This window comes from Phymastichus coffea, unplaced genomic scaffold, assembly GCF_024137745.1.
Source record: "Phymastichus coffea isolate CEN01 unplaced genomic scaffold, Cenicafe_Pcof_1.1 PCOF00240, whole genome shotgun sequence".
NCBI lineage: Eukaryota > Metazoa > Arthropoda > Insecta > Hymenoptera > Eulophidae > Phymastichus > Phymastichus coffea.
In genome coordinates, this window is record NW_026707051.1 from 1 (window position 1) to 133568 (window position 133568).

Consider the following 133568-nt stretch of genomic DNA (forward strand, 5'->3'; position numbering starts at 1 on the left):
AGCAGCATTTACCTGACGTGTTGCCTGCAGCGAGAGCAGCAGTCCGTGCATACAGTATTTCTCAAGTGCATCATTCTTTATCTTTTCTTTTCTTTTTTTTTTTAATAAACGATAGATTTCTCCATGACTCGTCGCCGTCGTCGTTGCTGTCGTTGTTCGTGCGAGAGAAGTTTCTAACCAAGAAATTTTGACAAGAGGTCGTCCATCGCGGACTAGTTTGATCGACAAATGACAGTTGCGACCGAGACGACGCTTTAATTGTCGTTCAAGCCGATCGCATTGGCATTCACTTGGATCGTGGAGGCCCGCATTTGCTTAGCATCACAGCGAGCGCGGGGCAAGCATTGCTGCTCTGAATGCAAAATTTCGCATTTTCGTTGTCGTTACAAAATAGACGTACCAGGAGCCGTTACGCAAAGGAACAACTTTCCAACTCAAAAACCACGCGGAGCTCTTTGCGCAGTTCACCTCGAAAAACGTAAATAATAAAGCAACTCGATCTTCTCACAATTATCAGCGGCAACGAAAAAAAATCAACATACATTGAGAGAAGGCTTCCGAAGGACGTGTCGCTCTCTCGCCATCACAACCTCGTCAAGTGTACGTTAACCTCCTGGGGTTTTTTCTTTTTTTATATAAATTATATAAAGTCATCATTGCAAAACTCGCGTGCGCGCGCTAATAACCGGAAAATTTGTACAATCATCGTACAAGTCAGTCAAATTTCCGCGTTCGCGGCGCGCGCCATCCGTCGCAGGAAAGTCCTCGGTTTAATTGATCCAGGCGGACGCTCCGCGAGGATGTCGATCCGCGCGCACTCGCACTCTCACTTTCACGACGACGCCGGGCGCAATTATATGAAAAGGAGAGCCCGGAAAAGCCAGCGAAAGAGCCGATTGATCGCCACGCGAGAGCCTGCAATTACTTCGAGCGCCTAGGAGCGTCGCTTCGATAATCTCTCCAAGCTGCGCGCGGCACGCGGCACACGATGCTACGTCGATGGCTGCGAGCGGCTTTTACGCGCGCTCGCTTCTTTCTCATTTTAATATGCCTCCACTCCGCGGCAATGTTGTCTGGGAGAGGCTGTACGCGAGCGTTTACCGTGCCAGCAGCACTTTCTTCCCCCCGCTTGCCGCACCCGGCAAAGCGTCATAACGGCAAAGCGTCGTTTCGGTCGTTGCTCGTATTTAACGACGCGCTGCGACACTTCACTGTGAGTTCGCGCGATAACGTGGATGATCATTTTGCCGAGTCCTCGCGAGTTGCTCACACCGGACTTTTGATGCACGTTGGCGCTTAGTTAAACAATTCGCACCGTTTTGCGAATCGTCAGAAACACGTGGACATCACTTCGAGAAGCACTCAATTCTATCGTGTGAGAAATTCTACAGGACTGTCGGTGAAAATTTGCATTTAACAAAAACAAAACAAAAACGAACGTTTGCCAAAACGAGGAGAGAAAATTGGGCAAATTGGCGTGCAGCCAAGGAAGAAAGTTCAGGCCGGCGGAATATCATAATCGCGATGTGTCGCGCCACAAAAGGATCAGACGTGACGAGCTTGGCGAGCCGAAAATGCGTGACAGCCGCGAGAGGAAACGGCGAGGCAGAGGCATTTGAAAACCGGCCTTACGTAAACTTTCGCCGGTGACCTTCGAGCACGGAAGATCCTGCGCAGGTCGGTAACATCCCCATGGCTTCGCGCATCGCTCGGTCGCGCTCGATAGTTTAAGAAACGTTGTATATTGAGGATCGAGCCGATGTAGGCTTTTCTTTTACGAGCGCGGCCGCTACGAAGCTAAAACTGCTGCCTAGCGTAGCGACTAAAAGTTGAATCGTTATAGTAATCGCAAACTAGGCGCAGACGTGCGTGTCTGACGAGCGTGATCGTGCTCGAGCGACGTCCGATTCAAATACGTCGCTCGTCCGCAGAAATTCTGCAGAGAGTCGACGGTCGTCATTACGCTTGCAATTCCTTTGCCGGCGAAATGATCGATCGCACTACGACAGATCCCGGCGTCCGGACGATTTTTCCCAATTGAGAAACGAAAAAATCATGCAACACGTATAAAGTCGCCAAGGTTAAGTCGACAGAGCTCGATTTTTTTAGTGTTGATTTTCTTGGTTTGCCTATTGTTTCCAGAGCGACGCTGGCGCTGTCGCTGTTTCTGAAAGCCGACACGGCAATTGTACCACCACCTTGGGCTGATCCCACGAGTAATCCTTGCGCTGCTCAACCACGCGGATGGCAATTGCTTTATTGGCCGGCCGATGGCAAGTGCTACAAAATTTTTCAGGTGAGTGTGACTCGACAAACATTGACGCAGTTTAACGGTATCACGGGGTATTACGGGCACTGTCACGTCGATAGTTAAAGCTTTGAACGGGGGAAAGCCAGATTAAAAAAATTGTAAACGAGAGAGAAAGAGTCCACAACGAATGTCTTTGCCGTTGTAAACGAGTTGATAACAACAAAGGGCATTCGGTCGGACACGGATCGTTAATATGCAATGATTGACTCGAAATTGGTCAGATCGGAGCACCGTGCCCTGAAACAATGGAGCTAAGTCCATCGGCAGTGGGCACGGAGACGAAAGCCGAGTGTCGCTGCCCACCAGGCACAGCGCAATCGCCTCGAGACGCGCTCTGTCACCCGATATTTACCAGAGCGTCGTGCCCGAAGGGCCAGTACTTCGCGCCAGTGCCGGAATCGGCCGGCAAGCCCAGGTACGCACGTGCAACGAACTGTCGCGGCTACGCCACGCCTCGACTGCACCCAGCACGTCATCCACGCCTTAAAATTTCTCCTTGTGCAGCAGCCCGAACAAGCGCTGGGGCGTGTGCCGCGAGCCCGAGCAGTGTCTCGCGAGCGACCAAGTGTTTTGGCCGAAGGACGCTCAATGTTACGCCAAGTACAGTCGAGGACCTTGCCAGAAGGGCGAACTTTTGATTTTGGACAAAGACGGATTGGCTACGTGCAGCTGCTCGAAAGACGGCGAGCTCGGCAAGTTTTATTCGCCGTTCGCCGGTGGCTGTTACGAGCATTACACGAGAGGGCCGTGCCAGCAGCCTGGCGAATTGTTTTTACCCGGAGCTAGGTGCGGCTGCTCTCCCGATCTACCTCAGTTCCACGTGCCTACGAAGATGTGCTACGCGCTGGGTAAGTGAACAACGCGGCCAACTCGAGAATACACTCACCGAACGACTCGCCAAATGTTTGTCGTTACTTAGGTGGAGTGGGCCCGTGCACCGTGGGTCAGCACTATGTGCTACCATCCGCGGCAAATGCCAGCCAAGCTATTTGTGCCTGCAAACCGAGCTACGTGCCTCACGCCAGCGGCCACTGTTACCGTATCCATACCCAAGGACCCTGCCCTTCTGGAGAGATGCTCGTCAACTCGACCACCTGTGTGCCGGTGCCTTGCAAACGCGGTCGCTTGTACTTCCCCCGCGAAAGAACATGTTACAGGATTGGCTCTCGCGGTCCTTGCCCGAATGGCCAAGTAGTCCTTTACGACTACAGCGCCAGACCATCCCTCGACGGTATCAGTTACAATGGTGTCTGCGGCTGTAAGAGCTCGATTAAATGCTCCTCTGAGGTGACCGATAATAAATGCGAAGACACTCCGGGCATGGTCCTCGTTAACAAAGCGTGTTACAAGTTGTACACTCGAGGACCATGTGCCAATGGCGAGTGGTTGGTCGCACAAAGGCAACCTAAGGATGAAATAGTCTGGAGGCAAAGACACATTCTACCCAAGGCGAGGTGCGAGTGTAGACCTGGTTACACGAGAACCAGCGAAGTAGAGAGCAACAGTCTGCTCGTACCGCACAAGTGCCAACCTCCCACGGTGGGACTCGCCAAGTTCCTCAACGAGAATGTTAAACTGATTAATCTCCGATGAGGACTGTCTGTATGGGAAGTCAATACTGTGATGATGAACACTTTGTACATATATTATACACGGTTCTCAATCCGCGAAGGCATCGCTGTGCCAAATAACCAAAATACTCGTTGGTGCCTCGCGTGCGCGTTGACGGATTCTTAAGGTTCAGTGTCTTTTACTATTTTTTTTAATTTATTGTAAATACCGTTTGTATCTTTTCTTTCTTAACGAAGACTGCTACCTATTCCTTCTTTCGATAAGTGAAATCTTGAACTTGTAAAAAGTATATTTGAATAAATCTACGATTTAAATTTAATGATTCTATATGGGCACTGTTATTTGTTTATCTCGTGGATAAGCACTTACTCTTTCGTATGAGTCATGTCACGAATCTGTTGCTCCATCGTGTGTATCTGCTTGTCTTTGAAGTCCAGTTCGCGCTCCAGAGCCGCTATTTTTTCTGTCTTGTCATCGAGATCCATCTAAAAATAATCCGTTTGTACAATTTAAAACAAATGTAAAGAAACGGAATTAATTATAAATATTCTTTACTCGAGAATGACTGTGTCGAGACATTCTACAAGTGCAAGCTTGTCACTGCGAGTACTTACAAGTAACTGATCCTTCTCGTGATCCAACTGGGCCATTGTCGATCGATGACAATTGATCTCTTGCCTCAGCTCCATGATCTGATTATCTAGTTGCAATTGTTGCTGCTCCAGATTTTTATTTCGATCCAAGGCACTCGATAACTCATTTTCGCACCGCTCCAGTTGACCCTGCACGTCTCCTAACGCCTGGTCGGTTTGGTCTTGCAGCGTTCTGTAAATTTAGGGACTACGTAAATTGTTTGTTAAGTAGTTAATGTAATTATTGATTCTATGACATTTTGAGTGGAAAATGCTTTTTAATGAGTTATTAAACACTTAATTATCCACCTTTTTTCAGTACTATGCATAGTAATAAAAATAAGTTAAAGTTTTAATCAATTAATTTATCAAAATACCTTAGTTGGAAATACTGAGTTCTTTGCTCACTGAGCTCCTGTTTAGTTCTTTTCAATTCTTCCTTAAAATCTTCAATTTGCTCATCAAGACCACTGATTGCAGCGCGCCGACTTCCCTGCGCAATAAAAAGTTCCCTTCGTTCCTGTTCGACTTTGGACAGACGACACTCCATTTCGACCAAATTCTCGCGGAGTCGACGTTGCTCGGACACGTGCGTTTCCGTAGCCAACTACAGGGTTTTTTTTTAAGGGAAAATGCCATTCCCAAAAGATGATATGTAGAGGTTTACCAATGCCAGAGAAAGAAAAAAAGTAGGGCAAAAAAGATTTTAGTTTAAATTTAAATTTTAAAAGTATTTTTAAAAGATGAAAGTAAATTTTAAAGTATTTTGGTTATGTGAAATGGTCCTAAATAAATTTAAAAAGACTGAATATGAAGAGTATGTAATTAAATAAGACCAGAGATCAACTCCTAATCTTAGGTAAGACTGAATGAAAAATTTGTAAGTACGAAAAATGGTAGTTAGAGAAAACCACATGCAACCATATAAGAAGAATTTATGTACTCTATACAATTTAGGATTTACAAAGGAGCGCAAAGGAATTCACTTTTAAATAATATCTTTCAAAATCACCTTCAGTCTTTCTCGAAGCGCATCTCTTTCACTGATAAGCCTTTCCACATCGGCTTTTGCTTCATCTCTATCACGTTCAAGTTTTTCAATCTACAATATAATAATATAATATAACAATATAACAAATATTACAATTGCTACGAGTAAGGCTAATTTTCAAAAGTAATGATTTTCACTTAGTGAATACATACTTTATTACTCATACTTGAGCTTCGTCTTTCATTGGAAGGTGACGCTCCACAGCGACAATGATTACATGGAGAACTAGATCGCTGCTGGTTTTGATACATGAGTAATTTATTTTCTAGGTTAAACTTCTCTTGGCAGACTTCCTTCTTCTCACGTAATAATTTTGATATGGCGTGTTCTTTTTCACTCAGTTGGGCCCGCAATTCACAAATTTCCGACCACAAACTGTCCTAAGGAACAAATACTAACATTAAATAGATGACCCGATCAAAAATAATTATATATAATTAGTTAACATACATGTTCTTTTCCAGTATCTTGCCGGTATTGATCTGATAAATTAGCACACTCGATTTTTCCACGATCAAGTTCCGACTCTAATCTCTTAATAGTATTTTGTAGCTGAAAAATGAAAATATATTATATGATTATCTATACAGGTTCACGCACGTTAAATTGTTAATTAATGTAATACCGAATCGATTATTATATTCTTCTCTCGGATTAAGCTATCGGCGGTATTGCTTCGTGACGAATCACCAGCAATATCTTTTGCACAGGCACATCTCTTAGGGCTCTGCTTTGAATGGCTTCCTACTTCATGACGATTACTAGATTGATCCTGATTTCTTGAGGCTTAAAAATAAACAAAATAAATCAAAAAACCCTTTTTATTATGCTGCAGATTGCGAAGTAATGAATGACACGATTAATCTTGTGAAGTAATATACCGGGAACCGGTTTCTCGACAAGTTTCTTTCTTGCGTTAACAACTGCTTTCCGCTCCTTTTCTTTGAGCTTACAATTATTCGGTTTTGCATTCTTTTGGTTTACAGCTTTTGGAGGAAATAGTTTTTCCGAATTCTTTTCAGTTCGTTCTTTAATTTTTTCTAATTCGCGAACTTTAGTCTTGTATAACTCGTTTTCTTTACGAAACTTTTCTACTTCCCGTTTCAAACTCGATTCTACAATATTCGTGAAAATAATAATTTAAATATACGCTAACATTAGTGAAACATACCTATCATTGTTAAATTATTTATTTTATCAGTCATCTGTTTCTTTTCTTCGAGGGTACTTTCCAAGGTTCTCTGCACACTTGTCTTTTCTAATCGACAAGCTTCTAAATCAGCTCGCAGCTCTTGTGCTTCTCGACGTTGTACTGTCAGCTCGCTTTCAAGTACATGAACTTGAATCATTACATCCTCCAATTTTTCCTACACGCAAGAACCATCATTTTCTATTTCAAAATCAAATCATCATAATTAATTCTTTACCTGTAGCCTACAAACTCTCCTATTATTTTCCTTGACTGTGGAGTTACAATCAGCTTCAACTCTCAAAGCAAGTCTATCTACGTCCTTCAATTCTCTTTCCAATTCTTCGTTTCGTTCAGCTAATTTCATAGCTTGGGCCATCGCGTCGTGCAGTTTATTCAGAGCTTCTTTCAATTGTTGCTCCAATTTCATCTTGGCTTCTTCTAAATTAGCAAGTTCGTCTTCGTGAGAGTACCGATGGAAACCGTTCATTTTTTCCGACCTGATGCAACAGTGATCTTTATTTATAGATGTACACGGTCTGCCACCTTCTAGCATTGTACGTAAGCGGGATATTTCTTTTTCTTTTGTATTCAACTATAATTATATTCATTGTATTATAATCAATGGAAATTAAAATTTAAAGTAATGTTAAAATTTTTAATGAAAATTTTTAATAAATGTTATAAAACATTCAAGGATTATAAAATTCATAACTGTACTTCAACAGTCTTGCAATCTTTGCATGCCTGTATAAAAATATCAAGGTATTATACCTGTGATTTCAGTGTCTGAACATTTTCGTGACTGATGAATAATTCTTCTTTCAATTTTATGACCTCATTATTCAAACAACTTATTCTATGATCAGCCTTTGACACAAAATCAACAATATATGGTTCAACCTTTCTTGAACTGAACGATACAGATGAAGTACTAGCCCTAGGAAGAGGCTCAGTCTCTAATGTTGGTCTTCTTAGAGGATAACAGGTACGTTTTTTAGTTGCTGAAAGTAACCATGGTAAATTTATAAAAAATGAATTTAAAAATATTCAATTTGTAAAAATGAAGTTGTGAATTTACCTAAGTTTACATTATTTACAATTGGCTTACAACATTTCCCTTGCAGTTCCAAAATTTTTTTTGATTTATTTGAAGATTCAACTTCTAGCTGCTTAATTCTTTGTAAATTTTTTGAAAATGATAGCTGTAAGTCACTATATTCATTCTCCAATTTTCTTATTTTCTTCTTATATTCATTACTTTGCTTCTGACTTGCTTCTTTAGCTTCTATCAATTCCAAATGAAGTTGATTACATTCTTGGACTAACTTTGCATTATCACATTTATACGGATCTACTGCTAATTGTAATTGACTACATGCCTAATTGTGTTAAAAAATAAAATGTGTGTTAAAGCATGAAATTATCTATTTTACATGTAAACAAAACAAAACAAAACGAAAAGAAAGAAACTCACAATAATGGAAATCAAAATATGAATCAAAGCAAATTAGTACTTTTTAAATATCTCAACTCACAAGCAAAGTACCAATACCATTACTATGTATTAGTATTCTGAAGTATTTGAAAATAATAATATCAAGTAATAAAATTATATAAACCTCAATGTTATCCTTAGCAAGAGACTGGAAGTGTTTCAAGCTTTCTTTAGTTTGCGCAAGATCAACCAGTAGAAGCTCAATCAAAGGCAGAGAATCAATCGACAGTGCTTGTTTGTATCCTAAGGCATCTAAATTTTTCCTTACAGTACGGTATCGCCCCGCAACACTATAATTGTCTGCACTCATATTTAAAATAATATATTTCTTTAAATAGAAAATGCTGTACAGTAACTATTATATGTCAATACAATATATTTCACAAAACATCATCTACTAATGTCACATCAATTTATTAAGCCACATAACCTCTATAAAAACACTAAAGTATAATATATTAAATTTAATCGTTCATATGTAAATTATTCCTTTAAAAACTTGAAAACTTATCATCTTTTTTAAATACATTTGTTGCTGGTAAGTAACGTATATTATTTCTCTGCTACTTGTAATGTTGCACATCAATAAAACCCTTTCATTCTCAGTACATTCATTCTTCATTATTCATAAGTAAAACATGTCGGACCATACAAATATACAATTTTTAATTGAAGATAGCGAATGGTAAAGTTGTAATAAAATATATACACTTTGTGACGCCATCCACGCCAACGCTCGATATTTTATTATATTGTGTCAAACGTCAAGTTGCCATTTTTTAAGTTCAATTTAAATGTATTGCCACTACAAAGGCATAAAAATTGGAAAACCCAAGCCATTAGTCTGTGGCGGTCTCATGATTCGACCATCCACATCTAGATGGTATCGACCAGCCACGAGCGGCAAGAAATACGCTTACTGAATATATAAGTCCGCATAGCGATACGAGCAGCACTTCGAACGTATATGAGGCAGATGTTACCGGCCGTCGAGCCTTACTGAGGAATCCAGCCGGTAGTATCGAGACGAAACGCTTCCTACCTTACCAATCTCTCTCGAGTGTGAGCCTGGCTACACCTCACACTACGGACTAACCTTTTACACGAGACTCCTCGTTCACACCTATCCATACGCATTAAATCCTTATAGCTACGTATAAATGCGGACGGATACGGATGCGAATCGCAACTCTCTAGTAATAAACATCACTAAAAATATCTAGTTCGATTATTTAGTACCAACACTACCGGTAGTGAGCAAAAGTAACTGTTGTACCACATTTAATGAACGCTTATCTAACCTTTACATTATTGCAGTCTATAAGATGACAAATGATAGAGAATTGATAGACTTTCAACTACAATTAGTGGAATTAGGCCTCTTAATTTTATGGAAGTACTTGAATATATGAGAGGAAGAAGAAAATATATATAAATGATATGTATTAATCATCCCAAAAGCTTTTTTTACATTAGCATACTCATCAATAAGCAATATTCATGAGAATTTGAAAAGTAAATTGTAGACCTGACATTTGAACATTAAATATGGTACGTTCGGCGCTACAATTTTAAACAACAGTTACTTTTGCTCACTACCGGTAGTGTTGGTAGTAAATAATCGAACTAGATATTTTTAGTGATGTTACTAGAGTTGCGACTTGCGATTCGCGTCCGTATCCGTCCGCATTCATACGTAGCTATGGGACCGGGGGGCCTATTCTGAAAAAAAATTTTAGCACATGTCATAAGCATTTATCACATCTAAAGTGATTAATTCTGTGGTAAACTGAAGTGACAAACTGATTTACCACAAAATTTTTTTTCAGAATAGGCCCCCGGGGTCTAAATAGCTACAAGTCCACGGCTAAAGAAACTCAGCAGGAAGTTAACGAAAATCGACCGAAAAAAATTATAGTAAAACTGCGCGTGGTTAATAAAAATAGCAAAAGTTATTTATAACTCCGCACAATTTCATTTTCATTGATAAAAAAATTATCAAAGTTGATCACTCATAGATCATCGATAACTGTATCTGCGTGGAATTTTAATAAAGTTTTTAGAGAAATAAACCCGTTCAATCGTTAGCAAAAATCTCGCGCAGTTTTTCTATCCAATCAAAATATTATTATAACCACCCATTAAAGAATAAATATTATTTCTCACTACAGTCATATACATATGCACCTGACAGATCAGTCGGTAACATAGATCCGTACACTTTTATTATTGTAAAGCACACTCTCATGTATTTAACTAATAAGAAATAATATTTATTCTTTAACGGGTGGTTATAATAATATTTTGATTGGATAGAAAACTGCGTGTGATTTTTGCTAACGATTGAACAGATTTATTTCTCTAAAAACTGTATTAAAACTCCAAGCAGATGCAGTTATCGATGATCTGTTAGTGATCAACTTTGATAATTTTTTTATCAATGAAAATAAAATTGCGCGGAGTTATAAATAATTTTTGTTATCTTTCTTAACCACGCGCAGTTTTTCTATAATTTTTCTCGGTCAATTTTCGTTAATTTCCCGCTGAGTTCCTTTAGCTATAAGATTTTGATATTCAGCACGTGTTCGATTCAAATTCAAACAAGTACAACAAATTAAATGTTGAATGTATTTGTATAGCTATTTAATCCGTAGATAATATATTTGTACTCTTAGATCGTAAATGTAAATGGTCATTTGGGAAAACTTCAATAAGTCTCAACAATAAAAATGGATTGCTTTGCACGCTATGTTCGTGAGCTGTGCAACGGATGTTTTACGATCTTTTAAAGCTTTTCGAAGCACGTACAACACTCCTTTTTTATAATGAGACGTTCAACCCAAGCAGCCCCCCCCCCCCCCCTCCTTGCTCTTGCTTTTTTTTAATTGAAGCGGACCAGAATGCACCCTTTAAGGGCAGCAAAGGAAAGGAGAGACGTGTGACGATAGGATGATGCAGCAATCGAGCCGAGAGGAAACTCAGGAGCAGATAGAGACGAGTATTCATGAAAATAAGTCGCATCTTGATATTTGTACCTTGTAGCCTGTCATTTTTTTTTCATTTACATTTAAAAAAATAAATTATATCCCTAAAGGAATTGCGGATATCTGTAAAATAAAATCATCAGGTCAATGCTTTTGATAACCATAACTAATTATTTTGGCTACTTAATCATAACAGTGCTACTTAAGTATTGAGTGACAGTCAAAGACTTTAATAACAATGAATAAACATTGTTGTCGACTACTGCACCAATATTAACAATTTAAATAATCAAAATACTTTCGGGCGAACTACTATATAACTGTGAATCCGTGTAGGTATAGTGTTTTCAATTAATTATATGTGATATATCTCCAACTTCCATAAATAAAATTCCCTAAACAAAGTTAAAAGTTTATAAATATAGTGTATTATAAATTTGATGGCCATTAATTTTGATTACTTATAATAGAGATAAGTAGAGTCAATTTATATTTATGATCTCTTGGCAGCATGATTAATAAAAAAGAAAAAAATTAAAGCAATATACAAGTCGCAAAGCAGTAATTCATGTAACTAATAATATCCCGTAAATATGTAATATCTAACTAAACACTAACTTCACTCATAATATAATAAAAAAAAATATAATAAAAAAAATAAATAAAATAATCAGTTATAAACATATTTTCAAAAATTGTATTTTTCAAAATTATTTTTACGCTCAATCGAAGATTGCATCATGCGAAAAATGTAAAGTAGGGAGTATTGAAGGATAACCTCATAATTTATAAATTACGATTTTTTCTGCATAGATAATTTTACAGTATCTATTCTTCTAATATAATAAATGGATTTTATGTAACTAATTCCATATAACACTAAAATATCCTATCGACCTAACATTTAAATTGTTTAACCATTTTTAGAAGTACGAATAATTGAAAAATATAATCAGATCAAACACAAAAATTACGTGAAAATATCAAAATACTCCATCAACTTACCATCTATAGTTTCTAACATATTTATATCAAATGGCATTGTGTTATGTGAATGAAATGATTTATTTTTAAGAACTGGATTATATCAGTTGACTAGTAACTCTAATTTTGACTTGGAATATGGTATCTTATTTAAATATGCATGTTGATTGATTTATCCTGAATTATTGTATATTAATTTTCTTCAAATATATTTCTAAAAAATAATGGAAATATAATAATATAAGCTTAAAACAGAATGATTAAGCGAAAATTCTAACTTCCATTTTGAAAAATTAATGTTCCATCTGATCTGTTACTCCAATAAATATCTTAATATTTTAAGATTATATGAAGTTTCATAGATTGTATGTAATAAACCTAATAATATTACAGCAAATATATCAGACTTGTTGAAATAGAAAAAAATTTCAAAGTTTGTATGATCCCTCTGTTCACATGTTCTTGAATTCACCAGAGCCATTGGCATTGAGCATAAGTATATTTGGATTCTCTTTTTCAAAGGCAGTCGCATCTCTACCTCCAGGTCGTTCTTCTTGACCCCATTCACCAAGTGTACCATGCATCACATCAGGTAGTTTACTTCTTTCCTTTTCTGCTTTCTGTGACATTTACTAGAATTTTGTTATTGAATACATAGGGACTTTTAAGCTCGTTTCTGATTTTTGTCAACTATTTTCAATATCAATAATTAATACAACTGAGATTACACACAAATAAATGAGTTTTATTCTTTCCATTTAACTTACAATGTTTGACAAAGTTTTACTTGTAACTAAAAATAGAATCTTACTACTCATGAAGACTGAACAAGCAATTTTGGTTCTATAGAATGATACAAAAACCAATAAGATAAACTATACCAAAACGTGACCACAATTGTATGACAATTTTATCAAAGTTGGTGGTCGCAATTCCTGTTTGTGAAATTTATCTTTAAATGCACTTATCCAACAAAAGTTAAGACTCAATATGGCTAAATTTATGACAGAAAAATTATCAAATATTCACAACACTGCATGATGAAATGATTCCAAAAGAAATTTATTGCAATAATTCTCGACTTGTCTTTGCAAAAATTTAGAGATAAAAATACTAAAACGAGTTTAAAGTATCTGTAAATGTATTTATAATTTTATCTACCAACCTTTTGATCTTGTTTAGCAAACTTATCGAACATATTTGCATATAATTTCTTCTCCTTGGCTAATTCTTTTTTAATTATATCATTACAAATAGCAACTTGTTTCACTGCAGCTGGATTTTTTGGTTCTAATTTTAACACTTCCTGAAAATCTTTAATTGCAATTTCAGGTGAAGCCAATTCCAGATAAGCCATTCCTCTTCTAAAATGAGCTTTTATATTCTTTGGCTCCAATTCAAGAGCTTTGTTGCATGCTTCTTTAGCTTCAAAACCATCTTTTAGTTTGAGGTAACACATTGCGAGATTTAAATTTGTATTTAGTAACAAAGTATCTCTTAATGAACGCATATCTTTAAATTCAAAATCTTCATTTATGTACTCCATAACTTTTTTGTACATTTTTATGGCTAGACTGTATTGATTATTTTTAAAATAGGTTGTGCCTTTTTCTTTATATGCTATAGCCTTTTCAATTTTCTGATTAGGATCCATAGACCATGCTTGTGGTCCCTCTTCAAAGCTTTTCAGTTCAACTTCATACTCAACATCAACACATGGTGGGACCTTATATTCTGGTTTTCCAGCCTCTTTGAAAGCATACTTGCTTTTAAGTTTAATGCTTGATATTTCTCCTTTCTTGAACTTTTCTAAAGCTATTTCAAGACCTTCTACAATGCCATCTGCCTCACCCTCACCTAATGGAAACTTAACATCTCTATCTTCAAATACTAATCCATCGTAGAAACCTTTGACATGAACTATAACAAAATATTTCATTGGCAACTTATAGAACACTAGAGTAAAAGGTATAAAAAAAAATTACAAAATGTGCATACCTTCAAGCAGTGATCCATAAGCTGGAGTTAAAAATCCTTCTCCAGCTTTAATTATATCCCTTACAATCGATTTATCTTTATCAGGACTCAAATCCTCACCTTCCCAATCGATCAATTCAACCTATTAATAAATAAATTATAACCAATCTTTATAATTTATACATAAACAATCAACAATGGTTAATAACTTACTCTAAATTTCAATGTTGAGTTTGGTGGAATTTTGGGGGGACTACCAATATCACCATAAGCATAATCTGGAGCACAGATCAAATCAGCTACTTCACCTTTTTTCATTGTTGCAACACCAATGTCCCATCCTTTAATCACTCTGCCCTTTCCAAGATCAAATTTGAAAGTTTCATTCCTGTCTTTGCTTGAATCAAAGGGAGTACCATCCAAAAGAACTCCAGTGTAGTGAACCTCAACATGGGCTCCAACTCCAGGAGTTCTTTCTCCAACACCCTCTTCAATAATTTCCTTAAGAACTCCCCCATTCTTCTGTGGTGTTATATCGACAGCCATGCTACATTGAAACAAAAGTATTGAAACAATCTTTTAATAATTTTTTATGAAAATCTATCATATCACGTAACGAAAACGATCTTGTTATATCAAGCGGATAATTGATTTATTTAATTACTGAAATTAAATAAATCAAAAAATAAACGCTACAACTCAATCAACGTACTCTAATCTTAAATAAGTTTTAAAATAAATAGTAAATAATTGATTGATCGAGAAGTCGGCTAAATTTTAGCCTAAAATTGACAGAGCATAAATGAGATGCAATGAATAATCGGAATAAAATGGAAAATCAACAATGTTAACCACGTGGTGTTGTATAACCGCGTCTAACGTCCAAAAATTGTATTGAGAAAAAAATAATACGTACATGCGATTGGTTTCGGTTGGAGTTTGTTTTTCTAGGCGTTTTCTACTTAAAGTTTAGGATAGGAATACTTACACGTACGAAGAGTTGATGAAGAACTGAGCCAAGAAAAATTGTTCAATAAAATTACAATGCTTTTAGAATCACTGTAGAAATTGCTGGAACTTCATAGCGTATAGGCGAATGTTTTACGAATATAGGTATCGTGATGACGCGGTCAGTGTACCACCCTTCCCGGCGTCATATGTCATATATAGAGACCGGACAATCTGCCGAGTGCCGATAAATTAGATTTTAGATTATCTGGACATAGAAGACCACCGCGAGAGGCACCACCGGTACATTCGTAGATGCGAGTGATGCGACCGACGTGGAAGACGCCATAGCATATTGAGGGGCCGGGATACAGCTGCTACTACTATTCAAATTATTCAATTCTTCTTTCCTCCTTTATAGTCTCCATGGTCTAAACACGCCTGAATATAACCTATTTAGTACTGCATTTAATGTGCCATTAGATTATATTAATAATAGTTTCCATAAAATATTATATCTATAAATGTCTATTGAAGTCTAATTACAAAAGTGATAATACTGTACGTTGTATGTATGTACTACATTATAAATTGAAATTATGTATTATTCATTTCTATTTGTTTGTAGCATAAAACATGTCAGATGCTCGTTTACGAACGTTAAAAATTAAAACTGGAGTTGTAAAGAGGCTGACGAAAGAAAAAGTAACATACGAAAAGGAAGTTACATTGCAGCAGGAAAGGGTCGACAAGCTTAAAGAACAGGATAAAGATAAACATGTAATAAAAAAACAAGAAGAAGTATTACAAGAGTCATTGATGATGATACCTGATTGTCAACGTCGTTTGGTGAAAGCTTTTGAAGAACTGAAAAATATTATTGATTCTGAACAAGACTTGATAGAAAGTGAAGAGTATGCTGAAGCAAAAAAGGTATTAGAGGCAGCTGAAAATCAAGTTTTAAATAAATGATGCCGTTTACGACATTTTCATCAAATCATTTTTTAAACATAAACTTTTTTGAACTATTTTATTGAAGCGAATTCTAACTATAAAAATTTGTCTAAAAGTCCTTGTGTAACATTAGTGATCTAAGATGACTCAGTTTAATACAAACAATTCGAGCTTAACTGCTATTCCACAGATAAATGATGAATTGTTTTTTGAAACTTTTACAAAAAGTCAAGAAGCACTAACTAACAATTTATCCCATAGAATGGTTAAGCGTACTGAGGAACTTAAATATAATATATCTATGATTTTTAATTTGAAGAAAAACTTTGAAAGTTTGAAAAGTGTATTATCACAGGACAACTTGAAATATGATCAATTTTATCAACAAAAACAATATTTGAACGATTTGAAACTTCAAATGGAATTCTTATTAGAAGAAATGAAAAATTATAAACAATATTTACCTGTTCAAAAAAAGCTTGCCTTAATTCCTGATCATGTGAAAAGAAAGAAGAGAAATCGAAAGTCAAAGAAACTTGAATGTAAACAAGTAAAAAGTTTTATTAAAAGTAAAGTTGGTAAAAAGAAGCCTATTTTGAAGGATGATATTGAAAATTTATGTAGAAGTAACCATATAAGGCTTTCAGAAGTAATTTCAAGAAAAACCGAAGCACAGAAATTTATAAATTTACTTCAAGATGTGACTCAATTAAGAAAAGTTAAACTTGCAAATGCAAGAGTGGAAGGAAAAGTATATTCTGATGAAACCAATGCTGTAGTTGAAAAAATAATTAATGGGATAAAGGAACAATGGATACACTTGATAAATGAGTATAATTTAGAAGAACGTAATTTAAAAGAAATTATGAAAGATGATACTTCAAATAATTCATCAAATACAGCAAAACTACATTATTGGGAAAAAATATTATTTGGTGATGACATCTGCAGGACTTCTTATGACAGCTTAGAAGAAAATTTAAAAAAATATTATGCTTTGCTAAGATGTATGTGGGATGATTGTATTGATACGAATGAAGGATCAAACTTACCTCTTGGCTGGGTAATGCCACAAGAACCATCTCACCCTACATGGGAAGAATATGTCAAAAAGACATCCAATTGAAATTTTAAGGACCTAAAAGTTAAGGATTCATCTTCTTTCATTTGTTTGTAATAAACTTACACTGGCACAATTACCTAAGGTAATGCAGAAATTCAATTTTATCTGATATCATTAGTTAAAAGCTTTACTTGATTTTTTTCTATTTTTTTCCAGATGATTTCCACAAAACTCTTACTATGATAAAACAGGCTGCAAATATGTACTGCATAAGGAACTATGTATAATATATAGTTTTTTATATAGAAGATATATAAGAATTTAGTATTTGAGAATCACTTAATGTACCTTAATTTAATAATGTTTCTAAAATTGAATGCTGAATGTTGAAACATAATATAGCTTACTTTATTACATATTAAGAATTAATTATTTCTCTAATAAAAACTAATTTACTTGATAAAATTATGACTAATAATTAGAATGAACCTTACTAATGAATTACTAATCATTGAAATATTTTATATTCTGTCATAAGTTTTAGATAATGATTAAAAACACTAATATTAAAATTTGTAAATGAACCATCATTGTATTTAAAAATGCAAAATTCGACAAATCCAAATTTCGAAACTAGTATTTTGATATTGAAACGACATTGATAAAACTATTGATAACTTTTTAAGAAAAGTAAAGATAAATTCAATTACTAAATTAAACTAAATAATTAGATTGAGGCTACATTCATGCTTAATCTACATAACTAATATAGTTCTTTTTATTGTATAAACGAGTTCTGGCCTTAAGTTAATAAATTTTGGATGAATGTTACTACTAGGTATATCAATTTGAATCTGCGTTGACTACATTCTAAAAGCATATACAGGGTATATTTTGAAGGTCAAAACTACAAACATGAAAAAACATATTAAAAGAACAATAGCATATATATTTTGTACAAAGAGAAATATTCTTATTACAACATTATAAAATCTATGTTGACACGCGTATTCGCTCACGATAGAGATAATAAGTTTGTAGAATGATACAGCTCATACGATACGCGATAACAGGGGCGTTATTATTTTTGTTTTTTCAATAGTTTTAATTCCAAGGGAACTTCATCTGTAGGTGTTGCTTCTAAATTTTTATTTCTCGTCATGTCCCTTTTACCCCTTTTTTTCACTTTCGAATCGTTAATTCTTGATTTTCTTTTTTTTTTCTGTTTGCTTCTCATCTTGTCTTCATTCTTGCGAAAAATACATCGACAAGAAATACATTTAATACAAAATAAACACATTTACGTATAATGCACTATATAATTTATTTATGCAGTGTCGGAGATATACCACTTATATCAATATGTGAGTTTGTTTTTATCCCTTACGTTTAATATAGTTTCTCGAAACAATATAGGTATGCCACGTTAACGTTACTCTATCAACTAGTTATTCTTTTATCTTTTTTAGAATTAGACTGATACACATCAACTAGTACTTTATACGCCTGAAATCTTTGTATTGCGATGTCCAAATGGTCCTTTTTGAGCATCTGATTTTATTCTTACTACTACACTTTTTATACGGTGATCGTTTTACAGACTTCACATTTTACATTAAAAATGCATTCACGGTGTATATTTTAACGTAATAAGTTGATGTCGCATATTGTAGCAAAGAGACGCTTTATTTGTTTTATTTTATTTGTGGTATTTACTCAACAGCTCGAAATTAAAGAAACTTGAAATATTAAAAGACGAAAAAACATTGTCGAAATATTCACATCGTTAGTTTATTAATATTTTTAGTGTTAATGGTTCAAGAATTAACGTGTTAACGTTGTCACTTTTTGTATGTTAATATACGCGATTTTATTTTTAATCTCTTACAATATAGAACTTTTTATGGACATTTACTTGACTTCACAACATTAATTTTCATTATTTTATCAATGCGATATTTGATCTATAGTCATTTCCTAGACTTTTTAGATAATTATATTTTATACTTTAACAGTTAAAAGCTTTTCTGTCAACATAGTTATATTTATTATTTTTCCACTTAGTCATCATATCAAATGATTTTTAAATTTATTTTAAAAAGATTGCACTTTTCGACCATGTATTTTATATTTTCAAGTCACTTTCTGTGATTTTTTTCTGGATAATGAATAGTGGCTTTAAAAGTCAATGGCTTTATTGTTAATCTCTGGTCCTTAAAGTTTCGGGAGTTGGCCTGGTTTTACCCGTGATTTAGAAAAGATTCGACAATTTTTCTGTAAAAGTTTCAGTGTCCAACAAACTTCGCGTGACTTTTTTCTGGACAAAAAGTCTGTTGTAATTAAAAGTCGTCTCAAAATCTGGTGGCAATTTCGATAAATCTTCATCATCTTTTTGGTTTCGAAAAATGTTGTACTGTTACACTTATTGAATATTTTAGACTAGCACACTAATCACGATGACAAATAATGTTATAGTTCTAGCTGTATCTAGGTCTATTATCTGTATGCTTCGATCAGCGCTCATTTCCATGACTAGGAATTCTCGTATTGTGGAGTTTGATATGAACGCTGATTGAACAAGCAAGCTTTAGCTAACGGCTAGACTATTGAACTAACAAATACGTTCTACATCTTACAGCTTACATCAATGACGGATATACACTAGCTAACGAGGACGAGAAAAAGATTTGTTTTGCAGTTGGACGCCGATCCGTCATCGATTTGAAAATAGTTACTAAAAATCACAGAATTCATAAAAGGAAAGACAATGATTTTTGATTTTTGTTCCTTTCGCTTATAGAAAAAAGATATATTGCATAACATCACGCAAAGTATAGTTTACCTTGAGAGTATAAAAAATTTTACAGCGCATTATTAATACAGCGTATAATGCTTTTTACTTTTAGGTAAAATAAGGGGACAGTCTCTTTTACTTTTTCACAACAGTGAACTAAATTAGTTGCACTTTATTATTATAAAAGTTACAAGATTTTTTATTGGCTTATTTTGCTTAAACTGGAATACAAAAACTATGAGATCTGTAAAAACGAATAAAAATACATTATCATTTTGATATGAAGTTTCATTTTTGATAGATATCGGAGGTGTTCGTAATTAAATTGCATTAAAAATAATCGGCAATTTCATAGTTGAAATATTTTTTAATATTTTTAAAGCTCTATGATCACATTTAACAAAACTATAGAAATTTTGTTGCACTCGACAGAAAAATAGATGTATATGTTTCATTACTGTCCCCTTAAAACGTAATACAAACATCGCTCGAAGTCTATCAATATGTTATTACATTGATTAATCGCCTTTTGCCATGGCTCGATATAAAGTAGTAAGAATAACCATTAACGAACAATTACCGTACAGAACTATTTTGTGCGACAACGCTGAAAGGATGTGCACGCGCTAAAGCACAATAATTTTTTCTTATACAGTGTTAGTTCAATTGTTGTTGTTGGAATGACAATTATAGTCGGAATCTACAACGAAAGTTTCAAAGTTCTTACAATTAAAAGATTTATTTAGCATACTGGTCCCATTGATGCATGTTTTTTATAAACATTTAAGTACTTTTTATGTATATTAACTCCAGCGTTGTTTACAAATCAGTCTCTCACTCAGTTATACTTACAGTTTACCAAAGCTTTTAAATGGTTTGGTTTGTCAAATCTTACAAGGTTTTTTTCTTTTGTTTTTGTTTTTTGTTTTTTTTTTTTTTTGACAATACAATATTTAAATTATGACTGTATGAATTTCTATGTTCACTGTGGGGTGTAAGATAATTTTTGATAGTTATTCGTATCGCGAGACTCACGATCGATTAAACTAATACAGTGAACATATAAAACTCAAGAGACCAAGTCAAGCTATATTTGGCGTTAAACACTAACAAGCACGCAATTTTATCATTAAACATTAAACCTCGAAAGCATACGACGAGTACAAAGAAACAGAAAAGTATAGCTCTTTTATCTCATCCATAAAGCTCGCACGCACACTTTACAAGACACATAAACAGCAACAAATTACTAGATCGTAAAATTATGCAAGTCATGAATTTTTTAACTTCGTGTTTTCGTCAAGCTAACATTGGCAGAGGTTTCTTGTTTTTTATTTGTTATCGGCTAGAAAAGAAAGAAAAAAACGCAAGACACGACGCAGGAAAAAAAATGTATGTGACAAAAACATTTTTCACCCCCTTTAAAACCTTTTTGACGCATTTTCTTATCTTTCCGGAAAAAAGTCCTTGTGGTTTTGCCCTTCTTACTAAAAATCACAATCTACTTGCGGAGTGATCACAGTTCGACAGAAGGCGTTTAGTACAATAACGTTTTTAATCTTGTTTTATTTTTCATCTTTTTTTTGTTGTTTTGTTAGTTACAACGTGTGAGGTGTAACTTTTTTTCTCGCAACGTTATCTTACTTTTTTTGCATAATAAAGACATGTATGTTTGTATATTCCTACAATAATATATGCTTCGGAAGAATTATTTACAGTACATATATAATAAGAACTTTTCGTCACATCTTTTTTTTCAAACGAAGAATTTATGTCCATGTGATGTTATTAAAAATCGGACGATTTTCAAAATTATTAAATGCCTAATTTGTATTCTTTTTTTTCGATAATTTGATCTTGATTTCATGAGATATGTGATCGGCGAAAATTAGTTTTCGTTTATGATCGTTTCTTCTCTTTCTAAATCAGTCATTATTATGTAAATGCATTGTAAATACATGTAACAAAACAGATTCTTTTTTAACGAGTAATTATAGTTATACAGCACAACGATGACTAACAAATATCCTCATTTTTATCAGTTTGTGTTAGTGTTGTAGTCGTTACAAAAGAAAAAATTATAAAATTGCTTGATTATTGGTTTAAATGAACAGTTGCATAACAAATGATGCGCAATTTTCTAAATTACTAACAGAAAAAGTAATGTGAAGCAAAGCTGATAAATATTTTAGTAAATATAAAATCGAACAAACAAATGATTAATTTTCGTAAGAAACACCAAGAAGATCCACAACATCGAAACGCAGTTGTCAGATTTATTCCTGCGTCTGTATATACATATATTTACAGTAGTCAGTTCCCATAAAAATAAATCGTGACTAAGAGAGCGCAAAACCGCATTGAGCAATAAACACTGGGAAAAGCGCACGGAAGAGACAACACTGATCCTCCCCTTCGCGTTTCCACATGTTTTTGTTCGAAAATTAGGAGAAGGAATTACCGTGATTATGTGGTGGTCTAACCGCGTGACACGCCCGCGAGTTTACGTATTTTTCTGTTGTCGTCGATTGTCGTAAATTGACAAGAAACCGTTCAATTTCCCATGCAAATTTCCATGGAGGTGACAGAATTTCACGCTCAATCGAAATTTTGCCTAATTAAGCGTTAAAACTGATCGGATTATTACGCAATCAGGCTAAATTTAATGGAAAATTTCGCCACGAGAAGTACGATATTAATTTTGTTGCGTTTTCATTCCATAAATTAATATAAAATCTCATAGTTAACTTTACGATTAATGCTTAAGTAATATCGATCGCAAAAAAAAGCAATTAACAAAATAGATACGCAATAAAAATTAAAAAATCTCCGAATATATTCTTTTGTTAACCAGCAACAATTTCATACTCGGAAAAATGTTAGAAGCATTTCAACTGTAAATGTTTCATCAAGGAACCATTGAGTTTTATAGTTAACCGTAGATGTCTTCCTTTGCTCGCAATGGGTGTAAATCACACAAATTCGCTTGCAAGGTAATCTTTTCTCCACGATAACCTTAGAAAGAGAGGAGAGAGAGAAAGAGAAAGAGAAGAGGTGTACACAACGAAGATTAAAAACAAAGAGAGAAAACATGTTCATCCCATTATCACACTCCAATTATTTGTTGACTTTGCGACGGAAGAGTATTGGTGATTTTTGCTCTTCTCTCTTGTATGCGAGAAAAAACTAGCGTTGGGGAGTTAACGCCAGATTTTTCGCCCTCTCGAGATCAAAAGTACCCTTGGTTCGCTTGCTCCGCACGCACGTCGTTTCTTTGATTTAACCGATGCGACGACTCAACATCCACTTTTCTTCTTTAAAAATTTAATTCTCAACACGCCGTGCGGAAAGCACGACTTTGCCGCACACTCGGCGAAAAACGTGCGCTCGAATTCGCGCTTCCCCCACGTTATTTCGAAAAAAAATTGTACCTAACATGTTCGGCAAAGAGATTTTCGCCTCGTGTAGCTTTCCACCTTCGCTTCACTCGAGCGTAAACCAAACACGAGTGGAGTATCTATGCTTTCCCAGACTAGTTAGATAATGTACTGTTTGCGATGCGGTACAATTAACGCACAAGTGCCATTTATCGTTCTTAAGGATTTTTTAGTATCGATTATGCTCGAGAGCGACAAATCAATCGCAGCGAATCGTTGAAAAACGACATCTTTCAAAATCGCGCGAGAATTAGGCCGCAAGCCCATCATCGCCACGGCATTCTTTCGCAGCAGAACAACGCGCTTTTTCCTCTGTACCCCGAGCGAACTTTTCAAGCTATTACCTCGCAGACGGCAGTGGGCACTCGGCTGCACTAGCTTGCCTCGCGCTAGCGTAAAAAGCGGCTTGCAGGTACAATTATAAATAAGTACGGAGCGAGCGAGGCTAAGAATCTCAAGGTGGCTTTGTGTCTCGACGAGCTGATATATACTATTCCGTCTGGAGCGCAACGCCGCTGTAATTATCGTAAAGCCTAAGGGCGATTCGGCGGGGCGCAACGTGAAGACCGTTTAAAAATTAATAATTGACTTTGTGCAAATAATTGCTGGAGTATGCCGTTCGCACTCGTGATGAAAAGTTCTTCGGTCGAACGAAATTATCGGCGACGGGAACGTGCCGTTCGGAGAGAGCGATTTAAATTAAAAACGCCGTGATCGCTCATTCACGCGTCAAAATGCACGTGAGATTGCGCCGTCGCGATGGCCCGAAGTATTCGTTAATGGAAAATTAATACGTCGATGAGAGGAAAAAGCCGAATCGAATATAATTTCGCAGAGTTAGTAATGAAAGTCGGCCTCTCTCTCTCTCTCTCTTTCTCTCTCTCTCTCTCGAGTTTCCTCTCTCATTAAGTAATTGCAGGGCAATTACATTAGTGGTGAAATAGAACTCGCAGCAAACTTTTCGGACGAGTCGACGACGAGGGACTTTTGATGGTTGATGTTAGGCCCATTTTCCATCGATCTATTTCTCCTTCCCGCTCTCTCTCTCTCTCTCTCTCTCTCTCTCTCTCTCTCTCCCTCTCTCTCTCTCGAGCCCGCACGCACGAAAACTACCTAACATTTTGTTTACATCAAGTGTAAATGAAAGCGAACCGGGGACAATTCGGGGCAGCGATAAAGCTGCGAAAAGTTTACTTGGGATGGAGACTTATGTCCTCGTTTTTCACTCCCCGGCAAAAGCGTCGCGTCATATTACAGCTGGGTCTTTGTTCGCGAGACAGCGAAGAATGATGGAAAAAGTCCGCAGCAAGCGAGTCGAGCCTTGAAGCAAACGGATCCTTAGTCCAGCTCGTCGAAGTGCTGGCTGAGCTCGGTATACCGATAGCCCTACAACTCGGAAAACTCGCGTCCATTGCTCGTCCTGGTCGTGGTGGGTCTGTTGCCGCTCGGACTCGCATAAGAGTGTATGATGTGGACACGCAGCTTGACGTCACCGGAGCCCGAACGTCCACCCGTGGGATCGCCGCCGCCGCCGCGCTGACGACGCGAGAAGCTCACCGTTGTCTTGCAGCAGCAGTAGTGGAACAGCTTGATGTAAGCACTGCGGAAGTGGCGATCCGCCACGCAGTACAGCAGGTTGTTAAAGCACGACTTCGACAGCGCGAACCAGGCTAGGTAGAACACGATCTTCGGGCTCACTGGCTTCACCTGCGAAACAGGTTTCCCGTGTGATTTCCCGCTCCAAGTTGGCCTCCACTTTGTAACGCAGTTGATTCATTGCACGGCACAGCGGCCGAGCGGACGCAAACAGTTTTAGAGAGGCAGCTTATAACTGGCGCTAATGAGAATTAGAAACTCGCAAAGGCACGCCTCAACGCCGTCGAGTAGCAGCATGAATTTCGCTCAAATTAACCGAGGTGTCAGTTCACAGTTTTCAGGTGGATGCAATTGAAACAAAGAAATCGTATACTCACCACGCTCACGCAGAAGGTGATGCCAAGGGGCAACCAGAACAGGATGAAGAAGAAGAAGCTGTACATGTTGGCCTTGGTGAGCTCGTAGTCCCAGTTGAATGCCACCGATGGCTTGTAAGAGCCGCGCATCGCGCTTCTGACGCTGAGGATGAGTCGCGCGTATACGAGGACGGCGAAGAGCATGGGCGCCACTATGATCACCGACACCGTCACTATTCCGCTCGTGTTGATCCTCATCATGAACGGCTTCTTGCGATCGATGTCGCACAGATTCGGGCCCAATTGCAAGTACGATTGCACTCCCACCAATGTCAATGCGATCAACCAGACTACGATGAATGCCGCCGTCACTTGGCTTGTCGTCAACGCATTGTATCTGCAACGATCAAGTTCCCTTTCGTTATTACTCGCAAACGGCTTTTCCTCCTAGCTTATTAAGGCGCCTCGTCCCGGGATCACTCCACGTAACGCTCGATTGTTCATTAGTTCGTCGCAGGGCCAAGTGAAAGGGAACTATCGATCGCTCCAAGTTAATTCGTTGATTCGCGCTGGCAACGTTTTAATTACACAACCGGAGAAGGGGGATGGCACGGGTCGATGGGGAACTCGCTTTATGCCGAACGTTTCCCGGGCAGCAAGTAAGAATTTGATTAACAAACCGATACATAATTTTGGAATTTCATTTGTCGACATGAGTTGTTACTTTATCGCGAGCATTGTAATTTTATTAACCGCGCGCGGAGATGGGGATTGCATTCAATTATCGGAATTCCGAAAAGCGAATTCGAAGCCGCTCGTTGATGCCAATTTCAATGGCCGCGCACATGTGTTCTATAATTGTGCATTCCTGCAATTATAGAACAAACTGCATAATTCAAGGGCAAGCAACTATATCAAGTGATTTTCCGAATTAAGCTGCTTTACGGCGCTCAGTCTCGCGCTAATTAACTTGCCTAAGAGAATTGATTACGCGAGTCGAGAGCGAGACTGTGGAAATGTCATCAGCACTTGCTAATTTGCACGCATACGTGTAGCAACCAAGTTTTAATCGAAACCAAGGTAGAGCAGACTGACAAGTGCCAGTACACAATCTAATCCTGCCAACTTCGAGCGAACTCTGGGATAACATAGCGTAGGTAACGTGCCGTAGCTGTGTTTGACCGAAAGTTCGATCGCAAGTGTGTATTACTTGACTTTAATTTATACCCTGTCACGCGTATCGCGAGTTTCACCTGATCCCCTCCCCCTTCCATTTCTCAGCCAAGATTAACGTTTGATACGAAATCGACTTGCATTTTACGGCGAACTTCGCTCGCGAATACGCCACGACAGTTATCAAAAAGTATGGGTAGGTGCGGCTGTTCGCGAGCCTTTTACGCACGCTCATCGCGCAGACAATTCATGTCGTTTGCCCTGCCTCTATCCGCTCTACTCAGTGTCATATTTCCCGGTGTATGTAGTTGAAAGAAAAAAAGAATTTTTCTCTGGTGGAACGCACAAACTATCGGCGGGAATTTCGCTTTGGAAAAAAAAAATTCCATGAATCGAATATGCGATTCGAACGTGCAAGGCAAATTATTCCACCTAGGAGCTACGACAGAGGCTTATGGATTTTTCTTTACTTCGCAGTCTGCAGCGACGCATATTAATTCGATTCGGCAGCAAATGAAAGCTCGTGCCGAATTTAAGCTCCGACGAACGACGATGCAAAATTTAAAAGTCAAAATCACGATGAGCTTACAGATTTGAATAAGACTCGAGCATGCAAGTTGCGCGCCGAATATTTCATTGGACTTGATGCTCGATGTGCTGTAGGTGTGCACAAAGGCCCTTTGATCACGCCGAGCGAAACATGTAAGGCAAATCCGCGCTAAATAATTCCGTGGTACACCGTCGCGGGCTATGCCGTTATTATTGCAAGCCTGGACGAGCAGACCTGCTTAAACGATCGTTTGCCTACCTACGCGGAGGTGCGGAAATTGCGCTCGCGAAATGCTGAATTATGCATCTGACAGATGGCCGTGGCAGACTGATGGATAGTCGTTTCCTGCATTCTTGCACGTCTGATCTAAGTTGTGTTATTTACTCTTTGGCCGCGCGCGTTGGCTAATGGAACTCAGCGGGAAATCCACAAAAGTCGGTTCGGAAAAATTATAAAAAAACCAAAAGTTGCACACTCCCAGATCAGTCGAAATTGAATCTGCGTAGCGTTTTTAATAACGTTTTGAAATTAATGTGTTGAATCGTTAGTAACAATCACATGTATTTTTCTATCCAATAAAAATATTATTATAACCACTCTATTCAGAACAAATATCATTTCTCACTATAGCGATACACGCACCTGAAAAATCAGTCGGTAATATAGGTCTCCATTTTTTTTAACAATACCCTCTTATAATAAGGGCTGTGTTCATGGGACTGGATTATTTTCTAGGATAACCATCAACATTAACTATTTATTAGAAAGGAATTTTTTTTAACCCAGATAAGTCTAGGAGTACTTGAAATTATTAGTTATTGAAGAAACAATCCATCCTTATCATTACAGGTCTTACATGGTTAAAGTGGATTGCTGGATATTTGAAAAATAACCCATGCTTTCAGAGTACAGTATTTCCTTAATTTATGTATTAGCACCTGAACATAAAATTTTCCATGAAAAATTATACAAAGCGTTTGGTAGCTGCTTAAGACATTGCACAGAATCCAATCGAATTTTGTGATCGTTTACCCGGTGAGCTAATTCTCGCCCGGACGTTCATTACACAGAAGTATTTGTAAATTGAATTTCGCGCACGCAATGAAAATTGAAATAGCATCTAGCAAAGATAGAAAGACTTTTACAAGTTTCGATGCGATGATGAAAACCTAATTTCGATTCTTTTTCCCTCGTGCGAGTATTAGGATGCCCGATTTAGCATTCATATCTATTCACGGCCTTCCGCGCGACATCAAATAATAAAATACAATTGTTTTCCACGTGCAATATAGACTTCCTTTCTTCGGGTCGATTCAACATAATGCACGAATATTACGTTCGGCGTGACAGGCGCGAAATACTCTTCTGAAATTGACAGACTCGCCGATCAAAGAAAAGAAAAAATATTTCATTAACCGCTCGAATTTCGCCAACGAACCATTCAAAAACGTAGTTAAAGCCCCCCCCCCCCCTTTCCCTGCAATTAAAGCGTCGATCAGGCGGCGGAACGACCGAATATGCGCCGTGTTGGCGTACGCGGAGCGAGGAAGTGGCGACGATGCGCGGCACAAAGGCTTTCCCGTCACAAACTCATGACGCACTCGCCGCCTGTCGGCAAAAAATATTCCCGAAATTGTGCGAAAGCCGTGCTTACACGGCTCGATTGTGTCAGACTGCCTGTGACTGAGCGCTGGCTTTTGATGAAAATTTGATTGCGCAGCCAGACGGAGTCGGCCGAGCGTACTTTTCGCCACTTTTCGGAAGTACAAAGCGAGAGGCAAAATAACGCCGTTGACTTCTTATTACTTAGGTTCATGAATAGACGGATTAAATTTACTTGGATACTCTCACTCTAGGCGGAATTCTCATTCTTCGCCTCTTTGAACGTGACCGTCAGGTCGATTCGGATTGCCTTGCAAAAATTCGCGCAAGTCACCGTAATTGTACTTGCATACGGTATTTTCGAAATAAGAAAATCCGAAAATGCAATGACTATCTGCCCCCTTTTTTAAGGAAAAAGAAAAGAATATATATCATTTCGTGCCCATTTCAATTCTAGGATAATCCGAGAGCGTCTCTCGCAACGCTTTTGGGATTTCGCGTATCAAAGAAGCGTATTGTGGGTGAAATTGGATTCGAGCCAAGTGTAATAGACATAATAAACGTCGGCGAAGGTATAGACTCACTGAACCGCTGCCGCGCGCAATCTATTTAACTTGTAAGTGCCTTTCTTTAATAGAAAGTCAGGCGAGAGAGAACATTGTCAGATTGCCAAGCCATCATCGCCTCCCGCCCTCCCGAAGTTTTGTTTTCTCCGCGATAAATAACTTTCAACAAGTGCTTTTATCGGAGAGAGGGGAGGTTAACATTACATCGGCATTGTACACGCTATGTTTGGACAATGCTGCATATAGATCACACTCGATACAATATCCCGGAATATTTGCTCCCTTGCGATAAGCTTTTGATCGTATGGAGGCTCTTTATGGAAATATATGAAAAGATCGAAATGAAATGAACATCGGAATGAAAGCGTCGACGAATGATAAACCTTGACGTATAGTTCGTTACGCCAGCCAAACGAATGTCGTTGGAATGTGCGAATAAATTCCGGGGCCCTCGGACGGGGTACGATAATTGTTCCGGAGATAAGACCTGTCCGCTAATTAGCTTACGTAGACTCGCAAATCTCGATAGTATCCTCAGACTTCCCTCGGGTTATTTGACAAGGGCTGTTGCGCTATCTGTCCTCTGTTGCGCCGCTTGCGAGGGTCCAGAGTATAAAATGCAGCGCGATACCGCACGCGTGCACAGCGCGAGCGCGCCTTGGGGAGGCGCGATTGCCAAGTTTGCCCTCGGAGCGGAATTAGCTCAGGATTTCATTTATCCACTGTTTGGAGTCAGGAGCGTCGAGTCGAATCTCAGGCGAGAAATTCAGAAAATTGAGATGTTCTGGACGGAAGGCCGGAATTACCTATCGACGGGCCAGCACAGTCTCAAAAAGTTCTCGCTGGCGACGAGGGTGAAAGTGAAGACGGTGACGAGGAAGCAGAGAGCCTCGAGGGTCCACTCGAAGTTGCAAATGCCGCGCGGAGAATCCTCGTGGCCAGCTAGTATCAGTACTGCCGATGCTGGGATCACCATGCCCGAGATCAGCAGATCCGCAAGTGCTACGTTGACCAGGAACGCGTTACCTGAAAGTTCATTTCAATTTCATCCTTTTATATATTATTATTTTTCTAATCTTAGTTATTATTGCTTTCGTTCGCGAGTGCCAAATGAGAATCTCCTTGCCCCTACGCGGTCAAACTTTCTAAAACCCGCGCGAAAAATCTCGAAAGCAAAATATACCCTTATACGTAGCGCAACTCGAGTTTTCACTTGCTGCGTACTCTTTTTTAATGCAGAACGAAGTCTCGTGTATATTATCCGTGCTGACTATTGCCAAGGACCGTGCGTCTTTGTGTGTCAAATGATCAAACACTCCTAGCAGCTTTTTGTCTGCACCTACAGTGCAAGAAGCTGAATAAATGTAAGCGACGGCTTTCTAAGGGACCTAGTTATAAGAGTGAAATCATACGTTTCGTAATTCATTTTTCAAATGACAAGTTTTTCCAGTAAGCCGTGGCCATATAATTTCACTATCAAGCTCTTCCAAAATACGATCTCAAGTCCAAAATCCCTTTACGTGTTTTCAACCAAAGTTCATAAAAAATTGTAAGATCAATAAGTTAATTCAAAAGGGTCTCATAACAATTCTGAGGTCGAAATCTTAGAAATTGCACTTATGTCAGGAAGTCACAGGATTCGTCAAGAACATTTCTGAATTTTACTGTCGGGAAGTTAACGAAAAAAAATCGAACTTCCTCTATATTAAAAGCCAGACTATGCATTAGATATCTTCCCTCGTCTCCGAATGGACTCATACACCCGAGAATACGACGTAGCCTTAAAAAAACAATATTAAAACTTGGTCGAGCATCTTGCTCGTAAACTCGGTTAATTTTGTTCTGGAAGAAGCCGCCCCAATGTCGCGCTCCAATTCCCAGCCCTCCTCCTCGATGACAACTGATACGATTCCATCATAAAAAAAATATGCAAATGCTGCCGAACTATAATGAAGAGGCCGGATGGAGCTGTGAGTTTACGAGTGCGCCAAGCGACCTTCACTTCCGAACGATATTACGTGACTCGCTGTCTTGCAGTGCGTTATGAGATCACTTCCTACCTCCATAACCATCGATTGTGCCTTCAGGAAGTCAATTTTTCTCGTGTTCCTTAGACGCAGTATTATCGTTAAATATATTAGATGTAGCATTGATATTGAGCGTAAATATACAATTATATGTAATATATTTGATCGCGACAATCGGAATCGGAAGATTTGGAATGACAGATACTGGCTGAACGATTTACTAAGATTATAATATTCAGCCAAGTTAAAGCAAATAACATGTGAAAGCCAATACTTTACAGAAGCATTGAAGGCTCTCTCGAAAACAAAGCCTTAACTCTCAAGAACGAGGTGACCATCGCTGCGCAAGAGGCACTCGGCGAGAGGGGACGAGACAGCCGAGCCAGTGATTCGCGAGACACTAATGTCCAACGTTCTCAGAATAGAAAGTAATCGGCTCGGGGTGTAAAGGAAATTCGTGCATCCTGATCAGAGACCGTCGAGAGACGAACGTTGAACGCGAGCTCGCGCGCAGGCCGAAGGCAAGGGGTCATTTGGCTCGACCCCCGTAAGCCGTTACGCGCGTCAGCTTGTCTTCCTACTTTCGGGCATCGGGACAGCGCGCGAGCAGCTCTTACGCTAAACTCGAGTTCCTGCGAGAGCGGCTCGGTCGTCCCACAGAATATATCGCTACGAGCGAAGTTTATAATTGGCTTCTATTCGACTATTTTTTCGAATTGTCGCGGGAAGCAGAACGGCCCGGCTAATGAGCGCATCGTCCGGTTTGACGTATCGACTTTCAAAAGTGAAAAGTAAAAATGGACCCGCGACGCAATGGAAAAAGTGAACAAGTGTGGATTTCATTCCGTTAGCTCTCCTCTTTCGCAGCTCTCGCGGAACTTCCGTCCGATTGATCAAGCGAACAATTGAGACTTATTAATAATGATTCACTTTATCGACACTTCTCTGGTGAAAATTCAATTTAAAAGATTAAATTGAATTTTTTACCACAACGGTGATAAGACTCGACTAGAATGTTATCAAGCGTTTTCGAAACTTGACCTCGATTTCCGAAATAGAAGTGCCAGTCTCGGAAAGAGTACGTTCAACCTTGAGAATCACACGGCGTATAGTTTTGGAACATCCTGCTTCAAAGGGCCCTGGGAAAATACAATACCGCAACGGCGAGTGAATGTTCACGGTACAAATCACATGCTACTCCCACGTTGTTGCGTGGTTTTCATACCATACAGTCCACATTGCCTACTAACTGTTGTAATTTCGTTACCAACAATGTCGCGTGTGTAAATTACATTTCTAGTAAATGTTAACATTGGATGTTCGAGTTAAAGTGTCCGACGCAGGCGAATCTTTTCTTGGCCAACTCCCCCCCCCCCCTTATAATTACGATTAATTTTACTTTCATGAATATGAAAATGAATTCCACTATGCAGAGCTTGCTCTCACCCGTTCGGTTCTCTGTAAACCTTTTAGTTAAATTTCTTCCCTGGAGTGCTGGGCGGGGATAACTTAGGAAAACGAATTTTTTTTTCCACGCCGCCCGTATGTACGTGAGCGGAATAAACCGACATTTGGCTCCTGTTGTAATTCAAAAGTGCCCCGCGAGATAGAAAGAATGAGAAGCGGAAGAGGGAATCGAGCTGCGTTAGAGTTGTCGAAGCCTTACAAATGGAAAATCTGGTATTTGTTTCGCAGCGCGCGTTCAACAGCCTGTGTCAATTCGGTTGAATGTAGGGGCTTCGCAAAACCGTCGTTCGTACAGAGCGTCGCAGTACAATGGCTCGCGCTCGCGCGCGTTCATGAAAATTCATAAGGACTCTAAAATATGACGAAAACGTCGTGCGCCCAGCCGTGGCTTCCTCCCCGCACTGAAAATATATTTCGTGCGCAGAGAAAGATAGATAGAGAGAGAGAGAGAGAGAGAGAGAAGCGCGGCGAGAGAGGAGAAGTAATCGACTCACCTTTCTTTTTGAGATGGTCCTCGACCATGATGGCCGATATCATAAAGACGTTGCCGACGCTGCCAATGACAGCGAGCGAAGCTAGCAGGAGTAGCCTAACGACTCTCGACCAGTCGGAAGACAACGTGACCGGCGATATGTTGAGACTGCCGTCGGCCATTGTCACCCCGTCTTCCAGCGAGTCGACGCTGTTGAACACCCCGGCGAGTGTTGTGATGCCGAGGCCTACCGTCGAGGTCGACGCTGTTGCCATCGCTGCTGTCGCGTTGGCGTTCATCTTTGCATGCTGAAACGACACAAGTTTCTAGAGCCATTTTGAGAGCCACTGCGATACACCTTGGCTTGCGCTCAATGGCTCGTAAAATTCTTTGATCGTTCTTTAATACCCGTCATGCACAAATAATTATTATCCGATTCGTTATTCGTTACTAAAATTAAACAACCTGAAAGAATTCTTGTTTGAAGAATTATCTCGAATTACGAGAAATTTGACAAGTACTTTAGTCGATATAGACAATATTTCATTCGACTTTTCTTAAAGAAAAACGCCGACAATTAAAAATGCCAGGTTCGCAGTGTCGATCGCTCGCGCAAATTAACCACATTTTATAGAAATGATTATTCAGTGCATTTTTCAGATCGGAACAACGAGCTCATCCTACTGTGAAATGATCAAAGGGCCGTAGTAAGGATCACCGTCCGTGACGAAAATTACTTGCATAATACTAATGCGCTACCGAATCAGAAAATAATTGTCCGGTAGAAGCTGCTTTCGCAACGCCCTGGCGGCTCATCGTTATCATTTCGCGAATCCGCTGATTTTTCACGGCTCGACGAGGAGCTTCTTCTGAACGAGCAGCCGCGTGAAGTAAAATCCACGGAGTGGAAAGCAAAGCAGCGCCGAGTGCACTGGCTCGTCAGTTCCACGAGGCTTTCGAATATTAATCCTCCGCGCCAGTGATCAACGGCTCTCCGCGAACTTTTATATTTTCATTTCAATACTAACGTTCAAAGATAGAAATTAATTCCATTGCAAAACCGCCCGGTATCGAACGGTCGCGTCTGTGGTTTTTGGAAAAGAGAGTAAAAAGCAACGTTCGATAAATTTTTTCTCGTGTCTGTGGTTTTTCCCCTCTCTTTTTTATTAACTTGTGATGGATATTGAAGAGAAACTTTTTGTTCTTATCGGTGCTATTGAATTTAATGGTTACAGCTATATTGGAAAATTGATAAGAATTCCATTCGAATGACAGCTTCGTTCTAGCGAGTAACAACTTTATAATTAACAATCTGATCGCGCCATTTAGCGATACAATAAAAGCAGGCTCCATTCACAGTAGTAATTTATTTGCACTGAACCTACATGCCTTCGATGCGAACTAATCCCAAAAGCTTTGGGCTAAGTTGGCTGGCAGGGGATGCTGATCTGTGGTCTGTTGCCCCTAAAACTTAGATCAAACAGACACCTGGTAAATTTACCGACGTACCAGACTAATTAAATCAGGACCAGTGAAAAACAACCACATCATTTTTCATTTCGGAAAGCGAGAGACCACGGCATGATAAAATGAAATACTCGCCGAACGTGCGCGCACTTTATGTACATAAAGAATATTCAGGCGAATTTACGACCTTATACTCCGGCTGTAACGAGTACATCGCCATAAATGAAATATAGGTTACGGCAAAAGCACTAACGACGAGAGAAAAACACGCGCGCGCATATACTAAATCCGGTCGCAGCCTGGACATGTTTGTCGCGTTCTCTGTCGACACGTGCTCGGTTATGCAAAACGATAAAAGTATCCTATCGACCGATAAAAGTATCCTCGCCTTTGTTCATTATCAACGATGCAAGTCAGATGTGACAATCAATAGCCAACCAGATAGCTAATCAGATGCAGCTCACGAGAGCTTCATGATCCTCCCGGTCTCTCGAATTTTGCGATGCGCGACATTCGCAAAAAGGAAAAAAGGCAGAGCAAAAAAAAGGAATATCGAGAGCGACGCATGCTCTTGAATTTTAATTCGAGGGAGAGAGATCGGCTAAGAGGATGCATGGATTGTACTGGCACTTGTTGCATGCAGTTGTCGTTGCTATCGCTCCGTCACGCTGACGCAGCCGAAACGTGGCTGCATAGGCGCGCGCGCGCGCCCTCCGAAACCTTTCGAGGAAATACGCTTTTTCATACTGGATTGGCCTTCGAGAATCGTGCGCCGTCCAGAGCCTCGGCAAGAAGGACCGCGGCGAGTTGCGTCAGCGCGTCTCGCCTTACTCGGACGGGTCGACCTATCAGAAGATTCCAAGTCCGCGCCAAGCCGATCGAGCCTGTCTGTGCCGCTCAGCCGCAAGGCACAGACAGTCGAAGGCAGAGCAGCCGCGCGTCAATACATTGTTGAGCGCGAAGTTGCGCCGAGCCGAATATCCACGCAGGAGTAGCGTTACGAGCTATGCCTGCATCGAAGCTCCTGGTTGCCAAGCAAACTCGTCGGGTAGTTTGATGAGTTTAGCCCTTTGCTCGCGGGCGAACTGATTCTACGGGCGTGATGATGATGCAAATCCGTATTACCGGTTGGCAGATTCAACTGGCTGAATAATCGGCTGCTCGGAGAAACTTTCGCGGAATATACACGAGACAGAGAGAGGGAGAGGGGGGGGGCTAGAACGGGAAGGGGGAATTTATGAATTCGCAGCAGATAAGAAAGTAAAGCCTTTGTACCCTTGTATTTCCGATACTCTTATCTTAGTGCGGGGTGAAAGGGGGAAAACTTGAATGCCAGCCAAAGAGAGGCCAGAGTTCGTCTGCTCTCTCGCGTAATCATATGGAATTGTTTAGCCGCGCACGATGAGACTCGCATCCGTCGTTTTTGCACACTCGGCGAAGTTACACACACGGAGCTATGTCGTTGCACTTCTTGCGCGAACGGGGAGCGTTAATTCCGACCATTGTCTTTTCCACGTCGAGACGACTGGACTGTCGAGTGGGACATTCTTCTGTTTTCTATATGCGGCTTGTTGAATTTTGCTGAAAGTTCGTCTGGCTCTTTTCTCTGTGAAAGTGGCCTGTGCTTTCTAGAATAACCAATCGCGAAGCAAAGGGAATCAGCAAATTAGCACGTCAAATGTGACTCACAAACGGGAATGAGAAAATAGTTTTGAGGCAAACATAGTTGAGGCGTATCTAGGCAAGTTTGCGTTTAACTTAACTCTTGAGGGGCGAGGGGGAGGGCTAAATAACGTCACCGCATTGAATTAGTAATAAATATAAAGTAGAGAGGGAAAGAGCAGCATCACACGGAAGTTTCTCTCGGATCTTCCCTGTATAAAGACGTGCCAAAGACTTTAGTCAATTTCTCCCGTACTTGCTTCAACTATTCCCATTAAGGTCAGCCGAGTAGAAGTTTTCTGCCGGCACCGATACTTTCTGCGGGTTAATCTGACCCGAAAATTTTCATTTTAACAGTATCACGCGACGCCCCATTGTGCACCTACTCGCACTTTTTCCTTTTCGCATAATCATAAATACACTTTCGATCGGTCTTCGTGTCTTATTGGACTCGCGCGCGAGCACTTGATATTAATAACTGGTTTGCCGAATAACTTTACGTGTATTAAATCCATTCGAACTACCGATTTTTCATTCTGACGCGTGATTGTCACGCATATATTCGCGGATTTTTGTTATGAATGACCAAAGTTCCAATAAGCAGAAAATTGATGGAAACTTTTTTTCGCGTTTGCTTCGTACACGAGGAAGAAAAGAAACGCACGCGATGCGCGAGAAAGAAAGTCCATCATCGATTTCCATCGCAAAAATAACAGACTCCAACAATAGGAGAAGAAAAAAAGTATCGCGATTCGCATTCCCCGCGAACGAAGCATGAACGCGTAAAAAATTCATCCCCTAGAGCGCAACGCCGTCCTCTTTAAAAAGAGAAGGATCGAATGTTGCCGACAGCTCGCGCGCGGCCGCGAACGGGGTAACAGGATAGAAAATGAGCTCGGGACCGGCGCTTTTGTCGGTGCATCGGGCTCGTCACGCTCTATTAAGCTGGATGGGCGCGCTCGCGGAAATCAATCGGAGCCCCGCTCGTCGAGCTCGCGCCCTCGAGTCGTCGTTCGCGGGCCGTCGCCACCGGCGCGGCTTTGCGCCCTCCGCGAGCTAGCCGAGCGGTCGTTAAAAATTCACGGCACGGGGAAGCTCGCCAGTCCCGATCCGCTAATCAGCGCTCACGCTCGAGTGCGCCGCGCTAATTATATGCGCGACCCTCGCGAGCGCGCGATCATCGGGTCCTTCGCCGAAACGTCGCGCGACGATGCATGTATTATTTTTCCTCTTCCTTTTTATCCGTCGCACGTTGAACTGCGAAGTCGTCATGTCCAGCCCGCGCGCGTGAATCATGAACGAGTCGCTCGTGAATTATTAATGGTGCGGCTCGAAACAACGGACGCCAGGGCGAGATAAAAGTCCCCGCGTCACTTCCGCGTCGCGGAGCTTTCGATAATAAGCGCGTTGCTCGCGCCGGTCACTGAACATTCGAGCCCCGCGCCACTCCCACTTCGGGCGGCGAATCCGGTGCCGCGCTCGCGCGGTAGAGGTCGGCCGATTTTTGCCAGGCGTCAGAGGTGGTCGACCGCCTCGGCCGCAGCTAGTCGTCGTCGCCCGGCTGCGTCGCGCGCACTCGCGGGAGGGGAATGCAGCGCGTTCGTTGCGAATTCGTCCGAGCGGTCGAGCCGAGGGCGCGTCGCAGCCGGACTCGTACTACTTGGCTACGTCGCCGTGGGGAATCATCGGGATTTGACTCGTCGCGTTCCTCGTCCGCGGACTTGGCGATGGTGCGCCGCGATTCTCGTCTCGCGGGCGAATCACACGAGTAGAGCCGTTGTAATCTGCCTCCACGGACCCTCTATTTCAAAGCTAACATTGCTTAACGCCACACTTAACTTGCGCGCAGATTAACTGCATATTCAATTCTGCTTCTGTGAGAGCACACTCGCGCGATATTAATTTCACTAAATCCACCGCAAATGCCCACCGTTGTGCGGTATTCGAATACACTGCTCCGCGCGGAGACACTAATTCTGATCTACGGTGACGTTCAGTGGGTCTAAACTAACGATACTCTCGGACGCGAAATTGGCGCGTGAATCGCGTAAATTCCGTCAATTACGTGATTCGCGCGGCGCCACCTGCTCGCGTGCCAAGGCATCAAGTCGCAGTCTTGCAATAGGCGTTTGCGCGCGGGGCGTCGGATTTCGCGGTCGCGCACTGCAGCCGCGCGGCAAGCCAATCGATATGTATGTATCAATAGCAGGGAAATAAAGGCGCGACGCCCAGCAGTCCCAGCCACCGCCGACACTCCGCTACGTAATTGGCTTGTTATCGACGACGAAACTTATTGCAGGTATACGCTTGCGCGTTCGCTCGTATTGTCGCCTCATTGGACGGGATTTGTACTTGAACTGTCTCGATTCCCGGGTAAAAGTTTCGGTCTAATGACCCGTATAAACTCGTCCGATCGATGCGAAAGACGGCGGGAATTGATTGGGGGCGCTCGCTGACGGCTGGTACAGAATAGCAATGAGACGAGCGAAGGCACGCTATACACCGAGGGGCGTTCGAGTTCTCCAAATTCTCGCGCTGGCTCCTTACGTCACGGCGAAAAAAAGTTGCGGCGCAACCCTTTTTACCGCTGCTCTCGCCGAGGGCCTCTTTATATCTTCCTTTCGGCGTTTCATTCTCTTGTGATACGACGGAAAAATGCACCTCTCGCGCCGGACAATGCGCGCGTCAACGGTTTTAGCGACACTGCCGCGCGGCAAAAATATACGCGCCGTCGGCTTCTCGATAAATATTGGATTCCGACACGTTTTCGCACGCACGCGCGCGCGAGTCTTAATTGGAGCACGTACAACGTGAAATCTAATTAACCTCGTTAATTTTCAGCCTCGTTAAAATAGATTGAATTTCGAGCTAATGGCGATTGTAATAGCCGTCCTCGCAAATAACAGCTTTCGGTCTTATAGGCGCTTGGTTTGCATCAAAGCCAAATGAACGAAAAAAGGAGCAGACGTGGCGTGGCAGCTCCCTCCTGCAATTGTTCCAATTAAAGGGCCATAAGGATTCAATGGCGCGCGCAATTAATTATTAGAGGACGCAGCGCATAATTGCCTGCACTTCCGACGCACAGCGCCACGAATTACAAAGTCTCGATATCGATTTTCTCATCGACGGATTCATTTTCAAGTGCTTATGTTTTTTTCCCCCCTGTTGAAATTCGCTGCCTGTTACGGTGCGCTGTTTAATTGTTTGCCAACAAACATTACTTTCTCGGTGAAAGCTTTTCAATTAACTCACGACATTGAACCGGCTGCTCTCGGTCCTGTTCCTTCTTCTCCTTTCAATAAACCCTCGTGCGTAAATGGATTCATTTTTATTTGCGCGTAATATGAAACATTAAAAAGCGCGATTTCTCGTATTGAAAAACGCTTCATTATAAATCCTTTCCGATATACGCGCGGCATCGTGGGTTTTTTCTCTTTTTTTTTCCGATGCCGTTGCTGATTTACCCTCTCTTTACGAGCAAAACAGCCACTTTAATATCCTTATTTTCTGCGCGCGCTCAGGGTCGACGTTGTCTCTACTGCTTTTTTCTTTTTTTTCCCGTTTTTTTTTCTTTTTTGCTCCGAAGGTGGAGCTTATATGTTGTTTGCACACACGATAGAAAGTAGAGCGAACGCGAAGGATATGATGGCTTTGCGCTCAGTTTTTTTGTTTTCGCTTTCAGTCTTTACTTTAATATTTTTAGTGTTGCAGGGCAAATTTTATTTTTATTCTGGCAGCGAAACTGTGCTATTGTAACAAACAATTGCTCCCTTTTATTCTTCCGATATTGACGTAGTCCCTGTGCTTATCGTTGATTTATTCTTAATTCGAAATTATCATCTCGGTAAAATTGACAATGCGATTGTAATAGTAATTAAAATGCACAGAAATACAAATGAAGAATAGAAAAAAACCTTATCCCTGGGTATTTTTACTAATACAACTTATTTATCCTGGCTTTCAGCTCAGAAGCTCTAACGCAATAAAAGCTCCTTGTCAATATCCGACATCGCTAAAAAGAAGAAGAGAGGAAGTATTCGCTCGACCCCAGACAAAAAATAAATAGGAAAGGAACGTTCGCATTTTATATAGCGAGTGCGAATTCCCTACTGGGCGTCTATATATCGCTGAGTCACGTCAGGCGACGATATGGGGCATAAAGTTCAACCCTCAAGGTATTTTTTTTTATTAAACTGCGCGTGATCGTTCTTCGAGAGAATGTCGTTGACGTGACCTTAATGCCGGCCTATATGACTTGGGTGAAATGAAATGATCCTTAATTACTCGTAAGTTACACCGCAGGGAGAACCTTGCCATTTGGGTTTATGCATTTGAATGGTTTTTCGGATTTAATGCGATAGCCAATTTCTTCAATTGCTTTTACCTGCAGAATAATCTGATTTTGCGATCTACCCTGATACACGACACATAAATATATTATTTTCTTCGGGTTGAGATTTGAATGAAATTACAGTTTCAGCGGATTCGTATAGTGATTATTGGAATGAAGTGTACCTTCGTTATTAATTTTCAATTAATATTACAGCGGCTCTGTTGATACGAGGGATATCAGGTTAATCTTTGCAGTCATTATTCGCGTTATAATTAACAAGCTAACGAACAAAATGAATTTTTTTGTTTTTATTCATGAGAGTTTGCTAATTAAAATGACAACGGGCATTTTCGCGTGTACGATTACGTATGAGAAAAATAAGAGCAAACGAGAACGAACGATTGCTCGATCGCATTTGGCAGGTGGGCTTGATGAGCGAACTCCTCCGCGACGTTCAAAAATGTAGAAACCGCGACTAATCGCCGCGATATATCTATCGGTCCCTCGGCAGCCTGATGAATAAATGAAAGCACTTCTTAAAGTGGCGCTCCCGCGCGCCACTCCAATATATTTTCTTGCGCAAGGGCTAAGAGAGTGGGTAAGCGGCATGAATATAATCAGTAACTCGCTTTATCTTCCTTTCCCGGGTTGAGTCGCTGTTAATCATTGATGCGCATTGCCGGCTGGCAGCTCCAGAGCTTTCTCATTGATTGACTTACGTGGAGTCCAAGTCAGCGGCTGCGGCGCGAGGCTATCGAGTGGCTGCTGAATTACGTACGACTACTGAAAGATTTGTCCGCAAGTGAGCCTTCCGCAAAGTGTACTTGCCGAATGAAATCCCTCGCTTCGTGCGCTACTCGACTCAAGCTGGTCAGCGCGCCCACGCGCGTTGCGAAATTAAAATCTTCAATTTCGGCATCCGCTTGCCGCTGAAAAAAAGAAAGGCAAAGATCGCGCTGTGCGCCCGCGTCTAGCCTGCCATCGACCGCTCTGCCGCGTGCATTTTCCCGGGGAAAAATAATGTTCAAAATGGCCCTTCGAATGAAACGAAACGTCAGGAGCGAAAGAGACCAGCGGCAAAGAGCAATGGGAAAAAGAGAACGCGTTCGTCGCTACAATCAGGCCAGAAATTGCTCAATCATCTCGGGGGCATGGGGCAAAGAGAGAGAGAGAGAGAGAGAGAGAGAGAGAGAGGAGTGAACTTGCCCCAGAGTTAAAAGCTTTGCACGCGAGAGCTTTTTCCTTCGACGGCTGCCTTCTTTTTATTCCGCGCGCGACTGGCCGACGGTGAAAGGGCAGTTTTCAAATTAGCTTGCGTAATTAGAAAAAAAGAGACACGGGCGGCGCGCGTACGCGCGAGGATTAAAAGTCGCGGACGACGGGCGCGCTAATTTGACAAGTTTCCACCGAGGGCACGGTTGACAAAGGTCCCGCGCGTTAATACTTCCGCCATCAGTGAAGGAACGGCGGAACGGGCGCGAGTGAATTCCAGTTGCGCTTCGCGCTGGTTATCTCGGCCAAACCGAGGACACCACCGTGCCTGGCGATAATTCAAGCTTTCACTTGCCTGCAAATCACCAAACGACAAACGCACGACTATCGACTTTTGTGTTTCCTTCGGCGCCATCGGCCTTCGCTTGGGAGTACAAGCGCCGCGCGCGCGCTCGTAAGTCCTCCATTCACGGCCATAACTGATACCTGCCAAGCCGCTGACGCTCGACAGCCGTCGCGTCGGCTCCCTCGCGCGGAAATTAATCAGCGAATAATGATCGTGGTAGCCCAAGTGGGAAGCGCAATTACACTGAGTACAAGCTGCGCCGCACGCGCGCCTACAACCGCTCAGATGGCGTTTACGCTTGAATGTTTGCTGCGCTGCAGCCCTCTACAGAGGACTGATTTGATGGGTATCAGGGAGTGATGTGTCTGAGTAGGTATCGCGTCATCGATCCCTGCAGCTGTTGCTGCTCTTCGAGTGTAAATTATCGTGCTGTGTGTCGGTGCTATTGACGGCGCTTGTGTTGCCTCGTTCGCGGGTGGGAGCGCGTTTCGATTGGGTGCTTTTGTCTTTCAAAAGGATTGCCAGCAGCGCAATCAACGGTGGCTTACCGACAGAACCGACTAAGTCTACTTTACCAATTTCACATTGTTAAATTCAACGGCAAATTTCATTCCGACGAAAATTAACAACTAGTTAAACCTCTTAAACATAGCTCATTGTAAGGGAATAGCCGATCTTGCATATTTCATTCTTATTTCAGAGACATTTTTCTCGTTTCCGTTTTATTCAAAGACAAATGACTTGCGATCGCCGATATAAGCATATTAAGTTCGACGGGGAAGCCACGGAATCATTGTTATGCATTAAATAACAATAAAAACTCTCGCTCTCGTGCTGACGATCCTTTGACATTAAAACTTGCGTCGAATTGCTCCAGGCTGCTAGTGCCGCTGCTATGCCGTGATCGCGAGTAATTTTTCATTGATTGACACTTCAATTCAACACCATAAAATTGGCTTGGGTATATTCGACATGATAAAAACCAGAAAAAGTAATCTAAAAGTGATTCGATTCGATGAAACGGTAATTTTTTCACGCACGGAAAAAAAATAGTCTTCCAATTCTCGAAGAATTTCCATCAACATTCCCATAGTAAATATAATATCCAAAGAAGTAAGTTAGACGAGAGGCAGTATGTATAGGAAACGCAGTTCACGAGCAATTTATTAGCTTTCCAAAATATGTCCATCAAAAAAATTCATTTTCTCGACGCGCTGCCGCACGTGCGCAAACGAAAACCATCGACTTGGAAAAAATAACACGCGCGATCAATCCGACACGAGGAGAGGCGCGCGGCGCGGCGAGGCATGACGGAAATAAAGCGAAGTTTCAGCGTAACAAGAAAAACTCTTCATAACATATCGCATGTGCACAGGCGGAAAGTACAAATAAGAAGGCGAAATAATTCAATCAAAAGTTCTCTCTTAAGTCGGAGTTTTCGTTGTAATGCGCGGCAGGGGAGCAAAAGTTTATCATTATCGAGCGGTCGCACGTGAAAATTTGATCAAAGCGAGGGGAAAAGAAAGTGAAAAGCAACGTAAACGAGTCCTGAATGACAGGTGGGAGTTGGTCAAAAGAGGGAAAGTACGAAACTTATGTCGTGTATGCAAGGGCGGAGTGAGTTTTCTATATAAAGCCGCCGTCGTCGTCACTAGCAATCCGTCTTCGCTTCCTGGACGCCACCAACAATAAGAGAGTTTCCAGCTTCTAACGATTCCGTGCTCGGATCATTACGCGAGAGCAGTTCTTTGATCCTGACGAACAATAATGCCTCGTTTTTTGCTGCTGCCTACTTTCTTTCCGAGCGACTCGATGTTCTTTGTTCGAGAACTTGGCTTTTCCAGAGTCGACTCGCCGTAGTTATGATTGTCGGAATTCAGGCGGAACATGTTGATTATTTAGCGCTGACAGCGAGGCAAAGGCTTTCTTGATTACTTGGAACGTAAATCTCGTTTGATCACTTTGTAGATTTTATAATTAGGTCTCAGATGGAATCTCGTAGCACGCCCAGCTTCTGTGCGCTAGAACATCGGGAAGGGGTTAATACCGGCAGAAAATGGACTTTTCTTTATTAGTACTTTTACAAATTGATCACGTCAATCCCCTTTGTGAAGTAAACTTTCTCACAAAATCTTTCTGCCCCAAAACTTGTTCAGGATCTTGAGTCATTACTCACTTTGATTTGTCATTTAGATGAAGTTTGGCAAACTGGTATATTCGAATGCAAAGACCGAACTATTCTTGCTTCGGATTGACTTGTAAGAGTATTATTCTTTATCCAAAGTAGAATATAGCTACGTGATTACGAACGCCGATAATTTGCTTTCGATTCTGTACGACAAAAACAAGCCAACTCTCAAGCATTTTCATCCTTCGAGCAAACTTATCTCTAAGCATCGTAGATCACAATAACAGCAGCAGCAGCAGCAGCAGCAGCAGCAGCAAAAGGGGGAGGAGCCTCCCTTACCGAGAAAAGAGCAAAAATCATGAGACAACGACGGCAAGAATGTAGCTTATCGCATCGCAGACAAAGAGCGCCAAGTCCCTCGAGGTACACAGGAAAAGAAACGTAAAGGAAGGAAGAGGAGAGCTGACCGAGTGCGATAAGCGTCTGCGGCGACGTGGAAAAACTGCCGAGATAGGGCAACACAGTCGTTCCATTTCCAACACAAAAATTATCTTGTTGTTCTCGCGCGCGCGCGCGCGCGCGCGCGAAGTGCGCCAGTGGGGCTTGCGTGCCGTTAATATACTTTAATAATTTCAGCCGCAGACCATTGCCGCCGGAAATACAAATGAGGCGAAGCTTTCCGAGGGTCAAGAGGGGGCAGGAAATCGCGCGGATACACGATTGCGCGGCCCTAATTGTCTATTATCATTACCGCCATGTTTTTTCTTTCCTCCATTTCGCGCTCTCACTTCCCGGGAGCTTCTCGCGCGCGCGAGAGAACGCGGCGAAAAGTTTGGTTGGCGAAGTAAGGAAAAGTCGCGTTAGCGAGGCGCCACGTTCGTTAAAGTTGGAAGCTGGCGCGACATTCCGATAATACATCAGAGATGCCCCAGGAAAGAGAGAGAGCGAGCTCGTCGCGTGCTCGAGTCCCCTTTCCACCGTTCGATTTCACGTGTACCGCGTATCAAACGCCTTGCAGACGTCAGTTCAAGGGACGGTCGGCGTTATAATTGCGAAACATCTGGCGGGAGAACGCGCGTGTTCGATTGCGCGTGGATCTCACTGGGCCGCTCGACAAGCGCGCGCTCGGCGTTCCCGAAAATCGCTCGCGCGCGAGCACCCAGATCCTGGATTGCGAGCGCTTCGGCGACTGCTACGAGCTACTTTCGAGTCGAGCGCCTTTCATCTACCGAGCAGCGAGTAATCTGTCGCCGTGTCGCTGCCTGCGCGCACTTTCGGATTTATTGGGTCGTGAATTTTCGACTTGCGGCTAAATTAAACTCGACCAGAAATTTTATTAAAGGCAAGCTTGAGGTCGGCCAATTGCGAGTGGAATGGCGATAGCGATGACGATGGCAAATGTCGGAGACGCAACTTTGGACATAATTGTTTTTCGAATTTTCGACATCACACGGTGTCTTATTTTCGCGTTATAACGTCGAACTTTCGCAATTACATGAGATTGATTCTGAGCTTGCACATCATCGCGAACTAAGCCTGGAGCTTACAAAAACTTTCCTATAAGTTCGCTAGTGAATTTCCTTCGAGAAGCTCTCTATCCAACAAAGGTATAATGTATTAAATTCACGGTAAATCAAGTCGATCGACTCGGTCTATATTTGACGAAGCTGATCCTCTTTTCACAAGTTTGTCGCTACAACTGTACTTCGATCATAAAGTCGCGCGCGTGCTCGCGATGAAATGAACGCAGACCGAGCAATTAGCCGCTAGCTTGTTCTCGCGTTAAACCAACGTCGCGAGCGAGAAGGATCTGGAGTTTGGCTAGCAGCGAGAGAGAAAGAGAGGAAGATAGAGCGCGAGAGAGTGGGAAAAGACTTGTTTGCTCGGCTTCCCTCTATCGAAGTGCGAATAAAATGCAAATACGCAACTTTCAGATTAATGTCCGAAAGTACTCTCGTCTCGATTTGCGTTTGTGCGAATGTCCAGCTTACTTACGCTGACGGACAAGCGGGCCGTGAAACCGGGCGTCTACATAACGTGGCTCGCCCGTAAACGAATGAAAAGTGGCTTTTACGCAATCGAAAATGCACCCGTGCGAATGTGTTTGGACGCGAGGTAAACTCGAAGACGCGCCTCGAGATAGGACGGAGCCACAGTTTATTACTTGGCAATCTCAACTTATGTGCAAACCTAGACGCTCGCGGCCGAGCTTTCGAGCCAAATTATTTACAATGCCTCGCCCTTGCCCGAACGAACGCGACGCTGACTCCCGTATCTTCGGAAGCTCGCCATCGCGCCTTTGTGTCTCGGATTATTAGCCGCGCCATTGTTGCGTCGAGAATCGCGCTGCCTTTGCGCATCGGTACGTATCCCTGGATTTGCGCGGCGGAGATTCGCAGCCTCCCCCCGCGCGTCGGCTGTCGGGGAGCGTTTTCAATTTGGCCGCGCGCTACTCCCGTGGAACTAATCCGCGACGCGCGCACTTTCTCGCAGTGAAATTCTCGTTATCAGTCCATTACGCGGTATAAACTGGTTACGATGCCATCGCGCGCGGCGGCAAGCTGTTAGCGGAGCGTAATAGCCGCGCGCGGACGCGCTCGCACGACTACGGGCAGGGAAGATTGCCAGTAACGCTGTCGTTCGGTCGGAGGCTCGCGAGCGTTCGAATGTGCCATTAGCAGCGCAGCCAAGGCCCAGGTCGTTTCTCCTCGGCAGAAATTATCGCGCTGTAGCCGCGGCTACGCGCGCTCCGCTCTCGTCCGATCAGGTCGTTTGTCGGTTATTAGCTGCTGGACGCGCGGTAACTACGTCATTCCTCGAAAATTATCGACGGCCTTTGCACGAATGATTTTCAGGGTCTCGAAGCCAGGCGAGACATCTTCGGAGTCTAAATTTGTACAATTCGTCGGAGCGTCGATGGTCGTTAACCCAACCCAGATCAACAAGAGCCTCCGGAGATTGTCGAAGGCCAGGCTACCCTCTCGAGCGAAGTCTACGCGACTTACAGCAGAAGCATCCACGTATTGTTAGCGTATGAAATCCTCATCGCGAATCTTTGCCGGGACAATTTCGAACACGGGCGTTCGTAAACTCGGCCGGCTCGTCGAATACTAATGTTCCTATTAATAATTGATTCGCGGGGACGTGTCGCAGAAAACGAGATTTGCCGTTTTCAAGAGCGGAGAAACGCTTTTCTCGCTCGACGCGAGGCGCCAGAGTTGATCGGAAATGACATTTCAACGGTGGTCGAAGATTACTTCCTCTGGCCGCTTTCCCGCCCTGGAAATTTTATTTCGAGAGAAGTGTGCCGCGACGAGTTGATTACTCCTTTTATTCGTGAAAGTGCCAAGTGTGATTTGTCGGTATGACTGGCAGAGTGGCAGCGATCGCCTCGCGAAGAATTATTCAAATCGATTAACGTCGAGAAATGAAAAATTCAGACGTAAACGCTCGCTTAACGACAACGATAAAGCAAAAAGTATGAGTCATAACCACTTGTCTGTCCTCTTCCTGCCCGGCAGCGAGAGCAAAAAATTCGTCCAATTAAGAAACAGCGAAAATCCGCGCACACGGGGCGAGCACGTCCATTGCCATCGCCATCAAAGCACCACAAATTGCAAGCTCGCCATTACCGCGCAGTGAAAACCAGCAAAGAACGGGAGGGAGAGAAAGAGAGGGTGAAAAAGTCGCAAGCTTAGCGTCAGAAGTGGCAGAGAGAAACGACGTTAGTTATATACCTTCTTTTCTCTCTCTCTTTCTCTCTTTCTCTCTTTCTCTCTCCTGGGATAGGTTATACAGTAATAGAACGCGCGACGGTTGAATTTCAAGACTTGCCACGAGTTGCTATGGCTACCGCAAAGCTTTCGAATCCTTTTCAATGCTTGCGCTCGTGCGCGCGAGGATCGACTCATTCCGCGTGAAACCAGTCAAGCTTGCGACTTCGTTTTTCTCTGGGACTTCTATATATACAGTTCGAGATGTCGCTTTGATACTTCTAACATAAGTTTATCGTGATTTTTATTTGAGGTGACGATGGTTGAAATTGTGTGAAATAATCAGTGTACCTTAGATTTCATGCAATTTTAGATTTCAAAAGTCACTTGTTCGTTGAGCTTATTGCACAAGTGGATTTATTCCTCTATTTTCAAAGGATTGCACTTCTAGAGTGTTCAACAAACGATGAGTTAGTGTGAAATTTTAATCGTATTTTCATTGAAAGAGTATGTCATACAATAGTACAACTCAACTAATAATCTCATGCCCTACATTTGACTGACGATAGTAATATAAATAAGTACCACTTGATGATCCTTAAGTATCACACCGAGTCATTTTGGTTCTGGAGTGAGTTCGACATGAACTATATAGTGTCTCTACCTGTATAATCAAACCTATAACGGGATGTTCAAAAATCGACCGACCGATGGTAAATGTGTAATATGTCGATCAACCGTCAAAATTCTCGTTCGAAAATTTTCTCTGTAATCCATTACGACAGAAATCAATTCTATGTTATTGAACAATTGAATATAAATGTATGCAGAATGAGGAATAGAAAAAATACTACAACATTTCTAATATTACCATTATAAAGATGAAGCACAATCTTTTTCGAAACATGCCACATTGTCAATTATAAATCTGCAAAAAAAAACAGTCGCTCCCTTGGTGCGACATACATTTAAAATCTACAGTATCCACATTACAAGTGCGACGCGTTAAAGCAGCGAGTGCATTTCAATAACACGAGGGAAGGGAGCTGAAAAAGCTCCAAAGGCAGAAGTATAACGTGGGGTTACCATAGCCTTCCACGCGTGCAAAAAATGGGAGATGAAAAATCACCTCGCTCGCGAACGAGCAAACAAAGCCTGGACGTCAAATCGCCTGCTCTTTTTATTACAACTTTATTAAAACAGATACGTTTCGGAGATACAGCGTCGAAACCACGGACCCGGTAGTGCTTTGAGAAACGCCTGGCAAAAGAGGAACGTAAATAATGGAGGTGCGCGCAAAAAAGACAGCAAATTTGCAACTGTTTCGCTGCTGTGATAGAGAACTTGGCTACCGAAAGGAACGTTTCACTATGAACACCCTGTGATCGCAATTATGGAATGTACAATAAAGCGGAGATCAGTTTCCATAATCTGATTATTTTACCGTTTCCACCTTGGTAATCTCATCTCTTTGCTCGGCAACGCTCGCGATTAAATTTAGTAATAACGTTAAATAATTCTATTGATAAGCTTTGAGTCGGCGACACTTTTTATTAGTCGACGTCGCAACTGTATATATAGTCTGTTTGCATTCGTTCGTTCTTCTCTTTCTCGGGGTACTTCGCGCGAAAGATAAACAATCTCATTTTCTCCGCTCTCCCATTCCAATGTTTACCTCGTCTGTATTACTTTCAAAGCCCAGACTGTCCTCGTTTGGATTCCAAACGACATTTTACCTTGTTCCCTCCCTCGTTCGCGACGTTTACCTATTTCACAGTCAGCACACAATCCGTCTGTATTGAGCCGTATTCGTACGCGACTTGCTATTCGCTCTTTATAGCGACTTATGGTCTCCACACGCGACATTACGCTGTATTTACGAATATCTAGCGAAAGGAAAGTGCATATATCTTTCCAGTCAAGTTCGGCAAAAAACAAATAAATAATTAAAAAAAAAACGAGACTACAGCGAACTGTGATCAAGCGCTAAAGTGATTCACGTGTGTACAGCGAATGCGACATTTTTCTGCAGTATGTTGGTCGTCTGTGCAGCAGAGAAAGAAAATAAACAACGCTTCCACATTTTGTCCTTTTCCTCGCTCATTCATTCAGCAGACGCCAAAGAGAGCAAGAAACTCACAAACTAATCCGTACGAGAGAGAGAGAGAGAGAGAGAGAGAGAGAGAGAGAGAGAGAAAGGGACGTTGGAATTACAGCAGTGGCGTTTCATTTCTAGGCGTTGTTTTCCTCTCTCTCTCTCTCTCTGCCTCATTCCTTTTTACACGTCGCGAAGAAAAAGACATCCTGTCTACCGTTTTTTTTGTTTGCGTTCTATTCCTTTTTGCGCTCCTTTCACGTCGTACTTGATTAAAAGTACGTAGCTGTGGCATGATTATACGAGCTGGACGCTCGCTTTTATCGGAGCTGCCGTGATGCCATTGTACGAACTGTCCGATGAAAAGTTTCTGGAGATTACTTGGATCTATACAAAATTATTCGATGCAAAGGCTAATCAATATATCAAATTCCTCGACAGATTTCGCGGTGTTGCCTCATTTCAAATACGCGAAGCACGAATCATCACTTCGAAAGTAATTCTTTTTTGGCGGTGGTGCGTTGACGCGCGGAATACTCGTGAAAGGCGATTATCCCGCCCGACACTTATTAGAATGCGGTTGTACGTCACACAATTTCCGAGCGTCAATGGCCTTCACTCCAGTTGCGCGTCAGTCGCGTCACGATAACGGAGGGGACGAGAGAGAAAATGCAAAGCCACGAGCAACTTGGATGAAGCGAGAAAAACGCGCTTTTAAAAGGACAAAAGTTTTGGCAAATCGTCCGTTGATTACGCAGTTCGGAACTATACGCCTGTCGGCTTTCCACTGCGAACTAAATCTTGTCTCTCGTCTCTGGATTTCGCTGCAGCAGTGTGCGCGCGCGAGCTAATATCAACTTTTAGCCTTAACGAACCGGCTTGGCGCTTCTTCGCGAATACAGTGAAGAGACTACATAACGCCGAGTTTGTTAAACTCTGGAAACGAGGTACTTGAAGATGCGTAAAGTTTGATCAAACGCGCAGCTGCTGCATTGTAATCCGATTGTAAAATGTCCGTTGCGTCGAAGAAACGATGCGATCCACGCATTCGAATGAAGTTAAACGATGAGCCAAGAGAAGTCGATAGGTTACGACATGCAAATGGAATAATACGCGTGCACTTGTCCCATCCCTCCTCCCCTGACCGCAAAGTAAAAGGTCTCGATGTTCTTAATGTAATTGCGAATCGAGTTTCGTTCCACGGCTGCGCCTGCTGCGCATTAGAGCGCACTGCTCCGTGCAACGTCATTTCCGTGTTTCGGGAGAAAATAACTTGGTTGCTCGTTCGATAAAAGGCAAACAACGTCGCTGCGAACGATTTGTCGTCGGCGAGCCTTGTAGCGAGCAGTGCGACGAGTGAGTTTCTTTGGGAAAGCTTGTTGGGAATGATTGAGCGGTCCAAGTACGAGGGTGCGGCTGAGCTGCTGCTACCGTGGCGCAGTGGTCATCGCCGCTTTGCCCGGGGATACACTTTGCCTATATATACGCGTATACGGATTACGTTTCTGAGAGCTTCTACACTTAAGCTCTTCGAGCTTAAAACGTTCGTTTGCATAAAGTGCTGAAAGTGTGTGCGAGCAAAAAGGAAGATCAATCGACGCCATTCGATACCTTATCCCGATCGACGCGTGTATTGCCTGAAAAATGTATCGCAGATTCGATGGGCTTTCGAGTATCGATTATTTATTATCCGCCGATCCCCCTCCAAAGTGCCAAGAGTTAATACCAAGATATTCAAAAGCAACGCCCCAAAGTGAGATTTATCACAGAGCCTTGCGTACGATTAAGCTCTAATTAGGAGTTACGCGTCTGCGTTCACGCGCATTAACGAAAACTAGGCAATTCGAGCACGTTCGGAATGGAAAGTGCGGCTACAGACGGCAAAATAATCCCTTTTCGGTAAATTACGGCTCATCCACTCGTGCAACAATTACGCCAGCTGTCAAGTGTCTCCTATGGATAAATATACCGAGTAAATGGCGAAGAATCGAAAGTAAATTACCTCTCGGCGGCATAACACTGTAAAAGCCTTTCCCGTCGAATGCCCGACTCCTGTGCTCGAGGATCCTGTAATCGCGGCGCGTATTATTTTATTTCGCTCGGTAGACGCGAGGCCAGCTATATCTTCGCGCAGTCGTTCGGTCTGAGAGGCACAGCGGAGAGCAAGAGAAAAAAACGCGAGGAGAAAGAGGGCACGGCATTCCTTAACGACGAGCACGCGTGCACGCGCGCGCGCAATGTGCGCGTGCGGGGGTAAGGAACGAAGAGAGGAGAGCGAATATTCCCAGAGAGTGGGAGCAAATTACGTTACGAGATCGACCGTGCGCGTCGGTTATTCGCCGAGCAATACGATCGAGACGAGGGAAAGTGTGTTTGTATGTACGGCGAGGTGTATACTCCGCAAGGCCGATGCAGCGGCAGTGCTGAAAGACATAAATGCAGAAAGGGGGAGGGGGTGGCTTGGCAAGATTGAAAGTCGCTGCGGCTCTTTTCACAGAAGCTTCTGCGAGCTCGTCGCAAAAATATAACGATCCAGGGGATTGCGGTTGAAAGGTCGCACTTGTGAATTAACGAAATTAATGGTAAGAAATGAGAGATGCGGAGAACGGATAAAGTCGCGGATAACAGCCAAACAAAAGCAACGTATATAGGTTCATCATACAGAGACAGGCGCTTTGCTGGTTGCCTGGGAGAAAGGGACGAAGAGAGAGAGAGAGAGAGAGAAGTTGGCAAAGGGAAGCTGTATTGATTGGACGTTGCCGCCACCGCTGCCAGCCGGGAACTCGCAGTGAGCGCGCGCACGAGGCTTGTAACCTGTAGTGTGTGTGTGTGTGTGTGTGTGTGTGTGTGTGTGTGTGTGTGTGTGTGTGTGTGTGTGTGTGTGTGTGTGTGTGTGTGTGTGTCTGTCTGTCTGTCTGTCTATGTGTGTATCTATATACCCCATCGAATCACATTTTCACCGACTTTATAGTTCGCGAGACACTTTTCCAAATGTGTAATGTGACTTACTTTTTACTGTCTCGTGCCTTCTTCGTTTCGGGAAAATTAACCATTGCGTGAGTAGAAAGTGAACGCAAATTCGAAAAGTTTTTATTGGCTCTCCCAGAACGATCTCGTGGCGTGCGTAAAACCCGCGCGGAATTGTTTAACAAGTTAAGAGTCTCTGGAAAGTTTATGGAATGACTTTTCAATTCATATCCTAGTTCTTACATACCTATTTGCTCAAGTCATAAACTCCTGTTAAGGTTTTATTGAGAAGTCGTGATGTAGAATGAAGCTACGAAAGTTTTGCAATGTGTTCTGACGTAAACTTCATGCGAACTTGCACAAGCTCGCGATACAGTTCGAGGAATAATTAGCTCAACAGATTATGAAGCTGCAGGTAAGTATCGAGGGAAGCCGACGTCTACTTCTTGCCGCAGAGACCAGAACTTGAAAGAGACCCAAAAGATTACTTCGTTTCAATGCTAATCGCGTTGCGCTTTTCTTCCCCTTCTTTCCTTCATTGCGAGCTCCTCGGATTAGATTTTTTCCGCAGACTTGAGCGCTCCCGATGGGAAAAGGGAGATAAAATGCGGATACTTGTTGACCGGTGAAAGAAAAATTGAAAATTGAAAGGCTTTGGTAATGTAACGTCGCGAGTCGATAGCTACAGCTCAGCGTCTTCTGAGATGCGTCCACTTGTCCATCACAATGCTCCCAAACTTAGTATTCCTCGCGCGCATCGATTCCATCGAAATATGCAAAACCTGCTCTCGAGCGCTGCTTATCAACATCGGCTTACGCGACGCGAAAAGGAAAGCATGTGTTGTCGATCGCGCGAGAGGTCGCTCGAGGCACACACACCTGCGCCCACGGCTGCGTACGAATTCCGTCGCTCCGACCAATTTATAAGCGAGGCTCTCGCTCCGCGAGTGATAAAGTAAAAAAAAAGGGAAAAACAACCGTGGAACGTATCGCGCGCCGGCAAGTTATGATGCCTCGGGGATTGTCGCGCTCCAACGGCTTGCGCTCGGCCGTGATTTACGACGCGGACACGTAAAACGAAGCTCGCGAGAGTGTAAGAAACACGCAACGGCTATTAATAAAAAAAATTATCTCCTCGAGAGAGAAGAAAAATCTTTGGGGCTCATTTCCGCGCGGCATATGGGTGGCAAAGGAGGCGCGATGGAATCTCGAGAAAGACCTTCGTATCGTACATTTTAATGCAGCTGCGTGATTCATTGTTACGAGTGAGTCGCGAGCTTTTTCCTCGTGATAAGATTCTTGTGAATTATTAGAGGAAGGCGCTTTGCTCTGAGAAGCGATGGAAGTCGCATCTCGCCGAATCGACGAGCTCTTCACCCTCGTTAAAAATACCTTGAAATTTGGCTCGAAATAAAGAATGCACGTGCGCGAGCTAATGGCTTTGTATACAATTTGTTCGTCGCTTTCTTCATATATGTATACCTTATCGAGCAAACACGCGAGTTTACAATTCTTGCCGGATTCGGTGTTTGCGCAGAGTCGTCGGCGGCCAAATTGGATCCTTTATTAAGCTCAGTAGACTCGGTTAGATAAAAGCATACAATATTCGACTGATTGCCCAAGAGAGATATACATAGACTTGCAACGAGACGCTGTAATTTGAAAATGTTCAAACAATTGTTATGCGGCTCGGGCGATAAAACGTTCGCGGCAATTTCCCAGGCCATACGTTGTTAACTTTCTACTCTTCCCAGGCGAAAGTTGCCTAACTGCAATCTAGCCTTATATATATATACAAACGCAAAATGACCGGCGATGTAGTCCTTTGACGGCGCCTAGCTCGTCGCAAGTTTCTTGACATGGCATACGCATTATCAGACCCCACGGAAGCGTCCATTAAAGTGCCTTGCCTGCGAGCCTGCTGAGTGAGCGTTGCTCGTCAAATTTGACGATGTTTGTTTAAACGATGTTGCTTACTGCGATCGAATATGTTACACGCGCAAGCTACTCGCGATTTATACGTAGACACTTCCTGCTAAAATGCTTGTTTGCGAAAACATCAGCAGTTTTGTATCGACGTTCAATTGGCGTACAATATTAGTCAAAGCTGAAACGACGAATGCACGTGAAAACACAAATAAATTTTGAATAAATAATTGAAAAATTACAATTGACGAGCAGTGAATTTTCAATGATCAAGTGCTATTTTCGGGCGAGTCATTAATTTCAAATTTGATAAAGATATTTAAGTACTTTCTCATTGTCGATTCACAACTTCAGCAAATCAACGTTTTCGCACTGATTACAATTATCTGTTCAACTTACATTTGGGAGGAGGATAAACTCGATTAGCCCGGCTGCAAATTATTCAAGCGTTATCGAATCAGCCTGCAATTCAAAGCAAAAAGCTGGCGGTGAGGCACGCGCGCACTGATTTCGCAATTTGCAGCGATTCTGCCTCGCGCGCGGTGGTCGCCGGGCAATTGACGCTTTTTCAGCCATCGATACCGCAGCATTAACCACGGGTCGGCGATGCCTCGCGAGGTTGGCATTCCAAAAGCCACGGCAACTAGATGATTGGGCTGCGCCAGAGGGACAGCCAGACTTTCAATAGTCCCGTTGCCTCGTAGTCGCCTCTATGTGCCCCAATTGCCGTAGCAAATATTGTCCGGGGACTTTCACGCGTAACGGGCCGAGAGTTCGCTGAAAAATTTCCGATCGACACTCAAAGCCGCACTTTTATTTCCGTTTTCCCGCGCGATTAAGAAGCGTAACCACTGTCGAATGTGCTCGGTACGTACAATACGACGAAGTATTACTTATCGGATTTATCTATAGAAAACACCTTGCATACGATTGTTTCCACTTATTACGTATTTCTTACATTTGTGAAAGATTTTTTTTTCAAAAGTGAATTTTTCCGCACGTGTGTGCGCGAGGGAGAAGGGCGATGAATCCACTGTCCAGTTTACAACGTACACGAAAAAGGAGACATAAAATACTGGACAGCGCGAGCTGTGCACTCAAGGCTCTTGATATTTTATGCTTGAGTTCCGAGTGACGTAAGTTGGCGTTACACAGCGCTTACTTTTACGCAAATACCGCGCATTAACGGGGATACGAGGGACCATTTTCGCTCTGGCAATAAAGCTCAGCTAGAATCATCGGTGCTCGGTCGTTCCGGGTGGAAAATTGAGTTACAATTCGTTCTTTCCGCAGTTAATTCAAAGAACGGAAGCTTATCGTATTTTCAGAGACTCGCCGAAACGTTTATCTCGTAATCAGGCGAATCGGCAGTATAAACATGCAAATACAGCGCAAAACCGACATTTACTTGCTCGACGTGGCGACGTACACAGATGCGTGCATGAGGCGAACCGCGCGGAAACCCCAGTGCGACGCAAAAATATCTTAACGTGCTATCGACAGCTACAGAATAGTCTCCTGTAGAGTGAATAAACAGTTTAGGCGCCTCATTATTATTTGGCTGTTGCCTATAGTTGGTTTAGATTTGGGTGACGATGCAACAGATTTCTTAAGAATCAGTGCTTTATTATAACTACTTTTTTTTTGTTTCTATAATCGTGCATTTATTATAAAAATAAATATAGGATGAAAATATTTTAGACATCCAATAAGAAAGTTAGAATTTTGATTTCTAATATTTTGTGAAAGTTTTTTGTATGCGTAGGAGAAGTAGCAGCTTTTGAGTAAATAGGTCAAATGAACGAAATAAATGATCGAATGATGAAGATTCGCAGGTAGTTAAGTAGATTAAATTATGCAAAGATAAGCAAGATAAATTAGATAAGAATGATAAATCAGTTATATAAGTTACGCGCAAATGTGTCTTGAATTCTTTTTTGGCACTCGATCGAATAGCATCGTACAGTTCGGACGTATTGGAAAATAATTCCCTGTAAATTCCAAAAGAATGGCACAAGAAAGAGATGGATTTGTTATCGAAGATTGCATAATCAAAGGGAACGAGAAGTACTATTCTGTCGACGCTGATAATCTCGCGGAGCAATTATTGAAACGTGTGGATGCAGCGTCAGAGCGGATTTGGCAGGTGAGTACGAGTAACGAACGCTTGACATTTCGACTTGTTACGTGATCGTTCATTCAGATCAACTCCGTCACCGGCGAAGAAACCACCTACAAGGCCTTCAAGGAACGCAGCATTCGTTTAGCAATTTGGATGAGAAAAGAGGGAGTCGTGGCTGGGGATATCGTTTCGGTGTGCTCGCTAAATCATCCAGACATCGGGAGCATAATTCTCGCCACAGTATTGATCGGTGCAAGTTACAATGCCTTGCCTATCCAGGACTTAAATTTGCGTAAATGAGCTCACTGTATTGAAATCTTCTGCTGTTCTGCGGAACTAACTGAAACGCCATTCTTCCTTTTAGAACTTGCCAGATATTACGTCGATTTTATAAAGCCGCGCGTTATGTTCGTCGGCAAAGACAAGGCGGAGTTATTGCAAAAAGCCGCTGAATCGGAAGATCACGCTTGGAAATTGATCACTTTGTATGATGATCACTTTGAAAATTTGTTTGGCGGCCAATCACCTGACGAGATCGACAAGTTTCAAGTACCAGCTGAGAAAAATCCAACACACTCGACGATAATAATGCCGACGTCTGGTACAACCGGAATCATAAAATTTGTTTGTTATTCCAACGAGAGATGCATGCGTTGGATCTCGAGCATTGATCTGGATACCGAAATGAAAGACACAAAGAGAGTGTGCTTGGATTATTTGGCCCCGGAGTGGGAACTTCACTTTCGGTCCATGCTACATAATGTTTTGGTCGGACGCACACAAGTGTTTCACCAAGAATTTGAGCCAACCGAAACTTGCAAGATCATTGAAAAATACAAGGTTTCTTGAAAATACGTTTGCTAACTTATCAGTTTTGTGAATTTACAAGCGTTCAATCGTTCATTCAGGTAAACATATTGGCCGCAGATGTATATCTAGTAACGATTTTATGCCAATCCAATGTAGCCGATAACTACGATCTCCAATCTCTGTCGTTGCTTAAAACATGCGGAACGATAATCTCGCCTAAAGTTGTCAATAAATTACAAACGTATTTTCGCAATGCATTTATTCAGAAAATATACGGTAGATATTTTTTTCTCCATTTTCTCACAGCTTTCTATTTATACAATCTTGTTTATTATTGGTTTTTCTCTTAGGTTCGACCGAGACGTTGATATTGACAAAATATACGAAAAATTGTCGCAATCCTGATTCACAAGGTGTAGTGATACCCAATATACAACTGAAAATTTGCGATGTGAAAACTGGCTCATCTCTTGGACATAACGAAGTTGGAGAAATACGAGCGAATACACCATTTGGCATGACTGGTTATTACAAAAACCCAGAAGCTAACAAGCTGGCGTACGATAATGAAGGTATTACGAGTGTGTAGATCGTTTTACAAAAACCAAACTGCAAGTAATTGAATTTATACATAAAATAAGTGGAAATTAAGATTTATTTATATCGTAGAAAATCAATTTACAAGAGAATTTGCTGTTGTTTTGCAGAGATCAACAAAACTCTAAGCTTTATAGTAGTCAAATGTTGTGCTTATATTTTCATTAATATGTTTGATTATTATAGTTTGAATTTAGTTAGTTTCTTGAAAGAATTATTTACACATATTAACATGATATTTCTGCTTAACTTTGGTTCATTTAAACTTTTATCATTTGATTACAGAATGGTTTCGCATGGGTGACCAAGGTTATTACGATGAGAATGGCGAACTCGTAATTATCGGTAGGCTGAAAGAAATGATTAGACATCGGCTTTATGACATTTATCCATCGCACATCGAAGAACTTTTAGTGTGCCATCCAAACATCGTGGATGCCGCCATCGTTGGAATTCGTCACGAGATAGTCATCGAACAGCCGGTTGCGTTCGTGAAAATTAGTCCCGAAACCGTCGTAAGATTTGCATGATACACAATACGTTACTGACCATTTTTCGTCCAGTAAAACAACTTCATCGTTGTGTTTCAGATGACTGAAGAGGATGTTTTAAAGGTATTGTCTGAGCTCGACTACAGTGATTCATTTAAAGGCGCTATTGTATTCATCGATGAAATACCCCGATCAAGTAATGGAAAAATAAGCAGACGTATCTTGAGAGAACGCGCTGAAAAATTCTATAACCTAGCTAAAGAAAGTTCCGAGTGTCAAGACAAGAATTGAACCAAACTGTAATACGATTTTACCGTCTCATTGATATTAAAAGAGTATATAAATAATTACATTATTAAGCACACAGAATAGATGAAATTGCCACGAAAGTGAGATGAAAGTGTCCAACTTGAAAGCCACAAAAACTTTAATCTTCCGTGACGTCACGTAACTAACTTCAAATACTCTGGCTTTCCAAGTATAACAGGAGCGTATGAACCTACTACTAGATTTAGCTCTCTAACTAATCCCTAATCTCGTTTTCATTAGCCCTGAAACGGAGCTAATCGAAAACTAAAGTCTTGGTGTTGAGATGTATTACTTGCTTTGAGCGTATTTTGAAAGGAAAAAAATAAAAGAACGAGGCTCCACATTTGCATAATCAGCTATCAAGTTTAGCGAAACGTTTCACTTAAGGACGTCTAGACAGCCAACGGGAAATGGAGAGGTCCCTTTGAGTGCTTCATGCCACTCGCGTCTGGTTGGCCTGTCACTCTCTCTCTCTCTCTCTCTCTCTCTCGCCAAGTCCCCTGATATTGTAGCGCGATGGCACAGGACGAGGACGCGCTGGGACGAAATGCATGGTATTTCATTTTCGTGAATTGCAGCAGCGCTGTCTGTCAGGTCACGCACATTGCTCTCGTGCAGACGTAATGTGAGCGTTTCGAGCCTAGAAATAATTGATATTTCGCAGGGACGACGCCTTCGCGCATCGCACTGGCGCGAAAGCAACGATTACAAAAGCTTCGACGAGCGTCGTAAGCATCAAAGTGCATCCCGAGAAGCACGTCTAGTATTCCGCTGACGCTGAAAATTGAGCGGCGCGTAGAGGGCAACGCGCGCGTTTCAATTAGCAAGTGTAACCAGTCGTGCTGTTATCGCGCTGCGACCCGCGTGCAGCCAGACTCGAAAGCGCCTTAGACCGCGTCGCGAGGCAGCCGCTGGACCGCTAATTTGGCGCGTAACCTAATCTGATTATCGTGCGTACATAGATGAGCTGCAGCTGTCGACGGGCGACGCTCGGATAGAGCGCGTATACACGACCACGGCTCGCGACGCCCACGCCAGCCTTTGCCTTTGAGCGCGTCAACAAGACGTTAGTTTTGCTCGGCTGCTCGCAGAGAGCATGCGCCCCTCTGAATAATAATGCGGTGGACGCGTGTGCGGCGCTCCTGGCTTGCGCGTCTGATTACGATGGATGAGCTTGCGACTGGTTCATTAAGCGAGCTACTTATGCCGACGCCGCGTCGTGCGCGCGTCGAATGAAAACTTGTTGATCCGAGCCTCGCGTAAATATTCGGCAAAGATTCACCGCGCCCGGACTGTCAGCGCTATTAAATGTCTCGAATGCGCTCGGGTTTCGCTCGGTTTCGATACGAGGCGGCAGATTTCGTCGGGGCCTCCGATCCCCACCCCCTCCTCCCACTCCTCGCGAGGATCAAATGTTTTACCAGCGCTGAAGAAATATGCCAAGCGATCTCGCGTCTCGCGTCTCGCGTCTCGCTTTGGAGCACACCGTGTTTCGGATGACTCACCTCCTGCAACAAGCGAAGAGAGAGAGAGAGTGATTTCAAGAGGCTCTATTGAAAACTCGACACGGAATTCCCGAGGGAGGTTGCGCTGGGAAGCTTTTACATTTCGCTCGGGAGCGTGCTTGAAACGCACCGTCGTCGGGCTTTTCAGAACGCTGCATTTTAGCTCGGTCTAAACGCGCGTGCAAAGTGCATTAGCCGCTGATGAAAAACACAAAATGAAGTTTCCTTTCGACTGCCCGACACGAATCTCCGTACGCACGAGGCGGTTTTACGCTTTCCTTTGTTTTAGCCAAGTTAGCGCGCATGGCTCGCTTGAATTATCATGAAAAAAATTTTTAAATTTAAAAAAAATAGAGGAAACTGAAACGGACGATCCTTTGTGTTATAATTTGCGTGATGTGATACGGAAGTCCAAGCTGATTCTCAGAAAAATGGCGCTCACTGTATAAATTTAATTAGATAATACGCGAAGAGGAAAGATAACTACGGATAATGGAGTTGTCGGAAGAAATTATGGTCGACAGTTAGCATGGCGGGCAGGTGTTTTAATGATAAAGCCAATTACGTCATATCACAATAGAAGAGAAGTCGAGCACGAGAAGTTTATAGTCCAGACACTCAACTTCAGTGCGATCCAATTCTTTTTTTTTTTTTTCGTGCTCTGGAAGAAAACGAAACACTACTCGATATTATTAGATACTCGAAATTTAAGACTCGTTTCACTCTAAAACTTGCCTTGCTGCCGACCTCCCGTACGCCTAGCTTTTACCTTGAAAAATGCTCGCAGCTGTGCCAAGAAAATAATAATAATTTAAGAAGACAAAAAATGAACAAGCGTGAATAATACGCGTACGCAGAGGAGAGAATCGAATTATGGCTCGTTAAAAAGACGAGTTTCGCTCCCTCGTAAATGTTCAGAAATTTAATTTGTCGAGTAATCGAAGTACGAGCTTGGAAAATAACATAACACGTGAAACAATGAGCACAGCGCAAACGAAGTTAGGCAGGCGCGCGTGAGAGAGAGAGAAACATAAAGAAAATTCATCGGGCAGCAAGCCAAGTGCGTGAGTTCCAACGCTAAACCTTGAAAAAGTTAACTGTTTTCTCGTGATGGTCAATTAGTGGACTCGCGCTTACGCGAACAGTGAAATTAGCCAAGTATCCGAAAAAAAAGAATGGAATAAAATAAAATAAAAGCAGAGAAAGAAAGAACAATCGATGGCTCGGCTGTTCGGAGCGGTGTCGCAGGTGTAACAATAGATTAGTATTTTTCCGTATGCTTTCGAAAGAATCGACACTTTATAGCCATGTATGCAGCTTTGCTGATCCACCTCATTGTTTCGTTTTCGGTCAATCGGAATTTCTGTTGATTTTGACGACCTAGCGTACGCGTCTCGTTAACCTTTCTTCAACGCGACGAGTCGTGTCTGCATTGCCAGGTTTCACCGAAGTTTCACCGAGTAAGGACAGACTTTAACTTATCTTGCTCGAGCTAACAAAAATCTTAGCTCCACGTTGACTTTAAATGACCAGTTGGAAAATAATCAAAGAATGTGTCTAGCCGCAGAAAATATATTAATGCAACGAATCTACTTTAATGAGGCTTTTTGTATGAGTTGACTCGAGTACACATCATCGCTTCAACAGGCAGACGACAATTTTGTAACCCTTGGAAAGTTCATTGTTCTCCGGTCCATTCACGTCAAAAATAAATATTTAGATTTGTAAACGCGTTTAATCAAGCAACGGAATGTTCTCATAAAATTTGGTAGCGTAAAGTCCACTCGCAAAATTGAGTTGTTGACTAACCGAAAAACAAATAAATCATCGATCGAGGCAAACTAATTTCGACGGAACCAATTTCGCGTCGGTCTGCCGACCGATTACCCTTTCACAGCATGGCCCTTCCTCCGCAAAGAGCCATCGTAAATATATTAGGCAACCGAACGGGCAGCAGCATCGTGCGCGTCTGTCGATGACCTGACAATATGCGCTTCGCGTATGCGCGTCGGGTGCGAGAGCGACATCGGCGAGCTCTCGAGTTACGCGCGCGGGAGCCGCGTTCACGCATCGAAGGCGTGGGCACGTAACGAGAGCCATAAAAAAACGAAAAAAAAAAGGAAAAAAGAGAGACTGACCCTTCGTGGCTGGCGCGCCGTAGCCTTGTTCGCTCTCTCCCACGTGCTCTGTTTTTGTTCTTTCTGCACCCGCTGTAACACGAGAGAGAAACGTGCGTGGACCCATAGACGCCGAGGGAATCTTATTGTGGCGGAACGCTTCTCAAGACGAGTTTGCCACATGCTTTTGTGTCGGGTTTTGAGGCGGATACGCGCGATGAATGTGGAAGGCGTGAATGGTTTTAGATAACTATATCTGACCACAAAAATCTCGATAATATTATCTACCTTATGGGCTTCGCTGATAATCGTGTGCGGATATGCATTTTATCATGGAGAAAAACGGTCGTTCGTTCGTAAATATTTGATCTCGTTGCAGGAGCAAATCCTCGTGCGACCGAATATCCAGTTCTCTGCGGCCGAGGGCACAATCCTCTCCCAAACGAAATTGTTTATGTCAAGTGTAATTTTGAAACTTGACGTGAAGCAGCATCGAAGCAGCCCCGCAGTAATGACCATACGTAGTGCGAAAGCCTCGTAAACCGCATTATTACGTTAAAGTAATCCTATCTGGGATACCATCGTACTGCATCTCATATTATCAAGATGCATAAGTGCACAGTAGCGGACAATGATATGCGGAAAGCATAAGAGCCAAGGGGGATTCTAGCGAAATTCGCGGATATTGTTACACCGTGATCCGTGAATCGAATGAAATTCAACGTTCAAATTTAATTAAACAGATCCAACTGTAAGGGCGGTCTGTTTCGACTCGGCATTTTCACCAAAGAAAATAAAAGGAAAAAGGAAACGCAGTAGCATATCAAAATCTCATCTGAAGCGCGATCGAAAACGTGGAGGGAGTTTATTGTGCACCGTCGCTGCAAATTACCTATAACAGACAGCATACTGTGCTCATCTAGGCTTTATTGTGGGCGTCTGCTGATCAGGGATACGGATACGGATACACGTACACACGCGCGCGCGAAATGCCAGTCCGTGCTTCGCAAGCTTGAGCTCGCGATAAACCGAATTGAATTCGCTTATTCGATTGGAATGGATCCGCGAGAGACGAGCGAGAGAGAGAGAGAGAGAGAGAGAGAGAGGCAAAGAGATCTTGCAAGGTATTGCGCGTGCGGCGCACTTTGACCGACGGTATAATCGTAGATACAGAGTACGAAATCGACGTGATCTGCGCTGGCGCGCTGGCTCGGCAGTATGGATTCGTCGGATGATCCGAGAGAGATGAGACCGTGTCGTTTCATAATTCTCCGAGACTGCCTAGGCCGTGGACGTTCGCACTCCGGCTGAAATCACTTTTTCGACAGTAGACGAGGTTTGAAGCGCGATTGCCTTCCCCGCGCGCGTCAATCGAATCGTATAGCGTGCTCGGATGTGCCGAGCAGGCCATTTCGACGAAGCGCCTCTTTCGAAGTGCGCGTAAAGAGAAATCGTCGCGGGAGAGATCGAGTTATTCCCAATGGCGTTCGGAGCCTTTACTCTCGCGATAAGAGAGAGAGAGAGAGAGAGAGAGAGAAGCTCGCTTCGATCTGCTATCGCGTCGCAGCGTTTCTGCGTGTGTCGTGAAAAGTCGACTGCCACGTACGCGCATATACGAGAGACGAGAATCCTCGAGCAAGCAGCTAATTCAACGTCTCGCTGCAGACTCTCAGGAACAATCGCGAGTGCGAAACACCGGCTCCCCGCGCGGAATGCGCAAGGGGAAAGGTGCCGCGGAGAAAGACAGAGGAGTCCCCAGTCGGGGGAGCGCGCGAGCAGCCACTTTGCTCGATATCGCAGCGGCGCGACGCGGCAGGCGGTCTGCGCGTCACATTTCCGGCCGTGAGTAACCGCCGACGTGCACCTTCAACGTCGTTAGAGAGATTTCGACGCTCGAGTCGGCTCCTTGACAATGCCCGAGTCCCATTAAGGATTGGAGGCGCGAGCGCGACCAGCAGTCGATTCGTTAGACCATAATCCCCAGGCGGAGTCGCGTGCGTCGTGATTTAGCGGCGCGCTCGCAATCAGCCCCCTCTAAATCCTCGTTTTGCAGACTCTCTCGGCGCCGCGGATATCGTCTGCGCCAGCCTCGTTAACGAAGTCCTACTACACGGCGAGGAGGCCGCGAGACGCGCGCCGCCGAAGCTTATTAATGCGCCTCGGCTCTTTGATCCGACGCGCGCGCTCGAGTGGAAATCGACGGAAAGCCGATGAGCGACAATCGCGGATCGCGTTGCGCTGCATAGTGCAGCTCGGCACTGCGCGGCTCGGCAGCCCTTGCACGTGAATGGGCCTCGAGTCGCGAGGGAATCGATATCTCGCGAGTCGGTCCAATCGTCGTCGACCGCGACTCCTTACTCGTCGCCTATCGAACGGCTCTCGCGATAACTTGATAACGCCGTAATAGCTTCCATTTCGAGCTGCCACGCTTGTTCTACAGGTGGTTTTTCGTTTGGCGTCGTTTCGGCAGTCGCTTTGTTTTCTCACTCGGGTGAGCGCGCTTATTTTGCTTCCATTTTTTTTTCGCCGAGTCAAACGCGGTAGTTTATACAACGACTAATCAGCGATTTCACCTTGCTTTACGTGCGTCTCGTTCGCGACCAACCGAACGAACCCAGCTTTGTGCGCACGAATTTCTTTCAACTATAAATACATCAAATTGAATCAAGCGCTTCATTAAGGCAGCCGTACGTTCTACTCTTGTCCGCGACTCAATAAACGCTCCAATTATTCTTCACTTTGTTATATTACGAGTTGAGTGACGCTGATCGAGCAAATAATTATCCGCATCCCATGTTTTATATTTGCTCGGGGCAAATCAAATAAGTGCGCTACGACAGATCTTTCATGAATTACACCAGTTTGTATTTTATATTTTAAATATTTTAATCACGTTTCGACGTTAGAGATCGAATTCCAGAGTTTAAAATGTCAATGAATCCATAAACATCTTCAACGAAATTCTAATGCTATATTATACTTTATGTTGGAAATTTTAAATCATAGATAAAATCATATTATACGAATATTTTCTAAATTTATGGATATTTTGTATTCAAACTCGAGTGTTTCTTAGAACAGTATCTGAGTTCCGAGAGAAGAAGACATCTGCCAGAGAGCTGGTAGGGTCGTATTTTCAGTCTTTACTGCTTGCATTCATTTACAGTTGTATATGATCGAAAACAGGACAGGAAAAAGTCAGAGTACACAGCCTCAAGGTTTAGCATTGTCGGTCGAGATGAGAATTCATTGTTTTCCTTTGGTGTATTTAACCAACTATCTTGCAAGTATTTACCATATAATTCCAAGTTTTATTCCATGCGTCGGCGATTCGTATTTTAGTTATCGACCGTTCAGCTTTAACTTTGAAGACTCGTCTCTAAAAGTAAAAAAAAGAAACAATTCTTTCTTCCCAACTTTACACGGCTTCCCCCGCCTCTCTCAGAAAGACTCGCAGCCGTTCAAACAGCTCGGCAAACTTTTCAAAAAGAAACTCCGTCCAAGAAAGAGAGAGGAAAAAGATCATCGAGGCGAACGCAGAGAAGCGAATCTCTGTCAGCGATCATTCGCAAAATGAAAGAAAAAGAGTAAGTTGCAGTTACCTTTAATCTTCGGCTTGCCAAGAATTCACGTGGAATACTGAACAGCGATGACAAAGTTTTGCCGGCAAAGCGCGCCGCACGCGTTACGTAAATTTCATTGACGCGTGCAGTGCCGAGAGAGAGAGAGAGAGAGAGAGAGAGATAACGCGCTTGGGATTCGCTACCGTTTGCCTCTTCGTCGTCAACGTCGATAATTCGTCCGCGAATCATCCGATGACTTTCAAGCTCCCGCAGATCGTTGCCTGCTCCAAAACTCGCGATTCCGAATACATCTCGAATTACTCGAGCAGCCTTCATGCGTAAACTTTGGCTTCTCGCTGCGGCGAATCAACTTGCGTCTAAAATATATGCGCGTAAGGCCTCTGTTTCGGCGCGACCGACAGAGAGACGCGCGCCGCAGGTCGACAACCTGCCGTTGTACGGCTTAAGTTGGTTCCGTTGCGCGAGAGATCGCTCACGCTCGCTTGCACCCGTTGATGATACGTTCATCAACTTGTCGTCGCTCGCGCGCACGGGGCTTCACCACGGAGCTGCCCTCCGCGCGAGAAGATAATCTCCACGACGTATCGGCTTGCACGCCCGACGAATTACGCCTTATCCCGGTGCTTGACTCGAGCTCGCCTCACGGTCGCGCGACTCAAACGAGACCGTGGCGTACAGCGGATCGCGCGATCGCGCAATTGCGACAATCGCGAAAGCCTCCGCGGCGCGCGAGTCGACTCGCCGGGACACGAGTCCCGATGGAATGCAATATAGCCCGAGTGGCGCGACGTACATCGCATCGACGCCCTCTCGCTGCTGTAGTGGCTGTCGAGCTCGCCTCTCTGGCCGTGCTTCGCGTCATTTCGCTGGCGAGGAGTGCGCTTCCTTCTTCGCTTCGCTTTGTCAAGGGAGCGCGGGCCGAGAGGCGCGCTCTAATTTTCGTTAAACTTGGAATTGATGCTCGGGGAATTGTTCCGAAGCGGTGTGCGCGGTTACTCGCTACTTCCTCTGGCCTCGTCGAGGGGCGCTCGCGGCCTGACGCGTCTCTCCCTCCCGCGGAACACCGCCGCGGCTGGGCGAGCGAGCTGCCGAATCGATAATCCTATACTACCGGATTTCTAACTCACGTGCCCGCCGAGTATGTAATTCCCAAGCCATGACTCTCCGCTCGGGCCGAAACACGAGTCCGGACGAATCAGCGCGCGAACGGAAATTATCACGCCCGGCTTGCCGAGCGAAAAAGCGCTAGCTTTATCAGGGCGCGCGCAGGCGAGCTGCGCTTATGATCGAGCGACTTTTACAGCGCGGCTAATTCAATTGGCTTTTAAAGCCCGGCCGCGCGCGCGCGCCGTCATTTCGCGGTCCGATGCCGCTAAATTTCGCGAGCCCACCTAGTGACCATGAATAAATAAACATACAAAGCTAAATTGACTGCCCTCCCCTTTCTCTCTCCCTATATAGCGAATTCCGATTTTCGACGAGCGAAAATTTTCCTCTCGCCGACTCGTGAATTATTGCGAGCAAGAAACTCTCGGCTATCTTTCGCTACATTTGCACGCAGTGGTGGCTAACGCAGAGCCGCGGCTATTCAACAACGTTTTTTTCGTCCTTTACCGCTGAACCGGTTGCGGCGATGCACGATCACGAAATAAGAGCAACGACGCGTGACGTCTCTTGAGTTTGCTTGTAATTGCGCAAGCTCTCCGCGAGCCGAGGTGGCGTGGCAAACGAAAGATGATAGCCTGGAACTTCTGTACTACTTAATCTTGCCGAATTTCATTCGAGATTTGCATTCGTTGCCACGGCAAAGTTGCCTCAAACTCGAGCACTTTCAAACTTGAAAATGTTCATCACAGAGCGCCTATTCGTTTTCGAGTTATCGAAGTTTCAGCCTGCGCGGAAAAGCCGACAAGAAATAATAGCCGAGTGTAAAGCGTTTGCAGACCGTAGCTCGCGCTCGGCCTTTCTCATCGTGGAAAATATCAGATTCCGAAATATGAAAAGGGCAGATTTCGAAAGAGGAAAAGTCGAAGGGGGAGCATAGCTTTCGCCCGGCACGGCGAAGGCAATCGGTAATAATCGGGGGCGGCTCGAGTGGAAGAACGCGGGCACAAACGCTCGCAATCAATATGCCATCCGCGCTTTCGCATACGCTCTATACACACGCGCGCGCGCATACATATATATACGCGGGATAGCCTGAGCTTTCAAGAGAGTTCGTTGTTGACTATTTTCGGAAGAAAAATAATACGCTGCCGGGCGCCGGTTATACGAGGATCCGACAGTACGGGTATATTGGTATGCGCGCGCGTGCGTGTGCGAGTGCGAATATTCGATCGCGATATGTGTTTTTAGCACTTTTCCAAATTGACAATTTATTTCTCATTACAAACGACTTTCGCAAATAATTCACTTACCTGTAAATTGCTTCCGGTATATGAACAATTGGTAGATCGCTAGTCATCAAGTTGATGTCAAGTAACTAACGCAATGAGCTCTTAATGTAGTTGTCGAAACAACAGTTACCGCGCCGACGATGAGTCGGCATTTGTTCGACACCGTTCATTCTTACGGCAATTCACTAGTCTCGCTCCTTCGGGGAAACACATCATCGAAACTCTCATGGTCAGCGGCCTATCTTTATTATTGAGAAAGACATCAGCATTGACCGAACCCCTGACAACTCTCTGAACTCATCAGCTCGACCTACGGCAATTGCCCAGCACACGGCGTAAAAATTAATCATTTCGTTCACGGCTAATTCAAAGCATAGTCACGCACTCGATCGTCCGTCATAAGAGACTCCGGATGAATATTAAAAAAAGATAAAGAGAGAAAATACACATTTCCCTTTCCCTCTCGATTCGCGCACTGTAATTTCCCGTACAAGCGCTCATGCATACTTAATCCGCGCGGGGCACTTTGCAGAGGGCGATAAGCGCTCACGGGTATGGAATTTCTATTTCGCGCGCGCGCTGATCGATGCATAGTTGCACACTACGGCCGCTTACATAACGCGCATGCCACTCCGACGTATGCAATTGAGATGGATGCGCGTTACGGCCATGGTATAGCCGCGCGCGTCGGCGCTTGTATTTTTCGACGGCTTCGTCGCTCTCGATTGGCAGCTCGCCCGCGCCGACATCGACGACGATCGGTCGGCCGAGTGTCGCCGTCGAGCAGCTTTGACCCGAGGTCGCGCTAGAGCCGAATAATTAGCCGGCTGTGCTGCGACTTACGCGATGTCGCGTCACCCGTCGCCCGTCGCCCGTCGCCCGTCGCCGTTCCCGAAACACATTATCAACAAGCATCGCGCGGCTCGACCCTTCTCCGCTCTGTTTGTTTGTCTTTCTTCGCGAGCGCGTATCGATTATTTGCCGGTGTCGGGCGCCACGGCGGGCCGCTGTTGCGCAGCGAAATCGAGGATATATCGCCCGCGTGCAACACCCCCGATCAGTTTGCGCTTAGAATCGATCCTCGGCCGACAGCTTGATTTATAACCTCCGCGCATCTCGAGCGTTTCCCAAAGTCGCCGACGCCGCCGGCTATCTGTAAGCTTGACCGGAGTTGTTTTTCGCGCAACTCGTGAAATTTCTCAACTGAACGCCGAAGCGCTCGAGAGTCCCGTCGTGAAAACCCGCACCCACTGGAATTCGACAGAGGATATTCGTTGCCTATCGCATCTCCATGCAGTTCCATTCGAAATATGGAAGGCTCGCGCTCGTAAAAGGGAGCGAGCTCATTGCAATATCAACCCACGCGGGATAGCCGAGCAAGGCGGCGAGAAGGAAGTGGAGCAAGACTGGAAACAAGGCATCACAGTCTGCACGCATGATCGAAAAATCTTCTATTTTTAGTTCTCGCTGCACCCATAAATATTCAAGTTTGTTTCCGCGCGAAAGCACGTACCGAAAACGCACGCACTCACGCACGAGAAGGTGCTGCTGCAGAGGAGAAGACTTAGAAAAGCTTTCGGGACGAGAGGGAAGAAATGGAATTGGAAAAAGTAGCACGAGCGCGGATGGCAAAGCGATGCAATAATCAAAATTTCAGCTAGCGCGCGCGACGACCAGCTCCGCTATATCCCATTCATCGAATTGGCTCTCAGCGGGAAAAAGACCGAATAGTGCCTACTTTTAGATTACTGGCTTTCTATTTTTTTATCGAGGAACACTGAATCTTATGTATTCGAGTCTTTTTCAGTGGAAATGTGTCTATTTCCGTTTGATTTACTCTAATAAATATAATCATCCTGGCTATTGTGCATTTCTCTTTTAATTCTTCATTTTCAGAATTATTTCTTCTCTTACAACAATATTTTTTTTCGTCTTCTCAATTTATTCATAATGAAGCTAATTGTTGTGGTAATCGTAAACATGTCGTTAATGGCACTTTCAAACTGCGTCACTAATATTTTAATCTACAAACAGGGTTTATTTCCGTTTTTTCTTAAATATACTTAGGAACGCTGTGACTATAAGTAGATATAGTATGCTCTGAAGATATTTTCGGTAATTCTCGGTAAGATTTACGTGGAAGAACGTGTAAGGTTAAAATAAAGACACATCTATAAGAAGAGTGAGAGCAGCTTTATAAGAAAATGGAAAACTATAAAGAAAAATTCAATATTCTATCTATAGAATTAACAAAAAATTGTGCAGTGATAATAAATAATAAGCGATATTAAAATACCGGGAAAGAAATTCATTATATTAATTTTTATAATAGTAAATTAGAAGTAAATTATTATTGTATAAATTATGAAATTGTTTTAAATTAAAAATTCTTAGTTATATTTGATATTTTCTAGAGCTACAAATGTCACTATAATATTTATTTACATTATAAATAATGATTAAAAATAAAATAGCACAATCAACAAATTAACCACTCAAGATATGATATAACAGTACTTTTTTAATAACTCAATGTAATTATAGAGTTTAATAAAAAAGAAATATATGTACTAGAGAAAAAATTCCCAACAATTCTCGAAGCGCATTCGCATAGTACTTTAAATATACCCGAGGAAAAACACGCACACTCTCCCTCCTTCTGGCTCATAAAAAAAGAGCAATGCAGGAAATGACGGGGTCCGGAAAATGCGTGGCGGCGCAGAGACAGAAGGGGGAGGGAAGAAATGGATGCACACCTCGGCGCACAACAACGTAATGCCTTGGAGGTTTTGCACCTGTCAACGGCAGCAGTAGTGAGACGCTCACCCAGGCGTATATAGCAGCAGGCAGAAGAGATATCAAACGCCCTACCCCTTCTTATGCGCCTTTACGTAAATGAGAGGCTTCCGGAGGAGACGCTCACGTTTTACGATTAAACAGACTTTACTCTGATTTCTTGCTTTTCTTTGTTTTTCAATCGTAAATAACCTTCTTTGTCTTTTGACTTTTGAATGGGACCTTAACGCAGGTCGACCTTCTGAAATTAGAACTGACAGTTTTACGCAGCCTTTTAAAGAATATCGAACGTTCCATGAGCTATGAAAGCTATTTCGTAAAGCTGTTGGTGGATTTTGCGATGACTATATGTTTTTCTAATGACTCATCACAAAGCGATCGTAACTGACTTATTTATCAGACACGGACGAAATAGCTGTCGATTGAATGGAGCTTACGTGATTTCTTTTGTATCAGCGGGGTGCCTTGTCATATTGATGCCGAATTCTTTTGGATTTCCTCTTCGGAAAACTTTCGATAAAAATACCAGTAGTGATGTAAGATATCGACTAAGCCAGCTCGGAAAGGAAAAAAAGAAAAAAAAGCAACCAGTACTAGTTTGCTAATTGCAGGCCTCTTCGGTGAACAAGAGAAAAAGGAAACCGCCGTCAACAGCGGCAAAGACGGTACGCGCCGCTAATGAATGAAAAATAACTTCTAGGATGTGGATGCGTGACAGTTTTTTGCGCGGCAGATGCAGCGTGCACGCGATATTTCATACAGTGTCGGCAAGCTGTGCGCGCTGGTACTCGCGCAGGTATGCGGACGATAAGGGCATCGCTTAACGGGCGTTTGTTTTCGTCGTTGGGTGACGACGGGTGAGCTTGCGTTTACGAGATAGGCGAGGAAGGCTCGTACTCGTTCCTTCGTTAGCGCCGCCGGTAGAACGAGTTCCCGTTGATTTATTTGTCTTATTCTCGTTTCTCAAGCGTAACACCGGCCCCACCGGCAGCGCCGCTTCACGTATGTCTCGCTCCACGGGCGAATTGGCAGTGTTCGTTCGGGACGAAAGAACAAACAATATCCGTCGTACACAGGCGCGTCCCCAATGAAATATTGCCCAGAGAGTCAGCTACGTTGCACCTCTCGCGCGCGCGGTTCGTCCTCTCCCGTTTCACGCTCGTTTGCGTCAATCTTCGGCATTTCTCGAAACATTGATCCGCGTGTCGGCATAACGCCGATAACGTCGACGGCAATCGAAGGGGAAAAGAATATAAAGTCAAGTTGCCATTCGAGCCAGCTAGAAAACTTTATCGCAAGCGCCCTAACGAAGAGCGCACGCGAATAAAGAACTTACCGATTCGACGAGCAGCAGCAGAGGCAGCTGGGCGAGAAGTCCAGGCGTGTTTTGCGGCGTGCGTGTGACGGGCTAGGACAGCAACGCGAGAGAGGGAGAACAGATTATGCGCAGCGCTGAGCAGTTACGCCATAACGGTCGCGTCGACGCTGAGCGATGTGGGTCCGCGGTGGTGGCAGTAGGCAAACGCTGCTACGGGTACTTCCAGCCGCTGCCGATTGCGTTGGTGGTGATCATCTTCTGCGCCGCGCGGTTGGACTGACACCACTGCCGCCGCCGCCGCCAGCATCAATCCCCGTATGTGCGCCGCAGCAGCCGGTAGAGACCTTTCGTATAGGGAACAGGGAGATCGGTGAGAGAACTTTGATTTGACTTTTTTGACGGTAGACCTTCTGCACGCTCGTTGCAAATGACCGAGCATTCGCGAAGGTTGACTGCGCAATTTCATAGCCAGCAAGCGTAATTGCAAATGCACGCGCTCGTACGTTCATATGGACTGCACGCACAGCCTGTGCCGTGTGCTTGCTAATGTTCTTTATGTTTGTTCATTCGCAGCGATAGCGCGCGAAAGGTGATCGAGTGGGCGGTGGTACTTTACCGCACGTAACTAGATCTGTCAACGAGCCAGGCGCAAATATTATGCTATTAATTAAGCGGGCTCACGTCTGTGTATCGCAGAAAGTATAATAATTGTAAATAAACGAGCTTGCGCAGAATGTTCAACCCACCCAATTGCAGACTCATCGATTTAAAAATACACGCGCACGATGTTATTCTCGGATGAATAATGTAGTTGTCAAGTCACAAATAAGCAACAGAAATGTACGAAAGCCATGCCAAACGCCACTGAAACATGCAAGCATCGGAAGCACGAAACACGGTACGGGGGAGAAAATAAGTGACATTGACAATAAAACGGAATTGAGGGCGAGAAGGGCCAATCGCAATCGTCATATCAGCTGGCTCTGGATCTTTCGCGAAAGGCAAGTCAAGATCGCAGTCGCGCGACGTCTCAACAGATCGCTATCAGTCATCCGAGCGAGCCTCGCTCGCTTTCTCTCTCTCTTATCTTTTGTGCATGCGCGACAGGAAAAGGACGATCGACCGTAGACGTCCCCTGCAGTAAAGGAAGCCGGACGTTGCGCCCCGGCCTTTTCATCGCCCCTGGGGTTTTCCGTTCGCGCGGACGTCCTCGGCGCCAGATTGTTTTCCCGGCCGCGAGCGTTTCCTGCGCGGCAAGCCGCCCGACGTCCTGGCAGTGCGAGCGCGCGTTTCGCCCGCTTCCTCGTCCGCATTCCCCGGGGCGAGTACTCCCGGTATGTGCCGCGCTATCGGGGAGAGCCTTTGAGAAGCTCGTTTCCAGATTCGCCGAGAGATCATCTCGAGCGTGGCGCAAGTATACGCGCCGCTTGTCTCTCAGACTCGAGGCGTCCTCTTCGCGTTCCCTGCGTGTCACCGAGTGTCCTCGGAGATCCCACTCGGCGCGTTCGAACGAGAACTTGCTAGCGGACTAATTCGGATTGCGCGTAGCAAGAGCCATTGAGACAGAGGGAGAGGGGAGAGAGAAAGAGAGCGAGAGAGAGAGAGAGAGAGAGAGAAAGAGAGAGAGAGAGAGAGACAGAGAGTTGCAGGAGAAAAGCTCAATGCACAGGGATAGGTTAGGTTACCAGCGTGCAGCAATGGCGGTATTTCGCCGTCGAGCTTCCCCCCGAAACGCACTCGTCGCGAGCTCCCTCGCGCGCTATTGCACCTCGACACGGCATCGCCGACTCGAAACCTAGTCGGCGACGCGCAGCCCGATTATCACCTGTTGTACCTATCGTGCGCGCGTGTTCCCGCGACGGGCGCGCGTTCGGCCGACAACGCGCGCGCCACGGCGTCCGCGTGGAGTTGGCCGCTGGGAAAGCTCACCGGGACGAGTGGCCGGGCGTCGCTCGCTCGCGGCGATCGCCGACGACGAGGCGAGGAGGCACAAGACTAACCTCAAACGCCGTCGACCACGTAGCGTGGCTGGCTGTGACTGGGAATTCCGTGGATCGATCTGCACGGAAGCTGCTCGCCAGCGGCGTATAAATACGCACGCGCCGAGGCGCAACCTCCCTGTATAACCCCGTGAATGAATCAAAGGACCAACCGCTGCCACTGCCGTACTGCCGATTCGACCTCGTTCCTACGAGCTGCGCCTTTGTCTGGCCACGCTGTTGTGCCGTCTGCGGCGTGAGACGTGCGAGCGTTTATCGTCGGCGCGGACAGTCCGAAGGCACCATCGGCGGTGTGAGCTTCGCTTCCTTCCCTCGATGAAACACAATCCACGCTCGCCACTGACGCTTGTCTTACTGAGCACACAAATCTCATTCCGATAGATACGTCTGCGCGTCATGCGTGACAAGCAGACAGCTTTCGTTATTCTCGTTTTTCGATCCATCTCTGCGCGCATTAATCTAGCCGAGCAAAAGTCGTTCGAGATGCAGCTCGAGGGCCAAGAGAGTCGATCCCGACAATCTCTTATTGCGAACGCACCGGATGATCCACATCGAGGATAACCCTCCAGGATATGTACACGAAGAGGCTGTCGGATCTTCGCTGCGTGTCCGACGAAAAGGCAAAAGTATACGTAACGCGCGAAAACAAGGAAGGCTAGAGAGTTAAAAAAACATAGAGCAAGCGTACATTAAGAAAGCACGAGTGAGATCCGCGAGGTCGTTTTCCTGAGTATTCGGGATACACCGCCGGAGCTCGCTCGTCCCGCGGCTAGAGCTCCCAAACAAGATAGCTTTCGTGAAGAGGCCAATCGCCGGAATATCACAATCGCGCATTGAGTAAGCGTACACAACGCATCGATACGAAGAGTGAGCTGCGTTCGTTTTGCTTTCCGTCGGCAGCAACAGCAGCAGCAGCAGCAGCAGCAGCAGCAGCAGCAGCAGCAGCAGCAGCAGCAACAGCAGCAGCAGCAGCAGCAGTGGCGGCGGCGACGGCGGCAGCTGGACAACAAACATTTAGACTCGACCTCTCTGCATCATGCATATAGACTCTTCCCCATGCAGAGCGCCCGACGACATAGAACACATACACGTATAAGCGCGCAGTGTCACTGCGAGAGTGAGATGAGCAATGTATACGTACGTGTGCGAGCGTATGCCAGGTAACACCAGCTGATCGCAAGCTACTCTCTTGCTCGCTCGCGCTTCGTACACTGAACAACACGTATGTATATACGAGTGGCTGGTGTATATATACGTGTATATATATGTGTATAATATATATATATATATATATATATATATATATATATTTATTTATTTCGACGCGGAGTGTGGGAGAGAGGTACGAACTTGAATAAAGGCTTCGGATATACACGCGCCGCGGCGCTCTTACACCGGTTCACTGAGCAGCAGAGAGCTGCCGACCGCTGCCAGCTCGCACAGCTGTGTCGATGGAGCGACAGAGAGAGAGAAAGAGAGAGAGAGGGAGAGAGAGCGAGAGAGAAAGAGAGGTGGAGCTGTACCACGCACGCGCACTCTCACTTTGTATATCTCTTTTGCCAAACACTGAAAACCGTTCGAGCCTTATAATCTACGGGCTACGTTTTTTTTTATTCTTCGTGCTGGACTCAAATAAATAACAATGGGTAAAGGTTTTCTTTGGAATATAATTTTGCAAGTATCGTGATTGCGTTTTTTTTTAATTATAATAACGAAAATTATAGTCGTATGACTTTCGTTTGGGTACAAAAGACTGATAATTGAGACGGATAACACCGGCGAAACGCTGTCTGAAAAATACCGTAAGGCGAGCCACAAATATTCAGAATACGAAAGCTCTACCGCGGCAATGATAATATCGAGATATTCCTGGCTGTCTCGGCGATAGGACACTCAAATATTTTCTTGTTTGCGTGTTTTTCTTCCTCGACGTGGCCAAAGCCAAAACGAAAAATCCCGCCAGCAGCCTATAGCCGAAAAATCTTTTTTGATCATGTCCGAGCTGTTTTTATTGGCCAGCATAATAAGCCTGGCAGCTCACGAGCTACCTGCCCGCAAGCTCTCGGAGCACGCGTACGGCATGACGAAGCGAACCCCCCACGGGGGATCTACTCGTCTCTTGAGACTTATACGCCCGTCGAACTTCTTTACCCCCGTCGTGTCTGTCCTCCACTTTTTTTTCTTTGCGTGTATATAGACGAAGAAGCGAGAGGGTGTGACAGTCGCGCGGCGCTTTTGTCGCGGTGCTTCGTCGTCGCTAGAGTGCTATTGGTTTTCAGATGGGAAAGATGATGCTGTGCAACGTTTCGGGTTTTTTTCCATTCTGTTGAAGATGAAGTTTTTTCAAGAGCTTTTTTTCGTTGCTGTAGGGGATGCTTTTAGTTATATGATGTAAAAATCTCGCAAAGGAAGGAAACGTGCGATGGGTTCTTAGGCAGTTAACTGGAGTGTATGCTTTTTAATGTTTCCGAAATTATGAACATTGAGAGCTTACTTTTGTTAAATTGGAAGATGCTTACTTTTAAATGATTGATGGACTACAATTTACCTTATAATAATATTTTCGAAATGATGTTGACGAAAAGTATAATGATGTAGATGAGTAGAGCTTTCAGTGAGCAATTTGTCTCAATTGTAAAGTAGAATTGGTTTTTAAAACATTTTTATTGAAGTCAATTTTGCTGTCAATATTTTCCAGAATTTTTATTATCGACAGAGAACCAGCCTATCGTTTTGTTATAGAAAGAAAGCTGTTGCAACATTGTTCAGTCATCCTATTTTTACATATCGATGCCTGTAGAATGATAAAGAGTAGAAAAATATCATATTTACATAAGTATTTACTTTGGCCCTCGGCACATTTCCATATTTACGTGAGATATGGCTACGAAACTTTTGCACGCGGAAAATTTGCCTAACTGTGTGGAAGATTTCGCTTTTCATATCTTTTCTTCGCTTCCGAAACTTTTGAAAATACACTTATTCAACAAATATTTTTCAGTACGATTGAATTAATGAAACATTTTGATTTTCATTCTTTCTTAGCTTTTCCACAAGCCGCAATAAGCTTCAATTAAATGGTGCGTATCATACTAAACCTTGATATGAATCGTGCTACGGCAATAACCTTTATTGGTTTAGATCGTTTAATCCTTCGAATATATTGAAGGTAATTGGATTTCCACGACAATTTTAGATCTTATGGGTTTATTCGTGGAAATATTTTGTTGTTATATAAAATTATCTTACAAATATTATTATATTTTTTGTTGGACTAAAATGATGAGCAGGTTAATATGCTTTCAAATTCCATTATCGTATAGACAAGGAAAATAAGTTTGAAGGAGGCTGAAAAGACGTGAAGGTAAGCCTAGACCGATTGTAAGATAATGACATCGAAGAGATAAATCAAATAGCAACGTTGCAGCTGGCACCGTTCATCATTTCGTTAAACGGCGTGAAAATGACTTTTTGCTCATCATCATCTCGATATTACGCCGAAGCCAAGGCAATCCACTTGGCTGCTTCCTACTTTCTAGCTTTTCCGCTCTCTCTCGGCCCCACGATTGTCGTCGGCGTCGTTGTCGCCGCCTGCACACCTTTTAGCATTTTATTTCCGACGCCTCAACCCTAGCTTCTACCCCTTTAATGGTGACGAGTTGTCTGCGACGAATCGAGAAACTCCACAACACGTTTTCGTGCTTTCCCACGTAGCAACTTGCACTCAAACCGACTTCTTTGAAAGAAAAAAAAATTGAAGCTTGCTTAACCTATTTTAGCTTTGGTTTGTCTGAGTACGTGCTCGTGATGGTTTTAGAGTGAAATTGTTCAATTGTAAAGCACTATTTTTAATCTTAAAAACTCAACGTATTTTATGAAGGATTATTTGAAAGTCTTGTTCTATTGCCTAAATAACATTCTGGGCCTTAAATTTCAGATTTGAGAAGTCCATTCAGGCACGACAGCGATTAATTTACATAGGAAACGCTAGCGACAAATCTTCAATGATTCGGGTATATTGAGTCTATAATGTGTGCCGATAAAGTCGCTTTGTTCATTAATTTTGTAGGCGCAGGAAAGGAGAGAGCGCGGTTATGTCTCCGAGGGCGTGCTGGGATAGGAGTATCTGGCTCTGGGATATGACGAGCCCCTTAACGATCCCTCGTTTGCCGCTGGCTTATCTGTTGGCTCAGTCGGAAAGCGCGAGCCTGAGTGAGAGAGTTTAGATATACTTTGACAAATAATTGGATGTTGCTTTACTTTTCGGTAGCTCTTTGAAACAAAAAATACGTGAATATTTTTGCTCTCAAAAGTAGGTTAATAATTAAATTATAAATAATCCAACTTACTTTTGATGTTATTCCATTCGATTGAGATTTTGTCAATCTATTTTTATTGAGTATTGGGCATTTCGGAGCGTACGTGGGATAAGTTCTTAGAAAATCTGCCATCTGTTTTGACCTGTCTTCCGATATTCCGTGACTCGCATTTTTTCGTCGACCTTTTTTTATTGCCTTCGACCCTTGGCCTACGCGTGGCTATAGCCTTATTAGTTAGTCGAGGGAGAGTCTGTGACTAAGTAGCTGTGTTACTCTGGTATCTTACATTGCGTGTGCTTTTCAAAACTTTTGAATATTTCTTAGATGAAGACAGTGTCTACTTAAATCAAAAGCCAGCGCCGCTCGGAAACTTTGTAAAGTTGTAGTTGTTATATGCACACATCTCTGTGCAAACTTTCAGGTCACTTTGCACGGCCGGCTTTGAAATATTTATAAGCAAAGTTGCCTTATTTAACACTCGCCTCATTTACATCTTAAAAGCCAGCATGAAAATGGAACTTTTTTATCATATCTTTTCTAAAAACCGTGCTATTGTTTCGAAAAATAAAATGATGCAATTGGACAATAATGAATGCCACGTATTAGCCTGAAAAATTTCATACGATAGTCATTGCATAATCTTTATAGCAAATTAATCTTCTTATCTAATCAATGCATACTAGTTATATCGTAGATAGAACCTTGATGAACTTTTATTTTTATAAAAAAATCACGCAAAGTTACTATCACATTTGATGCACTTTTACGCGCAGCATGTTAGTTGTTACTATATGTAGTGATAAAAAGCCGATGATTTTCCAACAGGAACACAAGAAAACACAGTAACGAGGCAAACATCGATTGTTACAGAGTAGAAAAAAAAAGAAGAGGCCTGCCATTTTAGTGGACGCATCGGCAATACGTCACAGTGCAAGTGCGGCAGTTTAGAGTTCCACCTGGATTCGCATACGAACGATCAATTATATGGGAAAGAGAGGGAGAGAGAGATTGTGCGTATGTTGCTCGTCGGATTCCAGCACACAGCCTCTTCCTTCTTTCCTTGTTTCGCGCGAATACCAATTATCGAGCGAAGTTTCATGGCATGAAAATTAACGATCAAACTGTACAGTGTTATATACGTACTGTAGTTTCGTTTAATAAAGCTCCCTTTTGGTGTATATATTATGCCAGGGTCGCCGCCGCTCTGCGGCCTCGCGATATATTAAGGGAATTGGAATTAACGAGCCTTTGCCGCGCTGTACGTCGACCTGGCCTATGTACTACTATGCATATAGTTTGCTCGATATTGTCGTTTTTTCTTTTTTTATGTTGCGCGTGCGTGTACTCCGACGCTCGGTTTTGCTCGATTCGGCTGCTCTCGCTTGTGCGTTCCAATTACGCTGCAAATTCAATTCCGCTCGGGGCTCTTATTTTTTTTCCTCGCCTCGCAGTTGTGGATGTTTTGCATTATTCAAACGCACGTGCTTCAGGAAGTTGCCGAGCAGTGGTCAATTACAATTAGATCTTCCGTCAAACATTGAATTTGAAAGGCTTGTATTAAAAGATAAGTCTGATGATGGCTTGAAAATAACCGCTGAATTTATCTTCCGGTCTAGTGAATTAACGCTTTTCTTCGCTGTTGGAAAGTGCTGATTATATGTTCGCCTCGAGGGCTAACCTACTTATCTCGATTGGATTAACCTGGTAGTCGTATCTACACCCACATGAGTGCTGGTTTAGTCCTTTGAGAGCCGCTCGTAAAACCCTTCTTCTCGTTTCCCTCTTCTCCTCTCTCTCGTTCTGTCTCTCTTTTCCATTTTTTTTGGTCAATGATATTTCTGCTAGTTGGAGCTGTTTTTTTCTCGCCTTTGTTCTGCAAACTAGCGGCTTTTTTACGAATGAAAATAGATGAATGCGCACTTTCTCTCTCTCTCTTTCTCTCTCTCTTCTTGTTTCTTTTTTCTTTTTTTGCCAAACGTTTCATGCAGTTTTGCATCGGGCGGCTTTTTTAAAGGACGTTCCTGCGTTAGAAATATAGTAATGGGCATAATTCTTTCAAGCCCGTTGATATTTAGGATTTATTTAAGAGTGCTATTGTTATAGTTGGTTTCTGTTCATGAAACTGATTGATGGAGGAATTTAATTTGAATTAATATAATTACGGAAATTGTAAAAGTGATGCTTTTGGCATTATGAAGGAAACTTTTGAATTCATCGTTTCAACCAACACCTCCGCTCACCTACAAGCATACTTCGATTGGCATCAAATGTGGGGCTCGAATAGAACACGAGACAGATAAAGCTCGAATCCCTTTGACCAGTGACGTGCGATCCCTCCTCCATTGATGAATGTAAATTTGACGTTTGAACTTGACAGGATCGCGCGTGCATTGCTAACGCTAGGCACTTGCTCGGGGTCACCCTTTGTATTTTGAATATGCTAGCTGAGCTGAGCTGAGAGTTTAAATGTTGAAAGAAAAATAAAGCTTGCAAAAGTCAAGCCAAACTCATTTGTTTTCAGAGGAGCGAAACGCCGCGGTTTAACGGCACCGTCTGTCCGATAAATTTCCGTGGGGAAAATGCAAAAAGCATTGGCAATAAAAGAGAGAGAAAGAGAGAGAGGGGGGGATGCTATTGCGCAACACCAACGTAAATGCAAGGCAGAGAGTTAATTAATCTCGTCGGCTAAACTGGCGGAACGCTCTCTTATCTAGCGACGTCGTTCGAACGAATCTGAAGGGGATTGCGACGTGCCCCAACCTCTCTATCAGCTTTAGCGGCTTGGATACTTGACTTTTAAGCGCGCGTTGCTGCTCCGTGTCCATTAATTTTTGGATAAGTATAAAGTTCGTGTATTTCGTCGCTTTGCGTTACCTCTCGGCTCGTTCCGCACAGTACGCGATAAACGAACGAAGAATAGAAGAAACGGTAAACAAACCAGTTGTACCAAGCCGGCTGAATGTATTTTCATTGGACGAGGATGGCCACGATCGCGCATCTGCATATATCACGTTTTCAAAGCACGCCGCGAGTTACTCCAAAGTCTTGCTTATTATGAATCTCGCGGCGAGTATTAAACGCACTCGCTTTTATTTGAGCAAGGGTCTCGTAGCGCAGAATGCTGAGAAGAATCCTGACTACAGCGTGGAAGTTTAATTCGCGAGATGCTAAGATGCTTTTGAGTGCTCATTGCGAAATAGTACATTACGATACGAGTGCGGGAAAGTAGATTTTTGCTCGTGTGGCGTTTATGCCCGAGCGAAGCAGAACCTCTTTCCCGAACATGTGCCCTATCGTATTTTTTTATACGACGTGTGGAAAGTGCGAGCGTGCGGGAAAGACGCACTTTGCGCACGGAGTATCGAAAACGGTTTTGTCGAACTGGAAAGCACGAGTTTTGATATATATATTCGAGGCGGACGCATCGAAGTTGATCGGCGCAGAGGGCGCTCTGCTGCGCCTAGTAACCAATAATTGACAAATAGATGGCGCGTACGCACGAGGAAACTGTAATGTAGCTCGGCGATGGGGGAGGAGGGGGGGGGCAGTGCTACGAATTGCTATGGGCTATACATCTACGTTGAGTTGAGAGCGCAGCCGCGTACGCTGTAGCCTGTCGGTCTAGCACGTGGGACGCGCGATATAGCTAGTGCAACGGCGCGGTTCACGCGATGCGCCACCTGTACGCGACTCGAACGTCACGACCGGGGACCACTATGCCGCGCGAACGGTCGCTCGAGTCGCGGCGAGAACCACCGCCCCTTCGAAGTTGGCACGCGCGCGAAGATAACGTCAGTCACGGCGAGCGAACGCTCCGAGTCCCTTGGGTTCTGCTGCACGTTTATCTTATCCAGCGCGAGCAAAGCCCGACCGAGGTATGCATCGCTGCAAGTCCGTCGCGCCGATTCGGCATCCGTCGAATCTGGCGACCGAGCGTCGATCGGCATCGGCGAAAGAACGCGGGGCGCGACGGAAGCTTTGATATCGCGAGAGCTGGCGAGTGGCGATGGCCGATAGCGTCGGTCGAACATTTCGTTCGACTGTCGAAGAAAGCGAGAGAAGCGCGCGCGCGTCAATCAGCGGTTGCGTGTGTGTCGGCTGTCGAGCGGCGATCGTCGGGGGTGCATCCGTCTGCTGCGCAGACTCCAGTGCGCGCTCCCCTCGAGCACTGGCAGCCTGCAACGCTGCGCATTATACATGCTGCATCGCCTCGCATCTCCCGCTCTTCACTTTCCCTCGCGCATGCGCTCCGTCTTCGGCTCACGAGAGCCTGTCTGTGCGCTGAACTAGCGACAGTGGCGTGAGGTTCAGCATTGTTTGCAATAATCTGTAGTGCCCGTCGCTGTTGTTTCTCCCGAACATGTTGGAATTGATCTGGGGGGCGGATAGGGGGGGGGTGTTTAGTGCACAGATTGCAACTACGGCACACGCGTCGATCGTTATTTTTCAAGTCCATCAATCACCAATGAAATTTCTTTTTGTACAACTTTAGCGGGGTATGATGGATTCTTGAAAGGTCGATTCCTCTTCTTGTTCATACCATTCAACATTAAAGCTTTCTCATCGACCTTTACTTTTCAGTATACTCGAAACTCATTTACCGTAATAAGTCGGCTTTTTATCACGAATTCATATATTCCACTGAGCACGAGAGAATTCCAAGATTTTCACGTGCTAAATTTTCTCTCGCAGGGAAAAAATGCTAGACAGAAAATAGGTTCGCTATATATTCTAGTTCCCAGATCGGATAACCATTTGTCAAGAGCAATTTTCTTTTATTCGATCTAAAATAAGGTAGAAATTAGTGGATGAAACTACGTGAAATTCCGGTTGATTTAGTATAATGTAAAAAAATGCGAATAAAGCGTTCTTTTCTGCGGATTTTTTAATATGCTTACCTTCAAATCACTAGCGATCTGCAGATAACATTTTTATGCGTCTTATATCTAACAATTTATTTTACAGTACTATTTTAAACTAGAGTGTTAATTTGAATGTACTTAATGTTTCTTTTGCGTGCAAGAAATTCAAGGTTGATGTACATATAAAGATTGTCGTAATTATTTTTTTCCTCATTTTTTCCTCAAACTTATGAAAAAAAAATTTGAAACGCTATATATGAAACAAACCAGTTGTCAATCTGTAAAAATCGTCGAAATTTCACTTGATAGGGAGAGTATCCCTATTCCCGTCAGCTTAAGATATCCATGGATCAGTTATCAGCAATTTAAGCTGTGCACAGTTTAAAAAGGCTGCAATAAATCAAATTGTTCAATGTATACTGTATCACAATTTAGCAACACAACTGAGTGAAAAAAAAACTTTTATTCTCGTTTGTTTCATGGCCAGTAATTAGCCTTATCACAAAGCTGATTGTACTAGTACTCGGTATCTTTTATAATATTGTCATTCAATTAGACTTGATATTTTTATACAACGAAACGAGTATTATTGACTACGTTAGGTTCTTTGGATTAGTATTGCATTCACAATTTTGCTTATACATTACCGAAGCGTATTCAATAAAATAAAATAAAAGTATCGAATAATGGGTGGGTACTAGTAATAGCAACGTTGCTCCTAAAAAATCATTGGCGAGAAACTCTATAATGAATTTCATCTTCGCATCGCATGCAATAATTTTACTTTTACAAACACATAACAAACTGCCAATGTAAATTACAATGATCGTTTCACGCAGAACACAAAATGTAATTCATTTGCACAAGGATCGAAATTACATGTGCAAGAGTATGGTATTTCTAACGTTTTTCTCGCTCGTCAATATTTACGCACGGTGCGAAAATTAGAGCGCAAGTCATACATCGCTTTTCAACCAATTGAAAATCTCATTAACACTAAACCTACCAGAGCGGTCAAATGACCGCTCCTAAAGTTGAGCTATGGCTCCTAAAGCCCGAAAAATAAATGTTTTTTAATTATATGATAATTATTTTGTGTTTATTGTTTATGCTAAATTACAATCAACTAAAAAAGACTAAAAAAGATTGTTGATTTCAAAAGCGGTAATTTGACCGCCATTCGGTAGAAATAGGTATATATGTCGGTAGGTTTAGCGTTAATCACTTCTAACACCTAAAAACGCTAAACTCGTAACAATCGATACTTATCCACGAGCCTATCGACCTTCTCCATCCAGCATCCCTATCTTTGATAAATAACGCACCTACTCTATCAAAAAAATAACCTTGAACCGCCATAAAAAGGAAAAGAACAAAATTACTCAATTTGTCAACTCTCTGCACCCTTGCTTGCAAAAAAATAACGAAGCAAATCACTTTGCGCACGTGCGTAGCATTCGATTGCAAATGAAGTCTGGGGCGCGTGCGCGGTGACAGAGCTCCTGCTCTTCCCAACCTAACCCCACCCCGGCAACGAGAGAAAGAGAGAGAGAGAGAGAGAGAGAGAGAGAGTGAGTGTGTGTCTTCTCTCGTTCGCTCGACAGTCGTTCGCTGCGCGTCAGTGTCAATATGGCCGTAGTCGAGAGCGGAGCTTGTTGTAGCTGCCGCTACCGGCAAGTGAATCCCATTGGCTGCACATCGTAGTATAGTGTGTGCGTGTTTTCAAAACAGCAAAGTTTACGAGCCGAAAGTGCGCGTGCTTTGCTTTTTCATTCTCTCACTTCTAGATGTGTCAAGTGGGTGCATTTTGTTTTTTACATCGTCGTTGAACATCGTGAGCAGATGAGCTGCAAACGCGTCATCTCTGTTCCAGGTACATCTATGCATGCATATCGAAGATCTCGTGCGCCACAAAAATAACGGTAGAGAAAAAGCGGCCTATGGGCCGCGCGCGCAAGGCAGCAGCATAGGCCCGATCGATTGCGACGCGCCGCTCTCTCTCTCTCTCTCCCTCCAGTATGAGAGAGAGGCTTTTGTTGACACAGCTCCATACTCTCCCCTTTTTCCGCGCGCTTCCTTCCTTCTCTCTCTCTCTCTCTCTCTCTCTCTCTCTCTCTCTCTCTCTCTCATGCGCATCGGCTCTTATTTCTTGGGATGCTGCGTCAGTTTTTTAAAGAAATTTTACACCGCAGACACACGCGGTTGAATAATAAAAACACTCAATCGACGCGCGTGAAAAAAGACTACGCGAGTAGTTCATTTTGAGTTTTCGCTTTCACTTGCGTCGTCACATCGAAGCGTCTGTGTGCTTATATGTATGGGTAGATCTTAGAAAGAAGAAAATTCGCGCGCTGCTTGCTTTAGGCTATACAATGGCAGAGTTGAACGTGCGTCGTAAAGAAGAGCATGTGAAGCGATGACTTTCTTTTGGTCGCATTCTGTAATAATTAAATTTTACATAATTAGCGTTATCGTCCACTCTCACGCTGTCTCTTTGGTGTATCGAGACATATGGCGACTGTATAATAGGTCGCTTTATCGAGAGTGAAAGAGTTTGTGCATGTTCAAGTACTGGCATGGTCAATCGCATTTCTACTGATAAATGATTATCTGATAGGGTTCATTGGTCTTGTCTTTCTCTCTTTCTCTCTCCCTCCCTCCCTCCCGCTCTCTCTCCCTCTCTCTCTATACTTTGATCGTATGTATTATTATTCAAGTCTCATTAACATTAGTGGTATCTTGAATGTCATAGTGACCGATTTGCTAGTTGTAGTTAATACGAACAGTAGTTTCGAAATGACTTCTTGCGAAGTCGTAGACAGTAAAATTTAAGAAACTTAATATAAATGTGTGAATTAACAAGCCGAACGCAAAGGCGAAAACTCTCATTCACGAAGCCCTTTCTGCTCGAGTCGAAGTAGTGGGCTTTCTAATTGACGTTGATGCGTCTGAGCCAATTGAATTTTGAAATTCATTGCGCAGCATAATTGAATGCTTTGATTGAAGAAGACCGTAAGGGTATCTGTGATTTGCTATCGCTTATATAATGTTAAACAGCGTTGTCATATGTGTCATTTAAATAGTTATTCGATGTCGCGGATTTACCGGTATACGCGCGTTAATTTGCGAAATGAAAGCACGATAATTGAATCTTTATGAATGGTTAATTTTTTTGAAAATTCACGCGACGGCAGAAGAAGGCACGTCCGCTTAATATAAAGGAAAATTATACGGGTACGAGCGACTGAATCAACGCTCACAAGCATTACTTTTTATTGTATTGAAAATTTCGTTGTTTTGTCTCGAAAAATGGAGTCGCGCGACTTTTTCAATTTCTAAACACGAACCGAACATCTCAGTCGAGTATCAATTTTCAATAGAAATATATTTTCGAAATTTTGACGGCAATAACCCGTAAAACTCGCATTGTTTTTGCTTGCGAATTGTAATTTGTCGAACAAAAGGAAAATTATTTTTCACTGAAATCAAGATTGAAACCAGACTTAGAATTCAACCCGCGATTATATTTAGATGGCTGATAAAAAGAATATAAATATTTACCTTATCTCAAGAATATCCATTTCCCTTTCGATCCGAAAATAAAAGTAGAAGAAAAGAAAAGACGCAGCGACAACAAAAATGAGTAATTCTCACGCTTGTTCGCCGCACGCGTGGAAAATATTTTGGTTGGGGCGACCCGTTGAAAGGCTAATGTCGATGTTTGTAAGGCAACACTTTGACGTGGAGTGTCAGTGTAATTACGCTATTGTAAAAGAAACGCGCGTTTGGGCTCGAAAAAGAAGCCTCTGCGAAGCCATTACCGACACTTATCGCGCACTTCAATGGTTTCTTTAAACTCGTTGCTGTAACTCAATTTTCCTCGCGTGACAGTTTTGCGCACACGCGAGACGCTTTGCCGGCGTTTCCGCGCTCTCGCCGACGGAAAGCTCGATAATATGACTTGTGTGGCATATTGAAACGCAGCGCTATTGCCAATTTTCGCGGGGTATACAATTCGATTGGGCGACGGCGATTGTTTGACGCGCGCGGGACAAGCGCGGCCGGCAATTGCGATCGATTCCGGCGAAAGCCTGTCATTTGCGACTTGTCGGCAGCGCGAAAAGACACAAGTCCCGTGGCCGAAGCGCCGCGATTGCTTATTACGATCGCCTTCGCCATCGTTCATTACACAAAGTACTGGTCGGGTATCGTGTGCGTGCGCCACTAAGAAATTCCGTCGAAAAGATTGCCACGTGCCTCTCGAAAGAAAAAAGTGAAAAAAACGTGGTGAAACGCGCTAAGGCATAGATTCTCCGGACAACCGCGTTAAATTAAGCCTGTACATAGCGTTTCTATTATAAAACTTGCGCTACGAGTATTTTTAACTTTAGACACTGTGTCGCTTCGACTGCTCTCTCAGCAGGACGGGTGTTTGTGTGTGTGTGTGTGCGTGCGACGGCAATTTACTACCTTTTTCGAACATGCGCTGGCTGGTAAATCCGATACTGTGCGTGTATAATAGCTCGCCTCTTTGGAAATTAAGTAGCTCCCGGGGAGGCCAACAATCCGATTATATAGGTTTTCCCGTCTAAACGTTACCTCGGCTAACCTAATGTCCAACGGAGTTTATCAAAAGTAAGCAGCATATATATGCTTCGGCTACTAAGGTGCCTACATATCTATGCTATTGCCCCGTTACTTTTAGTAGCAAGCTGACGTCCCGTAGCGAATTAATCCATCGCGCCAACAAATTAATGGGAAATTATGCGCGTATCGTTATTTCCGCGGTCGTTGCGCCAGCCGGTGTATCGCGAGCGCGCGGCGCAGGCAGCCTCCCACGGGATTGCCAATGTTTTCACGTCGGTGAATCGGGCGGCCGCTGCTCGGAGTGATCGAAAACGGAGATCGGCCGAGCGCGACGGCGACTCCTGGACGCGTCCCTGCCGCGCGTGCTGCGGCCGGGTCACCCTAATCCTCGGCGCGCGGCGTGCGCACGGAAAATTACCAGGCGCGCGCTGTAGGGCCGCCAACCTGCCTGTAGACGGATCAATAGTTTTAAAAGCCCTCGCTTTTCCGACAGCCAGGCAGAGAGAAGAGCCCGCCCCTTCTCTCTCTCTCTCTCTCTCTCTCTCCTTCGCTCGCTCCCTCGCTGTCTACAGCACCTGCATTGCTCTTGCTCACTGATGTCGGCTTTTCCGGCCGCAGTCCTCGTTGTCGGCTCGCTCGGGAAACATTGCGCGCTGCGGCTCGTCTTTCTTTCCGTTGGCAAGTGAAGCCACGCGCGTTCGTTTAGCCAAGGCGAATATACGCGCGCGCACATGTGCGGAACGACGACGTGCACACGTAAGTATCGCCTCGCGCTGTTTTTCCTTCCTTCTTTCTTTTTGCTTTCTCGTTGGTCTGTCTGGGGCAAGAAATTGTGCTGGGTTTGCCTCGGGCGTCGACGTCGCGGCGGCGATCGAACGTCGCCGAGTCATTGCGCAAAGCACGTGCGAGCTCGTCGTCCTCTTCTGCTCGCGGCTGCGATCGCTCGTGCGTCGCTGGGTCTCGCGCCTCCATCAGCGGCGATCGCTCGGCCGAAGAATGCGACGCTCAAAGTGTCGCAGACCGCTGACTGGACCCTCTAAACAAGACCGCTCGGCTTGTCCGGCGTCTGTCCGAGGGCGAAAGTACGTTACGAGAAGAGAGAGCGGGATCGGCCATTTTGGATTTTCAAAAAACTCCATTCATGAGCTCTTGCGATCCGTGCTGGCGCGGCATCGCACCGCAGCGTGCAAACGACGTCTCGTTGAATTCGTCGCGTTTCTTTGCTCGGCTTATTGCGATTTTGCGCGTTTGGATTATTCACCGAGCTGCCATGTTTTTGCGTCAATCGTATTTGTCAACGATCAGAAGCCGACAACGCGAAAATCGTGGCTGCGCGTTTTTGCAATTGAAACTCGAACTGCTAAGCCCACCTAACGACGTTTGACATGCTTTCGACATACATTAGCAGCTGAGTAATTTGTGCGCGTGGACGTTATGGAGTTGAGAGTTCGACTTCATTTGGGAAGTCGTTAAAATACCGCACGCCATTGGCGTGAACGTATGGCTTCGAAATTATTACTATGAAGTTAGTTTCTGCTATTGAATAGATTGATATAGGTATATGTCTATGGAGTTGAAAGCAGCAACGGCTTATCACGTATTGATTTTTTTACTGTGAAAATGTTGAGCGAATTTTTTTAATTACCAATGCTTTGTTCGCTGCTTTCATTAAAGAAAATGGAATGAGAAATTTGCCGCGAGTATGTTTTAACAGAGTTCTGCAACGAAAATACATTTTAGCATAACTTCAAACGTCATTGACTGCATTTTGATAATTTCAATAATTATTTAGGTGTCGTAAGAAACATCGCTGTCGTAAATTACAACGAAGTGCACAAAACCATTAATACTCCTCTCTGTGTTTTGCCGCTGAGCTTGAGCGAAAAATTCAATCTACTGATCAATAAGGAAAGGCTATTCACGCGGCACACAATCCTTGTCTCGACATCGACGACCACGCACGGCAAACTTGTCTAAATAGCTTTCGGAAACAGTTCGGCGCGGCATGCGACAGCGAAATTGACGTTAGAAATTGAATGCAATCAATGCAGCGTGAATTAATGCGCCGCCGCGGTCTCGATATCATCAAACGCCCCTCTAGAATTTGAATTTTCGGCATTCGCCGAGTGGCTGCTGTCGAAAAACACACTGGTCTCTGTACAATTATCAAAGTGAAAGGATCGTTTCACGAAACAGAATGAAAGCGAGCAGCAAGCGAACTGCGATCGTTTATCTTTTATACAATAGGGACTTATCTAGGATTTCGTTGATAATTATTGCGATAAACATAATCGATGTAAATTATTGGTAGCGTCTCGTCAATTGTTACTCATAAACAAATAACAAAGCTTATTCATCGCACTCCTTCTTTTTACCATAAATCGATGAAGTCGTCTTTATTGCAACAACTAATTACCATTTTTCTAGAGATTGCGTTCACGATTGCCAATCGATGCCGAAATATATTTGACGCGTAATTGGAATCCCTTGTCGCTATTTGGCAAAGTGTTTCATAGACGAGCAATGCAGTTTCGAAAACTAATGCAACTAGCGTGACACGCAATACTTATGATATTGACTGGTTATAGAGAAACAATATTGGTAATGTTTCATCGTTTAGCTGTGTCGTTGAATTGGGTCTGCGGTTGCGTATCGGCGCGTAACATTGTTATAACGACCGTATTATTAAGGACTGAAAGTCGGACAATTACTTCAAAACACGTCTCTTCCCATTACAGAACGACAGAATACACCCGCGCACGGAATTAATACGAAGAGAACTGCCCTGTTCGACGCAATGCTCATATTGATCTTGCGGGGCATGACACGCTAGACAGACTTTTTTGTGCCTCCCACTATATATTTCCCGTCTCGAAGACGGTCAGGCATAAGTAGAAATCGATGGTTTCTTAGCAGTCGGTCGCGACTCTCGGCGCAAAAGAAGCTCCTGCTCCGCGCACGCCAAAAGATTCCCATGCGGCGTTTTCATTCACGAACGATTGCCCATTTCTCGCAATTACGGTGCCTCGTCACTGCTTAACCACTGCGACCGCCGTGGAATCGCCCCTGGTAAATGTTACGCGTGGCATTTCGTCCGCGAATTGAATCGTTTTCGACCTTATTAAACGGCAAGGACGCGTGAAAATCAGCCGTTCCCCTGTTCCTTTAGGCGATGGCGAAGGAAAACGATTGGGCTTTTTGTTTTGCAGCGGCGATGGCGCCAGAGCAGCAACAGCAGCAGCAGCAGCAGCAGCAGCAGAGGCAGTACGGACAGGCTGACAGAGCGAAGGACTTCCCGTGGGTCGAGCAGTTTCGCAAGATGGTTAGGATACCATTGCGACTAGGGACCCTTAACGAGCTCATCAGATTCTTCAATAGGTAAAGCTACGAGCGAACTTGGGAGCTTTTTTCAAAGCTGTTCGAGTGCCTTACATCCTGGACTGATTATAGAAACGTCAGCTCGAGCGCCGTCGACTGTCAGAAAAAATCGTCCTACGCGGTAACCCTCAAGGAGATCGTCAGAGAGGCTTTGCTGCTGTTCGTCTGCTTCAGTCGTTACGAGCAGCTACAGGTAATGGTCGAGAATGATCCCTCTTCTTTTTTTCGCATCGATAAAATTGCGCTCTCGGTTAGTTTGCGGAATAAACAAGTGGATTATTTCGAATTTTCTTTGTTCTTCCTTGTTCTTTCTCGCCGACTCATCGGAGCTTGTATTGTAAATATTGTTATTAGTGGAGGTCTTCCGCCTCGTTAGCTTGAATCACCCTTCGACGCTAACGAAAACTCGATGACACGGTCGTCCTTGGAATATGATTACGAATTAATAAATTAATGACACCTGTAGTAATTAGAGTAGCCTTATCGGTCGTAAGATCGTGACTTGCACGTGTCGCCGACTGGAAGCACGTCACGGGTGTCAATCGGTAGTCGTCGCTCGCTCATACGCAATTAATTAGTCCGAGCGTCAATAAGCATCGAGCTCGCATTCAATGACAAATTAACCAGGAGAGATTTGTTTCTCGCCTACTTATCGCAGGATCAGAACCGTGCGGTCTACCTCGAGCAAATGTCCGACCTGCTGGCTGTTTACATCGACCTGGAGCTGATCGCATCGAAGGGCCAAGTCGAACCACAGCCAAGCTGCATTTCGACGAGACTCCTCACGACTCTATGCCACTGCCTAGGTGAGTTTATATATCCACGGAGATACATCGCTTTACCAGTTTGCCGAGTCGACGGCTTCCAATCAGAAACGATAGAGGAATCATGCGCAGCGTGAAATTTTGGTCGCTCTGCCGGAAAGTCGCGATTTCCGTGCGAGTAAAGTTTACATTTCACGTTTATTTCTCTTTCCGATCCATCTGACCGAGACAGTTTGATTTGCTGATTTTACCATTTTGTGAGCGATAATTTTCTTTTGTTTTGTCCGCTCGCTCGTTACCTTTGCAATTATACACACTGATTGCTGATTCGTCGCAGTGTTTATTTGACATTGCGCATCCTCTCGAATTCGCGAATGTCATTGTCAAAGAGAAACAAAAAATTATAGTTGTCATCCGGATTTTCGTGAATCTAACGAACAAATTTTACGCTATTTACATTGCAGATGATTCGCCAGAGTATTTATTAGACACGCTTATAAAAGTCCAGGGTATAGGCGAATCTTACTGCAGCATATTAGATCCAATTTTTTCGTAAGTATTTATTCAAATTTTATTTGATTAATATTGAAATGGATAATCCACTAAAATTAGTGATATAATACGAAGATTCGTGTTCCATTAAAAGTTGATGCAGCTATTTCTGTTTCCATTAATACAAGTTCAGAATAGCATTACATTCGCTAGTGGCACGCGAAACTAATTCAATTTCAGAAATGTTTGGAATTGCATATTCTGGAAATGTTTTGTCGTATTTATGAAAATAATTGCTAGTTTTGTTCTATGAATGATTTTCATGGAATCTTTGATTTTGAATATTATTCAAACCACGTTATGTTGATTTCCAATGCAGGAGCTATAACTTGATGTTGAGAAAAGATTCGTTTTATAAAAAATTGTCTTGAAATTCGTTGAAAATTAATTTTAATTTATCCAAGTTTTTCTTTTAAGAAAAATCTAAGGAAAACCAAGCACTGTCTATTTGTAGAATATCCATTAATCGAGTAACAAATTCGTCATCTCATCGTTTATCAACGATGAACATTACTAAATTTATAGCAACAGTTCTAATCCAACCAACAAACATTTATCATCTATAATTCCAGAAAAGTGATAAAAATAACAACATCGCCGTCGAAAATGGAACTCGACGGCACCGCCTACGTTCGTTTCCTGCTAGTCTACCGGCTGTGGAAGCGTCTGCATATAAACGCTGCAGCACGTAAGAATATCGTTGATTTAGCGCTCACGACACTCGAACCACCATACATCTGGTCCAATGAAATCTTCGTGGAACTTGGAGTTTTACCATCGATGCAGAATAATCTATCCGACGAATCACTGACGCAACACTATTTGTGCCAATCGTATGACCTCCGTAAAGCCTGCGACCAATTTATCAAATATATCAGGGGTCAGCAAATCGATGAGCCAACGGCTGGCAATGACAGTGGGATCGGCAGTAGCAGCAGCAGTAGCAGTAGCAGTAGTAGCAGCAGTAGCAGCAGCAGCAGTTGCAGTAGAGGCAGCATCAGCGTGTCTAGTGAGAGAGATCCGAGGGTACGTATGATTTTCATGTTTGACATCAACGAGCATGCGAGAGGGTGCATCTCGAGAATGTGAGGTTTCGAACATTTGGGCCACATTCAAGCGGCGACGATTATTATTAGAGTTGCCGAGGGATGCATCGCTCGATGTGTTTCTTCTTTTCTCTTTATTTTCACGAAATTCTTGCTTATCTTCATTGAGAAACTGTTTTCTTGCCAGCGAGAAATTGCGATCTGATAAAGAAATCAGTTGGATCCAATTGTTCATTGACACGTGTGACATACTTTATCGCATCGAATTTCACCAACGTCGCTGGCTGTAGCACAAAAATATTAGTTTCGAGCCGGGAAATTTTGTTCGCAATTTACTTAAATTCCCTCATCGCAAATGAGCTATACTAAAACGAAAATTATCCCTTTACGCATACAGCTGAGAAAACGTACGCTTACCTCCGCAAGTAACGATTCGTCGCCAGTAACTTCGCCGCGTCCTGTAAATACCGAGTTATTATTACGGCCGTCTCATAGTAATATTAATGATAATTACGATACTAAAATCAGCGCAATCATTCCTAAATTAAAGTCAAATATCGACGCAAAGCCATCGCGTACAGTAAGTAAAACCAAAAGTAAGCAATTAGACGAGATAGTTTTAATTGATTTGACGGACGAGGAGGTAACGAAGATCGTCAAGCGCAAGAAACACACGAGACTCAGTTGGTTGGAAGAGGCCAAACGCAATTTCAACAAGAAGATCGCTAGCTTGAAAATCATTAATGAAGCGACGTTATCTTCCGGAAGATTAACACCAATGGTCACCACTGAAGTTGATGAAGAAAAGGAGCAGCCTCGTCGTTCTTCCCGTTCCTTTTCCGAAAAAGAGACATGCCCGTCGTCGGAAAGCAAATCGGAAGAAGTCAGTGCCTTGTCGAACGGCTGCTCGGTAATCCGAGAGACCGGCAGGCCGGCGGCAGTTGTAACGCCAAAGACTGATAACGAAATACCAAAAGTACAAGAGGAAGCGCAGCAGCAGGTCGACGCTTCGCCGCCGACGGAACCCGTAGCAGCAGCCACGCCAATTGTGAGCCGAAGCAGTAGCCAGTATTACGATGGCATCGATGGCCTGACTCTTCTGGCGAGTGTCTCGGCGCAGCAGTTGGTATCCACTACAAAGAAGCCCGAGCTCAAGGTCAAACCGTATACGAGCTTTCAGCAGACGGAGAGCATCGTCGACGATACGATGGACAAAGTCGCGTTGCAAGTTGAAGTTTGCTCGTACGAGATTTCGCCGGCAATGAAGCATGACAATACCGTCAACTGCTCGTACGTGTCCGAAGAGCAAGCGAGCTTCGAGGCCAATGACAATGCTTATGTCATTCTCGACGGCGACGCGGTGATACTCAAGCAAAAGGCACCCAACAGCAATCTCTACATCATCAACAAGGCTGCCGTTGACACTAGTAGACTCAACTACAACGACGACGACAAGATGATAGGTTTGCCCGAGTTAGCCGGGGACATCAAGCCGGCACTGAAGATGGAACCAAATATCGAGTATCCGACTGTCTGTACTTCGCACTGTCCGCATCAGATGAGCGTCGATTGTCCGTACGTCAGCTGTGCATATTGCAGGCCATACTTGTATCCATCTCTGGTGAACGCAGACAAGGATATGGCGTTCGCAAGGTTCAAGGACGTCGCGAGTAAACTTCCGCTAAAGAAACGTATGAAGGCTCAGAGGATGATGGATTTCGTTCAGACGGAGAACCACGCACCGACCCTAGAACTTGGCGCTGTTGTCGAGATTACCACTGCCGACGATTCACGCGCCCGTGCTAACAAGGCGGACAATAGGATTCATCAAAATGTACCCAGTTGCTTTGCTCGAAGAAAACCTGCTCAGAAAAAGAAAAAGAGGCCCACAACCGGTGACGATGAAGTCGAGAACAATGTATTGGCACCACCGGTTAAAAAAGCGAGGAGAAGCTCAAGACGTGGTCTGGTTGCTGTCAGTTATGCCGATTACGAACATGAGTCTGACTGCATTCCGTCCGGCAAACGCAGAAAGAAACGCAGCACACGATGAAACGACGGAGGCTTGTTGCCTTTCAAGAGATGACGATGATGTACACAGAAGATTTGTAAATACGATGATGCAACGCTGAAGAGTTTTATGCCTATTGTTTTGTATATTATTTATATTCAACTATCTCGTTTTATTTGATGCGCGCTTTTTAAAAAAAAATTTTAAAGTTAAGTTAGTTTGCGTGATTTTAAGAACAGTTCGAATGGTTTCATGTATTTATATGATTATTGCGGTATCATTGAGAAGTGACTGCGACGGTCAACTGTGAAGTTTTTTGCAATTATGCAACTGCTGTAAGGTGAGATAATGTAAATTTGATTTTATATTGTGATGAAAATATTTTTTATTCATTTTATTGTGAATGAAAGTCTGAAAGATGCGTTTTTTGTTATTTTTTCGGTAGAGCGAATTTCCTTTTTTAGACGGGTAACCAAGTCGATTACTGCATGTTAAATTAATGCGTACACTTTATTTTAGGCCAAGAAATCGTTTCTTACGAAATATCATTTTTTTTGCTTACAAGTTTCAATACAAGTCTTACAAAGTTATAAATGTTCATTTTGTTTTTAAATAAAAAATTGCATCTATCTCGAGTGGTAAATGACTAAATACCAATCTCGCCGCAAGAATAATTTTTATTCTATTTTCTAATCTATTTCCATAATACGAACTCTGAGCGAATTAAAAATAACCCCGTTATCGTTTGGATTATCCATGCTGCGTAACGCGAAAACTGTTTTCTTTAAACACAAGTATCGAATTCACGTGTATTCGTTTTTCCCCTTTTCCAGTTGTCACGCCAACGCCAAATTAGAGCTGGCTGAAAAACAGGATATGCAGGTAAATAAATTTATCATATTATTACGATGATATTCAGCTGTTCTATCATATCCTAAATTTATTCATGAAACTTATATACTTGAAGAACAAATCGAAAACGAAGCTGAATACTTTTTCTCTGTCTTCCGCTCTCGAGAATATCGCTAAAATGATGCTTTGTATTTCCCAGCAGGAAATAACTTGCAAATGAAATGGTGCGAAATGGCTTATTACAATCTACTAAGGAAATAAAGTGGTGGAAAAGAATTTTCTTCGTCGCACCGTTTTCTTGAGAGAATGAAATTATTTGGCACGCTGCTAAAGCAATTTTTGACTACATTTTTAGCGGAAGATATGCGTTGCAGTAAGTATTCTTTTGTAGATTCTGCACTGTTGTCATTGCGTTGATTTCGAGCATCTTTTTTTTCTTCCTCTCGGGACTTGGTTTCGAGCGGTCGGAATGTTGTTCAAGTGCTCTTCACTTAATTTAATTCTCATGCTTTTATGACAGAGCTTTTAGAATTTCCAGCTAAGAGTCTAAGAATCATTGAAAATTATAATCGCTCTTTCTTCCTCGTCATGTGTAATATGACGGAACTGACATTCCATAATTATCGATGGAATTCTAATATTTTTTTTTCTTCTTTATTTGTTGCAGAAACTTTTCTCTTTTGTACATAAAAAAGCATAATTACCTTCAGTTCTTTCCCCATTTTTGGTTGAGCCATTATATCAGTGCATCACGAAAACACCGAAAACAGTGATGAATAAGTACACATACCTGCCATAATGAAATAATAGCCGTAATCGATTGCCAAATAGAAAGAAATAATAGAGAGAAGAGTGAATCGACAAAGCATTTAAAAAAACACGATAGTAACGCCTAGCTTATATTCCCGATGGATCGTTAGTTCGGCGTGGAATCAAAAAAAATATATCCGAACGAGTAATAATAATAGTAATATTAATTATTAAAAAATGACAAAGTTTTAAGAGTAAAGAGTAAAACTAGTCAACGGCGAGAAATATACAAACGCCGAGACAGTCCAAGACGTGTTCAATTAGCGCTGATGCGCAGATATTCAGCGTATGTAATGATAACTTTATACGAATTTGCGAGAAAAAGAGGCGTCTTTAAAAAAAGCAAACAAAAATGCAAAGTATGATGATACTCCGATCAAAAAAGTAAATAAATAAAATTTAAAATATACGCTAGGAAAACTAAGTCAAATTGTTTATAGTCGCTAGGATGAAAATACGATGCAGAATACTGTTTGTTTCCTTTCTCCCATTCATACACACACGCGCGCGCATACAAAAGAACTCTCAATTCTTTTCACGTCAATAGAGTCAAAATAATGCGTTGGGTAATTATCGCGCAAGTAAATGTATGCCTATAACTAGAAACCAAAATATTCCAACGTATGAAGAATTGAAAGTTTGTGAAATACATACAAAGTTGAGAAATTCCTTAAAGCCATCAATAGTACATGCAAGCACGCAAAAGAATACTTATGTTACCAGACTATATAATTTATTATATATGTGCCAACCAGACCAGCAGCAACAGGGCAGGATGTCCAAGTATAACGAATGAAACTCCAATATACACAGTCGGTTAGTACGACACTCAATGTGATAAGCCAGGTTAAATGTCTTCTGTTTTTAAAAGGTTTTCTTTGAAATAACTAGAAATGAAGTATACTTAGTTGTTAGAAAATGTAAAAGGCTAAAAGGAACGATAATTAATAACAAGACAAGATATTCAATGTTTTAAACTTAGAGTATAAGTCGTAAGAGTAACACAAGTATCAATGGTAGTCGAAGATGCCACTAAAACTTCATTACCTCAGCTTATGATCCAATCTCATCTTTTTACCTTTGCATCCCATCTCCCATCTCCATACATAAATTCTCTGTGATTTCTTGAATACCATTATCCATTGTTCCATTAAGATGTTGAAGTGAAATACCTTATAATAATACTAGTTTTCAGCTGTTCGATAGTTCGATCTGTCAAAAAAATAAAAAAAATAATGCCAAAATACGTAATTCAGCATCAGGGACGCGCTAAATGTTATAATTGTACGGAGCAAATTCAGTACAGAGATTAAGAAAACAATTTAATACATATGAAGATACGTAACAGAATGAATAATTCTATACCGCGGTTTTATTTGACAAACGAAATAAAAGTAAAGCGTGAAAGCGATAAAAGTAATGGTTGTTCCTGCTCTTTCCGTCAAATGATTTTTATTATAATGTCAGGCCTCTAATCATTCTTGCGTATACGTAATGCTGATATTTTAGTCCTTTTTCATGAGAAAGTCTGATCATCGTTAAATTATGATTTGCAATTATACATTAAATAAAGACTGTATGATTTTTTTCAGTTGTCGCAAAATGCGTTGTACATTAATTAAATGTTTTTTACCTTGTTTTAGTGTAATTTCGTGTGAATACTTGTAAATTAATTCTTTTGACAACTGTGTTGTGGAACTCGATAGTTTTTAAGTATTGTGAAAATATTCCAAATTTTTATACTTAAATGAAGTAAAGATAAATAACCGATTGACTGTTGCTTGGTTTATGAAGAAAAAGAGTCTCTTATTTGATGTTTCAACCAAATGTGTTATGTATATTTGAACCGTGGTGATCGTCGCAATCCTATAGAGAGAACAAAAATGATGTTTTAAGCTCCGTAGACGTGGCGTTTTTCCTAATCGCAATGGACGTACAAAAATATAACGGTCTCGACATGAATTGATTGTTCATTGCATTGTCGTCACCAGGTTCATTAAAATTGTACAAAAAAAATGACAAGTGAAAGCGATACGTTTACGCTCGTAAAACTATAAGAGAAATAAATGAAATTACGATAAGGTAGAGTTTACAAACAAAAGACACATCGGATGCCTATGGAAGCCTGTTGTAATCTGTATGGCCATTTTGCGAAGTGAAAAAAGGCCTTCTTAAAGAAAAAAATCAATAAATTAAGCGACAATGAGGTATGGTATAATTATAATGTACGTATCGGTATTTGTCAAAAAAAGAGTTTTTTTATTGATTTCTTTCAAATGGCGTCACTCGCACTATTGTGGCCTTCCAAATTGTTGAAAAATTTGTTAGAACAGTGTTGGATTGATTAACGTGCATGAAATAGTGAATTGGCATTATTAGTTGTCGTTTTTAGACTGATAACAAAGTCTGTTTATTCCGAGTATATAGTAACGCAAAGGTGTCCGAACACCTAAATTTTTCTCTTGATCTCTCTATCTCTCTTTCCGAAGACGCTTAAACACAAGTAGAAAAATGGTGAGAAAAATGTGCAAACGCGCGGAATTAATTTTTTCGCGAAATTATATTCTACCGTCAATCATTTTCGTGAGCTTGTTTTTATTCGTCTTGTAAATAAAATAAAAAAGCGAGAGCAAAAGAAGAAAAATGTATTTCGCGCGAAGCACATTTGTTACTGTACAGTGACGCCACCGACGATCGATATTTTTATTAAAAAATGAAAAGAAAATGTAAAAAAAAGTAACCAATAGCAAAAAAGGGAAAAAATAATAAGAAAACAAAATAATGAGGAGGAAGAAGAAAAAAAGACTAGAAACGTATGAAGATATTTAACGAACATTATATAATTATGTACAATCTATTTATAGAGTGGGCATGACTGTCCATGCGAAATATACAATAAACTCCAAGCCTGTTCGAACAGATAAATATTATTGGCTATTCATTTCACCTAAAAACCATACGAAATGCTCAGAAATGGCAAGATCCAAAAGTAAATAAGAATATTTGCTTTTTTCCAGCATCTCGTGGGGAGAAAGAGGCGCTCTCGCGAAGTATTGATCGACCTGACGAACGAGCTGATAACAGAGAACATCAGGCATAGGACGCGCCCTCGGATTGGGTGGTTGGAAACCCTCAAACGTACCTCGTCAAAGATCGATGTCACGTTGAAATTCAAGGAACAACATCGAGTAGCTGCTGCCACGAAAAGTTCTATCACTGAGAAACTGTTATCTGACGAAGAGTACAAGAAGAGGAGGCATAGCGTGAACGAAGCCAAAGAAGTATTTCAACAAGATACTCCGACGAAGCAGGTAAATAGTAATTCGTATAGCAAAAGCGTACGACCGATGAAGCAAGCATCTAAATAAAGTATATTTGATTTTCCAATTTTGCAGGTATCACATCAATTCAAGCAGTTGTTATCTACTACAAATAAATCCAACCTCAAGTTTAAACCATCTACAAATTACAGGAATCGGAGAGACACGTCGATGATATGACAGGCGAACTCACGGTGATCATCGAAGATTGCTCTTACGAGTTAATGCCAGCAGCGAAACAAGACAACATAGTCAACTGCTCGTACAAGAAGCAAGCGAGCTCAAAAGCCATTGCCAATGATAACATCAGTTTCAACGGCGAGATAATACTTGTGAAAAAGTTACCCGGGAGCAAGTTCTACATTGTCAGAGAGGCTTCCATTGACAGTGGTAAACTGAACCACAATTATCAAACCGACGACCATAACGAGATAATTGCTGTTCCCAAGTTAGATAATGACATCAAACCGGCAGTGAAAATGGAATCAAGCATCGAGTATCCGACTATTTGTACACCGCGCTGTATTCAACAGTTGAGCGCCGATCGTACCTGCGTTTGCTCTACTAATTGCAGGTCACACTTTCAACCATCACCATCATATCAAACGTGTGCAGATATGGATACGGCACTCACGAGGTTCAAGAATGTCGCCAGAAAACTTCCGCTGAAGAAACGTATGAAGGTTCAGAGGATGATGGATTTTGCATAGACGGAGAATCATGCACCGATCCTCGAACTTGGTACTAATTTCGTAAATATCACTGCTGATGATTCAGGCGCACGTGTTTAAGATAGACAAGAGGATCGATCAGATACCTATCAAGAAAGTGAGGCAAAGCTAAAGATGTGGTTTGATTGCATTCAGTTATGCCGATTACATACACGAAACTGACTGCGGAAAGAAAAGCAGCAAACAACAGAGATTTGTTGCTATTCGAGAGATTATAATGACAGTAGTGTACATAAATGATTTGTAAATACGATGATATTATACTAAAAATTTCTATTTCCATTGTTTTGTATATTATTTATAGTCACCTACCTCAATTTATTCAATGCGCGAAGCATTATTAAAAAAGCGAAATGAAAAACAAAAATTTTGTATGCCGCATGAAGTATATTTGTTACTGTGTCTTGGTGGTGACGCCACCGACGATCGATATTTTTATAGAAAAAGAAAAACAAAATTTAGAAAACAATAACTAATTGCAGACAAGGGAAAAAATAATAAGAAAACAAAATAATGAGGATAAAAAAAATATACATATAAAGATATTTAATGAATATTATATAATTATGTACAATCAATTTATAGAGTGGACAGTGAGTGTCCACACGAAATATACAATAAAGTTCAAGCCTATTCGAACAGATAAAAGTCATTGGCTATTCATTTCACCTAAAAACCCTTATGAATTGCTTAGAAATGGCAATATCGAAAAGTAAATAAGAATACTTGCTTAATTTGCAGCATCCCGCGGGGAAAAAGGGGCGCTCTCGTGAGGTAGTATTGATTGAGCAAATGAACGAGAAGATAACAGAGAACATCAGGCATAGGACGCACCCTCGGATTGGGTGGTTGGAAACCGTCGAACGTAACTCGTCAAAGATCGATGTCACGTTGAAATTCAAGGAACAACATTGAGTAGCTGCTGCCACGAAAAGTTTTATCACTGAGAAACTGTTATCTGACGAAGAGTACAAGAAGAGGAGGCATAGCGTGAACGAATCCAAAGAAGTATTTCAACAAGATACTCCGACTAAGCAGGTAAATGGTAATTCGTTTAACAAAAGCATACAACCGATGAAGCTAGCATCTAAATAAAGTGTATTTGATTTCCCAATTTTGCAGGTACCACATCAATTCAAGGAGTTGTTGTCTACTACAAATAAACCAACCTCAAGTTTAAACCATCTACAAATTTACAGGAATCGGAGAGACACGTCGATGACATGACAGGCAAACTCACGGTGATAATCGAAGATTGCTCTTACGAGTTAATGCCAGCAGCGAAACAAGACAACATAGTCAACTGCTCGTACAAGAAGCAAGCGAGCTCAAAAGCCAGTGCCAATGATAACATCAGATTCAACGGCGAGATAATACTTGTGAAAAAGTTACCCGGGAGCAAGTTCTACATTGCCAGAGAGGCTTCCATTGACAGTATTAAACTGAACCACACTTATCAAACCGATGACCACAACGAGATAATTGGTGTTCCCGAGTCAGATAATGACATCAACCCGGCAGTGAAAATGTAACCAAACATCGAGTATCCGACTGTCTGTACTTCGCACTGTCCGCATCAGATGAGCGTCGATTGTCCTTACGTTAGCTGTGTATATTGCAGGCCATACTTGTATCCATCTCTGGTGAACGCAGACAAGGACATGGCGTTCGCAAGGTTCAAGGACGTCGCGAGTAAACTTCCGCTGAAGAAACGTATGAAGGCTCAGGGGATGATGGACTTCGTTTAGACGGAGAACCACGCACCGACCCTAGAACTTGGCGCTGTTGTTAAGATTACCACTGCCGACGATTCACCTGCCCGTGCTAACAAGGCGGACAATAGGATTCATCAAAATGTACCCAGTTGCTTTGGTCGAAGAAAACCTGCTCAGAAAAAGAAAAAGAGGCCTACAACCGGTGACGATGAAGTCGAGAACAATGTATTGGCACCGCCGGTTATAAAAGCAAGGAGAAGCTCAAGACGTGTTCTGGATGCTGTCAGTTATGCCGATTACGAACATGATTTTGACTGCATTCCGTCCGACAAACGCAGAAAGAAACGCAGCATATAGCGATGAAACGACGGAATCTTGTTGCTTTTCTGTGTCTTGATGACACCACCGACAATCGATATTTTTATAGAAAAAGAAAAAAAAATTTAGAAAACAATAACTAATTGCAGACAAGGGAAAAAATAATAAGAAAACAAAATAATGAGGATAAAAAAAAATATATATAAAGATATTTAATGAATATTATATAATTATATACAATCAATTTATAGAGTGGACAGTGAGTATCCACACGAAATATACAATAAAGTTCAAGCCTATTCGAACAGATAAAAGTTATTGGCTATTCATTTTACCTAAAAACCCTTTATGAATTGCTTAGAAATGGCAACATCGAAAAGTGAATAAGAATACTTGCTTTTTTTTGCAGCATCCCGCGGGGAAAAAGAGGCGCTCTCGTGAGGTAGTATTGATTGACCTAACGAACGAGAAGATAACAAGGGCCATCAGGCATAGGACGCGCCCTCGGATTGGATGGTTGGAAACTGTCAAACGTAACTTACATAGGATCGATGTCGTGTCTAAATTCAAAGAACAACGCATAGTTGCTGCTGCCACGAAAAGCCCTATCGCCAAGAAGTTGATATCGTACGAAGAATACAAAAAGAGGCGGCGTGGCGTGAACAAAACCAACGAAGTATTTCTGCAGGTACAGGTATCGTCGATCAAGCAGGACACTCCGACGGAACAGGTGAATGGTAATTCGCTTAGCGAAAACACTGAACCGATGGAGATAAATACTGCGCAAGCTCAATTTTAGCATTTGTGCAAGCCCTTTGAAAAAGGTGAATTTGTTGGTATGTTGCCTGTGGTCGCAAACTGAAATTGTGCAAATATTGAGTATAGTCGTGTGCACTGTTTTTTTAAAATTCAACTTTACATATACATTAGCAATTTGATATATAACAATAATATTTAATGCATGCTTCCGTCTTTGCTAGTTTCCTTCTCAATGGAAAGTAGCAGAGATTATCTGAATACCAAAACCCGGTAAAAAAATGAATTTGTCACCTCATACAGACCAATTAGTCTATTGACTGTACTCTCAAAAATCTATGCAAAAATCATAATAGCAAGAATAAATCCAATTATAATAGGTAGAAACCTTATCCCGGACCACCAATTTAAATTCAGAAGTCAACATTCCACGATTGAACAAGTGAATAGAATAGTATCAGTAGCGAGAAAATCCATAGAAAATAAACAATACTGTATAGGCATATTTTTCGACGTCGCTCAGACATTTGATAAAGTCTGGCACAAGAGGCCTCTACACAAACTGAAAGGATTTTTTCCTAAATATTACAGTAATTTGCTATAATCTTACCTTCAAGACATAACATTTCAAGTGAAAATCAATAAAAAGAAGTGTCAACACGGCAAGTAATAAAAGTAGAAGTACCACAGGGTAGTGTTTTAGGCCCAACGCTAAACCTGCTATATACATTGGACTTACCAGAGTCTCCAAATATTTTGACAGCAACGTATGCAGACGATACAGCAATTTTACCAACACATCAAGAAGCAACAAAATTGCATAAATAACCATCTCCAAAATTGGTTAAATTCGTGGAGAATAATAAGTAGTAATAGTAAACGAGAGTAAATCAGTTCACACCACGTTTACTCTCCGTAAAGATACGTGTCCTCCTATTTCATTGAACGACAAATACATACCGCAGAAAGACCATGTCAAATACTTTGGCATACATTTGAATAGAAGGCTGACATGGAAAGAACATATATTCACCAAGAGGAAACAATTAGGATTAAAATGGAAGAAAATGTACCGGCTTATTGGAGGAAAATCGAAGTTAACAATTGAAAATAAACTTCTGCTATACAAAACAGTACTCAAGCCAGTCTGGACCTACGGCATCCAACTATAGGGAGCCGCTTCGACTTTGAACATCGAAATTCTAGAAAGATTTCAATCGAAAGTCCTTCGCAGCATTTCATACGCGCCGTGGTTCGTTTCAAACGAAATTATTAGAAATGATTTACAGATTGCAACAGTGAAAGAAGAAATTCAAACTTTCTTCGCAAAATACTACACAAGACTACAAAACCATTACCAACACTAGACTAAAGAAACATAAAATAATGAAAACATAATCGAACCCAATAAAAATAGTTGTACCTCCTAATTATATCAAGATAGAATACTTACTGGAGTACTCTGATGATAATATGTCAAATTCTCTGTTTAGTAAAATAATTTACTTATTGTCTTTTTGTAATGTTGACAGAATATGCTTTGGAAATAAAAAAAAAGAAACTTCACATATAACTTTTGCACTCGATTCATTAATCTGTTAGGAAACATATACCAAATAAATTCAAGTCGACAAAAGGTTTTCTTTAAGTAAATGTGTGATAGATGTAAACCACTTAGCTGTGTATCTTTAATCCTAAATATAGATTTTTCAAAGCCAAGACAATATTTTCATACATTTTTCAAAAAGTGATAAAAATATACATATATTTAGTTGTATTCAAAATTTAGTTGCAAGCAAAAAAACTCAACTGTTAATTTGATATGGTTGAATTGAAGAATGTATCGGAAAGATAATAGATCTATAAATTGTACAATTATAAATATTTTTTAATAAAAATAAAAAAAAGCAATACCAATTGTTGAATTATTCATGTCGTTTTAGGGCGTATTAATGAATGTCAGCCGAATTTTTCGTTGTGTTCACTTTTAATAAAATCATACTCGCTTTAATCAGCTCTAAGATAACATTACGGTGTCGAAAATATGATATAGTTACAATAATCAATAATCAATAATAATAATAATAATAATAATAATAATAATAATAACAATACTTCGCGACTAAAATAATTAACAATGAAATCGCATAGGTCTATTTTAGATCTCTCGGTAGAACGCAAACGGAGGCAAAAAAATACAGGCAACAGAGTACGACTACCAATTAAGGAATACAATAGTAGTGGTATAATAGTAAAAATAGTCAAACAATCTCTCTCTCTCTCTCTCATATACACTCTCTCTCTCTCTCTCTCTCTCTCTCTCTCTCTCTCTCAACGTACATTTTTTTCTATAATGGTCCGCAATCGCGACAAATCTTATTGATTGCCTGAAGAAAATTATCGAGAGGCATGTAATACTAGAAGTTAATAATACGACCGCGTATGCAAAGAAAAAAAGAGAGGAAGAAAAAGAAACAAAATAAGAAATATGCATGTAATGCAAGAGAATGCTATCTAAACTTCGAATAGTGAAGCGCACAGATCAGAGCCGGGATGGCGGCCTATTTATATATTTAAGATGTACTGTACAAAGATGCGCGCGCGACAAAAACACAAATAAACGAACAAAAAAAAATAATAGTGTATAAATGACGATATTCACTCGAAAAATTGAAATGTAATGTATATAAAAGGTTGATGAGATTGTTTATCATGGACAAGGCTCACTTTTCCACGTGAGATCACACTTGTGCTAGCTACTTTATTTGTTACTTCATTGTTTTGTTTTTTTTTGCGTAATATTATATGGTCTACTTATAAAACGTGCCGAGTATATGTCAAGATGAAACTCGGATTCAATTCTAAAATATATATATACTTGTCATCCTCGCGTGTTCGGGGAAAAATATTCTCTCGGTCGAGGTACAATTGCTATATATATTATCAAATAAACTACAGATCGTCCGGCCGTTAAAAATCCGCGCTCAAGCACGCACTGCTTCTTCTCCCTTTCGTCGACTCGCTCGCAATAAAAATCAACAATGCTTTCGGTATAACAACTCTCACAGCCTCCGGTGCAGGCCCAATCAATCCATCAATCGAAGACAAAGTTTAAAAGTGATAACTAGTCGCGCGACAGGCGATGGATTTATGTACAAGAAAAAGTAGGACAAATCAAACAAACACGTAAGGGAAAGCCACCTCCTCACAGGTGCGTAATGATAATGTCGTCGTCGATGTCGTCTTTCTCGTCGTCCGTTTCTTCCGGTTGGTTCGCCTCGGCTGCCGCTTGCGCTGCCTTTGGATCTTCGGCCAGCGCTTTGAGTCGCTTCTGCTTGCGTCTGTGCAGCAATTCCACGACAATGTAGCCGATCGTGCCGACTATCAGCACTACCAGCATCACGTACAGCTTCATTCTGGCGCACAGATGAGTACTGTACGCGTAGGCCACTACGAATCCAGCCGACTCCCATAGGCGATAGTTAGAGAAGGCTGCTTCCTTGTTACGACGGAACAGCGTGCCGTACAGTCCTGCAAATTGCCACGATTACTTTCTTTCTTTTAAGCACTATAACTTATTCAATTTGTAAACGACAAACTAATCGAATACACAATCTCATCCATTCTTCAAAAGAAACTTTTTCCGGTTAGAAAATAATAGATAATAATAAACAAAAGTAGTTCTCGATCATTAAAAGTCTATTGGTATATCCATTACTTTTTTAAAAATATGTTATTGTAGGTCAAGCTTATTTTCCGCAGTATCACCGCGCACATGTCGCGTGTCAATATAGCAAATATTGCCTCTCGCTCGTCAAGCATGTATACGCGTAAGGAACATTCAAGATTGTCCTAGAAATTTTACGCGTACAATGAAATTAGCAACTTGAATTTTACTGTGCAATTTATGCCAGAACAAACGAAAGCCAAAGACTTTCTCAGTGATTCTACGCGAAAATTGTAATAACCTCTCGAAAAAGTGAGGTTTGATCAAATATCGCTTATAATCTCTCGCTCTCTCGAAATATTCGATCCGTGGCGGGGGCGGCGCACGTGCAAAACCGGCTAAGGCGTGCCAGTTATACAGTTACGTTTCATGGAATGTCAGCGTGATATTGACTTTTTCTTCATTATTTCTCTCGCACTGTCATGCTGCGAGAGTTGGCACGACTGCAGGTGCAGTATTTCGGTTTCATTCCGCCACACGGGAATCGTTTATTGTTGTGCGCCTGATGGGCTTTTATTCGACAAAATCCAATGTATTAATCATTTGTAACGCGCTTTCGAGTTCGCGCCAACGAATTTTGCACGCATTGTTACGTCGAATTTTCGCCCATTTAATTTTTAAACCTCCAGAAAATTGCATAACTGGAAAAATACGCGGCCGACGGAAATTAAAAACTTGCATCGCGGAGGAAACAGGAGACTTTCAAAGTCGTTAATTAAAACGTAAAACGAAGAAAGAAAAGAGTTTCGAAACATTAAAACGGACTTTTTTTTAATTAAAAATCAAGCTTCCAAAAGTACCGTAAGTTTCACGTTGAGTGTCAAAGGGTAACAGAAAGAAATATGCCAAGCAAACGGGCAAAAAACATGTGACGGATTTTCTTTTGAAAAAAGGCATCTTTCGTTACTATAATCAGTGTTGCGTTGAAACTACACCGTCAGTTTTTTCCACGCGTCAGCTTGCTGAATCCTCTTTGACGGCACAGCGAATCAATGTTTACAGCTCTCAGGGAGTAGGCTATCTTTATCAAGTATTTAGCTTGAGTTTCATTGTAGTTACTCTTTGGAATTCTACTCGAGTACAGCTTTTTTTCTAAGCCGGTCGGATGCAACTCTGAGCTGCACTTTTGCGAATACCTTTGTCCAGGAATGAATGCTAACACAAGGGGATTTTCAAGAGATTTTTCATCCTTAGTGAAGGTAGGTGAAAGTCAAATCGACTTAGACGGGTTCAAATGTAAGTTTCTTTTCTATTTTAAATGGCTCATTAATATAAAGTTTCGTCGTGTTGCTAAGAAATTAGTCCTATTTTTTCAAACAGAACACTAAGCGTATCAGGAGAAGAATATTTGCATTTGAATGTTACGCGATGAAGTTTGAATGGAGCTCTTTCAAGGAAAAGGCGTGGCAATTAATGTTACCAGAAGAGTTATTTGTATATATTTTTCTTCCTCAGTTTCTCGCAGAAGCTAAAATGTTATACGAGTAAGGCCCTTTTAAGGGTTAACAAGATAAATAGGGAAGATAGTACAGTAACTTCAGTTGAAATCAATCATTATAAAGTATGATTACCTCAAAAGTATTAAAAAGTATTCTTTACTTTAAAATAATTTGGAGCGTATCGTCAGTCAAAACTCCGCAAAAAAAGAGAAAATGCATTCTCCGAAACTCTTCACTTAACAACGTTTTTGTTCACCATTTCAGTCGAAAATTCCTGTGTCCACCGCGGCAGACACAAAAAGAAATCCGGCTTGCGAAATGGGTCTCCAACAGCGGCGCCGAGCGTCGCGAAAAATTAACGTGCGTAAATGCCGACCTCGATGCGAGTATAGCAGACGCGCGCTGCACGTGAAAATCTTGCCGACGTCTCGGCGCGGCGCGGCTATCAGGGTGTATCTCCGTCTGGTTTTGCATTTTGCTTTCACTCTTTTACCGCGAGCATCCAATACGCAGCCGCTTGCGCCGAGAAATTAATTGCGCGGATTTACTTCGTTGCATGATATTTCGTTCGAGGTTTTACACGGAGAGCCCAGCCCCTTTGACAATGGCAATTAAAAATCTCTTTCGGGCATCGCGTTTCCAAAAGAGGACAACGTAAAATAAATTAATTAATCCGTGAAATTCCGATTTCAGTTTTCCTTGATTGGCGATTTGACGGACGGCGCGCTCCGACGGTAGGAGTCGAAACGCACAAAGGGAAATTCACGGACGGCGCGCTCCGACGGTAGCAGTCGAAACGCACAAAGGGAAATTCGTGGCGCATTTTTTCTTACTTTACTTGGCATTCCACCGGCGAAGCTCGACGCGATATTTGATATTTCGAAATAACGTTGCACATGCAGCATCCAAACGGAATAAAAAGAGGCAAAGTACTTACCGTTGACCTGAGTCTGCCAGACAGCGTCGCCGACACCCCAGAGCCCGGAGACAGTGTAGAACATGTAAGAGTTGTCGGGATGCGGGTGCCACATCAATAGTACACCGATGAGGGACGTGTGGACGACAGTGCCGAGTGCCATCAGCGGTTGCCTGCCGACGAACTTCATCACCGAGCCAAACAGCAGCGAGCAGCCGGCGTTCACTACGCCGAAGCAGATCATCACGTAGCCGACCCTGTGCACCCCCAACGCACACGAGATGTACGCCTGCAGAAGGGCACGCCAGACATTCGTTAGAGGAAGGCTGCATTTTACGCTTGATTAATACCGCGCGGAAAGTTACGTCGAGGGATGCTGTAGCAGTACGAGGATCAAAGCTCGCCTGTGGAAACAAGCGAGCGCCGCGCCGTAATTGGACGATACGCACGCTCAGCGGTTTTTCGTACGTCCGATTCGCTCGCAACGACGTAATCCAGTGAAAGGCCAAAAGGAATTTTTCATTTGTTACTTCTCTCGTCGGGTGTAGTTTCGTTATATTTTTCAGACGGGACCGACAGATTTCATGCCGCGGGCGTAGTAAAGTTTATTGCGCGCAGGAAGATCACCGAGGAAATGGGATTTTGGGGGCGGCGGGAGGGCTCGGGGGGAGGCGCACGAGAGCTCGCGAATGTAACGTTCCCAATTACGCTATTCGTTTTCTGATCGCGCGTAAGCAAAGATGAATCATCGCCCGGATCCTCTCGTCGCAACGAAAGTAGTTAGCCGCTCGGGAAAAGCAATTAAATGCAACCACGCTTGCGGCTTTCGGAACACTCGGCGGTCTCGGCAAATTTCATAACCGCGCGCGCGCGTGTGCGGAAACTCCATCGGCGTTATTGGCGTAACGGCGGTGCGTACGCCAATGATGCCTCGCTAATCTCGCGCACGACCTCCCGAATGCGCCGCTCGATGAACGAACAACTAGAAAATGCCGCTCGGCGGAGAGGAGGATTTTCCTTTCGCGAAGACCGTCTGCACTTCGCGTCGAACAGCTCGTGAGCGGACGAGCTAGATAGGAGCAAGCGAACCTCGCGTCCATCTGGGGGCCATTCGCGAAAACCAATTACTCAAGCGCGGAGAAAACAGCACGGGAAAATGCTCGGTGATGTGCCCCTCTCTACTGCCGACATCTACTCGAGCGTTAATATCGCGCGGGTGAATATACGGAAAGAAAAGGTCAATCCCACCAGCAGTCATTCAATTTTCAGGAGACGAGCGTAACGACGCGTCGTTCGATTTGAAAGTTCGCGTGGCCGGGCCGAGTGTTCGGCAAACGAGTTCCGCGCGTGTCGCGGCCAAACAAAATCTGCCGTCGATTAGAAAGCGACGAGTAATCAAGTCGCACCTCTTCTCCTCGCAGCGGCGAAAACGCCTGCGCGCTCGGATCGAAAAAAGTTAAATTGCGCGCGGTGCGCGTCCGGGAAGAGAAAAGCACAAATGCGGCAGCCAGGACGACCGAGGAAGTTGTGAACGCTTCGCTTCGAAGTAGAAAGTTTCGGGCATTCGCGCGGGGAGGACGGCGTGGTCGAAAGACGGGAACAGCGATGTGAATGGGGTGAGGCGGGAGGAGTCGCGCCGGCAAACTTTGTAGGTTAATAACGCGTCGCGCGCCCAACGAGATCAATGTCGCGAGCTCATCGGTTTGGCCTTTTACGTAACGGCACGACGCAGCCGGCAAACCGTGCGCGCGCGCGATCAGCGAGCGATAATCCTCTAATTTTGACATTTAATTGTCGTCGGGACCTTGCCTCTAACGTCTACGAGCGAACAAGCCGTTCAATTAGCCGAGCGCGCATCCCGACAGGACGCACCGCGTACAAAACAGGCGCGCGCACTCCGCCGCTTTCTAAAGCCCTCGCCAATTGGAAAAGTGTAAAAGAACGTTGCGCGAGTACGGCAATTAGCGTCGGCAAGGCCGTCCTATCTAGAGAGCTTCGTTAAGGAATGACTTTATTATTGTCTCCGCTCGAGTAGCGTTTCCGCCACGTCCGCTTGCCGGCGGAGAGTCGATCGGTTTTGCAGCGAACGAATCTCGCTCGCCCGGGCTGGCGCACGAATGAAAAGGCAAAAAAAAATATATATATATATATATATATATATATATATATATATACCGACGCGACGGATGAATAAAACCCTCCCCGACGCGACGCTGGCCTCGCGCGAAACGGGGCACTTGTCACTCGATGTCGGAACGAGCTAATTAGCCGCCCGCTCGCGCGCCGCTCAACGTCTCTCGATCGGGTTATTCACCAATCGAAGCCAGTCTCAAAACGAGAATATCAGCGAGGACGACGGTCTAAGGGTCGCGCGGACTTGACCCCGTGTCACAAGTTAGAATAAGCTGCGAATCGCGCGACAATAATTACACGCAAGAAAGAAAAAAAATTGAAATAACTAGGAGACTCATTCGCACTCGGGGAAAGAGGCAAAGCACGCGCGCTGCTTTGCATGCGCAAAGGGCTACGGTCAAAATTCGCCCGCCGGCCAATTATCCCGTCGACCGACCCTTTTGTTCCGTTGGCTTTTATTATTTTGTCCCTCGTCGCGATATACGTCGCGCATGCACGCGGCCCTGTACCACCTACTTTTTCTCAAAGGGGTAAAACGCCTCGTTTGTGACAATTTTGCTTTTTTTTCGGCGGTAGCGCCGGAAAAGAACAAAATAGAGGATTCGTTTTTCGTTATTACAGCAACACACCAATAGAAAAATTCCCCTTCGTCCGATCCCCTATGAAATACAAGCCAGTCATAAAAACGAGAAACGAAGTGGCAGTATTCGGTACATTAAATCCGTTTCAGTAATTCACCGCGGATTTCGGTATCCTGCAAGTTTATTACTCGTTGCGCAAACGCGTCTGGATCACCGGCTGAAAAGCTAAAGTCCATATCTGATCGCTCGCAACGATTTTTTTTTTTTTTTTTTACAAAGCAAACTCCTGCGTTGCGCGAAACTCGAACATTTTTCCTCCTTGCTTCTTTCGTTTCTTCGCTGCGAGTGTGCGAAGCCAGTGAACTCTCGACCACTTTTTTATCCACGCGACTGCGATCATCCATCTGGCGACGCTTTTTTCTTCTTTCGCGTATAGTGTTATGTAGAACCGGTCGCGGAGAGTGAGAAAGAGAGAGAGAGAGAGAGAGAGAAACCGAAATAAAAAATAAACGCGTGCAGGTCGTTCCTTGACTCGCGTGTGATATTTATGCTCATCTGCGTACAGACTATTATGTCGCTTTTGAAAATTCCATTTCAGGACTTTGAATTTTCATTTTTACCATTTCTCCCTCTCTCTCTCTCTTTTTTTTTTTATTTGAATTCAGTTTATGTAAAAATAATGATCGTTCGATAAATGATCCACCAGAAACAATAATTTCATGGAAGAAAAGAAAAATACGAAGGAATGTCAATCCATCGAACGGCAAAAAGCCATGGGCGAAGCCTGTAACTTTGAAAGCGTGCGCGAGTCTAAAGATAGCCTCTGCCTCATCGGTCTGAGCGTCATAAACGTAATTTTTAAGTAGTTCAGTTGCACGAGAATAGCAAGCAAAGGAGGATGCGCTCGCGGCGCCACGGAAACCAGCTTTCTTAAAATAACAGTTATCTTCGGAGCGGCGGTAAATGAAAAAAAAAATGGCAAAATCTATAAATAGAAATTATTAGCCTGGAAAAGCGAGCGACTCCATGTCATTACGCCGGCTCTCTCTCGCACGCGCACGCGTCGCGTGTAATGATTAGACTGGCGCCTGGAAAATCCGTCTATTTCCGTACCTTACAATTAGCGATCATCGGCGTCGCTGTCGATGTGCTCTGCTCCACATTGACGCCCATTTACACTTTCTAAAATTGCAGGCGCATTCCGGCGCCGACGTCTTTTTATTCTCCTGCGATTTTATTAGTTTTAACGGCAGGAAAATCCGTTTCTCGAAGCAGCCGGCATTAAAGTTTCTTGCCCGGCTGACATTCGAGTTTCTGTCCCGAAGACACCGTCGTCTTCCCCGCGAACGCGTTTTTTACCCGCTCGGAACGGATCCCGTACTCGGTCGAGCGCACCCGTGCGCAGCAACAACAGACGGGAATCGAGGAATCAGAAATAGACGAGGTATCGACTGGCGACTGTTAATTGATTGAATGCGTGAGCGCCGAACCGAGCTCTTTACGTAACTCGCTCCAGGTTTCTTCTTTTGCCTTCCAGTTCATCACTCGCATTTTTATCTCCGCGAACTATCGGAATTTCATCTTCCCGTAATCCCACGTCCCGATTGCTTACGACGAAATTTCATCGCTCTTGTCGGACGGAAAATCCCTTGAGTCGCGCGGGAAGAAAAAAAAATGGAATCGAGCACAAGTATCCGAAATTCCGTGCTTATAGAATATCCATTCGTCAGTCGAGCAATAGAGATTCACTTTGACGCGTCGAGTCGACCGCAGAAAAGTTATACGATCGATACACGCGGTGCTGCACTCGCCGCGTGGGAGTCTTCGGTTTCCTCGCGAACGATGGAAAACGATCTGTTCCCGTCGTCGCCGGAGCACGCGTTCTCGCAGACGCGCTCAATTTCCAGAGCTAAGTGCACGTCTTCGCAAACGAGAGAGCCGGATCAATCAACGGGATCGACTTTCGGAGCTTTTATGTTTCGAGGATGCTTCGACTCGTCGTTTTCCGCGGACGGTCGTCCGTTCGTTCGCAAACGAACGTCGCGGGCGCGATCGAAAAAGCCACGAGGCTAGAGACTGCGAGGCGTGCAAGAACGAGCGATAAATCGTGGTGTGTCGAGGTGCGCCGGTATCGCGACAAGCCACCATCGAAAGAGAGGCGAAGCAACAACAATCGGTTCGGAAGCTAAGAGCGACGACGGGCGCTCCCAAGCGATGACTCGCTAGGATATAGTTTTGGCTCGCGCGAACGGCTGCACTTTTTCAAATGAGAGGAGACGCCCCGACGCTATCGATGAAGGCGTTTCGCACGCGATACAGCAAAGTGTGTGCTTCCTCGCTGTTTTTCACCTTGAAATGTTGTCGGGAATTCGTTTTGAGTTCAACGTTTGGAGAATCGATGGTTCGTTAAATTTTCAAGTTTTTGCTGATATCGAAGTAGCTGTGGCGTCGAAAGCAATTCAGTTCGTATTTATAATGACGCGAAAATTTATTTACCTTATAGTTTAATATTAAAGATGTATCGACAACGTTTCTAACTTATTTTGTGCAATTGAAGGCATTTTCCTCGACAGTCGAATGTTCTCTTTCAAGTAGGGCATTACATGTAAACAATGGCAAGCGGTTCCAATCCATCATATTTTTTTCCGATCACGTACCCAATAACATAATTCGTTGGCGCACGTGCAGGGCTTCTTCGTCGTTTCTCGAGAAAAAAATCAGCAAGTTTCTCAGGAGTTATCATCAAAGATTACTATGATTACCGACTGTCATGGATGCTTGTTAAAAAAGTATTATTTGAAATTTATCCGATGCTTTAAATACGTTTATTCGATCCACGGAGGACGACAGCTCATCACCGTCGCAACGGGTTTTTCCGCGAAACTTTGACTTGTTTAAACCTTTGCAGAACGTGATCGCGCGAGGGTATCGTCGAAACATCGAAAGTAATTACGAGAAGAATCTTTTTAGATACTCGTCGCAGTCGGAAGTCATCGAGATTAACAATCCGTCGCGTAATTATCTCCAGCAATGGTGGAGCCTCGTTTCACTTTAACTCGAAAGCTATTGTGATTTCATTTCCGAGCGAGAACAAAAGAGCGCCTACACCGCGACTCTTATCAACCCCATACATCGGCAACTTTAGCTCTCCAGTACCACTTTTCCAAAAGTACGCGCAACTTTAACAACGCGAGATCGGAACTAAACATCTATCGCTTGTTTTTTTTTCTTTTTAAAGTTATTTCTCGAAAATAACGGCGAGTGCCTCAATTCCGCGAAAGCTCACGTAAGCATAAATTTTTAATAAAGATAGAAGAAGCGTACAAAAGCTCTTGAGGGGCAAAGGAGTTGAATGAAAGCTCTCTGCGAGAGGGCAAAGCACGTGACGATGTCCCGAAATTCCTCGGCTCGAAACCGTACGTGCGATTCGTTTTTACGACCCTATCCATCCAAGCGGATGCGCCTTCACTCTCGATACATCCAAGAAAAGGACACTTTACTCGAAGAACAAATTTCTCTGCTTGAGACGAGTTCGACGAAAGTAAAAGTGTTTCGTGATCGGAATGAATTGTTGAGGGTGTGCCCCGCATTCGCTCTGTTTATTATGATTGTTATCGAATCTAGTGGCGGCAGGCTTCAAGTGGATCGTTATCGAGCGGACGTTTTTCAAGTTGTCATCCAAATTTGAAGCCTTCTCGAATGCAACGAGATTTGTTGGGGAAATCTCTGACTTGATAGATTTCGAAATCACGCAGTAATAAATTCATATTGAGCCATTCCAAAAGACGACATTTAATTATTACAAGCGCTCGTAGCCATATGCTCGTCGGTTGTCTAATAGCTCGCGAGAATCTAATAAAGGCAAGAAAAAATTATGTGCGCGTGGCATAATGACGTCAAAAACATCAGGAAGTTCAATCGTCCGACTATTTCGAACCAGCGTGCGTTAGGAACGGAAGCCGAACGGCAATGACAGCAATCGCGTACGTGTAGTCGGATGCCGCAAGAGAAAAAAAAAGGAAAAAAGATTTGTAAAGTTCTTCCGCGTACGTATGACATGCCTTGCTATGAATAAACATAGATATATTCGAAAAGATTGGTTGTACGCGCGACTTGGAATCACCCGACGAGGTCTAATAACTGTCCTTCCCATAGATAATCGCGAGATTTAATCGTCAATACGAAACGCCTAGCGATGGGAATTCACGTATCATTTGGATTTGTGCACGAGAACAGTTTTAAATGTAAATGGATGCCACTTAAGGAGAGGGAATAACAAACTAACAAGTCTAATGGAACTGCTAATTCTCGCACGCGAAGTTGCAAAGTTAATTTGTTCGAATCAAGATGCAGCGCTTCAATTAAAGTTTAGCGCTAACGCGAAATCAACGGCGACTTCATTAGACAAAAGAAAATCTTCATTACGGAAGCTGAACAATAGACACCGGCAGAGATAAAGAAAGAGAGAGAGAGAGAGAGAGAGAGAGAGAGAGAGAGAGAGAGAGAGAGAGAGAGAGAGAGAGAGAGAGAAAAAGCTCGAAGAACGCAATTAAGTCGAGCTTTTCAATCACTGCTGGGAATCTCCAGGTAATCACCTGGATGCTTGATTCTTCGTTTTCCAGAAGATATGCCGATGGACTACTGCGAGCGGGGAGAAAGAGAAAATGACCATATGCCGCTGGAAGGATGCTACTCTTTTTTTTCTCCCTAATATTCCGCCGGTGGTATTGTTTCTGCGATTGAACGGGCTGTTTCTCGTTTCGCAACGACGATTATGATTTACATTTATCATTTGCGCTCGGGGAGTAAAAACGCAGCACGCTCGAGAGATAAGTGCGACGAGCAGAATGGAAAGAGGGCGAATCGGCAAATGAGCGCGCCAAAGAACGTCTCTTATCGAGCACCATGGAAAGCCTTTGCCCGTCGGATTAATTTACATTTCAAATGCGAATCCTCGGCACTGCGGGCATACTTTGAACGGCGATCGCGCTTGCATTCGCCCACCCGATACAATAATTTTTGGCGCGGCCGGTACCCAAAGGCGAGCTTTCAATGCTAATTTCGCCGACAGTGCCCGAGCCCATGAATATTAATCGAAGGCGCGATATTTCAATCTGCGTATTATCACGGATATCACGTATCAATGGGGAGCCTGCGCGTGCTGTTTACTACGAATTTTGAGTATCCGGCGGAGTTCTGGTTAATTTCGAGGGCCGACGCGCATTCCAAGGGGTATTAATAATTGTTTCGAGCGGCCGACGACGCCTCCGCGCTCCAAGTCGTTACCTGCGTAAACTCGGCGCCGATGAAGGCCTGCTCCATGCCGATCCACACGGTGATGGGTATGAGCAGCTGCTGGTAGGGCTTCTTCAGTTGGTATGCCGTCGCCGACAGCAGCTGGATGCCACCCAGCTCCGAGCTGTCGTTCCGCCTCTGCTTCTCGCCGTACCTAAGCAAAACAATCGGAATCCCTCTCGTCAGCGCTATATTAATTGTCTTGTCGAAATAATATCGACTAATGGCAATCAAATATTTTAGTACTGCCGTCTAACTTATTTATCTTTCGATACTATAAAGCAACATGGATATCTTCAGGAGTAGGTATTCAATAACCATTAGCAGCTGAATATTCAAAAAGAATATAAAGCGAATACTCCTTTCTTAACAAAAATAAAAGTTTGATCGAAAGAAAGTAAGCTATTTCAGTGAATTAAGGACAAAACCCCTTCTCGCAATAGTGCCTCATGCTCTTCGTAATTAAAATCGCTGAGGAGTAAAAACACAAGAAAAAGCAATCTCCTTTTAATTAAGAATCTCGCACTGTTAGAGCTATAAAGAACCAACGACCATTCTTTCTCCGATCGCATCTTGAAATAAAAAAAAATTGATATCGTCGCATTCACAAACATTGAAGAAAAAAAAAAAGAAGAGTCAAAAGCCATTGCAATAATTCACGCAGCGAGAGAACTTTTGATAGTATTTCAAGAGCGAAACCCTTGATAAATTTGCATAAGAAGTACCTCCGATCCTGGAAATAAAACGACGAAATATTCGCGTGCAATTGGTTGCTGCTGTTGGTCTGTATCTTAGTTGTAAGGGGGAAGAGCGACACGAATTTACGGTAAATTTGCGAGCGGACAGGTTCAAGGGTATCACGTTGAGATTTACTGGCGCTCTCAAAGCTGCGTAATTGACCTGCTGAGAAGACAAGGAATATGTTCAGAAAAACGAAAATCCAATTTGTCAATTTTCTCGAAAATGAGTTGTAGGCGAACAAATCAAATTTCTCAAATTAGTCGAAATTTCGGAACAGGTATAATTTCATACTCGCACGACAAAGAAATGAGCGAATTATTGTTCATGAATAGTAATTGTAATGCAATATCTCGTTGAAAGGCAAAGCGCGTTACAACGAATTTTCACGTTTAACGTCTATCGCGATAATTATGTCAATTTTTGAAATTCTTTAACATTTATCATCTCTCAGTCTATGTAGAATTTCGCATTCGAGAAGGTTAACAAATTTACACCCTCTCTCTCCTTCTGTCTTTTGGTCGAGTGAAAAGGCTGAAAAGTTATATAACCATTCGCCGCAACGGAATTGTGCACAAAGCCCATCTGACGTGTAAGCTAACGAACGGCCTGAGGCGCAGTGCGCGAGTGTCGATAACAATGAAGTGGCGCTAAATAAATTGCCGCGACGGCATTCCACAAAACACGTTCGGCTTCTCTCTGACAGGTTCATTGCCGGGAATATCAAGCGATTGCGAAACAAATTGAAAGCAACGGCTCAATGACTGCTTGACAAAAAATCCATCGGAAGCTCTTTCGTGAAGAGAATCCAATCTATTGTGCACAAGCCGTCATCATCAAATTCTTTCGTATATATCCGTACACTCTCTCTCTCTCTCTCTCTCTCTCTCTCTCTCTGTCTGAAAAATCGGGACTTTTCGAGCACCCTTGAAAACTCTGGAATCCAACTCCATTAAAATCTTGGTCAAAACCTTTCAAGTACGCGTACACTTCAACTTGTAATGGACTACTCATAACGGCAGCTAGAGAGGATTGAAAAGTGCACTTGCGGATAAATACATTTCCAGTTCGAGCGAATACGTGCTTTCGAAGAGGAGCCAAAATCTAGAGAGAACATAGACTGGCAGCCTTGCAAGGCCGCCTCGTGTCGTAAGATAAGTGCAATGTCTTAAGCATTGTCGGCATACTCTTAGGATGCTGTGCATAATAAATTAGCCTCCTGTATTCTTCTGCTTGTTTTACGCTCTCGCACGACCTCTGTAATTGCCGTGTTTGTTTCTCTCTTTCTCTCTATCTCTCTATCTCTCTATCTCTCTCTCTCTCTCTCTCTCCTGCTCTTCGCGAAGCCGACAGAACAATTATGTAATCTGTCATTGTGCGACGCGCCGCCACGATCCTACACTGTGCTTTTACGCGACGAGCTTACCGAGGCAGCGACGAGATGGCCGTGAATTGTACGCAGGACCTTCTGCGACAATTTCACGACCGATTGTTGACTGGACGCGTGCAAACGGACATTCAGAGGCTGCGACAAATCGGTTCGGTCGTGCAGCTCCACCCGACACGTTTTCCTTATTTGGAAAGTTTCGGAGATGTTTCGCCTGTCAAAAGATCCACTGCAGAAAACGAACTTACGATCTGGTGCAATGGGATATTCGTAAGCGTGCAGTCTTACACGTGCAGCGCATGGCAAAAAGGAAAGAAAGAGAGAGAGAGAGAGAGAGAGAGAGAGAGAGAGAGAGAGAGAGAGAGAGAGAGAGAGAGAGAGAGAGAGAGAGAGAGAGAGAGAGAGAGAGAGAGAGAGAGAGAGAGAGAGAGAGAGAGAGGCAAAGCGATTAGCATCGACTGTAATAATAGCGTGCGGCATGAAGCGCACGCGCACCGTTGAGCGGCGAGAGGTGCGCGACCTTGACTTTATACGCGCGCGCGAGCACGAAACCGACTTGCGTAATGTGCAGCGCGAATTACACGGACGCATGGGAAGTTAGACAGGCACATCTCGCCTCCGTATCAAGGATCTCTCTCGCCTGCCCGCTCATGTTCCGGTACGATCGTTTGGGCGTACCGACGCGCGACGGGTTTTCATGAAAATCCATCGCGCAAATTAGTTTCCCCGCTCGATGGGCTCCGCGCGATAATTGCACTCGCGGGGAGTATAATGAGCGTTGGAGTTAATCATCGCGAGCAAAAGAGAGGAGAGAGACTAGCGACTGAACTAAGCGAGAGCTAGTCTCTCGATCACCCCGCGCGACAACAGATCGCATCGGCTGTTCGCTTCTTTACCCGCAAGCTCTTTACGCGCGCGTGGAAGCTGCTCTCCGACGCGCGAAGTAGGAGAGAAAAAAACCACTCTTACGTAACGCACGCGTTTGCACTTTAATTTGCGAATCGGATCCCCCTTTATCGAGGCATCTCTTCAGCGTGCAAAGGTATAATACCACGGTTGCGCGAAATACGGCGCTTCGTCGTTGAAACATAATCGCGCCAAGCGGAACGGTATACATAATAATAATTCATCGATTATCGCGACGTTTTGAAAGCTCGAGCGTCAGTGATGTTTATTTCTTCCTCAATAAACGGAACGTCTTTGAGAAGCAAAGAAAAGATTGCGCGTGGATGCGTATATTAATACTTTCTTGGATCGTTATTTTCTTTAATGCACATGCGCGTATGCACATATGTGCGCAACCTTAACCTCATTCCACGTATATTGTTTTCTAATCTAGAACAAGACAATCTTTTTCTTTTTTTTTTTTCGAATGATTGCAATCTTTTTCCTTTCAGAGGGAGAGTGATATGCTTTATTTTTGCAGAACGTTGTAGCTCGTAAAGTTTTTAAGTTGCAGCTTAAAAAGATCTGCTATCTGGCATCATATATATATATATATACACGTGTTGGTTTTAAAAATAGTTTTTACAGGCTTGTATCTCGTAGCGTCACATCACGTTATAATTAGTATGAAAAGTCGTCGCGAAAGGATGCAGCAAACTTTCTATAAATATCGCGAAATTGACGCTGGCGCCTAGACGAGATCAATCAATTAAAATGCTATACATCTTTTATGCAATTCCCTTCTAAATAGAGTGAAGAGCGAACGACGATTGCTATAACATTTGCACGTCTTTTCTCGCGGAAGTTATTACGAACGGGCAAATAAGAAAAAAAAGGGGGGAGTTATCTCGTGATGCCTTGGCCTACTACTTTTGACGGATGAGTTTCTTTTTCAGCTGCATTGCGATTGGGGCGGTAAAATGATAATTAATCCGGCCGTCATAAAGCAAGATGTATTATTAGCACTGGGATGAATTCGAATAATTTGTCAGATGTGTATTAAATACATTTTCTAAGAATAAAATATGAATGCGGATTTCGGGGCAAATTATAGTCCGCTTCCAGCGAAGATGAATCTTGATATAGTTCTTTTTAAATGAATTATGACTGTCAGAAAATCATCTTGTCGTAAAGTTCATTTTATTCTTGCGATCATTCACCTTTAAGTTTTAATCAAACGTGATCAACCGATTCAAGCATTATTCAAGACAATTTACGTCACAATTATTCCATGGAAAAATCCCAAATTAATAGCAGTATCACAGTAACCATCAGCGCGATGGAAAAAAAATAATGGCAGCGAAGAGAAACGACAATAGATGGCAAGATAAAATACGGCGCAACGAGTACCAGTTGAAACTAGATAAGAAAATCGATATAATCATCACAATTTTAATGATCACTTAATCCCTACTCCCCGGGAGCAAAAGAGAGAGAGAGAGAGATAGAGAAGCTTTAAAAGCCGCATATAAAGGTAAATCTGAATAATTTTCAGGCCAAAAAAAAACGTGCATTATCTGCGCAATGGACTGCATTTGCCGGGCACTTCGATGCATTATTATCGCGAACAATAAACTGCGCGTATTTATCGAGTCATTCGATTGCTAACCTGAGTATTTCTTTGCGCAGGTTACGCCCGCTTGTGCTGTTACTTTTTCACGATTTCGTTCTGCTTCTTGTACAAGCGACGCCGGGGAACGCTGATATTTTTTCCATTGTCAGTTTGTCAATAGTTATTTCAGTTTTCTTCTTCTTCTTCTTATATTTTTTCTAATGATTGAGATTCGAGAGATATTCATTTTGCATAACGAGAGAACATTATACTTTGAAATAGGCCCGTGAAACCTTTACAATAAGGTCAAAGAGTAACTCTTTTGCGAACGGCATTTCTGACATTTGTTCCGCTCGAATTCCAGCATGACGGAGAATGCGCGCGGGCGCCGAAAAAAGTTTTCCGATGTATCGGGCGTACCATCAGCAGACGTACGCAAAAAAGTAAAAAAAAAAAAGAAAAAAATAACAAAGCATCACGCGAATTTCCTGTATAAAAGAAACGCGAGAGAAAAAAAGTTTTCAAAACACGCTTTGGGAGATGTGTGTGTGTGTGTGTGTATGATTGCGCAATAACGCCAAGCTACCGCGAGCGCGGATGTACGCTATTTTGCAATCACGTATGTTTATGAGCTGCTGCTACTGCTGTGGCCAAGGTGTTCGCGTATAGAGGAAACGCGAGAGCTTTATCATTTATTATCGTTTCGTAATGATTCCAAAATTCACGAATCAATTGCATTGTCCTTTTGGCGTATGAAATGATCCGTTTGCAAGAAACATCGGCTCCTTTCAAGCTGGAGACATCGGTACCATCGAGCATTGAGTCATCGCTTCGTTTACGTATCTCTCACTCACGTGTAGTGCCGATTAAAATCGTTTTCGGAGTAACTATCTCAATTCCCTCGCTCGCTTAATTTATTGAAAACCGGCATTCTTTTTTTTTTCTTTTTCTCGAAGGTTCGTATTTAGAGTTTTGTGTCAAGTTCACCCGTTAATTTGGTCGGCGAAAAGAGAGTCAATAATCGTAAAGTATACGTATAATTGCAAACTGTAACTTATTCAAAACTCCATTTGGACATGTATATGCCAATTAATATTTGTCTTGCCTTCATTTTTAATTAAGCAATTAGGAGAGCACGTGTAACACGTTATTTATCGACAAAATTAATTTCATACGTCTATTGCACGTGGCGAAGATTTGGTCAGACTATATATTATAATCGGACGAGTACGACAAGGGTGTGAAAAATCGTAAATTATATCAATGAAACTCGAAGTACCCGCGACAGGAAAAAATTGCGAATCAGACTGCTTGTCATAGAGACGATAAATAATAGTGTGCCGTACGCGAAGGTTTCGCCGGAAAAGCGTCGGTGAATTATTACGCGACGAGTAAACGACTAACCGGATGATCCCTGCACTTGATAAGCCAAATAGGATCTTGAAAAGAAAAAACATAAACTGGCGCTCTTCCTTCTTTTACGTGCGTCGTGACGAAAAGAAAAATTAAAAGAAAACTATAGCCGCGCTGATAATTCTTTTTTCTTTTGCTCAAGGAACTAATTTACTCTGAGAATGGGAGTTAGACAAAGAGTCGTCAAATTAACGACGATTCTTTTTTTATTTCAAGTGTCAAGTTTATTTTGTACGTGTTTATTTAAGTGCTGGTTGAAATTATACGCCTTGAAGATTCTTTTTTTTTTAGTTCAAACTGATAACATCTTTTCTTGGATAAATTTAAGTTTGTGTTTACAAAAAATGAACATCAAGATCGAAAAAATATTGTAAAAAATTGGTTGTGTTTTTACTTATTGGTTCATTTTGACATTTATGAATTATCGTCGTTAAATGTTTTTTACACGTTCTAAAAGAAACGTGAAACAACCGGAAATTTTTTCAGTTCACTGAAATAATTGAGTATCGAAATAATCAATACCAATTTGACTTTTTTTATATTTTATTATTAATGATTGATTGTTTTTAAATTATTCAAATTATTTAAATTTTGATACATAAACGCTGATACCCAAATAAACAGGACAATAATATTGTGTAGAACAGCAAATACGTCGAATATCTAAATAAGTTGCAGTAAATACCTAAGCACACTTTTAATTTTAACAGAGCATTGAAGTATCCATCAATAAAAATTTAACAAACACGCGGCATCGTCGTAAAGTTAAAGAAGCCCACAAGATGCAAACATAAAAGAGAAAGAGACAGACAGAGAGGAGAGAGAGAGAGAGAGAGAGAGAGAGAGAGAGAGAGAGAGAGGAGAGAGAGAGAGAGAGAGAGAGAGAGAGAGAGAGAGAGAGAGAGGGAGAGATGTAAAGTCGCCGTTATTACATTCCGGAAGGTTCGACGATTTTACGAGTCGCTCATTAGTCGCCAGGTTGTAATTCGGCTAAGTGGGCATTAAACGATGAAGATTGCATCACGAATTGGTAGCCAATTTTTTCTTCTACAAAGTACAGAGGAAAGCCTCGTTATACAAGACGTCGGTGGTCGGTCGGATTAAACTGGTGGTGAATTAGGCTGATTATTATATTATGGTTCTCATTATGCAAGGATTTCCCGGGAGAATTTTTTCGCGTTGCGTAAAAAGCTCGATTGTGTTCTTCTTCCTCCGACGGCCTTTTCATCATTGTTTCAATTGTAGAGTGAACGGTCAAGGCGATTGTTGACAATTTCAACGAATTCGTTACAACGACGTTGTTTGGAAACTGCCAATCGATGGAAGTTGACAATGTATATTTCAACTTTTCAAAGTGTGCGTGTCGCGGCAAGTTCTTTTGTATAACATTCTGCAACGTGACTGAAATATCATTTTCGCTCACGGACGTTGTCAAAGAATGAATGGAATAAGAACGAAGCCTCCTGCGCGCGCTGTCAAAATCATTGCTAGTCGCGAGACAGTACGTCAATCAGTCCGAAGTTTCGCCTCTCGTTAATTTATTCGAAAACTTACCTTGATAACGGATCAACGAAAAGCGCAACGATGAGCACCGCGACCATCACGCAGGTGAGGTAGATGCTCGAGATTTCGTAAATCTCCGAATCAGGCGGCCTATTGAGATTCTCATGAGTGCCACCTTGGATGCAGAATTGAGCGCCGCACTTCTGCACTTCTCTGACTGGTCCGGCAATTAGGCTGCCGTTAATACTCGGCGATGATCCACCACCATGCGCATCACCGCTCAACACTGAAAACAGTTGTTTTTTGAACAATTGATTGTCCTGCGTTCGAATTTCGAAGCTCGTTAATTGCACACCAACAGCACAAAACGACGAGGCGGGAGCGCTCAATCATGTCGGAGAACGAAGCACTGGCGCGCGATCATTTTAAATCTGTGTGCATGCCTCGAATTCCGTCTGTCAAAGGATCGCCCAGTTCACTTCGGCCAATGATACATCACGACCATACATTTTTCTAACATCTTCGATATGTATGGCTTTCATTTTTCGGCACGCCGCTCTTGGAATAATTCCATTAACTTGCGCGAAATTTCCGCTCAATAATTTATGTTAATGCCGTTAACCTGAATCCGAAGAGTTAAGCTGATGCTGTGATTTAGGCACCGTACGACAGAGTGAGATCGATTAAAAAATTCAATGTCGAAATGAAACGAGCTAAATTTATGACGAATAAGAAGAAGAAAAAGAAAAAGAAGAGGTGGAGTGACGCAACTTTCGCACTTGATACCACGAGCACCTTGGGAAGTTATAAGGTGATTTACAAGAGGACGATTCGGTGCTCATTTATAGCCTTCGACTCTGGGAATCTTCAGTTTTTAACGTCGCGGTTCAACTTTCACCCGCGCACGACAGAGATATTTCTACGAAAATTTTATTCGACTACTTGGATTGACGACTGCGTCGTAACCTGTTTGTAAACATTGTCGGATTGATAAGCGAGCAAATTATATCGTTCATTGTGGTGGTTATTCATGTAATCATTTTTCAATATCTTTGTATCGACGTTCTTAATAATTTTGGTGATAATTAAATAAAAAATATACTTTCTTTACAATAATTTTTATGTTTCTTACGCGTTTATTTATATATTAAAGCTTTGCTTATTTAGTCAAACAGAGCATCTGATTCAATATTAACCGTAATTATACAAAGATTGAAGTGTGTGCTTGTATCGCAGCTGCGTCCACTTGTTGACCATATAACGTATATACACACAACCAATTAGTTAGGAATATTTGTCTCATTTTTTACGCGAACGAGACAAAGCAAACGATTTGCTTGAGTATACACCATTGATCACGGTTAAATTAAGCTACGAAGTGTAATTGTTGTAATTGCCAACATAATTACCGAGGATTTTCCGAAAAAACGAAAGAAATTTCACTCGTTAACAATTCCTAACGCGAATTCCGCAGATATACGTTCAATTCAGAATAATGAACGAATCTCTCTGTGTGTGTGTGTGTGTGTGTGTGTGTGTGTGTGTGTGTGTGTGTGTGTGTGTGTGTGTGTGTGTGTGTGTGTGTGTGTGTGTGTGTGTGTGTGTGTGTGTGTGTGTGTGTGTGTGTGTCGTGAGTGTAGAGGAACTGCTCACGAGACCTCCGTTATCGCAGACATAACAACAGCGACTTTATCACAATCGCACTTTGTTTGCGCGATGGGGGGAAAACACGTAGTTTTTGCTAGTAGTTCGAGACGTACGTTTCGCTTTTCTTTCTTGTTATCGTTCGAGCGCTTGGTCTTTTTAATGTTTGTTGATTAGACAAGTTCCGTGTACACGGCGATAATGTCGAAACGCATTATGAAACTAGTAAAATTAGTTCGTGCTACTTTTGTTTCCTTCAGTCGACTGAGAAAATGCCGCTTGACGAAACTTGCATGGATATTACTCTATCCGCGACGATAGGTTGAGAAAGAAGGCTCAATTATTAATGAGCAAGTCGTTGCCTTTATTTGTTCGATCATTTTCGTTGATCATTTTCGTTCGACCAATGTTTTTATAAATAGCCTTATTCAACAAAACATTACTTTATACAAATGTTTTTCGAATGTGTTGGAAACATACAGCGCTTTTTCAAGTTCGATGTGCGACGTTGACAAATCAGTGAGAATGGGGTGTCGAATATCGTTTGTATACCATTAAATTTCTGTTTTATACAAATAACTTTTTTCGTCAATAATAATTAAAGTCACAGTTTGAAAAGAAAAAAAAACAAGACTGTTCCAATTCGATCAAGAGCCGAATGAAACTAGGAAAAGCAATCGATCAATCTCCTCGGCAAACGAAAGATAAACAATCTCCGTTGCAATAAAATACGCCCGATCCTCGATATATGCGAAAAAAAAGCCCATCGAGTCAGCACGTCGATGCAAATAGGAGAGCATTTTTAACGAAGCTGCATTCGGCAAACAAGCCAAAAAGAAGGAAATAGAAAGCCCCGCGTTGCTCATGTATTTTACATGCGTGGTGCCGCCACTGCCCCCGAACAAATGGATTTCCTCGAAAAGTGTCTCCATGTCAAGAGGCTCTGCTGAGGTGGATAAGTGCTCGAGCCACTCCAATAACTTTTTTTATGAGTTCAATTGGAAAGTATAATTAGAGTATGAAGTTGCGGTAAAACCCGATATGATTATATCGATCGATTTCAAAGATGTTTACCTTGAGATTGGCTAAAGAGCCGTTTAAAATTCCAATTGTACGATCGTTTCATTTTCGTGTGAATTTTACTCGGAAAAAATATTTAAGCAAATGTTAAAAAAAATGGCTCAAATCGATTTCCTGTCTAATAATTCTGACAAAAATAACTTTTAACGATCGATAAAACTTTTAACTTGAACAATCTTTTTCGTCTCTTTTCTTTTCATACGTTTCAGTTTACACCGTCCATATACGAATCCGGGAATATGGAAATAGGAGACTTTATTTATTTGCCGCTTCTATAGAGTATTTTTATCGTTCGATATTCTAAGCGATAACTGCTAAAAATAAAACGTGTATTTTCAGAGAGAAAAGCCTATTGATCAATACCCTGTCTCAGTGAAATTAAATAAAACAATTGTAAACCAAATTGCATCGACTGATTTAAATGTTAACTGAAATAAGTCAGAAGAAATACGCAAAAGTCCCTCGATGTAAGATATGAAAATAAGTTCATGAAGAGCATAACCGTTATAATATACTACGGGCCCCGCAAACAAAAACACCGCAGAAACAGCAGCACGTGCACACTCTCGGCAAAAGTGGGGACCCGGCTCCGACTGAATCACGTGAATGGACCACATGCCCGATACGATATGGAGGGGGACAATCGGTTGAAACCAGTTCAATTCAAGATTTTAGGCCCCGATTTAAAGTCGGCGAGATACGCACCCGCACGCAGCAATCAACGAAAATTCGACGATTTGGATGAGAAGTGGTAATTAGAGCGGGTTTACCAAAGACAACGAGAGAGACGTCGTTTTTTCACGGGCACGAAATTAGCCGGAGCGCTAAAATCGCGCGCGCGACGCATACGTGGCTGACCGCACGTCGAGCCGTTTCACTTGGCACGTACTACGTCGTCGTTCACCGCCGCCGCTTGGATTTTTCGCAACGATCATCTAGTCTCGCAGGAGCGCTTTTTTTTGCCCAGTCGATTGTAAGTCGTAGTTTAGCAACGAATGTTGTTTGTCTGGCAGTGGTATTTTTAGATGTTTGCTAAACTTCATTCAGGTGCCGATGTACCTAACATGGTATTTTGAAAATAACATAAGATACAATATTCCTTTTTCGAATCGGGCAGCGAGTGAACGTTATTCGGAAGGCAAATTTATACTTGGTAAAATTTTTGTGAAAATTTAAACACACTTGGTCGTCTGTTATTCTTTCTATCGATTTTACAATCTCACGAATAACGAAAATTTTATTACTGATTGTCACAGAGAATTGCCTTATGACGTCTTTTACAAAACTTAAAAATTCTAGTTGAACTTGTTAGTATAATTCCAACTTTCCGCTAAGACAATTGAATGAAGTAAAAATCGAATCGATATTGACTTTGTACTTTGTCACGCGCACGTGCCATCGTTCGTGCGTTCTATACTTAGAAACGAGCATTGACGTATCTAACAATCGCACGGTAAAAAATCGATTTGGATCAACGTTATCTAATTATTAATTTGAGTGATCGAAGAGAGTCAGAACGAGCGTAGCAAAGGTATTTGTACCGAGCTGAAACTCACCAAGTGACGATATGAGATTTCCCCATAACTCAGCAGTCTGCCAGGCCAGGAAGAAGAATCCGAAGAATCGCACGACAATAGCGTCAGCCGGTTCATCGGTAAGCTTCGCATAAACCCCACCGACTTGCGTGAGGTACGTAGCTTTAGCGGCCCACATGGGCGCAGCACCGAGACCAAGTAAAATGCCAGCTGGCACGAGGGTATAAAACCTGGGATAAAACTGCGCTCCGATGTAAGGCGCGTAGCAAAGCATTGATAAGCACAGGGTCCACTTGACGGTCAGCCTCTTGATAAGGAACGTCGGCACAAAGATGCAGCTCAGTACGAGCGCGGCGTAAATCGCCGACAGTGACACAGTGCCGAGACCCTCGCTGGCGTTGATCGACGACTGCAGGTTGGCTGTGCCTTGGAACGCCGTGAACTGCACCATGAACGCGACGCTTACGGTGCCGATGTTCTTAAGGATGCGCCACTTCTCGCTGCGCGACAGCTTGAACTTGCGAGACTGGCCGTCGTCGTCGGGGATTTGAGGTGGCTTCTGAGGATCCGGTGGCAGACCATCGCTGTTGTCCTCTTTGTAACCTTTGTTGCGGTAGCCAGAATTACTCAGCGGTACGGTGTACACGGCTGGACTAGTGATGGTAGTGTTGGCAGGTGGTGGTCCTCCTCCGCCACCACCTCCGATGCCACCGTCTCCCGAGCCCAGCCTGTTGTCCACGCTGTTGTTCGACACCATACTGTCGCTCGACTACCTGCAACAGCCAAAGGTTCATTGTTGCTTCTGGCAAACAATGGTAAAATTGTGCGAATTGAGTGACCGCTTGAATCTTTTAAACGTCTGAATGTACAATTGACGGGCGCTAAGCGTATACACTGTCAAGTGTAAAACACTACGAATGGACCGTTGGATCGCGCTTTTCATCAATTGAATGCTGCTTTTTCGTGGATGGACGTAACGATAAGTCACTAAAAGGAACGAGCTTATGTTGATAGCGAATTCGGCCTACTTTTCTCTTAATAACTTTACGTTCAGCGATACTTTTAGTCACCAATTACGTCACAAATTCAGGACATACACGAATACGAAACGTCGCTCGCGGATGGAAGAAAAAAATCAGGCTGTAAACGTTCGCCCGAATGAAAACGAGTCAAAGCCGAATAATCGCAGCTAATTGAAGGAATATTTTCACGAGCCTTTTTTTAATTGACAGCCACTGTGACCACAGATAACATCTTTTAAACGAGTCTTCCTTCTTTTTACGTAACATTTCACACAAATTTTCCATTCTCCGAAAAAGGAAAACGCGTGTTTTGGAAACAAACACGCTGCGGAACAATTCGACAGATACGATGATTAATTGAACAAGAGGGTTCAACAAACCAGGAAATTGCTCATGTTTCAAAGAGAGAAGAATAGTATACTCTCTTTTTCTCCTTTTTTTTTTTTTTTTGACGCGTGTAAGCACAGACGCGGCTCTGTGATGCGTCAGACGTAAACATAATTTGCGCGCCTGGGCTGATTAAACACCAATGCAATCGACTCTGACTCAGTGGGATAATTGTTATTGTCGAAAATCGATAATTGTTAATTATTCATACGCGTGGCCGCTGAAATCTTTTTTTTTTCCGAAAAGAAAAAAATATACTTTTTTCCTCGCGCGCGTCACGCCCGTACGTGCGCGCACATTAATTTCACGCGTAACGTTGCAATATTTGTTGGGCAATAAAGGTAAAACGACGTTTTTCTTCTGTTCGACGAGCCGAACGAACGGGCGACATAGTTTTAGGTACAGCTGACAAATTGTTCTATTAATAGCACGCGATATATTGCTACGTCGACGACTAAAAACTAATATAGCAGTTATCGTAAATCCACGGCGTGGCGAACATACCCGGAGCAGTATATTTCATAATTTCGGCGGGCGAGAGAGTGATTCGTTTGCATTAGCCGCGCGGAATCACCCTCGCAAATCTAAAGCTGAATTTGCAAAGAAGAAGTATGGATTCAGAATCGATCAGTGTTGCAACCCAATAAAGCAAAAGAAAAAAACAAACGAAAACAACACGCGTCATTGCAAAGGTGTTTTTTTCTCGTCGCAGCGTATATCGTCAGCTGAATTATTAAACAGCTGCACGTTCGCATTGTATCGCGCGATGTTCGACACACGCTGCTACGTGTGTACTTGGGGAAAGCTTGTCTCTGACATTTTGCGCGCGCATTAGATAATAATAATGCCGAGCACGCCTTTAAAGATTTTCTTTTGGGAATTCGCATTGCAAACGAATATAGCTTCGAATCGTGCAGTTGTTCTTGCGATTCTTGTTGCCATTTATAAGTTTATCAACGTGAACCTGTTTTAAAAGCTGCAAAACTACGTTCATTGTCACCTCGACTTGTCGAACGAAAATTACTGCAAACTACGTAGTCGCAAAGAGTTTGAAGACCATTCAGAGTGTATTCTCGAGAAAAAGATAGAAAGAGAGAGAAAGAGAGAGAATGTTAATGCGTTGCCGTATGTTTGTCTCTTGGCAAGTGAGTTG

At 42.7% G+C, this 133568-nt stretch overlaps 9 protein-coding genes across 20 annotated transcripts; 5 read left to right on the forward strand and 4 right to left on the reverse strand.

The window, feature by feature from the left end:
- Nucleotides 1–2142: 2142 nt before the first annotated feature.
- Nucleotides 2143–4184, forward strand: LOC131674417 (uncharacterized; the record flags this gene model as incomplete). The annotated part of the gene is made up of 4 exons (XM_058953086.1): nucleotides 2143–2296; nucleotides 2533–2726; nucleotides 2816–3159; nucleotides 3231–4184. Coding segments are annotated over 4 exons (1366 nt in total), but the record flags the coding sequence as incomplete, so codon positions are not given.
- LOC131674421 (centrosomal protein of 135 kDa) lies at nucleotides 4128–8563 on the reverse strand. Its single transcript, XM_058953096.1, has 13 exons — nucleotides 8378–8563; nucleotides 7837–8137; nucleotides 7530–7759; nucleotides 6994–7350; nucleotides 6738–6933; nucleotides 6192–6352; nucleotides 6017–6118; nucleotides 5719–5946; nucleotides 5528–5617; nucleotides 4893–5008; nucleotides 4498–4708; nucleotides 4253–4368; nucleotides 4128–4185 (listed from the first exon to the last, which is right to left on the reverse strand). The coding sequence occupies exons 1-13, from the start codon at nucleotides 8561–8563 to the stop codon at nucleotides 4128–4130; spliced, it is 2352 nt and encodes a 783-aa protein (XP_058809079.1).
- A 3483-nt stretch (nucleotides 8564–12046) lies between these two features.
- Nucleotides 12047–15318, reverse strand: LOC131674413 (peptidyl-prolyl cis-trans isomerase FKBP4). Of its 2 annotated transcripts, none has more exons than XM_058953076.1 (5): nucleotides 15187–15318; nucleotides 14412–14745; nucleotides 14220–14340; nucleotides 13387–14141; nucleotides 12047–12841 (listed from the first exon to the last, which is right to left on the reverse strand). In XM_058953076.1, exons 2-5 carry the CDS (start codon nucleotides 14742–14744, stop codon nucleotides 12674–12676), a joined length of 1377 nt encoding a protein of 458 aa, XP_058809059.1. In that variant the 5' UTR covers nucleotide 14745; nucleotides 15187–15318; the 3' UTR covers nucleotides 12047–12673. The 2 variants fall into 2 exon arrangements, with proteins under 2 accessions (XP_058809059.1, XP_058809060.1); XM_058953077.1 differs by having other exon boundaries at nucleotides 12719–12853.
- Nucleotides 15319–15782: 464 nt separating this feature from the next.
- On the forward strand, nucleotides 15783–16118 carry LOC131674422 (tubulin-specific chaperone A). Its single transcript, XM_058953097.1, has one exon. It carries the CDS (start codon nucleotides 15783–15785, stop codon nucleotides 16116–16118), a length of 336 nt encoding a protein of 111 aa, XP_058809080.1.
- On the forward strand, nucleotides 16107–17593 carry LOC131674416 (CAP-Gly domain-containing linker protein 1-like). Its single transcript, XM_058953085.1, has 2 exons — nucleotides 16107–17305; nucleotides 17380–17593. Exon 1 carries the CDS (start codon nucleotides 16243–16245, stop codon nucleotides 17224–17226), a length of 984 nt encoding a protein of 327 aa, XP_058809068.1. The 5' UTR covers nucleotides 16107–16242; the 3' UTR covers nucleotides 17227–17305; nucleotides 17380–17593.
- A 526-nt stretch (nucleotides 17594–18119) lies between these two features.
- On the reverse strand, nucleotides 18120–76338 carry LOC131674415 (melatonin receptor type 1A-like). Of its 5 annotated transcripts, none has more exons than XM_058953079.1 (6): nucleotides 76239–76338; nucleotides 73116–73441; nucleotides 33226–33511; nucleotides 30044–30263; nucleotides 25368–25743; nucleotides 18120–25101 (listed from the first exon to the last, which is right to left on the reverse strand). In XM_058953079.1, the coding sequence occupies exons 3-6, from the start codon at nucleotides 33500–33502 to the stop codon at nucleotides 24781–24783; spliced, it is 1194 nt and encodes a 397-aa protein (XP_058809062.1). In that variant the 5' UTR covers nucleotides 33503–33511; nucleotides 73116–73441; nucleotides 76239–76338; the 3' UTR covers nucleotides 18120–24780. The 5 variants fall into 5 exon arrangements, with proteins under 5 accessions (XP_058809062.1, XP_058809065.1, XP_058809066.1 ...); XM_058953082.1 differs by lacking the exon at nucleotides 76239–76338 and adding an exon at nucleotides 75786–75974; XM_058953083.1 differs by lacking the exon at nucleotides 76239–76338 and adding an exon at nucleotides 75098–75427.
- On the forward strand, nucleotides 57014–59380 carry LOC131674414 (luciferin 4-monooxygenase-like). Its single transcript, XM_058953078.1, has 7 exons — nucleotides 57014–57198; nucleotides 57256–57466; nucleotides 57539–58014; nucleotides 58083–58260; nucleotides 58335–58556; nucleotides 58867–59096; nucleotides 59172–59380. Exons 1-7 carry the CDS (start codon nucleotides 57061–57063, stop codon nucleotides 59361–59363), a joined length of 1647 nt encoding a protein of 548 aa, XP_058809061.1. The 5' UTR covers nucleotides 57014–57060; the 3' UTR covers nucleotides 59364–59380.
- A 6813-nt stretch (nucleotides 76339–83151) lies between the features above and the next one.
- Nucleotides 83152–102960, forward strand: LOC131674418 (uncharacterized). 7 transcript variants are annotated; one of them, XM_058953090.1, is made up of 11 exons: nucleotides 85919–85990; nucleotides 86066–86151; nucleotides 92075–92243; nucleotides 92316–92436; nucleotides 92902–93049; nucleotides 93472–93559; nucleotides 94132–94585; nucleotides 95003–96956; nucleotides 97450–97498; nucleotides 97668–97841; nucleotides 101296–101423. In XM_058953090.1, the coding sequence occupies exons 2-8, from the start codon at nucleotides 86121–86123 to the stop codon at nucleotides 96656–96658; spliced, it is 2667 nt and encodes an 888-aa protein (XP_058809073.1). In that variant the 5' UTR covers nucleotides 85919–85990; nucleotides 86066–86120; the 3' UTR covers nucleotides 96659–96956; nucleotides 97450–97498; nucleotides 97668–97841; nucleotides 101296–101423. The 7 variants fall into 7 exon arrangements, with proteins under 7 accessions (XP_058809075.1, XP_058809070.1, XP_058809072.1 ...); XM_058953092.1 differs by lacking the exons at nucleotides 85919–85990; nucleotides 86066–86151 and adding an exon at nucleotides 83152–83291; XM_058953087.1 differs by having other exon boundaries at nucleotides 85917–86151.
- Nucleotides 102961–107097: 4137 nt separating this feature from the next.
- Nucleotides 107098–131775, reverse strand: LOC131674420 (UNC93-like protein). The gene is made up of 5 exons (XM_058953095.1): nucleotides 131028–131775; nucleotides 126799–127033; nucleotides 119201–119363; nucleotides 111222–111489; nucleotides 107098–108649 (listed from the first exon to the last, which is right to left on the reverse strand). Exons 1-5 carry the CDS (start codon nucleotides 131761–131763, stop codon nucleotides 108324–108326), a joined length of 1728 nt encoding a protein of 575 aa, XP_058809078.1. The 5' UTR covers nucleotides 131764–131775; the 3' UTR covers nucleotides 107098–108323.
- Nucleotides 131776–133568: the final 1793 nt, after the last annotated feature.

Excerpts from the sequence above, each read along its gene's own strand:
- LOC131674421 (XM_058953096.1), bottom strand. The coding sequence starts at position 8,563 with ATGAGTGCAGACAATTATAGTGTTGCGGGGCGATACCGTACTGTAAGG. Across the intron at positions 5,009-5,527 it reads CGCTTCGAGAAAGACTGAAG|GGAAGTCGGCGCGCTGCAAT; the intron begins GTGATTTTGAAA and ends TTTATTGCGCAG. Across the intron at positions 4,186-4,252 it reads GACATGACTCATACGAAAGA|ATTTATTCAAATATACTTTT; the intron begins GTAAGTGCTTAT and ends TTTAAATCGTAG.
- LOC131674413 (XM_058953076.1), bottom strand. The coding sequence starts at position 14,744 with ATGGCTGTCGATATAACACCACAGAAGAATGGGGGAGTTCTTAAGGAA. Across the intron at positions 14,341-14,411 it reads ACTCAACATTGAAATTTAGA|GTTGAATTGATCGATTGGGA; the intron begins GTAAGTTATTAA and ends ATTTATTAATAG. Across the intron at positions 12,842-13,386 it reads TTGCTAAACAAGATCAAAAG|AAAGCAGAAAAGGAAAGAAG; the intron begins GTTGGTAGATAA and ends TAAATGTCACAG.
- LOC131674422 (XM_058953097.1), top strand. The coding sequence starts at position 15,783 with ATGTCAGATGCTCGTTTACGAACGTTAAAAATTAAAACTGGAGTTGTA.
- LOC131674416 (XM_058953085.1), top strand. The coding sequence starts at position 16,243 with ATGACTCAGTTTAATACAAACAATTCGAGCTTAACTGCTATTCCACAG.
- LOC131674415 (XM_058953079.1), bottom strand. The coding sequence starts at position 33,502 with ATGAACGCCAACGCGACAGCAGCGATGGCAACAGCGTCGACCTCGACG. Across the intron at positions 25,744-30,043 it reads CTGTGCTGGCCCGTCGATAG|ATACAATGCGTTGACGACAA; the intron begins GTAATTCCGGCC and ends TGATCGTTGCAG. Across the intron at positions 25,102-25,367 it reads TCACCTTCTGCGTGAGCGTG|GTGAAGCCAGTGAGCCCGAA; the intron begins GTGAGTATACGA and ends CCTGTTTCGCAG.
- LOC131674414 (XM_058953078.1), top strand. The coding sequence starts at position 57,061 with ATGGCACAAGAAAGAGATGGATTTGTTATCGAAGATTGCATAATCAAA. Across the intron at positions 57,199-57,255 it reads CGTCAGAGCGGATTTGGCAG|ATCAACTCCGTCACCGGCGA; the intron begins GTGAGTACGAGT and ends TCGTTCATTCAG. Across the intron at positions 58,261-58,334 it reads ATTTATTCAGAAAATATACG|GTTCGACCGAGACGTTGATA; the intron begins GTAGATATTTTT and ends TTTTTCTCTTAG.
- LOC131674418 (XM_058953087.1), top strand. The coding sequence starts at position 86,121 with ATGAGCTGCAAACGCGTCATCTCTGTTCCAG. Across the intron at positions 92,244-92,315 it reads CTCATCAGATTCTTCAATAG|AAACGTCAGCTCGAGCGCCG; the intron begins GTAAAGCTACGA and ends GACTGATTATAG. Across the intron at positions 93,560-94,131 it reads ATATTAGATCCAATTTTTTC|AAAAGTGATAAAAATAACAA; the intron begins GTAAGTATTTAT and ends CTATAATTCCAG.
- LOC131674420 (XM_058953095.1), bottom strand. The coding sequence starts at position 131,763 with ATGGTGTCGAACAACAGCGTGGACAACAGGCTGGGCTCGGGAGACGGT. Across the intron at positions 127,034-131,027 it reads AAATCTCATATCGTCACTTG|TGTTGAGCGGTGATGCGCAT; the intron begins GTGAGTTTCAGC and ends AACTGTTTTCAG. Across the intron at positions 108,650-111,221 it reads CTGGCAGACTCAGGTCAACG|GACTGTACGGCACGCTGTTC; the intron begins GTAAGTACTTTG and ends GGCAATTTGCAG.